The sequence below is a fragment of the Antechinus flavipes genome, chromosome 4 (assembly GCF_016432865.1).
Source record: "Antechinus flavipes isolate AdamAnt ecotype Samford, QLD, Australia chromosome 4, AdamAnt_v2, whole genome shotgun sequence".
In the NCBI taxonomy this organism is placed as follows: Eukaryota; Metazoa; Chordata; class Mammalia; order Dasyuromorphia; family Dasyuridae; genus Antechinus; species Antechinus flavipes.
The window spans coordinates 117,794,678-117,938,856 of NC_067401.1; the positions used below are offsets into that span (position 1 = coordinate 117,794,678).

Here is a 144,179-nt window from a genome sequence, read left to right on the forward strand (position 1 = left end):
GGAAAGGACAAGTTCCCTAGTGGAATTTGCCATTTACCAGGAGAAAGGAAACACTCCATGAGGTTGGGGCATGCCTTTAGCTGGCTGGCTAAATCCTGAAAGAGACTTAACACCCTAAACGAGTTAGCTATAAGGAGAAAAAGTGGGTCAGAAGAAACATCATAGAGTTAGGACATATATTATGTGACATAGGGGAAGGCTAAGGGGAAAGACAAGTCAAAGTGTGGTAGCAGATTGATCCAAAGGAGGGCAGAGCCAATGCATGGGACCTAAAGTATATTTATAGGGAATTTTTAATCTTAGGGTCATGACTGGGATTTCTGACCAGACATGACAAGGTGAGGCTGTACAAGACTCCTACAGAGGGTGGATCTCAGGAGTTTGACATGACTTGAATTTTTGACTAGAGGACCTCCACAGAGTGTGGGACCATAGAGTTAAACTGATCTCTATCAGAGCCTTCTCCCAGCCTGCCTTAGGGATCAATTCTATCAATGTTCCAATTTTTCTCTGCCAACCCACCATTAAGGACTTCATCACTTAGTACCAGGAAAACTTGTGTTTTCTTCTTATTGTTGGTTATCCTTCCTTCTTGTAAACAACCATGGTATTAGGGAGGAGATGCCATGATATGCAAGTGAATTGGATTTAAGTGAACGTGGGCTCTGCAAAGTCACCAACCTCATTTTCTCCTCTAGAGCCATCTGAGTCCAGTGGCCAGATAGACAGCAAGACAACTGGAGATGGCCCTGGATGCAATGGAAGACTTTGACCTTCTTAAGGTAAGATCTTTAGTGGCTCTCAGTTTGACTGAGGCAATGTTCGATCAATGATTAAGGCTAGGTAAGAAATGGGGCAGAGAATGAAGCCTTTTTCATCTAGTCAAACAAAACAAAACAATCAATCCAGGAGGGGAGGATTCTGTTTCTGTTTAAAACTGAAACAACTTATTTATATTTATCCTGAGTTGATCAGGATCCAAACAATGACCAATTGAGGCTTGACCAGAGACTAATATATAGGTAGAGAGGGTACATAAGTGAATCCTATCAAATATTTAAAGAATAATTCTAAGTCTATATAAACTATTTGAAAAAAGATGGAAAGAAGGGACTCTACTTTTATTTTTATGAAACAAATGTGGTTTTGAAACCAAAATTAGATAAAGCAGAGAAAGAAAACTATAGATAAATATCTTTAATAAATATTGTTAGAAAAATACCAAGTAGAATATTGTAGAATTAACCTAGGTTTGGAATTTGCATTCAACAGACATAGTCTTAAAAAGGAGAGGTACAAGTTTATTACTGCTCAGAACCTTGATTTAAACAAGATATAAGAAAAAAGGAAACTTATAGCATAAAAGAAATGTACAATTAACAAATAAAGTGATCACCAGGACATGTAAGAAACAGAGAGTAGCCAACATACAACATACATCTTCACCACTTCAAGGAAGTTCCAACATCTGGATTCCAATAGCTGGTAGAGCTTGAAATACAGCTATTCAGAGTGGGTATTAGGCAAGTGGTGCCAACTTCCTAACTGGGCTCTCAAAATACCTTTCCACTGAGGGGTTTTTATAGACTTAGAATAAAGAAAGCACTACTCTAAATATTCTCAGTTGATATGTGACCTTTAGACAGAGTAGCTCCCCTAAGGCACAGGGATGCTCTATTGCAAGAGGTCCATTAAAGAGAATATTTGTTTATTCCTTTAGGAGGATTGTGTTTACTCCAAGAATTGGTTAGGTTTCTGGAGTTAACATAGGCTAGCCATAAAGGTTATTCATAAATAAAAGCACCAAGAGAATAGCCAATCTTCCTGATGCTTCCTGAGATTTATCAAATAGCTAGAAGTACATTTCAAAGTTCTCAGTAAACAAATTTACACAAAGGCATGTCTGAGACTCACTGAGATTCCTTATTGGGATTCCCTACAAATATTAACAAAAAGGCTCTCACAATATAATCAAAAGATTATAAACTATAATTATATTGGATATATATTAGGAATGCAGAGATGGTTCACCATTAAAAAAATTATAATAGGTTCTTTTAATAATTAAAACAATAAAATTACATGATTATATCAATAAATACAGAAAAAGCATATGATGAAATACAACATTTATTTATGTTAAAATGCTAGAAAGCATGGGAATAAATTAACCTTTTCTCAAAATGAATGATATGTAGTATCTCTCAAAAACCAAGAACTGGTGAAGAAACACTTGAAATCTATTTGATATAATTAGGGATCAAGAAAGAATACATATTGTTACCATTATAATTTAATGTAGTTTTAGAAATGCTGACTATAGCGATAAGACAAGAAATTCAGGAAATAGCTACAGACAAAGCAAAAACACAACGAATGCTATTTGCAAGTGATATGATGAATAAATTAACAAACTTCTGAATTCAACTAAAATTAATTTTATAATTAATAAATTTAATAAAATATCAGGATTAACAGAAGTAAAAATAATTAGCTTTTCTGTATATTACTAACAAATTCAAGAGAAAAGAGATAAAAAAGAAATTCTATTCAAAGTAACTATAAGGTGTATAAATTACCTGGGAATCTGTCTACCAGCACATTCCTAGGATTTATATGAAAACAATTGTAAAATACTTTACAGATGTAAAAGAAGAAAAGTAACTAGAAAAATATTGATTGCTTGTAGTTGGGCCTTGACAATATAATCAAAATGGATTAACTTATAGATTTGGTACTGTTCCAAAAAAACTAACAAAAGCTTATTTTATAGATCTAGAAAAAAATTACATTTATCTATAGGAACAAAAGAATTTTAAGAGAAATAATGAACAAAAGTAGAATGAAAAAAGCCTAACAGTACAAGATGTCAAATTATATTATAAAGTAGAAAACATGAAGATTATTTGAAATCAGTTAAAAAATGGCATAAGACAAAGCTTTGCAAGGGTGAATGTTGAAAACAATCTTTGCATGTATTTCAAAAATAAAAGGTTATTATTAAAAAAAAATAGTGTAAGAGTAGAGGGATCACCTGGACTCTCAAACAATCAATTAATCAAAGATATGAACTAGTTATGAAGAAGGTCTGGATAATTCCATGGAATCAGTCAATCAAGGGCAATAGCTTAGATGAGAAATCATGAAAACCATAGGATGAAATAGAATGGTGCCTCATAGGATGTGTGATTGTTTTGAAGATTTGGATCACATCCTATGGGGCTGCTATAAAATAGCAAGCCAATAAGATGACAGGAAAAAATAATGATGAATGTTGGAGGGGATGTGGGAAAACTGGGACACTGATGCATTGTTGGTGGAGTTGTGAACGAATCCAACCATTCTGGAGAGCAATCTGGAATTATGCCCAAAAAGTTATCAAATTGTGCATACCCTTTGATCCAGCAGTGCTACTACTGGGCTTATACCCCAAAGAGATACTAAAGAAGGGAAAGGGACATGATTGTGCCAAAATGTTTGTGGCAGCCCTATTTGTAGTGGCTAGAAACTGGAAAATGAATGGATGCCCATCAACTGGAGAATGGCTGGGTAAATTGTGGTATATGAATGTTATGGAATATTATTCTTCTGTAAGAAATGACCAGCAGGATGAACACAGAGAGGCTTGGAGAGACCTACGTGAGCTGATGCTAAGTGAAATGAGTAGAACCAGGAGATCATTATACACTTCAACAATGATACTGTATGAGGATGTATTCTGATGGAAGTGGATTTCTTTGACAAAGAGACCTAACTGAGTTTCAATTGATCAATGATGGACAGAAGCAGCTACACCCAAAGAAAGAAGACTGGGAAATGAATGTAAACTGTTTGCTTTTTGGTTTTTCTTCTCAGGTTATTTCTACCTTCTGTATCTAGGATATACTGTGACATATTTAACATGTATAGGACTGCTTGCCATCTGGGAGAGGGGGTGGAGGGAGGAAGGGGAAAAATTGAAACAGAAGTGAGTGAGTGCAAGGGATAATGTTGTAAAAAATTACTCTGGCATGTGTTCTGTCAATAAAAGTTATTTTAAAAAAATAAAAATAAATATGAAAAATTCAAAAAAAAATAGCAAGCTAATTCAAAATTCAAACTTCCCAGCATCTGGCAGTACAGAGGAAAGAATACTCTAGTGAAAACACTGAGAGGAAATCCTTTCAGGATGGGAAAGAGAAAAATTTTGTCTTCTTCTCCACCCTTGACCACAGGGCAATCTTGTGAACTTTGGAGGGTCAGAGGCTTTGGACTTTTCATTCAGTCTTCTTTCAGAGTTCTGGGAAGAATAGTAACTGGAGAAAATGTCTGCATTGGGAACTGAGGGCAAACTAAATACACCAAAAATAGGTTCTCCAGATTTTCAAGGAACCAAATGGAAAGCAATACCATATTTAAAAGGAATATCTTAAGAAATTTAAGAAGAGGTATGGCCTTTTCCCACCTTTGCTCTAAATGTAAGTCCATTTTCTTTGGGACTCTTTTATCCATGCACATATTTTTTATTAGAGCTTTTTATTTTTCAAAGCATATGCATGGACAATTCTTAACATTAGCCCTTGCAAAACCTTGTGTTCCAATTTTCCCTCCCTTCTCCCACACCCTCCCCTAGATGCAAGTAATGCAATATATGTTAAACATGGTAGAAATATATGTTAAGTCCAATATATCCATACATGTTTGTGCAACTATTATCATGCATATATTTTGAAAATAAAAACTGTGGTGTTCTCTTCTTTATAATATAATGGTTCTCTCTGGGAACAGGTTTCTTGGGGAGGTTTTCTGGAGTCAGCCTTAGTTTCAGTTCAGAATAAAAATCACCTCAAATACAGCCAGCTGATAAAATCCAAATGTTTATATTCTTCTTCCTTGGGTCCAGGTACTTTCTTAGAGGCCTCAGCTTTCCTTGGTTCCGAGAGTTCTCATTGCTAGTCTTTTGCCTCTAGCTCAGCTCTGAATGTCTCCAGCCAGCACCAAGGTGAAAGTTGAAATGAATCTGACTCCACCTCCAAGAGTGGGCTTCCTCCCAGAGTGCTCTGTGTCTTGCTTATATGACACAAAGGTCATATAAGGTCTAAAGGTGTGAACACAAGCATTGTTTCTATCAGTTCCACTTAGTACCTTGTTTCAGGTTCTGGCCCATAACATCTCCTTGTAAGATCAGATCAATCGTACTGGACCATGCTAAATTAGATAATTATTGTCTCTATCAACTCTAATGAGTTAACAGTTTGGAAGGATTCCAACAGATCTCACTTTCTTTTGATTTAGAACATAGGTGGTCATGACCTCCCTGACATCTCAGGAAGGGAGATGACAATACCAAAGGAAATGGGAAATCAAATCAGATTAGCGGGTTTCTAAAGGGGCTCACTTGAAACAGGTACACATAAATCCATCAATATGGGAGGCATTACACATAGTTACATAAGCACATTGCGATATAACACAGGCTAGTAGTGATGTAATAAATAACATGAATCAACATACAGAATTATACATGTTCATAAGTCCTAGAAATAGTCCCAAAGGAATCCATTGTCTATCAGTTCATGTGCCAGGAATTCAATAATTCCTGTAAGCTTTGAAGTACTGCAATAATCTCATCAACAATTTTTCATCTCAAGGAATCCAATGATTCCTACTGGTTTTCAAGTCCTGCAATCAGTCTTTATCAATAATTTTTCATCTCAAGGAATCCAATGATTTCTGAAGATTTTAAAGTTCTTTTAACAGTCTCATTGTCGGCCATGCTCTTTCAGTATCAGATGTTTCTTAAATCTTCTCCTTTGTTTTGAGGCTTTTCTCTCTTTCTGTCTCTTTCTGATGGACAAGGCGAATACAGCTCGTTGGCACCCATCTGATTCTTTCTCCACCTGTAGAAATACAAGCAAACCCTCTTCCCCAAACAGTTAACCTATTTAATTCCCTTCTATTTACCACTTTTGGGATTTCTCATCATCATCTGGCAATTACATTGAAGCTGTTTGCACTGGACACTGACCTGTTGAATTAAAAGACCTGTATTCTCCCCAACTGTAATCTTTCTGCTGGTTGATCATGTAATCTCTTTGTGCCATGTGATTAATTTTAGGCTGATTGATCACATCAGTCCTGCCCCTCCAAAGACTCTCTGGGTGTAACCTCAGCTACTATCATGCCCCACCTGTCTTTTGATTGATATCTTGGGGCTGGGCTCTGCCTCTCATTTCTCTGGGTCAATCTGCATTCAGAGGTCCAATGAAAGCCTTGGTTACATTTTGGACATGGGGTTTGGGGTTTTCTCTCACCCTATCTTCTCACTCTATCTCCATATCTACAATGAGCTCTAATTTTGTCCAACTTTTCCACACTGAAAACATCAACGAGTTTCTCTAGAAGTCCCTTGCCAAGAAGGACCCTGTCTTTCCATGTTCATCATAGTTTGGGTATAATAAGCATTTGTGCCCACTGTGACATAACACCTTAAGGTTTCCTCTAAAGGAGCATCTTTGTCTAGTCTTCATATAATTCTTTTGTAAATCTCATTGGCATTTTCCTTAGCCAGATGTCTGGTCATTATTTCTGTAGCTGCTTTATCTCCAATGGTTCTTATGACAGCTGTTTGCAAATTTTGTCCCACAAAATCTGCAAAAAGTTCATTGGGACCTTGCTCTATTTTTGTGAAGGCTTCCCCTTGATCTTTTTGTCCTGGGAGGGAATCCCAAGCTTTTATTGCAGCCTTAGAAATTTGCTCATACACTGGTATGGGATAATAAATCTGTTCTGAATTCTTACCATACTGACCTTCACCAGCTAGTTGGTCAAAAGCTATTTGTACATTAGCTCCTGTTTGTCTATTGCATTGGGCTTGAATCCTACATAATTCATGAAACTCCGAAAGCCACAACAAATTTTGTCCTGGTTCTAAACATGTTTTAGCTATGGATTTCCAATCGTTCAGGGTTAAGATTTCATAAGACAAATTACCTAGTAATATCTTAACATAAGATAACGTAGCCCCATAAAGAGCGCATCCCTTTTTCAAATCTTTAATTTTTTCCAAATTAAAAGGAGTGTATCGTCTTCCTTTTTGACCTGAAGAGTCAAGCTCTTCGATCACAGGGTATGCATTTATAAAATCAGATATATCTTCTCCTTAATTTTTTGCCTGAATCAATGCTTTTTCTAATATTGTCAGGCTCCTTAATAGGTGGTTCTGATTGTATTACTCCCTCTCCCCCCCTTCCTTCTCCCTCCACTCATGAAGGGTTAATTGAGGGGGGAGGATCATGAGATGAGGAATGATCTAATTTCTCCTGCTGTGAAGTATCACACTCCAAATTGTACTTAACTCCATTCTTATCTGATTCTTCCTCCTTTTCACCTAGTTTAGTTGGCACCTCCCCCTCCTGCTCTTTCTTCTTTTTCCTTATTTTAACACTTATTAAGTATGTCTTTGGAAATTGAATCAGGTCCATTTTTATTATATAATTGACAAAAATCCTCTCCTACTAATTTCTACTCCTCTAGATCCAATTCTTTTTCCATAGAGAAACAAGGACATGTGTGCTTTACATTTTCTAAAAGTTCAGTGATCTGCTGCAAAATTATAATCAAACCTTGGCTTTTCATAACTTTTACAATGCTCTCTAAACATTTTCTTTGAACAAAAACAGAAGATGTTTTCTAAACATCTGTCCCATCTTAGTTGAAATTCTACTTTAACTCTTTTAACAAAATTTCTTTGCTGTACTCACCTTAATTTCTGGGTTGAGGAGACTTTTCCACTGGAATCAAGGTCCTATCAGTCCCACATTCAGGGTGCCAAAATGTAGTGTTCTCTTCTTTTGTATAATGTGATGGTTCTCTCTGGGAGCAGGTTTCTTGGGGAGGTTTTCTGGAGGCAGCCTTAATTTCAGTTCAGAGTAATAATTACTACAAATACAGCTGCTGATAAAATCCAAACATTTGTTTTTTCCTTCCTTAGGCCCGGGTAGCTTTCTTAGAGGCCTCAGCTTTCCTTGGTTCCGAGTGTTCTCATTGCTAGTCTTTTGCCTCTAGCTCAACTACAAATGTCTCCAGCTAGCACAAGGTGAAAGTTGGAATGAATCTGACTCCACCTCCAAGAGTGGGCTTGTGGGCTTCCTCCCAGAGTCCCCTGTGTCTAGCCCTGAGAGCTTCTTGCTTATATGAACTCTCCAAAGGTGTGAACATAAGCATTGTTTCTATCAGTTCCACTTAGTACTTTGTTTCAAGTTCTGCCCCATAACTTCTCCTTGTAAGATCAGATCAATCATACTGAACCATACTAAATTAGATAATTGTTGTCTCTATCAACTCTAATGAATTAACAGTTTGTAAGGATTCCAACAAAAACCTTTAATGAAAAAAAAATAAAATAAAGTCTTCTAAAACCAAATAGCAGAATAATTAGTACCTATACTCTGAGGAATAACCTGCAAGTTCAAGTTGGGGTTATGAGAATAGATTCAGAGCATGAGCTACAATAGACATGTTGATTGATGGAATGGATTAGGTAAACAAGCTGTACAAGCACTTGAACATGGTAGTGTACTCTTTGGTAAATTCAGAGACACTAACTACTGAGGAAAAGACTCCCTTTATTTGATGTACTTCTGGAGAAACTAGAAAATGGTCTGACAAAAAAAAATTTAGACCAGCACCTTACACCATATATCACAATAAACTTCAAATAAATGGTTTCAAGATCAAGTATCACACACACGCACACACACACACACACACACAAATGAAGAACAAAGGAAAGAAGTTATCTTTCCCAACTATGGCAAAAGGAACAATTATTACCTAGAAAAAAAAGAATATGATCACAAAAGACAAAATAATTTTGATTACATAAAATCAAAAAAGCTTTTCACATATAAAATTAATGTATTTAGAATCAGAAGAGCACAAATAATTTGAATTTTTTTTTCTGAATTTGGAAGAAGTCCAAGCTATATCTGAAAGCTTGACTCCTTTCTCCTCAAATACCAATTCTACAAAGACTATCATTCATAGTGAAGAGCAAATAAACCCTTTAATTCAAGCCAATAGCAAATGGAATACATAGAAATTATACATATTAGATTATGCCAGACAATACATCTTGAGTACTTGAGTGCTTGAGGAACTAGCTCCTCTACATGTTGGTTTCTTCCCAGAGTCTTTCTCTTCCAGGGTCTTCTCATTGAAGAGAATGTAGAATGACATATGGCCTTTCCAAAAGCTGGAACCAGAAGAAAGAATAACTTTTCTTTCTCAAGTTCTCACCATCCTTACTTCTTTGACAGGAAGCAATGAGTAACTTAACAAAATGCTTAGACTTAAGCCTCAAGTCACATACACGCACAAAAATTATATAAATATATAAGAATAAGAGTCGTTCCCCTAACAGATGAGTGATCAAAGAATATGAACAAGCAATTCACAAATGAAAAAAAAAAAGGTGATCAATTACCATATGAGATAATGCTCCCAGTCACTAATAATAAAAGAAATCCAGATCACAATACTTCACACACATCAGATTGGTAAAGATGATTAAAAAAGAAAACTAGTAGAAGAAAAGGCACATTAGTACACTGTTCGTGAAATTGTAAATTGGTTCAACCATTCTAACAAACAATTTGGAACTATATTTTTAAAAAGTCCTAAACTTCTCTTTTGGCACAATAATACTGGTAAGCATATAGAGCAAAGAGGTCAAGGAGAGAGGGAAAAGATCCATTTGTACAAGAATATTTATAACAATACATATCTTTACGTATTTTGCCATTAGAGAGTGCATGCTATGTTATACTTTTAGCTGTGTATATTTCCTTTGTAGTTTTGGATGCCAGATCATTCATTATCTGGCATATTTATTATAAATATTTTCCCCCATCTTTTTCTTTTCTTGGTATTTTAGAGATGTTGCTTTTTGATGTGTAAAATTCTATTATCCTTGTGTAATCAAACTCATTGATTTTATCTCTAATGATTTTACTATGGCAGGGAACTGGAAACTATCAGTTAGTGAGTGGCTCAGCAAATAGGAGTAAAATGGAATTTTATTGTATTATAAGAAATAAGAAATATGATAGTCAGAGAAATATGGAAATAAAACTTGTATGAACTCAGGCAGAGCAATGTGAAAAGGACCAGGAAAACAATTTATTTGATGATCATAATAATGTGAAGAGAAGAAATTCGGAATTTAGAACTTTGACTAAAAGAGTGACTAATCATGATTTCAAAAGACTAATAATGAAATACCTCTTAATAGAGAGACAATGAATTGGATGTGCAAAATCAGGAATGCATTCTTGGATAGGATCACTGTCTCTAGAGTCAGAAAGATCTGACTGTTAGACAAATCCAGCTGTTAGACAGTTAGTTGTGTGACCCTAAACAAATCACTTAACTTCTGTTTGCCTCAGTTTCTTCAGCTGTAAGGGGTGTGTGTGCAATATACCCCTTATGTCATGAGGTTATTGAGAGAATCAAATGAAATAATATTTGTTAAGTGCTTTTCTTAGTACCTGGCACACAGTAAACTCTTGACAAATGCTTGTTCAATTCCTTCCTTGTTCTTTTTTTATTTCTTTTTAACATACGTTGTTTTATGAATCATGATGGGACAGAAGAATCAAAGCAAAAGAGAAAAACCATGGGAGAGAGAAAAAAAACCCCCAGAAAAAAGGAGTAATCATATAATGGTTTGATTTACATTCAGTCTCCTTAGTTCTTTTTCTAGATGCAGATGGCATTTTCTGTCAAACTCTATTGGGATTGCTTTGAATCACTGAACCACTGAGAAGAACCAAGTCTTTCATAGTTGATCATGTACATTCTTGCAGTTATTGTGTACAGTGTATTCTTGGTTCTGCTTATTTTGCTCAGCATCCTTCCTTGTTCAACTGAACACTAAATTATTTGTGGCCAATAGCCTGATTTGTTTTATTAGACTGTATCTATGTATTTGTTATACAAAAAAATTTCTGCACGATAGGACAGGTAGGTTCGTTGATGAACAATGATAAACATGAAAAAGAGACAGCATCTATAAAGTATTTTAAACATTAATTAGTCCTTCACTTCTCTCCCTATCCCCTGTTTAGAGCAATACATAACTGTTCCTAGTCCTAACAGTGTAAAGAAGTCTCCTGATCTTGTCTTTCTGAATTGCCATCTTTTCCAGAAACACTGGATCGAGAGTATGCAGGAAGCCCTGAATGTGTCAAGGAGAAAGGAGACCCCTCTGCTGACATGATGTGTTATATGTACCCCAAGCTGGACTACCTGTGTATCTTTGGGAGTCAAGACAGGTGCCACTCAGTCTACACTAGACTAAGAAATTGTTTGTGCAGCTGGGACCCTTGTAGATAAGCAGAGCCTCCTATCTTTACAATCTAACAAAAAAGAAAAAGCAATGTTTGGCATCTCCTTTCTCCTCCCCTTTGGGAGGGATTTTGTCTTTTTTCCTACCTTTACTGTACTTCCTCTCCACCGCCACCCCCACTTCCATCCCCCTTAGGTGAAGTGGGGACGAGGATGGGGAGGAGGTACAGTGGAGATTTCTAATATTCCCTCTTCTCTTTCTCCAATAGTGATAAAAGTGCAAACTTCTGTATAGATTGGGAATTCCTTGGGTAACACTAGCATGTTTATTTCCCTTATAATAAAGCTAGTTTTCACATAAGTTTTGTGAAATTGTAATTGCCTGTTGATAGCAACAATGTAGAAACTAAAGGGAGTCTTGTTTCTGCTAGGTTGCCTGGAACCAGGATTAGCAATTGAATATGCTAAGAGCCTGGGGATGAGGTTGGGACAGGAGAAAGCCTCTACCACATTAAAAAAATATGATTAGCTTTTAATATATGATGTGACATGAGCTTTTTGAGGATAAGGACTGTTGTTTGCCTTTCTTTGTACCCCCAGTGGTTAGCATAATTCCTGGCATATAATACGTGTTTGAGAAATGTCTATTGACTGACTAATGTATGACACAGAATGTTTTATAAACAAATCTATCACCATTGAAAATAAAGTGTTTTAATGCTGCTATGCTATCCCACATGTAGGTCTTTTCGGTTCTGTAAGCAAAATACTTATCTTTCCACTAGGTTTTTGATAAAGCAGTGTGTGGGTCAGAAATCATTTAATAAAAAAGACTGGAGAGATCTCTAGAAGCAAAGCAAAGTTTATTATACGTTCTTGTGAAAATCGGGAATCCCAACCATCGAGCAGACAATCGAATGGAGGAAGCACTGTAGGGGGGCAGGGTCAATGCTTTTATTCCCTAACGCAAATTCCCCCTCCCACCACTGACCCTCATCCTTATTGGCTGAGGATCTTACATTCTAAACTTGGGAACTACCCAAGAAATTGAACTTGACCAATAAGTACATAGTTGCCCATATTTGGTTGAAATAGGGAGGATAACAAGAAGGGGGCTTAAGAATGCCCTTAGGGAGTTAACAGGGAGGGGATAGCAGGGAGGAGACACTAAGTATGCCCTTGACTTAATGCTTAAAGTCCTTCAGGCCTACTCAAACTTTGAAACAGATGAAGCCTTACTCGATTTTTACAACTGTCTTGAAAGATCTCACTTTATCTCGTACAGCAGGAACCAGTAATGGAATGTATGATGTCAAAGAAAAAATATATTTGCTTGAATTAATTTCAAAGTCACTTTTGATTTTTTTTCATTGGAATATATTTTATTTAATGTATATATGCAATTTATATATTTTAACTTTAAATGCTTAGATCTTAAACCTGAGAGTTTTTAGTTTTTGATAGGAATGTATGGAAAGGTGAAGAATTTACAGATTAAGCACATATTGATCAGAGACTGTTAGCTAAAGTAGATCAAGCCTATAGGTCCCAGTCAGATAAGGCCTGGATTGCATTCCATTGTCCAAAGAAGGGATTACAGGCAGAAGCTGTATATCACCCTGTCTACTACATTCCACTGACCAAATAGGGCAATAAAGACCAATTACAACGTATAAATGGTGGGTTCTTTGTCTGAAATGTATAAAAGCTGTGAACATTTTCAAAGGAGTAGCTCTCTCCTGCTGTGAATTTGGCTCACAGACCAGGATGGGGTCCGCTTCTTGAGATTCTAATAAATAATTGGGCTTTCTGTGAGTCATCTCTGTAGTAGTAATAGTCAATTTGAGTAGGCCTTTTTTGTCCCAAACAGGAAGAAACTCTCAATTTCTCCCAGTTGAAGTTGGAAAGAGGAATCCAAAAGTTTAGTATCATAGGCCAGTGTCATGAAGTGTCTCAATTATGCCAATAATTTTCCTAATATTGAACCAGCCCTTCATTCCTGGTATAAATTCTACTTGATCATGGTGTATTATCCTGGGGATGATTTTCTGTAATCTCTTTGCTAATATTTTATTTAAGATATAAAATGCCTCAAAAGTTTGCAGGCTTGAACTCATTTCCTTGTCAAGGGGCAAAGTTTATTATAATTGTAAGAAATTACAAGAAAACTAAATTCCAAGAGAATTCAGCAGAAAAACAAGCAAGAAGGCACTATCACTGACATGCTAATTCTATGTCCCAGAGGCATGATCTCCTGAATTAATTCTCACTGACCAGATTATCAATCAACATTGAATTGAGGAGTGATGTATTCAGAATCAGAGAGATTGTCAGAATAAAAGCATTCTTAGCTTGGATGTGGGTGTGGGTGGGGCAAAACCAGAGGATTTTGGAATCAAATTGCCAGAATAGAAGCCCCCCAAAATCACTGCTATTTTCCCCTAGAAGCTATACTCTTTCATCCCTAATTTAGGTCCCAGTGTTTTATGATTGTTTATACCTTCTGAAAATCAATGGAGACATTACTTTCTATAACCAGAATAGCCTATTTTCTATGACTAAGAATGATAAATTAAATCCATACAAACAATTTCATTAACCTCCTGATCTGGTCCTGAAGGAATAGTAGCTGCCAAATTCACTTTTTATTGGGCTTTTGTAAATGGGAGAAGAGAATGCTCCACCCTTTGCCTATATCCCTCTAGAACAATGGTTTATTCACTGTCTCCAATTTTTTTGAATAATATTTTATTTTCCCCAATTATGTGTAAAAACAAGGTTTAGCATTCTTTTTTTAAATTTTTAGTTCCAAATTTTCTCCCTCCTCCTCCTCAAGCAATTTGATATAGGTTATACATGTGTAATCATGCAATATATATTTCCCTATTAGTCATGTTGCAAAAGACTATAGAAACCCACCCCCACCCCCGCCCCCTAAAAAAAAGCCCAGGAGAAAAGTAATAACTTTTCTAAATTTTTAAAGTTTGGAAATAAATCAGAGCTGGCAACTTTTTTTTTAATCATTTCATAAAAGTGTGATTAGGAAAAGGATGCTACATTTTACTTGAAGGGCCCTTAATATTTTAAACTCATACAATTATAGATTTACAGTTGGAGGAAATCCCAAAGGGCAATTAGTCTAATGCCCTTATTTTGCAAATAAAAAGATCAAGGTCCAGAAAGTGTAAGGAATTTGAAAAGATTTGAAGCTAGAGCCTTTGATTCCAGTGTTAGTACTCTATCCACTGGATAACATTGCCTCCCTACTCTGCTTTTAAGGATTTTAAATTAGGAAGGATTTCAGATCCTCTTTTTTTGGTGATCACTGGAAAGACTTAAAATTTTTTGAAAAATTTATTTTCAATTCCAAATTCTCTCTCTCTCTCTCTCCCCTTCCAACTCTTTTCCCATCCATGAAAGGCAAGAAATATGAAATTATATGAAACATTTTCAAATTAGCCATGTTGTAAAAAAAAAAAAAAAAAGTAAAAAAAAAAAGATGCTTTAATTTAGACTGAGAGTTCATCAATTCTCTTTGGAGGTGGATGTTGGAATACACAGGAGAGCTGTTGGAATACATGGGAGCCATCTGACAATGGCTGCTGGGGATCCAATCCAGAATGGATCTCCTTGTGTGAGAAAAATGATACAAGGAGACTGAGAGGCAGTTGCTGTTCTCTGACCTCTCTGAGAGGCCATTGCATTGTCTAACCTTTCTCCTCTTGCCTCTGCCTCCAATTTATCTCATTCTCAGTCTGCAACACCTGTGTCAGAAAGGCTGCTTTGCAACTCCTTCAGATGTTATGATCCCCAGCTGTGGAGGCTCTCAGAGAATTGACCTGCCCCTTAACAGGTGGATAGAATTTTTCATCATGAATCCTTTGGAATTATCTCTGATCACTGTATCCAATAGAGTAGAAAAGTCTTTCTTAGTTGGTCATTATTACAATATTGCTATTACCTCCCTCTCTCCAATCTCTCTCTCATCCATTGTAAAGACAAGAAATATGATGCCTATTATATGAAGTTATGTAAAACATATTTCCAAATTAGCCATATTGCAAAAAAAAAAAAGTAAGAAAATGATGCTTTAATTTGGACTAAGAGTTCATTAGTTCTCTTTGGAGGTGGATAGCATTTTTCATCATAAATCCTTTGGAATTATTTTGGATCACTATATCTATTAGATGTCTTTCTAAGTTGATCATTATCACAATATTTCTATTACTGTATACAATGTTCTCTTGGTTCTGCTCACTTCACTTTGCATCAGTTTGTATAAATCTTTTTAAGTTTTTCTAAAACTATCCCCTTCATCATTTCTTTCCCCCCTCATCATTTTTTTTAATTAATACCTTTTATTTTCAAAACATATGCATAGATAATTTTCAGCATTCACTCTTGCAAAACCTTGTGTTTCAAACTTTTTCCCTCCCTTTTTCCCACCCTTTTTCCTAGATGACAGATAATTCAATATATATTAAATACCTCATCATTTCTTAAGATAGAATAGTATTCCATCACATTCATATGTTTAGCCATTCCCCCACTGATTCCATTTAATTCCTAATTCTTTGCCATCAAAAAAAACAAAAAGCTGCTATAAACATTTTTTCCATATTGATCCTTTTCCATTTTCTTTGATTTTTTTTTTTTAAAGATAGAGAACTAGCAATTGTATTGCTGGATTAAAGGCTATGCACAGTTTTTTGATCCCTTGGGCAGAGTTCTAAATTGTTCTCCTGAATGGTTAGTATAATATTTGAGCTAGTTCTAGCAGGGTCTCAGGATGGGTCTTGGTCTTTAAGTGGAGAAGTGATGAAGGCAGGACAGCCACCACAAAGCTGGTCAAAGATGGAGTCCAGAATCTGGAATCTGGAGTCTCGAGTCTTCTCTGTGTCTGTGGCTGAGAGAGCCTTCTGTGTCTGAGACTCCCTTAAATACCTCAATATGATTACATCACTACAACACGCTGAGCATGTGCAACCATTACATCACCATATCACATTAAGTATATATTTAGAGAGCCATTATCTCACACTGAATAAGTGCTTAATTATAAGCACCCTGCTATCCTTGATTCAAGTACACCTTTTCAGAATTCCACTCTCTACAAGTTGGATCATTTTATGATACCATCAATAATGCACTAGTATGTATTTTTTCCACATCTTCCCTAGCATTTGTTAATTTTAATTTTCTTAAATGTTAGCCAATCTGATGGGTGTAAGGTGGTACCTTAGAACTGTTTTAATTTGCATTTTCTAATCAATAGTGATGTAGAGTATTTTTTTTCAAGTGACTATTGATAGCTTTGATTTTTTTCTTCTGAAAACCACTAATTTATATCTTTTAACCATTTATCAATTGAGGAATTGCTCTTACTAAATTAATTTTTTTAAAGAAAAGAATGCTCCTAAATCACATTTCTGTGACATCTTAGGGTCCATAAAATACTTTTCTCTAAATAACCTTATAAAGTAGGTAGTACATCTTCCATCTTACATATGAGAAAACAATTTCTGAGAGAGGCTTGCCCATAATATTGAAACTAATATTATGTCTGAGCTGGGATTTGATCCCAGATTTAGTGACATTAAGCCTAGCACCCTATTCACTACCCCAAACTGCTTGCTAAATGATGATTGTCATAATAGTCAAAATAAGAACTGACATTTATATGGTATTCTAAGGTTTGCAATATGTCAGTTCTTTATATACATGCAGCAATCAAATGCTTAACTCATTTGAGCTTATCCTAATAATAATCATATCCTTAATATAAATCAATGAATTTATGTAAAGAAGATGGTGGCAGGACTTTCCAAGAAAGAATGAAGGTGTCATATTAGAAGGTTGGAAACAAGGGGTTCTGTGTTTGCAGTCAGCAAGAACTGAGTTCAAATTCTTTTTCCAACACTTATTAACCCTTGATGTTTCTGAGTCTTCATTGTTTTATCCTAAAATGTGGATGATAATATTTGTAATAGCTGTTTTGTAGTGATATTGTGAAAACAGTTAATAAAAGTGCTTTGTAAACTTTAAAGCACTTTTTAAATACTTGTGAAGGAAGCAAAATGAGCCTTCCTTTGGGAGAAAAAAATTTTCTCCTACTACTTAAAGTTTACCTCATTAGATTATGAGCTCCTTGGGAATAGGGAGTATCTATTGCCTATTTTTGTATGCTTAAGCACTTAGCACAATCTCTGGAACTAAGTAGGAGCTTAATAAATGTTTACTGATTGTTTTCACCCTCCCCAGGGATTGAGTAGATGCAGAGGGAGAGTATAGCTCCCAGTTCAGAGGGATATTTTGTACTTATGTCCTTGCTAAACCTCTCAATCAATATTTCTTTATAAAAGCTAATTGATATAAACTAGCTCATCTATATTGGAGGAACACACCAGATATAGGTTTATGTGCTATAGTAATATATATTTCTAATGGTTTCCTCTAAAACCCTGAATAAAAGTACTAAAACCCACTCCATGGGGCCCCACACTGATAAATTTTGTCAGAATTGGTTATTAGTTGCTACTACACTTAAAATGACTACTTTGGGATGTATTGATGAATTTGATGTTTATTGTTTTGATCCTTGGGATTCATATAAAGCAGAGATTGTTAACTTTTTTTTTTTAATTATTCCTCCCATGGTCTTCCTTTATATTGTGGACAGTTCCTTTTCTGTCTCACTTTCATGGGTTTTTCTGACAGTTCTGTTTATCTTTCCTCCTTTCAGTTCACTTCTTCTTTCTTCCCTTCTTTTTGTTCTTTTCCTCTTCCACCTTCTCTTTTTCTTTTTCTGTCTATTCTTCCTCTTCTTTCTCTGTCTCCTCTTTCTCTTTTTCCTCCTTCTTTCTCCTCCTATATATCCTCTCCTTTTCTTTTTCCCTTCTCTTTTTATCTTCCTTTCCCTCTTCTTCAGCTTCTGTCTTCTTTTCCTTTTTCTCTTCTTCCTCCTTCTGTTCTCTTTTTTTTTCCTCTTTCTTTTTCCTTTTTTTTCATTATTCTCTTTCTTCTCCTCTTCTTCTTTTCTCCTTCTCCTATTTTTCTTCTTCCTTATTTTCCTCTTCTGGTTTTTCTGTCTCCTCACCTCACTTTTCTCATTCCCTCTGGCAATTTAATATACTCTGACAGTTTTAATTATTTAAAGTATTAATTATTTAAACAAATGATTGCAAAATCTATGTCTATACTCCACAGGACTCCTGACCTGTTTTTATTTTGATTTCATAATTTCTTAATATAATTCTAGATGAATATCATCCAGACCTTCAAACTCAACCTGAACGAATGCATTCATTTCTTTTTCTTATATTATAAGCACCATGCTAAATCCTAGGCATACAAATACAAAAGAGAAAGCCTTGCCTTCAAGAAGCTGGCACCCTAATAGGGAAGACAAAATAAATAGAGGTATGGTGGATAGGAAAGGGAGAGATGAGTTCATACACAGAGAATCAACTATGATGACTTTTCTAGAGGCAATAATAAAATTGATTTGATTACTATAATCAGAGTAATGGTATAGCTAGATGGCAAAGTAGATAGAGTTCCAGGTCTGGATGGAGTCAGAAAGACTCAACGTCCTGAATTCAAATTTGGACTTCTATAGGTAAGCTATGTGACCCTGGGTAAATAATTTACCCCATTTGCCTCAGTTTCCTCATCTGTAAAATGAGCTGGAGAAGGAAATGGCAAACCCCTCCAGTATCTTTGCCAAGAAAACCTTCAAATGGGGTCACAAAGATTTAGATATACTTGAACAACAAAAAACAACAACAAACCAAAGCAGAAGGTGAAAAGTTGAAGAGTGGGTGTAGGTGACCTTGATCATTTACATGACAGTAAAGCCTGAGATACTTCAGCATTATGCAATATTTGTTATATGTAAATGGTGGAAAGTATAAGATAGAAGCAAATTTAGGTTATGGCATATTAATAATTAGTTATTAATTCTTACAAATTTGATGGAAGGTGATTTGTAAAATCTGCAATATGGTTTCTTCATAGAGAAGTTTCCGTTAATTGCTTAGGAGTAGCACAAATTTCTTCAAAATTATTTGGTTTCTGCTACTGGGGAGCAGTGTCCAGGGCTGCTATCCATTAAAATTATAGAAAATTCTTAACAGATTTTTTTCTGTGTGCTTTTTGTTGTGCTATACTTTATACTAGGGATTCCTGTGTCATCAACTCCTTTGAAATCTGGTGAAGACTTTAGATCCCTTTTCAGAATGATGATTTTTTAAAAAAAAATTGATAATTGAAGGAAATCCTAAATTTCAGTTAGAGGTTAGTGAAAATAAAGATTTTTTTTCTTCTCTAAGCTCTCTGAAATTTATTCAGGGATCTGATGTTTATGAATCTTAAGTTAAAATTCCCTGCTTTAGAACATAAGGAACTGTCTTACTGTCTTACTGTTCTTTGTATTTATGCAAAATACCTAGTATAGTGCCTTCCTCACAGTAGGTACATAATAAATTCTTTGTTGATTGAATGAAGAACTGGGAGTTTACAAAGATGCCATCATTTGTGACAATGGATTTGCATTTGTCCCTGTTGAATTTAAGAAATCTGTGAATAAGAAGTTGATCTGAGCTGTCACCACCATACCTCAACATTCTCAAGCAAGTTGTCAGACTTAAAAGAATGGTATTGACTATGAAGGATGTTCTAAGCCAGTTAGTTATTAGAAATTAGCTAACAAGACTTTCCAGGTTTCTCATTATTCAATAGGATGACAGGAATCAGCCCCACTCAGTTAATAATGGGACAACATCTCAAAACTTCAATCACCTTCACCCTGACTTATATGAGGACATACAATAAATAAGAGTGTTTTGTGGATACCATTCTGTCTATACTTTCTCTTCATTAATTATTCATAAAATAATTAGTCCTTGCTAGGTCAGGGGAAATTATCTAATGTTTTGTTGATTTTTCCATTCTTCAAAATATGGAGGAAACATTGAGGAGAATGGTTAACTTGGGCCTAATTTTCACCAACAAGGAGGAACTAGTTGGTAGAACAGAAATTAGGAAAGCTTTGGGTATAAAGTGATTATTTTATCTTAAAATTTAGCATAAGAAAGGAGACGAAAGCAGGACCTGTTCTTACATGCACTTAGCTTTTGGGAGGGCAGATTTTAAGTTTTTAAAAAGGAAGGAATAGGACCAGATAGATTTAAATTCCTTAAAAAAAAAAAAAAGCTTTTTATTTTCAAAACATATGCATAGTTTTCAACATTCACCCTTGCAAAACCTTGTGTTCCAAAATTTTTTTGCCTCCCTTCCCCCCACATCCTACCCTAGAAGGCAAGTAATACAATATATGTTAAATATGTGTAATTCTTCTATACATATTTCCACAATTATCACCCCTACACAAGAAAAATAAGATCAAAAAGAAAAAAAATGAGAATGAAAATAAAAAACAAACAAATAACAAAAAGTGAAAACACTATGTTGTAATCCACACTCAGTCCCCACAGTCCCCTCTTTGGCTGCAGATGGCTCTCTCCATCACAGATCTATTGGAATTGGCCTGAATTACCTCATTGTTGAAAACAACCACGTCCATCAGAATTGATCATCACACAATCTTGTTGCTGCGTATTATGTTCTTTTGGTTCTACTCATTTCACTTCATATTAGTTCATGGAAGTCTCTCCAGGCCTTTCTGAAAACATCCTATTGATCGTTTCTTATAGAACAATACTAATCCATAACATTAATATACCATAACTTATTCAGCCATTCTCCAGCTAATGGGCATCCACTCAGTTGCCAGTTCCTTGTCACTACAAAAAGAGCTGCTACAAACATTTTTGCACATGTGGGTCCTTCTCCCTTTTTTAAATGATTTCTTTGTGATATAGGTCTAGTAAAGACACTGCTGGATCAAAGGGTATGCACAATTTGATAGCTCTTTGGGCATAATTCCATATTGTTCTCTAAAGTGGTAGGATCTGTTGATAATTCCACCAACAATGTGTTAGTGTCCCAGTTTTCCCACATCCCCTCCAACATCCATTATTATCTTTTCCTTTCATTTTAGCCAATCTGAGAAGTGTGTAGTAGTACCTAAGAGTTGTCTTAATTTACACTTCTCTTATCAATAGTGTGGATTTAAATTCTATGAGATCAGGAGGGATAATTCTTATCAGTTCAAAAGGGATTAAAATGCCCTTCAGAATGAATTATGAAGATAAAAAGAGAAACTTTTTTTTGAGGAGGAAAGAGGAGGCATTATCTAAAGAGACTAAATGTGGATATGCAAATTTTTAAAAAGAAATGAATGGAATCAAGGTAATGGAGGATGAATACAAAATCATGGCATGATGCTGAAAAAATACTGTTAGGACTACTGTAGTTCAGAATGAGATGAAGTTTATAAAGAATACTAAGGATAAAAAAAGGAAAGTCATTTTAAAAGCCATTTTGAGAAAAAGAGAAGGATTAATAAAAAAGAATAAGACTTTTACTTCCTACGATAAAAATGATAATAATAATGAGGTCAAACTATTCAATTTCCCTTTTGCTCTTTTTTTTGCTACGAATGATAACAATCCTTATAACTAGAAAGAATAAAAAATGGTTAAAAGGGAATTGGGGGGCAGCTAGGTGGCACAGTGGATAGAGCAACAGCCCTGAAGTCAGGAGGACCTGAGTTCAAATCTGCCCTCAGACACTTAATACTTCCTAACTATGTGACTCTGGGCAAATCACTTAACCCTAATTGCCTCAGACTCCCCCTCTCCCCCAAAAAAAAATCAGAGAAAAGGGAATTGGAATCCAAAATAATTATGAAAACAATAAGAGAGCACATAGCCTCCCCTGATGTGTTCAAATTCCAAAGCCAGATGGACTGAATCTGAGAGAATTAGTAGTTATAATTGCTTAGTTACTTGCAGTGATCATGAAAGATCTTAGAGAATGGGAGAGGTGCCTTAAGGTTAAAGAAAGGCAAATATCTCAGTTTTAATAAAATGACTAATAAAAAACTTTAATAAAATTCTTGGCTAAGTTCTAGAATAGCAATTCTCAAATTCTTTGGTCTTAAAACACTTTTGCACATGTAAAAATTATTTAGGATTCCTTCCTCACCACCCAAAGCTTTGGTTTATATGGATTACATCTATCAATATTTATTGTATTAGAAATTGAAATGTAATCATGAAAATAGTTTTGATCTTGAGGATCCCCTGAATCTCTCAACCACATTTCAAGAACAGTTATTTTAGAACACATTATTTAAGGACTGATTGGTGAAAACCTAGAAGAGGAAGTAGAAATCACAAAGAGCCAACACAACTTCAAGCACAGGCACTTGGCCTATCTCATTTCCCTTTTTGACTGGGTGACTAGATGAATAAATCAGGGAAATACTTTAGGTACAATTTATCTGGATTTCAATAATCTATTTATCAATCTCTATTATATCTTGGTGAACAAAAAGAAAAGAAGTAAATTAGTTGATATTTCAATTAGGTGGATTCAGAGATTGAATGACCAGATTGTTTGATGTCAATTCAAAAGGAAATCTATGGTGAAATAGTCCAAGAAACTCAACTTAGGCCTAGGCTAATTGATATTTTTGCAAATGAGTTGAATAAAGTCATAGATGACATGCTCATTAAATGTGTAGATGATACAAAGCTGAGAAGGATTACAAAAACACTAAATGACAAAGACTGATTTAAAAAGATTTTGATGCCAAAAAAGATCATTGAATCAAATATAAGAGGAAGTTTGGCAGTGATAAATGTAGTCTGACACGAGTTAAAATCAATCTATCAAATATAATACAGAAGAAACATGGGCTAAAATATCTATTGCCCTGAAAAAGATCTGAAGGTTTCAGTGAACTATAAATTCAATGTGAGATAATAGTGTGATAAATAGCAGCCTCAAAAACTAAAACAATATTAGGCTGCACTGAAAGGGAAGCATAATGCCCCTAACTAGGCAGGTGAAAATCTCTGCCCTGATGAGATTATATCTGGAATAGAGTGTTCAGTTCTGGATGCTACATTGTAGGAAGAAAAATGAAAAGGCTTAGAGATCATATCATAGGAGGAATGTTTGAAAGAATTGGGTATGTTTAGCCTCCAGGAGAAAAAGTATGGAAACTGTCTTCAATTATTTGAAAGTCATATTGAAAATAGTTTTTATTCATTCTGTTGGACCCTAGAGGGCTGAACTGGACGGAGGATACAAAGAAACAAATGTGGACATGATGTCAGGAAAATCTCCTTAATATTTAAAACAATTCAAAATTGGAAAGCACTGCCTCAAGTCACAGTGAGTATCCATCCCCTCTCTGAAATTCTTTAAGGCAGCTGGGTAGTGCAATGAATAGAACATTGGATCTTGAATTGGGAAGACGAGTTCAAAATCTGTTTTGGTCATTTATTAGCGTGTGATCGTGGATAGGTCACTTAACCTCTTCTTGGTTCAATTTCCTCATCTGTAGAAAAGATAATAACAGTACCTACCTCCCAGGATTCTTGTGAAGAGCAAACGAGATAATATTTATAAAGCACTTACTACACTGCCTAGCATACAGTAAACATTCTCTCTTACTCTCACTCCCTACATTATTTAACAGTATTTTATTTTTCCAATTATATATAAAGAGGTGTAGCTAGATGGTGCAGTGGATAGAGCACTGGACCTCAATTCAAATGTGTACTCAGACATTTAATACTTCCTAGCTGTGTGACCCTGGGCAAGTCACTTAACCCCACTTGCTTTACCAAAAAAAAAAAAAAAAAAAGATCTCACACCAATTTCATGTAAAGATAGTTTTCAACATTTTAAAATCTTTTAATAGTATTTTATTTTTCCAAATATATGCAAAGATAGTTTTCAACATTCACCTTTGCAAAACCTTGTTTCTAATGATCTGTGAAGTCAGCTTCTTTCCATGCTTTATTAAAACCATCTCTTTACACTGGTGTTGTCCTTCCTCTTTTCTCTGCCCTCATTAATCCTTTAGAGAAGTTTTATAATTTGAACTACCTGTTTGAATTAATCATGCAAAGGACTAAATTAGATTGCTGTTAACAGGCTTTGTTTTGTATTTTTTGAAGCTTATTAGGTTTCAGGATTCTAAGGGGAGGAGAGACTGTTTTGCTTTTTGCCATTGCGACGACCTTTCTGTTTGTTTCTCTTCTTTTTGCTTTTTGCTGAGGCAGTTGGGGTTAAGTGACTTGCCCATGGTCACACAACCAGGAATTGTTAAGTGTCTGAGGCTGGATTTGAACTCAGGTCCTCTTGACTTCAGGGCTGGTGCTCTACCCACTGAGCCATCTCTTCCCCCATCTCTTCAGCCAGCTAGCAGAGCAAGTGGGGCCTGCTTGCTTCCTGATCTCCCCGGTATCATTGCGAAGAAAATCCCAAATGAAGAACCAATCAAGCCTGAAAAGGCCTAACTTCTGGGTTGAGGAGACTTTTCCACTGGATTCAGGATCTGAAATCAGGATTGGAGGCTTTTCCACCGAGGTCAGGATGGGAGGTTTTTCCACTGGAATCAGGATCCTCTCAGCCCCACATTGGGCGCCAAAATGTTGTATTCTCTTCTTTTCTAAAATATAATCGTTCTCTGAATCTTGGTTCTCAATCTTCCGACTGAATTCTGGCTCTGTCAATCTCCCGAACTGACTGACTTCTGGCTTTCAATCTCTTCAACTGACTCCTGACTGAGCTCAGCTCCTTTTATGCTCTTTTAGAGGTGTAAATTCAAAGGTTGACTCCCCCTCCGAGAGTGGGATTGTGGGAGATGTAAACTTGTGAATCTCATACTGAATCCTGAAATCTCCCAAACTTGTGAACTAATGTGTGAACTCTCAAAGGTGTAAACACAAGCATTGCTTCTATCAATTCCAGTGAGTTAACACTTTGTTTCTAGTTCTGGCCCATAACACTTGTGTTCCAAATTTTTCTTCCTTTCCTCCCCTCTCCCCAAGACAAAATCAATTTGATATAGGTTAAACATGTGCAATTCTTCTAAACACAGTTACACATTTGTCATGTTATGCAAGAAAAATCAAATCAAAAGGGAAAAAATATAAGAAAAACTAAGTAAACAAGCAACGATAACAACAACAAGGTGAAAATACTATGCTTTGATCCACATTCAGTCTCTAGAGTTCTCTCTCTAGAGGTAGATGGCACTTTTCATCATAAGTCTATTGGAATTGCCTTGAAACACCTCAATGTTCAACTTTTATTTTTGTAAAATTTTGAGTTCCAATTTTTTTTCTTTCTCCTTCCTTTCCCTCTTCCCTACCCAAGAGAGCAAGCAATTTGATATACATTATACATGTACAATCATTTAAAATATATTTCCATATTAGTCATGTTGGGAAAGAAAAATCAGAATAAAAGGGAAAAACCAAAGGAAAAAAAAACAACAAAAAAAGTGAAAATATATGCTTCAATCCATATTCAGTCTCCATGGTTCTCTCTCTGGATGCCAATGGCAAGTTCCATTTCATTCTATTGGAATTGTCTTGGATCACTGCATTGCTGAGAAGAGCCAAATCTATGGCAGTGGATCATCACACAATCTTGTTGTTACTGTGTACAACGTTCTCGTGGTTCTACTCCTGTCATTCATGCTATCTAAATAGTAACTACTGTTATTTAAGTAGACTGGATGATCAATTGTTGGGTATGCTATAGACAGAATTACTGGTAAAATACCAGTTTGTCTAAGGGCAGCCGTGTGTTGCGGTGGATAGTGTGCTGAGCATGCTGTCATCAAGTTCAATTCTACCTCAGACACTTACTGTGTGACCCTGGACAAGTCATTTATCCCTGATTATCCCGGCTTCCTCATCTACAAAATGAGCTGGAGAAGGAAAGTAGTATCTCTGGGAAGAAAACCTTAGATGGGGTCACAAAAAGTCAGACATGACTGAAAAAATAACTGAACAACAACAACCGATTAGACCGGATGTTCTCTGAGATCTCTTCCAATTCTCAAATTCTGTGGATAGACTAAAGTGTGTGTGTTGGGGAGAGCGGAATAATGTTAATTTTTATCCTTTTTGAGTTCCTTGGTTTTATTCCTTTTTGACTTCCCAAATTTGTACACTTTGGTGTGTACAAATTGCTAGGACGGAGTTTTGCCCAGAGAAGTTCTGGAGAAACAAAGCTAAGTCATCTGCAAGGCCTGTCTGGATAATCGCATATTTTCTGATAACCTGGAAAGTATATCCATTAGCTTTAAGAAAAGAGGAAGTACCAAAGCCAAACCCAGAAGGTCAACATATATCAACCCTGAATGTGTGTTGCTCTTTATTTGAAGATATTTGCCAAACTGACTTTTTTTGGGGGGGAGAGAAGGGAGACTAAATTAATAATTTGAAAAGTAAGAAGGGAGCTTCAGCTTTCTCTACCCTGGGCAGTCAGCACTGAGCTCTGTCATTTAGGCTTAGAGATTTACTTGGGGGGAGGGATGCAATGAGAAATTAAGTAATTTGTCCAGGGTCACATAAGTAGTTAAGTGGCAGAGCCAAGATTTACTTAATTATATGCTGTATTTTATTTTAAAAAAGAAACCATAGAACAAAAATAACCACCCTTTAGGTAAAAAGCTGACAATTCTTTGTTTAATTTTCTCATTTTTGACAATCTTGTCATTCTCCCCTCAACCCCCCTTCCCCAACATCTGCAGCTTTTAAAATTAACTCAAAGTACATTTCTTCCTGGAGGTGGACAGCTTTCTAATGAGAAACTCTTAGCTCATGGAACCATGTGGACCAAGAGCAGAGCATCCTGTATATAGTCATTCCTCATTCATTGCACTTCACTATATTGTACTTCTTAAATATTGCACTTTTTACAAGTCTACTGTTGCCATTTTTCAAATGGCATGAGTTCAAATCATGTCTCTGGGTCACATTTTGTTAATTCTTGCAACGTTTCACACTTTTCATTATTATTATATCTATTATAGTGATCTGTGATCATTCATCTTTGATATTACTATTGTAATTGTTTTGGGGTGTGACAAACCTCATCTATATAAGATGGTGACCTTAATTGATAAATGTTGTGTGTGTTCTGACTGCTTCCCTGAACAGATGTTCCCATCTTTTTCTCTCCTTGAACCCTCTCGTCTCTGAGATACAACTATATTGAAATTAAGCCGATTAATAATCCTACAATAGCTTCTGAGTGTTCAAATGAAAGGAAGGGTCAATTGATTTGGTAAACTTAGCTTTTTTATTTTAAGAAATTGCTAGAGCCAACTCCTACTTTAGCAACCACCACCGTAGTCATCAGCAGCCATCAACAGGGAGTCAAGACCCTCTCCAGAAAAAAAATTATGGCTTGCTAAAGGCTCAGATAATGGTTGGTATTTTTTTTTTTTTTAGCAATAAAGTATTTTTAATTAAAATATGTTCTTTTCAAAGACACCTGAGAAGATTGGATTGGTTGACTTCTAAGATCCATGTAGCTTTAAGTCTATAATCACTTCACTAGTTCAAAATTTGACTTGGTTGTGAACCTCATCTCTCACTTTCAGACACTGATCTCCAGTGCTTGGATCTAATGCTCCAAGTTCAATTCTTTTATCTTCCTCTAAGCCAATATCTAATAAGCCCTGTTTACTTCAGTTTCCTTATGTGTATGTTGAGGATAATAATAGTCCCTACCTCTGTTGTGAGGATTAAATAAGATTATGATTACAAAATGCTTAACACAGTGCCTAGAACATAGTAAGCATTACATGAACGTTAATTATTATTATTATTGCTATGTTATTCATAATATGCATATTACATTTCATATACCAACTATTTGATTGATGTAACTATCATCATCATCATCATCATGATTTAATTTACACTAGAATTATAAAATTCAGAACACATTAAAAAAAGCCACAAAAAATTATGGTGCTCAAGAGTTATTTGTTATCTAGACAGTATGATTGACTCCAAACCTCCTTGTCAGAGTTCATATTTCCTTTTCTCTCTCCAAATTGTCAGAGTTTGGGTACTAGTTACTAGATGTATGATAACTATTTTTGGATGGCCCATTGTTTCTCTCTCTAACAAGCCTCCTTCCCTTTCCTGCCCTACTCTTTGCTCAGGGCCCTAGATTTCTTTCCCCACCCTTAGGAACCAGGGAACATTCCATCCCTCAATTTGGTTTATCCTCAACTCCTGTAAATCATCAGGGCTCTAATGTGCATGGCACCAAGAAATCAAATTTATTCTTATTTATATCTCTAGTTATAGAATCCTCATTTATATAGTACATATTAAAGTTTACAACACATTTTCCTTAGAAAATATTCTATCTATGAAGTAGAAAGAGTATCTTATTCTCATTTTAGAGATGAGAATTAGAGAGGCTCAGAATATTAATTCACTAATCTATGGTCATACAGATTATCAGTATTGAAGCCAAGATTCAAACTCAGGTCTCCTTATTCTTAGTCCAAATTCTTTCTTTTTTAAAAAAATATTTTTTAATCAGTTAAAATTCAATTCCTTTCCTTTTTCCCTCTTCCTTCTATTGAGAAAGAAAAATCTTTGCAATAAACATGTATAATAAAACAAAGCAAATTTCCACATTAATCATGTCCAAAGGAAAAAAAAAACTCAGTCTGTACTTTGAGTCCATCACTTTTTTTATCCGGAAATAGGTAGCATGTTTCATCATGATTCCTCTGGAATCATGTTGCACATTACATTATTTAGAGTTCCTAAGTCTGTCAAAGTTATTTGTCTTTAGAGTGTTGCTGTCTTTGCAGAAACTGTTTTCCTGATTCTGCTCACTTCCTTTTGTATCAGTTCTTACAAGTTTTTCCCAGGTGATTCTTTGCTCACCACAAAATGCATGATCTGCTATAATGTGAGAATTTTGCCTGGCCTTGAGCTCCATTAGCAAAGAAGAACTCTCAATCATATCTTCCATCTTTTCTTATGGTAGAAGAGTCCAATTGTCTTTCCACTCACTGCATCAGTCTAATTCCTCCATCTAAAATATCCCCCAAATATCATTTTCTCATTTAGAATTTGAATTTTTATTCTCCTTCTGGTCTTTTAACTGTTGATCCAGTGAAAAACCATGATAGAGTCAGTGGGTCTGTTTTGTAGACTTTTCAGTATCTCTACATTTATGATATATTTCATTCATTCTTTCCAATGATTGATTCATTGGTTCCTTCCAATGGTATAGATCACAATTAAGCCTTCTCATCTACCTTCTCATCCTCTGTAATTTTTGTCCTCTGTCATCCCATAAATACTCTATATAGTGTCTACTTAATGATCAGAATTCCTTCTTCTAGGTGTCTACATATTTCAGAAATTCCAGTATAAAATTTGGACCATTCATCCAATATTATTTGTTCTTGCTACAGTACTCACATTGTTTTGTGTGCATATATTTGAGACAACCACTGGACATCCCTCCCAGGTTCTCTGGGTTCATTGTCACTTTAATTCTTCTATAATTGCCATTTTTGTGATTTACAACCATACATTAGAAAAAATGGATGCTAAAAAACTTTGCTAGTGGTTAGAGTCATTGAAAGTGATATATAGTTTGCCATATGCAATCCAAGCTGCTCACTTTCTTTTATTCACCTGACTGGCAATATTCAATGCCTAGCCTAGCACTGAAGGACAAATTCCATAGACTGCTCCTCCAATTTTATATCATAATCTGAACAGTGATAATTTTTCATTCTTTTTTGGAGGAGAGGGAATGTTGTATATGAATCATTAGACCAATCTCTTTTTAGAGGCTATGATTACTATGAGACAAGTTGACCAAATGTATATATTCCAAAGTACTATGTCTCATTGATACACACCTTTGTAAGGACTGCCTTTGAACCATCCCTCAATTTCATTGCAGCTTCTTCTTTTTTTTTTTTTTCCCCTTAGGCAATTGGGGTTAAGTGACTTGCCCAGGTCACACAGCTAGGAAGTGTTAAGTGGCTGAGACCAGATTTGACCTCAGGTCCTCCTGACTTCAGGGCTGGTGTTCTATCCACTGCACCAACTAGCTGTCCTTCATTGCAACTTCTTAATAAAATTTATTATGAGGATTATTTTGTATTTCTCTTTGTATCACAGGTTGCTTTGAATTGAAGTTTCAAGCACTCTCCCTTTTTCCATCTTCCTTTCACTGTAGAAGCTATTTTATAGCTCTTTTATATGAGATAATTTACCCCATTCTATTTTTCCCTTTCCCCTTCTCCTGGTGCAGTTCTCTTTCCCATCTTTAATTTTATTTTTTAGCTATTATTCCAACATTTTCAACTCCCACCCTTGTTTTATGTATATTCCTTGAATGAAGAGAGGAATCATTTAACATGTGCCAAGCATTGTGCTAAATACTGCGCATATAAATACAAAAGCCAGATAGTTTTTGCTTTCCAATAAAGAGTAGAGTGATGACCAGAGAAAGATGTTTTGGTCTAAGAAGTTACCAAGATGATAGTAGAACAATAGGAAAGCTAGTGACCATTTTCTTTGCAGAGGCAAGAGAACTTGATGATAAGACTCTTTATATGTGGTTAAACTAGCTCTCTAAAGGTAAACACAGCCTGTCACCAGGAATGTATTTGAAATCTTCCCAGCATGCTAGAGTATTCACTTATTTGGAATTCATCAAGAACCCAGTGTTAGCTCAAAATGAAAGAGGCACAGAGGCAGGATTTCTGTGAAAATTTTATAGAATATCTCTTAGAATTTATCAATCATTGCTAACTTGATTGGATAATAAGGAATAATGGTCATAATGAAACATTATGGCTCCTATGACTAGATCTACTATTTTTAAAAATATCAAGCTTAATAATATATATTATATAGCCAATAATTAATATTATGGCATATTATTGTATCATTTAAAAATAGAATCATAGATTTAGAGCTCAAAGGGTTATGTAGTCTACTCCTTTCCTCCTATACATATCGTAGATGGTACAGTTGATATAATGCTCTGCCTAGAATCCAGCTGCTGCCTTTTTATTATTTTGCTGACAGCCAACTCAAGAAGACCTGAGTTCAAATCTGTCTTCAGACAATTCCTAGCTGTGTGATGCTGGACAAGTCACTTAACTTCTGTCTGACTCAGTTCCTCCATTGTAAAATAGAGATCATAATAACATGGGGTTGGCATGAGGACCAAATGAGATAATATTTGTAAATATTAGATTGCTATGATAATTGGCACATAGTAGGTGTTTAATAAATGTTTATTCCATTCCATCCTTCACTAGAATCATTTCTGAATTGCTTTGTTATAGTTTCTTGTCTCTACAGATGCTTTTAGTAAGCACACATACATTCCTTCCATGTGCTTAAGAAATAATGCCAGCTTTCTGATCTTTTGTTAAAGATTTCCTGCCAAATGGAGTTTTGCAATATAATGCCTGCTTGGAAAGAAGTGGCTCTTTGGTTCTGCCAAAGATTTAACTTGAAAAATGATGGAAATTGGGTCAGCTAGATGGCACAATAGATAGAGTGCCAGCCCTGAAGTCATAAAGACCTGAGTTCAAATCTCACCTCAGACATTTAACACTTACTAGCTATGTGATCCTGGGCAAGTCACTTAACCCCAGTTGCCTCAGAAAAAAAAAAAGAAAGAAAAAAATGATTGAAATGCTGTCATGATACATATACATATCAGAGTATACTTAGATTTTTATTGAGTATCTTACCAGATATTTGAGGTAAAAATCCTTTATATCCAATGTCACTCAATAACTTTAGCAAATTAGTTGCTACTCCTTGACAAGGTCTAAAGAAAGGTCCTCAGGAATATTTTTCCCACATAGGTTCATTTTTAAAAAATATATAGTATATTATAAAGCAACGGTCATAAAAACCATTTGGTACTGTTTAAGAAATAGAGTAATCAATCAATGGAATAAATTAGAATCACAAGACAAAATAGGCAATAACTATAGCAATCTAGTGTTTGACAAACTCAAAGACCCCAGTTTTGGGGACACGAACTCCTTATTTGACAAAAACAGCTGGGAAAATTGGAAACTAGTGTGGAAGAAATTAGGGCTTGACCCACACCTAACACCACATACCAAGATAAGATCTAAATGGATTCCTGATTTAGACATAAAGAGTGATATTATAAGCAAGAGGAACATAGCATAGTTTACCTCTCAGATCTGTGGAGAAGAAAGGAATTTGTGTTCAAAGAAGTAATGGAACTCATAATTGAACACTAGATAGATAATTTTGATTATATTAAGTTAAAAAGTTTTTGTATAAACAAAACTAATGCAGACAAGATCAGAAGGGAAGCAATAAATTGGGAAATCATTTTTACATTTAAGGATTCTGAAAAAGGCCTCATTTCTAAAATATATAGTGAATTGACTCAAATTTATAAAAATCCAAGCCATTCCACAATTGATAAATGGTCAAAGGATATGGACAGACAATTTTCAGATGGAGAAATTTAAACTTTTTGTTGCCACATGAAAAGATGCTCCAAATCACTATTGATCAAGAGAAATGCAAATTAAGACAACTCTGAGATACCACTACACACCTGTCAGATTAGCTAAGATGACAGGAAAAAAATGACAAAAGTTGGAGGGGATGTGGGAAAACTGGGACATTAATACATTGTTGGTGGAGTTGTGAATGGATCCAGCCATTCTGGAGAGCAATTTGAAACTATTCTCGAAAAGTTATCAAACTGTGCATACCTTTTGATCCAGCGGTGTTTCTACTGGGCTTATATCCCAAAAAGATCTTAAAGGAGGGAAAGGGACTTGTATGTGTCAAAATGTTTGTGGCAGCCCTTTTTGTAGTGGAAAGAAACTGGAAACTAAGTGGATGCTTATCAATTGGAGAATGGCTGAGTAAGTTATGATATATAAATGTTATGGAATATTATTGTTTTATAAGGAATGATTTTAGAAAGGCTTGGAGAGATTTACATGAACTGATGCTGAGTGAAATGAGCAGAGCCAGGAGATCATTGTATACAGCAACATCAATATTATGTGATGATCAATTCTGATGAATATGAATCTTTCCAACCCTGAGATGATTGATACCAGCTCCAATGATCTTGTGATGAAGAGAGCCATATATACCCAAAGAAAGGGCTGTAGGAAACTGAGTGTGGATCACAACATAGCATTCTCACTTTTTTTGTTGTTTGTTTGCATTTTGTTTTCTTAGTCATTTACTTTTTAAAAAATCTGATTTCTCTTGTGCAGCTAGAGAATTATATAAATATATTTATATGTATTGAATTTAACATATACTTTAACATGTTTAATGTATATTGAATTGCTTGCTATCTAGGGAGGGAGTGGGGAGAAGGAGGAGAAAATCTGAAACACAAGGTTATGCAAGGGTCATTGTTGAAAAATTATCTGTGCACATGTTTTGAAAATAAAAAGGTTTATTAAAAAAATTAATGTATATAGTATTTCCTCTGGGCTATTTCCCCCCAAATCCTACTTGAATTGCCTAGTGGAGTTCCCAAAAGGCATACCATCTGTGACACATAAGGCCTGAATGACTCTGGGCAAGTCATATGATCAAAGATTATTGGAGATCCATCTTCAAGAGGTGGATCTGAGTCCAGGTTCTCGTAAGCCTGGAATCACTGGGCTCTGCAGGATACCTTGCTGCTTCTTCTAAATCACTTAATCTCCCTCGGTTTCATCAACTATAAATGGGATAATAAAATCTGTAGCCCTACCTCTGGGGATTGTTTTGAAGATCAAATGAGATAATGTCTATAAAGTGTTTTGCAAATCTAAAGATTCTATATGTCAGCTGTCATTTTTTTCAGCTGGATCCACTCCAGCTTAGTATAATATATACCATGTATCAAAATGGAATAATACTGAGCTAATTAAATGGGAAAATGATATGTACCTGGTACATATCATTATGGAATAAGTTCCTGAGTGATTTAATTAAGATCTTTATTGTTATAAAGACTTGCTTTTCCACTCAGTTTGTTTTTGAACATTAATCGTCCCTGCCTTCTCTTGGGATTTGGGCCAGGTGGCATATTAGCCTTGCAGGTGGGAATTTTTTAGTTATAGGATAGGAAAACGGGAAAATCCAAGACTGATTTGCATTTCTCCTGCCAACTTCTATATCTTTCTAGTGGAAGCTGAGAGCAGCTCCACTTATTTACTCCACAGAGGAAAGATAAAAGCCTGCCTACCTTTCATAAGTCAGCATGCTGCCATTTTCCTAAGCAAAAATATCTTTTTTTAGTTTCCTGTGATCTACATTTAGAACAAATATCTTGCAAGTCCTCTGTCATATAATGCAAAGAAAAGACAGAGGTGGTAATGGGAATTCTAATTAAATATTAATTGCTAGTTTTTGTTCCTGATGGCAAGAACATTTTAAGTGAAGAGGAGGATGAAATGGAAATGAGATGACTCTTAGCTACTTCCTTTTCTTACAGATTGAGTGAGTATTCTATTAACAAAGACATAATAAAACTGATGCCTCTCAGTCCTCAGACTCTTCTACTCCCATGGAAACTCCCATTAGGCAGTTGGAAACTCCAAATAATGTCTTAAAATGGTACTTTTCAGACAGAAACTGAGTGTGATCCTCTCCCTAACCATTGGCCCGATTAAAGTGATGTAGTAACTCTCCTTTTTAAGCTGCTCTATCAGCTGCTTCTTGAAGATCTGGGAGGAAGGGCAACAAACCTTCTTTTAGGGAACTTATGGTCTTCATTCAAAGGAAACTGCAAAAAAAAACTCTGCTGAAGTTCGAGGGTAACTATTGATATCACAAAGGCAAACCAGTATATACTTCGTATGCTGTGAGATAAAAATAATGGTAAAGAATGGATATTATCTAGAAAACTTCCATATAATAATCCTGAAGTCCAGGGCTCTCAAAACCTGGAAGCTGTTTATATTACTTTTTTTTTTTTAATGTTGGTAGCCTAGATTTGACATTACCCTTTTTGTTGTTTTCAGTCATTTTTCAGATGTAGCTGATTCATGACTTCATCTGTGGTTTTCTTGACAAGTATACTTGCTATTTCCTTTTCCAGTTCAGTTTACAGATGAGGAAACTGAGGCAAACACGATGAAGTGACTTGCCCAGGATCAAATAGCTAATTCGTGTTTGAGGTTGTATTTGAACTCAGAAAGATGATTCTTCCTAATTTGGGGTCTGGAATTCAATAGTGTTAGTTCTCTCTAAATACCACATATACCTTATCTCTATGTATCTGTAGAAAAAAGGGAAAGGGAGTTGCTGGTCATGTTTCTGATCAATTTATTTCTCTCTAGCCCAGTTAATGAAATCACAGAAGATGGAGATAAGTAACACAGACAATGAATTGTTTATAACTTATTGTTGTTCTTTGGGTCTCTTCACTGGCAATTTTCCTTAGTTTCCAGCAGATGGTGTTTGCTGCCTTTTTCAGAGGACCAGCCCCCTATGCTAGTCTGTAAAGGAAGAATGTCCTATGGTATCTATTTCAGCAGATTGTGTTTACAATTCAAAACACCTTTCCTGCTCACTCCTGGATCCATTCACAGTCCCACCAATAATGTATTAGTGTCCCAGTTTTCCCACATGCCCTCCAGCATTCATCATTATCTTTTCCTGTCACCTTAGCCAATACAAGAGGTATGTAGTGGTAACTCAGGTTGTCTTAATTTGCATTATGAGATCTTATTAATTTTTTATTAAAGCTTTTTATTTACAAAGTACATACATGGGTAATTTTTCCAATATTGACTATTGCAAAACCTTTTGTTCCAAATTTTCCTCTCCTTCCTCCCACCCTCTCCCTTAGCTGGCAGGTAGTGCAATACATATTAAATATGTTGAAATACATGTTAGATCCAATATATGTATACATATTTATATAGTTATCTTGCTGCAATAAAAATCAGATCAAGAAGGAAAAAAAACTGGGAAAGAAAACAAAATGCAAGTGAAGAACAACAGAAAGAGTGAGAATGCTATGTTGTGGTTCACACTCAGTTCCCACAGTTTTCTCTCTGGATGTAGATGGCTCTCTCCATCACTGAACAATTAGAACTGGTTTGAATAATCTCAATGTTGAAGAGAGCCACGTCCATCAGAACTGATCATCGTATAGTCTTGTTGTTGCCATGTATAATGATCTCCTGGTTCTGTTCACTTCACTTAACATCAGTTCATGTAGGTCTCTCCAAGCTTCTCTGAAATCATCCTGCTGGTCATTTTTTACAGAACAATAGTATTCCATAGCATTCATATACCATAATTTATTCAGTCATTCTCCAATTGATGGCATCTTGCCACAAACATTTTTGTACATGTGAGTCCCTTTCCCTCCTTTAGGATCTCTTTGGGATATAAGCCCAGTAGAAACACTGCTGGGTCAAAGGTTATGCACAGTTTAATAACTTTTTTGAGCATAGTTCCAAATTACTCTCCAGAATGGTTGGGTCCGTCGCCACCAACAATGTAGCAGTGTCTCAGTTTTCCCACATCCCCTCCAGCATTTGTCATTATCTTTTCCTGTCATTTTAGCCAATCTGACAGATGTGTAGTGGTATCTCAGAGTTGTCTTAATTTGCATTTCTCTGATCAATACTGATTTGGAGCACCTTTTCATATGGCTACAAATAGTTTCAGTTTTTTCATCTGAAAGTTGTCTATTCATATCCTTTGACCATTTATCAATTGGAGAATGGCTTGAACTATTATAAATTTGAGTCATGAGGTCTTTGTCAGATCCTTTGGATGTAAAAATGTTTTTCCCAATTTATTGCTTCCTTTCTAATCTTGTCTGCATTAGTTTTGTTTGTACAAAAACTTTTTAACTTAATATAATCAAAATTATCTATTTTATGATCAGTAATGATCTCTAGTTCTTCTTTGGTCAAAAATTTCTTCCTCTTTCACAAATTTGAGAGGTAAATTATTCTAGTTTTTCTAGTTTGTTTATAGTACCATTCTTTGTCTAGAGCATGAACTCATTTCGACCTTATCTTGATATGTGGTGTTAGGTGTGGGTTTATGCCTACTTTCTTCCATATTAGTTCCCAGTTTTCTCAGCAGTTTTTGTCAAATAGTGAATTCTTATTCCAAAAGCTGAGGCCTTTGGGTTTGTCAAATACTAGATTGTTATAGTCATTGCCTATTTTGTCCTGTGATCCTAACCTATTACACTGATCAACTTCTCTATTTCTTAGCCAGTACCAAATGGTTTTGATGACTGCTTTGTAATATAGTTTTAGATCTGGTACAGCTAGGCCACCTTAATTTGCTTTTCTCTTCATTAATTCCTTTGATATTCTTCACCTTTTCTTCTTCCAAATGAATTTTGTTGTTATTTTTCCTAGGTCAGTAAAATACTTTCTTGGGAGTTTGATTGGTATAGCACTAAATAAATGGATTAGTTTAGGGAGTATTATCATCTTTATTATATTTACTTGACCTGTCCACGAGCACTTGATATTTTTCCAATTGCTTAGATCTGACTTTATTTGTGTGGAAAGTGTTTTGTAGTTTTGCTTATATAGTTCCTGATTTTCCCTTGACAGATAAATCCTCAAATATTTTATACTATCAACACTTATTTTAAATGGAATTTTTCTTTGTATCTCTTGCTGTTGGATTTTGTTAGTGATGGATAAGAATGCTGATGATTTTTGTGGATTTGTTTTGTATCCTGCAACTTTACTAAAGTTGTGAATTATTTTTAGTAGCTTTTTAGTTAATTCTCTGGGGTTCTCTAAGTATACCATCTGGAAAGAGTGATAATTTGGCTTCCTCATTACCTACTCTAATTTTTAAAATCTCTTTTTCTTCTCTTATTGCCAAAGCTAGCATTTCTTTTTTTTTTTAATATTTTATTTTATTTTATAATAACTTTATATTAACAGAATCCATGCCAGGGTAATTTTTTTATAACATTATCCCTTGCACTCGCTTCTGTTCTGATTTTTCCCCTCCTTCACTCTACCCCCTCCCCTAGATGGCAAGCAGTCCTATATATGTTAGATATGTTGCAGTATATCCTAGATACAATATATGTTTGCAGAACCAAACAGTTTTCTTGTTGCACAGGGAGAATTGGATTCAGAAGGTAAAAATAACCCGGGAAGAAAAACAAAAATGCAAATAGTTCACATTCATTTCCCAATGTTCTTTCTTTGGATATAGCTGCTTCTGTCCATCATTTATCAATTGAAAGTGAGTTAGATCTCTTTGTCAAAGAAATCCACTCCCATCAGAATACATCCTCATACAATATCGTTGTCAAAGTGTATAATGATCTCCTGGTTCTGCTCATTTCACTTAGCATCAGTTCTCTCTGTCCAAGTCTCTCCAAGCCTCTCTGTATTCATCCTGCTGGTCATTTCTTACAGAACAATAATATTCCATAACATTCATATACCACAATTTACCCAGCCATTCTCCAATTGATGGGCATCCATTCAATTTCCAGTTTCTAGCCACTACAAACAGGGCTGCCACAAACATTTTGGCACATACAGGTCCCTTTCCCTTCTTTAGTATTTCTTTGGGATATAAGCCCAATAGAAATACTGCTGGATCAAAGGGTATGAACAATTTGATAACTTTTGGGGCATAATTCCAGATTTCAAAGCTAGCATTTCTAATACAACATTGAATAGTAATGGTGATAGTGGACAACCTTATTTCACCCCAATCTTATTGAGAATGGTTCTAGTTTATCCCCATTACATATGATGCTTGCTGATGATTTTAAATAAATGCTACTGTCTGTTTTAAGGAAAAGTCCATTTATTCCTATATTCTCAAGTGTTTTTATTAGGAATGGATGTTGGATTTTATCAAATGCTTTTTCTGCATCTATTGAGATAGTCATATGGTTTTTGTTAATTTGGTTATTGATATAGTCAAATATGCTAATAGTTTCCCTAATATTGAACCAGCCCTACATTCCTGGTATAAATCCTATTGGTTATGGTGTGTTATCCTGGGGATGATTTTCTGTAATCTCTTTGCAAATATTTTATTTAAGATTTTTGAATCAATATTTATTAAAGAGATTGGTCTATAATTTTCTTTCTCTGTTTTTTCCTACCTGATTTAGGTATCAGTACCTTGATACCTAAATGTCTGTTTCATAAAAGGAATTTCGTAGGTGTCCTTCATTTCTCATTTTTTCAAATAGTTTATATAGTATTAGAATTAATTGTTCTTTAAATGTTTGATAGAATTCACATGTAAATCCCTTTGGTCCTGGGGATTTTTTCTTAGGGAGTTGATTAATAGCTTGTTCTATTTCTTTTTCTAAAACAGGACTATTTAAGTAATTTATTTCCTCTTCTGTTAACCTGGGCAATCTATATTTTTGTAGATATTCCTCCATTTCACTTAGATTGTCAAATTTATTGGCATAAAGTTGGGCAAAATAACTCCTAATTATTGGTCTAATTTCCTCTTCATTGTTGGAAAGTTCTCTTTTTCCATTTTTGAGACTAACAATTTGATTTTCCTCTTTTCTTTTTCTAATCAAATTAACTAGAGGCTTACCTATTTTGTTGGTTCTTCATAAAGCCAACTCTTAGTTTTATTTATTAATTCAATAGTTATTTTAGAGATCAGTTTTATTGATCTCTCCTTTTATTTTTAGAATTTCAAGTTTGGTATTTGATTGGGGGGTTTTAATTTGTTCTTTTTCTAGCTTTTTTAGTTGGAAGCCCAATTTATTGATTTCTTCCTCTATTTTATGCAAGTAAGCATCTAGAGATATAAAATTTCCCCTTGTTACTACTTTGGCTGCATTCCACAAATTTTGATATGTTGTCTCATTATCGTCATTTTCTTGGATGAAATTATTGATTGTGTCTATGATTTGCTGTTTCATCCATTCATTCTTTAGGATGAGCTTATTTAATTTCCAATTTATTTTTGGTCTGTTTTTCCCCTGGCCTTTTATTGCATGTAATATTTATTGCATCGTGATCTGGAAAAAAAATGCATTTACTATTTCGGCCTTTCTGCATTTGATTTTGAGATCTTTACATCCTAATATATGGTCAATTTTTGTATAGGTTCCATGAACTGCTGAGAAGAAAGTGTACTCCTTTCTGTCTCCACTCAAATTTTTCCAAAGATCTAGCATATCTAGTTTTTCTAATATTCTTATTTATTTTATGGTTCAATTTATGTAGTTCTGAGAGAGCAAGGTTGAGAGCTCCCACTATTACAATTTTGCTGTCTATTTCTTCTTGCAACTCTCTTAACTTCTTCTTTAGTTATTTAGATGCTACACCACTTGGTGCATATATGTTTAATATTGATATTGCTTTGTTATCTATGGTACCCTTTAGCAAGATATAGTTTCCTTCCTTATCTCTTTTAATTAGATCAATTTTTACTTTTACTTGATCTGTGATCAGGATGGCTAGCTCTGCTTTTTTTTTTTTTTACTTCACCTGGAGCATAATAAATTCTGCTCCAGCTTTTTACCTTTACTCTGTATCGGTCTGCTTCAAATGTGTTTCTTGTAAACAACATATTGTAGGATTCTGGCTTTTAATCCAGTCTGCTATCTGCTTACATTTTATGGGAGAGCTCACCTCATTAATATTTACAGTTAAAACTACTAATTCTGTATTTCCTGCTATCTTATTAACTCCAAACTATACTTTTCTCTTTCCTTTTCCTCTTTCCTTCCTTCCCAGTATTTTACTTATGAGCACTACTTGCCTCAAGTAGTCCTCCCCCTTTAGAGACTCTTCCCCTTTCTGATACCTTTCCCTTACTGTTTCTCTTTTCCCTTCTATTTAGCTACCCCTCCCCTTTTCCCCTTTCCTGTCCCACTTTTCTATAAGATGAGAGATGTTTCTTGATGAAACCAAATATATCTAATATTCTTTCTTTGGACCAAATCTGATGAGAGTAATATTTATCTCTGCTTTTCATCAAAAATAAATGGAATTCACCAGTTTGATTGTATGTCCATCTTCTTTCCTGAAAGAAAAAATGCTCAGTTTAACAGGGTAATTTATTCTTGGATGCATTACAAATTCCTTTGCCTTTCAGAATAGCAGATTCCAGGCCCTTTGATCCTTTAAAGTGGAAACTGCTAGGTCCTGAATAATCGTTATTGCGGCTCCTCATTATTTGGAGGATTATAATATTCTTTCCTTGGTGCAATATTTCTGAAATTTAGCCATAATATTCTTTGGGGTTTTAATTTTGGGGTCTCTTTCATGAGGTGAGTTCTTTCAATGGTCATTCTACCTTCTATGATGTCTGGGCAGTTCTCTTTAAAGATTTCCTGACAGATAGTGTCTAGGCTCTTTTTTCATAGTGTATTTCAAGGAGACCAATAATCCTTACATTATCTCTCCTGGATCTATTTTCCAGGTTGGTTGTTTTCCCAGTTAGGTATTTTACATTTTTTCTATTTTTCATTTTTTTGGGTTTGCTTAACTGATTCTTGTCTCATTGAGTCATTCATTTCCATTTGTTCAGTTCTAAATTTTAATGAATTATTTTCTTCATTTACTTTTTTATTTCTTTTTGAATTTGTCCAATTGAATTTTTAAGGGAGTTGTTTTGTTCTATGGAATTTTTTTTTCCATTTCACAAATTATGTTTTTTAACAAGTTATTTTCGTTTTCTGTTTCACAAATTCCGTTTTTCTGGTAGTTGCTTTCTTTTTCCATTTTATCAAATCTATCTTTAAATGCAGGGGTCCTCAAACTATGGCCTATGGGACAGATGCGGCAGCTGAGGACGATTATCCCCCTCACCCAGGGCTATGAAGTTTCTTTATTTAAAGGCCCACAAAACAAAGTTTTTGTTTTTACTATAGTCCAGTCCTCCCACAGTCTGAGGGACCGTGAACTGGCCTCCTTTTTTAAAAGTTTGAGGACTCCTGTTTTAATGAGTTATATGCCTTTTCCAAATCCTCTTGCAAAGTTTTCATTTCTTTTCCCCATTTTTCTTCTAGCTCTCTTTTAAGATCCATTTTAATTTCTTCTAGGAGAGCCTTGTGTGATGAGGACCAGACTGTCATCTGGAGCTGGAGCTTCACCTGGGCTTCATCTGGAGACAATATGCCTTTAGGGCAGAGACAATCTGTCTTTCCTCAGGGTTTGAAATCTGTTTTTCTCTTTCACCATAAAAGCTGTCTATTGTCAGAGTCCTCTTTACTTTTTTACTCATTTTTTTAAAAAGTTAAGTCTGCTTTTAGGGCAGGAGAGGTTTTCCAACTAGTCATATCTGTGCTGGATCAATGCTGATTCACTCCCAGTGCTGGATAGGCATGTCCAGGTCCATGAGATTCTGGTGTTTTGGGGTTCATTATTGATATTTTGTGTTTGTTTTATAACTTCATTGCTGATCTACTGGCATGCAACCAGGGCAGAGTGGATGCCACATGGAGTCTGCACCACTCTGGGGCTCTGTGCTATATGCGCTGCCATTTGTGCTCAGCTGCTTGTGCTGTCTGCCTCCCTCCTGTTTCCAATTGAAACATACCTTCTCTGGTGATCTTCAAAATTATCTTAAGCTGGTAATTTATTGCACTCCCAATATTTGTGGGTTCTGCTGGTCCAGAGCTAATTCAGAGACTGGATTTGCTAATTAGTCTGAGGATTGTAGAGAAGGTCAGAAAGAAACATGTGTTGTCTCTGCCGTCTTGACTCCACCCCTGGAAGTCAAGAACTTATTTTTAAAAACATAGCTTTCATAATACAGAAGAGATATTCTAGATACTAGAAGACCAATTTCTCTTGTGTTTTATAAGCAAATTTATTTTACCAGTTTCATAAGTTCATCCTGGTTTAATACTCTCTCTTACCTATCACTTAGGCAATCCAATTCCTTCCTATATCAGCAGTTTCTTTTGATATAAAGTCTCAAGAAGAATGTGTGCAAATGCCTTAGTTTTCCTTAATTTCTCCTGGACAACTAGGTGGAGTTATTCAATTTTCATTGGGGTTATTGACAAAAAAAAAAAAAATCTAAGAGGAAAAGCCCACATTCCTTCTGGATATTTCTGCCCTCTGACATATTAGATTCCAAATACTTTGGTTCAACAGATCTTCATCAACTACAATCATCTATTTAATCAATAGATGTTTATTAAGCATATACTATGTATAATAGCCTGTTCTAGACACTGAAGAGACGAAGTTGAAAAATGACTCGATACACACCCAAATCAGGATAACATAAGGTAGAATGTGAACAAGGTAGAAGAGAGTCCCAAAGAACTCTGGGAAAATTTGAGGAGAAAATACTTTCATGTGAAGGAAACAAGGAGGAATTCATGAAGAAAGTGACATAAAGCCTTGAAGGAAGAAAAAGATTTATTCTACAATATACCAGTTGATCAATGCATAAATTCAGAATTGAAATGGACCTCAGAGGCCAGCTGCCTCATTTTACAATTGAGGCACAGTGAAAGTAAGTGATCTACTCAGAGTCACATAGTTAGTAAATGTCAAAAGAGATTATTTTACATCAGAAACACCAACTTTTACCCATAGTAAAGTCACTCTCTCTATGGAAGAGAACTACAATCCTAAAAGTAAAATTCCCTTAGCCTAGAGGCAGAAAAGGATACTCTGATTCCATTCAGAAAAAAATCTCTCAAGTATCTACTATGCAAAAATACAGAGCTGGACTTGCCTTGACTCTTACTCATTGTATAATCATACCTATGGTCACTTTATTGCTCTAAATCTATTTTCTCACCTGAGGAAGAGAGGATAACGAGATATACCTCCCAAGGTTTTAATCAGGAAAACCTTTGATAAACCCAAAGAAACTGAACTGTGAAATGCTGTAGTATTCTCTATAATTTTGAAGATTCTCATAATTTATAGAAATCTATTAAATGGAGAAGGAGGATGTTGCAAAGAAAAATATATATCAGAAGGTGTGGAACCTAGGAAAAGGAGAACTATGGAGTAATAATTTGTCAGTATTTATTCAGCAGTAGCCAAGGGAGAAAGACTATCTGGCAGATTATTCAATTATCCAGTAATTAGAAAGGTGGAGCAAGGACACATCATCAATTCATAGTCTAAATAAAATACTCCCAAAACCATCCAGCTCTCTTTGCTCTGATGCTATGGTCACAAAATAGCCTTCTCATGACTAATTCAGTTTCCCAAACAGCTTGATTTGGGGAAAGGAGTAATCTGGCCAATGGCCATGAATTTCCAGTCAACAGAAAGGTATAGCCTTATAAATGATTCAGTTGGTTTTCTGGTTTCAAATTGGTCTCCTGTGAGTTTGGTTCATATGAATTGACTCACTAGGGCTTCATTACACCAAGAGGAATGATAAACCTGAGGCTCTCAGTCTGCACAGTGAAGGGTAGGCCCTGGGTGGTGGTGGCAGGACGAGACAGTGAGCCAGTCTGAACAGCTTCTCTCTTTCTAAGTTCTCCCAAGGGGACATCAAAATGAAAGCTTAATAGTACCTAACTATGAAGATATTCCTTTATTTAATCTCTAACATAGACATTCTCAACCTAGGGTTTTAACCAATACACACACTTGCACATGCGCACACACACACACACACACACACACACATATATATATACATGTAATTACATTTCAATATAATTATATTTTTTGCAATATTTTATTTTATGTATTTAAGTACATTATTTTGAAGAGTCCATAGGCTTCATTAGGCTCCCAAAGGATAGACTGTTTCAGGTCTGTGTCAGAAGTCTTCTCAGGTTTCTCTGAAACCACCTATTTCTTGATTTCTTATGTTCCCTATATTCTGGAGCAACCTTGGAGGACTGAACTCTCTACAGTTGCTTTCTGAATTGCTCTCACTGTTCCCTAACCCCAGAATCATCCTTAAGTTCCTCTTTAACAAAGGAGGAAACTTGGGACCAAAGGAATTGAAATAATTTTCTCAGTATCGCACAGGTAGAAAGCAACACAGTTGACATTTGAATCCATATTCTTTTGACTCTGAACATCTTGGCCTGGGCTACTTACTACGTGTTATTTTTTCCTTAATTATTTGTACATATGTAATTTCCTCCATTCAGTACAGAAACTCAAAGCGTTCAGAGATTATCATTGAAATAATTTATCTTATATTCATTGTTCATAAGAATCATAGATTGAAAGCTGGAATGGATCTTTAAAGTTATTGAGTCCAATCTTCTAATTTTATCAAGGAGGAAACTGAAACCTAAAGTGGCAAAAACACTTACTCAAAGTCACCTAAATGGAATTGAATAGAGTATGGATTCAAACCCAAGGGTCACATTCTAAATGCAGCAGATTTGCCACTGGCCCACATGGCTTTTCCATCATTGTCATTTTCAAATGACAATTTAGAGACAGCTAAATGGATAGAACTTTGGGCCTGAGTCAGAAGTACTCAAATATAGCCTCAGACACTAGCTGTGTGACCGAGTAAGTCATTTTAATTCTCTCTACCTTAATCCACTGGTGAAGGAAATGGCAAACTATTCCAGTACCTTTGCCAAGAAAACCCAATAAACACATGGTCCATGGAGTCATGAAAAGACAAACATGACTAAATGATTGAACAACAATTTTTCCAAATATATTCCTCCCCACTCCTCTGTGCAGTAAATCATACCTTGTAACAAAGATATCAAAAGAAAAGGGAGAAAAAATGTAGTTTAGCAAATCTAAATACATGAGCTGTGTCTGACAACATATACAACATTTCACATCTCTAGTTCCCGGTGTCTGCAAAAAGATACGTTTCCCAATCTTCTCTAGGATCAAAGTGGGTTTTTCTGGGTCCCCAGTGTTCAATTTTGATTTTTGGTTCTTTTCATTTATATTGTTGTAGTAACTGTGTATTATTGTTTTCATGGTTCTGCTTATTGAACTATTTTCATTTTCACATGCTTCTCTGAATTTGTCATTGTTTTTTACTGAATAATTATTTTCTGTAACATTCATATACAGAAGTTGTTGTTTTTGTTGTTGTTTGTCCTTCATTCTAGAAGAGGATCATGACATCAGAGAGGTAATACCATGACATGTAAGTGAATTGGATTTAAGTATCACCTGCCTCACTTTTCTCTCCAAAGCCATCTGGGTCCAGTAGCCAGATATAGATCAGGAAGATTGGAGATAGCTCGGGATACAATGAGAGGTCTTGATCTTTTTAAGCTAAGATCTTCAACAGGTCTCAGTTTGACTGAGGCCCTACCAATTCAGTGATTAAGGTGGCAATTGAGACAAAGAATCTCCTCTTTCACCTAGTCAAAAAAAATCTAAATAAATAAATTTGTTTGGCCATTTTCCAATTCATGGACATCTACCTAGTTTCCAGTTCTTTGCTACTGTTCAGATACTATACTATCTAAACTGTGTCCTAACCCCAGCATCTAGCACAAGGGGAACTTAATTGTTTTAATTCAGTTGAATTATCCACCAGATGAGAGATAAAAAGGCTTTCCAAGGTCTCCAGATATGAAGACCAGAGATTATCAAATTAATAGTTTGAACCTGATACAATAGATTATAATAGATTGAAGTAGTTTAAGAAAAACAAATTTCTTCAGTATCAGATTTTCCTCAGTCTTTCCTTTCCTTCTGTTTCCTAATGGATTCAGATTTCCAATGGGGGCTGGTGCTTTCAGTGTGTGTCATATAAACACATTTCTATTTACAGCTTCAGATGGTCTTAATTAAAGGTAAATGGGTTGAACAGCCTGCTCTTTCATCCCTTCTGTTGGAAATTAGTATTTCTAACTTTCCTTTTGATATTTAGAGTTAGAATTTTGAGGATTAGAAACTAAATAGAATGAAATTTCCTTTCCTTTTCTTTCCCTCTTTCCTTTAATCACTCTCATCTCTTCTTCTCTCATTTCCTTCTCCTTCTGGTCTTCCTGCTTTCTTTCTCCTTCTATTCTTTCTTTCTCTTTTCTTCCATCTTATCTCTCTTTCCTGCTGTTTTTTCCTCTCTAACTTCCTGGGCTTTTTCTTCTTAATTCCTCACTTTTTTTCCTCATCCCTTCTCCCTTTCTCCCTTCCTTCTCCTTCCATGCCATTTTTCTCCATTCTTCTGTCTCTATTTTCTTTCTTCCTTTACTTCTTACCATCTGTCTGCTTGATTTCCTTCCTTCCTTCCTTCCTTCCTTCCTTCCTTCCTTCCTTCCTTCCTTCCTTCCTTCCTTCCTTTCTTCTTTCCTTCCTTCCTTCTTTCTTCCCTTCACTCCTTCTTTCCTCTTCTCCTCCCTCCCTTCTTTCCTTCTTCCTTCCTTCCCTCTTCATTCCCTCCTTCCCTTCTTTTCATCCTCCTTCTCTCCTTCCCTCTCTTCATTACTTCTTCCTTCCTTCCTTCCTTCCTTCCTTCCTTCCTTCCTTCCTTCCTTCCTTCCTTCCTTCCTTCCTTCTTCCTTCCTTCCTTCCTTCCCCTCTTTCCTTCCTCCTTTCTTCCCTTCCTTCTTGCTTTCCTTCCTGCCTTTCCCACTGGTAGTTTTACTAAACTATTAATCCCAAAGATCTTTATTCCAACCAGACATTTTCAAGAACTCCAAAGAAAAATACAATTAGTTTCAAAATTCTATACAGTTTCTGTAAAACCCAGCTCAACTATGATGGGCCAAAGAGGCATCTTTTCCATCTTAAAAACAAAATTGCCTTGGCTTCTTTCCCCAGGAAATAGGGCATTGTGAATGTAATTCCAGATGCCATAGCTGTAGGGAACAATTGTTAAATGGCCTTTAGGTTCAAACTATCTAACTTTTCACTGGGGATGATGTTCTACACTACTGCCACGCAGCAGTCATTTTGTCAGGGATGGGGGAAGGCTGGATGGTAATCATGGCAGGCAAAAGTCACTTAATACCAAGACTACTATTCCAGTAAGACACATTTTACGAAGGCTTGCTTGGCATTAAACTTACTCCAGTAATAAATTCTTCAACTAGGACTCGTGATTCTACTCATATATTTATGCTTGTAAAATGAGCAAGGTTTCAATTACACACCAATAGGTTATGCTTCAACATCAATTAATTTTTGCCCCTGGCCATCTACCATTTCTATGGAAGTAGCTTAATAGAAAACACCCAACCTTCAAGATATTATTTTTCCACTAGTGTTTCTTAGGCAAAAAAAAAAATCTATTCCTGGCCCAGTCTGTTACACAATAGAATTTGATTGCTTACATGTGTTTTTATAGTTGACAAAACCCACATTGTCCTCTGCATGTCCCACAGAATGTGTGATGCTATGGACCACAGGGGTCAAAAAAAGAGCTAATTTATATTCAGAATAAGATGTAGTGTGGGACTTAAGGGACTTTAGGGAAACTTTTTTGAGAATTCTAGAATAAAGACAAATCAATAATTACCTTTCTGATATGAGATGACCAGGTGATTTCTAACATATAGTCCGACCCAGGTATAGAATGCCAAGCCTGAACTCAGGAAGTCTTATCTTCCTGTTTGCCTCAGTTTCCTCACCTGTAAAATGATCTTGAGAAGGAAATGGCAAATCACTCCAATATCTTTGTCAAGAAAATCCCAAATGAAGTCAAAGAGAGTGAGACACAACTGAAAAATGACAACAGGAAGGCATGAATACCAGTTTTTTTTTTTTTTTTGCCCTAGCTGAAAAGTATGTGGAAGAAGATATTCAATTCTGGATGCCATGTTTTATATAGGACTTTGATAAACTAATAGTAGCTAGACAAAGATAATAAAGAGATGAAGGACCTTGAGGCCATGAAGATGAAGATCAGAAAATACTCTCTGGACATATATTCTAGAAATGCTGTGTTTTTTTTATCTATAAAATGAAGAGATTGAAGTAATAGACATTTAGAGTTCCTTCTCTAAACTTATGATCCTATATCCTGGAGATTTTAGCTTGAAGAAAAAAAGACTTAGGGGATACATAGCAGTTATCTTCAATTTTTTGAAGGTCTGCTACGTAGAAGATAGATTTTATATCTTCTGGGTCCCAGAGGACTAAGCTAGGAATAATGGGGTAAAACTTAAAAGAGGCAGATTTGAACTCAGTGTAAGGAAAAAATTCCTAATAATTAGAGCAATCCCAAAGTGAATTGGGTTGTCTTTAGAGTGAGTGTTTTTTCTCTTGTTGGTGGATGTCAACAGAAATTAGATGGCTACTTTTCAGTAAGTTCTCTTTCAGTTACTGGTTGGACTGGAGCAGGGGTTTTCAACTTAGAATCCATAAACTTGGTTTATTAAAAGGAATATATTGATATCTCTTTTTTTCAGTGTAATTGTTTCCCTTCATAATTCAATGCATTTTATTTTCTGTACTCAAAAATATTGTTCTGGGAAGGAAATCATAGGTTTCACTAGACTAAGAGGTCCATGACACGAGAGCAATTAATAACTGCTGGACTAGATGGTCTTTGTCCAGATCCAAAACGTTGTGATTTCATTTCCACATATAATACAAGTAATAATAACAATAAAATTTTCAATGAAGAATTCAACGAAAATAGGAATGGAAAAAAAATTTGAAAGAGAAAATTCAAGAAGGAGCAATTAAAATCTATAAGAAATGTCTTTCTTTAGGAAAATACAGAGAACATGCATTAGCTTCTCATACTCTAAGGCCTCTGCCTTGGCCTTCTGTTATGAGTCACACTTAAACACTAGGGAGACTTAAAATGTTCCTCTGATCCCTGCTCTCCCTAACAGCTAACTACCTAATTACCGAACTTCCTCTTCATCATTTGCCTCTCATCAGGGCCCTTTGATTCATTTTCACTCTTATCTAATATGCTGTTATAAATATCAAGTAACTTTCAGTGGAATTACTTGCTTCCCTCTGACACAATTTCACCGTTCCCTTCAACTTCCTTGATGAAGATGCTTTTGTGGAATGAGTCACTTTTATTTTAGGGTTTCTCAAAGCTGAAGGTGACTTATCAGTTTGTCAGTCTGAATCAGGAGAGATAGAGCTCTCTCAAGTCTCACGTCATGTTCTTGTGCATTCTGATCAGCTGGTTAATATCTGTGCCCCTGTTGTTTCTGGCCCATGAGCTATTTCTTTATGTTGAATATGGGTCATGTAGGGTAGCCACTTATGAGTTCTGCTAAGAAGTAGAAAGAATAAAGGAAGGATTTAAGTCTACAATCTGATTTCTCAATATTGATTGCCATAATATATTTTTCTAAAGAAATATTTTTATAAATACATTTTAAAATATTTATTTTTATAAAAATTTGACCCACAAGTGTAAATATAGTATTCAAATGTGTCATATATTCCCAGAGCACCAATGATATAGATATTTGAATGATGTTACAAAAGAACAAATTTTGACTCAAAGTAAGAAAGTTCTTTCCAATAATTATTAGTTTGACTCTAATTCAGGCAGCTAAATGATGCCATAATTCATAGAGTGCCAGACCTGGAGTCAGGAAGACTCATTATCTTGAGTTCAAATGTGACCTCAGACACTTATTAGCTTTTTGATCGTAGGGAAGTCACTTAATCTTGCTTGCCTCAGTTTTCTCAAATGTAAAATGAGCTGGAAAAGGAAATGGTAAACCAATTCAGTATCTTTGACAAGAACATCTCCAAAAGGAATTACAGAGTCACATATAAATGAAAAATTACTAAAAACAAAAAATTAAGGTAATTCATGAAGTTAAACCCTGGATCTAGAATTCAAATTCTACCTCAAATACTTATTACTTGTGTGCTGTGGGCAAGTCAATTATCTTATGTCTACCTCATTTCCTTTATCTATAAAGTGGGGATTATAATATCACCTAGCTTACAGGGTGATTGTGAGGATCAAATGAAATAATATTTGTAAAATCTAAAGTACTATATAAATACTAGTTTTTGTTATTCGATTCAACAAATATTTACTAAATTTCTACTATGTGCCAGAGAAGTGGGTCTGGGGGGTTTGTTTCTGCTCTGTGTTGTTTGTCCTCTTCAGTTTCAGGTGCCAGAGGTGAGCCTCACAGGGCCAAGGAGTTGGGTCATGGCAATCAGTCTGTTGTGGGAGCCCTGAGAAGCCAGGGTACCTGGAACTCAAGCTCCAGAGAAGTTTGGGATTTGGAAATGGGACTGTTCCCTATCAAAGCTTTTAAAACTGTGGATTGTGACCCCATATGGAGTCTTATAATTGAATATGGGGGTTGTGAAATTATGATTTATTATCAGTAAATGTTTTATTTGTGTACTTGTTTTATATACTTATATATCTAGAGTGTCATAAAAATTCTTGGATGAAAAGGGGTTGGGAGTAGAAAAAAGTTTAAAAAGTCCTGATCTATAGGAATGGAGCTAAATGATGAACATTTCTTTTCCCTCCCTAGAGACTGAGGTGGTGCAAAGGGAGGATAGATCATGTCTCCCACATTTTGAAGAAATAAATTTCTATATTTGTGACTATACCTTCCAAAGTAAATATTTCTGTATAAAAACTGTTTTGTTATTAGCTGATGAAACTGAGCAGACAGGATCCCCTACAATTAAGGGAACACTATCATGGGGCCAAAGCCTAGGAAACTATCCTCCCTCCCTAATCAAACTTCTTTAGGAGAACCCTGGGAAGATGTGAAATATAATCTACCTGTCTTGCCAGGAAGAGCCAGAAGGGATATGTGTTGCATATAAAACAGAAAACTAAGGCTCTAAGAAGCTGACTAACTCACCTGGAGTCATATAGCTGGAAGTTCTCTGATAGGAGTCCTGGTATTGCTCTACATCCAATTTTCAATGAAAAGGAAATATTAAAATGTCAGAGAGGGAGAAGATTTCTAGGACGTGAAATATACATGGATGCATGGGAAAGGTCTTAACTATCATTCAATGTGTAGTCCAGTCAGCCCATAGAACACAAGACTCAGGAGATCCATAAACACAGCCCCTTTGGAGACTTCCAGACCCAGGTAAGCCATTTCCCCTTCCTGCTGCCCTGCCTCCCAGAGAGTGACTTCTGTTTCACATTACCCAGTCGGGACAGCTGAAGCCCAGCTTAACTAGAAACATCACAGCTCTTTGTATGAAGGCTTTTCAAGCAATATTTGGCCTTTCACAGTGCTGCTTTCAGTCCCAAGTCAGGGTAAAGCTTCAGCTATGACAACAGCTGAGCCCCCTGAACAGCCAGTACTCACACGCCCAGGAACCAATATGGGTTTGCTTAAACATCCCAAATTGAGACAGGCACTTTCATGGAAATACTAAAAATGAGTTTCTGAAATGTTCCCATAATAATGTATAGCATAGCAGCAAATGGATCTTCTCCATTTCAAGCACAGAAGTAAATATGTTTTCAATTACATTCAGGTTCAAGTTATTTCTCCAAACAGAAAATGCCCTCTATAAACTCTGCTTGGATTACATTGGAGTTGTTGGAAGAAAAGGGGTGAGGGGGAGGGAGGATGGATGGAAGATTTGTCTCATCTTAGAGGCTTGGCTCAAAAACTGGAAGGAAAACAAAATGGGTTAATTGAGAGCTTCGGTTAAGACTGTCATCTACTCTGATTTTTAAGGGACTATTTCAAGTTTGAGATCATTTTAGGATAGAAATTTTTTTTCCTTAACAATGAGTGCTTTAAGATTGCTGCTATTCCTCCCTTCTTTCAAAGTTGCTGGTGATCTGATGAGTAGGTCTTATTTTTAATCCCACTCATCACTCCTTTTAACCCTGTCTTCTCATTTTTTACTACTTAGTTCTTTCATTCTCTCCCCATTTTTACTCTTCCTTCTTGCTATTTCTTGCCTTCTCAATTTCTCTCCTATGCTTAAATGTATCAATTAATCAATAAACATTTATTAAGTGCCTACTTAATAAATAAGGGCAGTTAGGTGGTACAGTGGATAGAGTGCTAGGCTTGGAGTCAGGAGGACCTGAGTTCACGTCTGGTTTCAAACACTTACTAATTGTGTGATCCTGGGAAATCACATAACTGTTTGCCTCAGTTTCCTCATCTATCAAATGAGCTGGAGAAGGAAATAGCAAACTACCCCAGTATGTTTGGCAAGAAAACCCAAATACAAGGAAATAGAAATTGATTGGATGCCCATCAATTGGCAAATGGCTGAATAAGTAATCATATATGAATGTAATGGAATATTATGATTCTACTAAGAAATGGTGAGAAGGCAGATTTCAGAAAACATAAACTGATGCTGAGTAAAATGAGCAAAACCAACACATTGTTCACTGTAACAAGAAGATTATGTGATGATCAACTGTGATGGACTCGACTCTTCAACAATGCAGTGATTCAAGGCAATTCCAATAGATTTAGAATGAAAAATACCATCTGCATACAGAGAGAGAACCATGGATACTGAATGTGAATTGAAGCATAGTATTTTCATCTTTGTTGTTTTTTGCTTTTTTTTTTTTCCCCTTGTGGCTTTTTCCCTTTTGAGCTAATTTTTCTTGCAGAACAGGAGAAATATTGAAATATGTTTAAAAGAATTGCACCTATTCTTAGGGAGGAAGGAAAAAAATTTGGAACCAAAATTTTACAAAAATGAATGTTGAAAACTATCTTTATATGTATTTAGAAAAATAAAATACTATTTAAAAAAAGAAAAAACTCCAAATGTAGTCATGATAAGTTTGCCATGACTGAAACGATTCAACAAGTCCCTAATGAAAGGTATTGTTCTAACCTCTGGGCTACAAAGGAAGCAAGACATAGTCCCTGCCCTTAAGAAGCTTACAATCTAATAGGGAAGGCAATGTGCAAACATACACAAAGCAAGAGATATACAACAAATGGGAAATAATTAGCAGAAGAAATGTAGTAGAATTAAGTGGAGTTGGAAAAGATTTTCAGTAAAGATGGGATTTTAGTTGGGATTTACAAGAAACCAGGGAAATTAGTAGGCAGGATTGAAGGAGAACATTAGAGCTGGCCCTGTTGTTCTTGAATATCCTCTGCTCCTTTTTGTCATTTCCTAAAAGATGTAATAATTACATCTTTAGAGCCAGAAAAATCCTCAGAGATATAATCCCAATCCCTTTATTTTAAATATATGAAGAGATCAAGGCCCAGAAATCTTAAGTGGGTAAGTCCCAATTTCCCTAGAATTCAGTTTTCTCATCTGTTAAAAGAGAAATGGACTAGAGCTGACCTCTAAGGTTCCATCTCACTTTAGGTCTCTGATCCTAGTGCCAAAATTCAATCAATTCACCCAAATTGCTCTCTACACAGGCCTGGGAACCCCACCTCCCTTCCATATTCCAATATGCTTAACTTAGATCATTGGTAGCTAGCACAAAATAAGCATCAGATGAACAAACAATTTGTTCAATTTATGGTGTTGCTTTGTTATATATGTCTTATTATTACAGATAGCAATCCTTTGGAATAAAAACAGACAGATTAAATTCAAAGGCCCAAGGTACTTTAACTATGTCCTGAAGGGAAATAAATATTTAATACATAAATATTAGAAAAAAGTTTTTTGGTCAAAACTGAAAACCAAACAAAATTCTTGGGCTGGAATCTAGCTATCTGATATCTCATGTGGAATTTCTCTTTAAAATTTCAATCAATTTCCTCTCATTTTCTTATTCATTTTACCTTTCCTAAGCAAACAAAACAGTTTTTTTTTTTTAAATCACATACTAATTGGCACATTGATGGATACTGCAGGACACTAATATGGAAACAAACACAAACCTTATTCTCAAGGAATTTATAATCTAATAAATATTCTTTTTCCTTCTTCTTAGATCTTTTCACTACTGATCAAAATAGAACAAAAATCCATTCTCAAACATTAGGCCTGTGAAGTTGAGGCTTGTTCCCCATCCAGGTGTGCCAGATGATGGCCTATAAACATTTAAGTAGCTTTTGCTAAAAGAATGAAATTCTACTTCCCTTAATATTTGTGCAGTTGAATGAATAGATTTGGACCATAAAAGGACCTGCAAAATTATTTGCCAAGTGTGGTGGTACATGCCTGTAATCTCAGCCTTGGGGGAGAGTGATGTTGGTGGGACACTTGAGTCAGGGGGTTCTAAGCTACAAGGCACCATAGCTGATCTGATGTCTTCTCTAAATCAAATATGGTATACTCCCAATAGTGGGAACCACCAGACTCTCTAAGGAAGCGGCAAATCTGCACAGGTCAGCACAGAACAGGCCAAAGCATTCATGATCAGTAGTGGAATTAGGCCCACAACTGGCTGCCATACTTCTAGCCTAAGTGAGATAAGGAGATTCACTCTCCTAAATAGATGAATAAATGGATAGATGGATACTCTAGATACCATTCTTTACTTGATAGTATTTTATTTCTCAATTAAATATAGTTTTAACATTCATTCATTGTAAGATTTTGAGTTTTCCCTCTCTCCCTTTCTTCTCCCTTCCCCAAGACATTAAACAATTTGATATACGTTATATATTTCAATACCATTCTTTTACAAAGGAGGAAATTGAGGCCCAGGGAAGCTAATTGATTTATGCCCAGGATCATGCAAATAGTAAGCAATAGTCAGGTCCAGAGTTTAATTTAACAAAACAAAGATTCACATGAGATTTTTTTCTCTCTTTGGAAAAGAATGTATTTGCATTTGTAGCTATGGATGTGAGAATAGAGTAGGGGCAAAGTAAAGAACAAAACGGAGAATAAAGACAGTAGTTTCCCAAAGGCCTGGTAGGGATTAGATGGGAGTGGGGACTTCTTCAGTCCCCCTAGATCCACCCATAGCTCTGCAGTCCAAACCAGAAGTAAGTTCTGGTACCAATTAAATGAAAAACACAAGTTATTGCATTTATAAGTGAACAAATGGATCAATTATGTAAACATCTGTCAGTTCAATTCCATATAAAAGTGCATAGAGTCTTGTGACCAGAAAAAAACTTAAGAGATCACCCAATTCTATTCTTTTATTTTACAAATGAGGAAACTGAGATCCAGAGAAGTTAAGTCACTTGTTTGGGTTTGAAAGTTCTATGAATTAGGTAGTTTGACTTTCCAAGAAAACAAATGTATTGTTCTATGTATCAGAAAGTAGTATGGAAAAGCAGACTGGTTCGGGAATCAGAAGTCCTTGGTTCAAATCTTGCCTCCAAAACTAATTACATGTGTGGTTTTTGGCAAGTTATTTTATCTCTCTGGCCTCAGTTTCTCCCTGAGAATGTGGACTAGATGACCATTAAAGTTCCATCTAAGTCCATGATTTTATATGGCTGGTGAGTTCTGGTTCCCATCTTTGGTCAATCTGGTTTCCCATTGGGCTGTAGGATAGAGGGCAGAGGACCAATTTTGGTTTCAAGCCCTGGTTCTACACACTTGCCAGGCATGTGATTTTGTACAAGTTATTTAAGTTCTCGTCTCCTCAGTTTCTCCACCTGTAAAATGAGGATAATATCACTACCTACACAATCTATGTCTCAGAGTTGTGAGGAGCAAATGAAAAGATATATTCGTAAACAGCCAAACACTATAAAAATGTTTTGTAAACTACAAAGCACTCCATGAATGTAAGTGATCGTTATCCATTTTTCACAGGACATCAAAGCCTTTTAAGTAGAGGGATCTCACTGTGAGGTAAGGGGAAAAGCACCATGTTTTCATTAGAGGTTGCTTGCCTTCTGGACCTCATCAATGTGTGTGTTCCCTCTAGTAGTGAAGATTGTAATCTCCCCACTCTCCTCCAGGCCATTTCATCCCCTGTGATTTTTGTTCACACGTCCCCATAAATCTTCCATAGGTGGTCTAGCCAACATGCTTTTCTTCTAGGTCTTTTAACAGTACTTGGGTGCCAGGAGAGCACTTGGAACTTCTATGTTTGTTATCCCTCACTCTCCACCTATCTGGCTAACCCACTTACTATTTTCTTCATGTCTTATTCAACTTATATTTTCAGTAATTTTTACCCACCATGGTGCTTTACTTCTTATATATTTACAGTGACTCCCTATTACTTCTTCTCCTCAACGTCAGGATCAAGATAGTCATCTGTTTTTAGCTTACTTTTGATTGTCATGACATGCAAGTAAGTTGGATTTAAGTGAGGGAGACTGTGGAAGGTCACCTGCTTCACTTTCCCCTCCAGAACCAGTGTGGCCAGATATAGATCCAGATGACTGGAGATGGCCTTGGATACAATAGGAGACCTTAGTCTATTTAAACTGAGGTCTTAAACAGGCATTGACCAATAACAGGTCCCAGGCCAAGCTCCACACAGTACATTAACTCTTAATCTTTTTTTTTTCCTTTTCCCTTTTACACTATGACCTTACTCAATAATGGTTATTCTAGTAAGAGAGTTTCAGTCTGACTGCCTACTCTTGATGCTTTCATCTGAGCACCTAGATAGGGCAATGGACAGAGCTCTGGGTTTGGAATCAGGAATTTATCTTTGTGAGTTCGTATCTAGTTTTAGACATTAACAAGCTGTGTGGCCCTGAACAAATCATTTAACTCTGCCTCAGTTTTCTCATCTGTAAAATGAACTGGAGAAAAAACTGGGGAACTACTCTAGTATCTCTGCCAAGAAAACTGTAAATGGGGTCATAAAGAGTCAGACACTGCTGAAATGATTCAACAATAACAATTCAGCACTTTTTGGCCATCCTCTTTAATTTTTGAATATTTCCTAGCAAATGTCTAGGATATCCCCTTATCTGATCTGTTATGCTTTCTTTCAAGTTGGTTCCCCAGCTCATAGATAGCTACTGTGGTTTGCAGACTCATAGAGTTGGAGAGACTGCCAAAGAATCTCTAATTGGACCCGCACCCCAACAAGAATTCCTTATACCACAAATCTGATAAGTGGACATCCAATCTTTGCTATGATTCTTCTGATGAAGGAGAAGCTACTATCTTCTGAACCAGCCCTATTCCCCTTTGATGGAATCCTACATTTTTTTTGGTCAAGGATTGAAGACCTGTAATAATATATTATATATATATGTATGCATATAAGTACAGGCTGTTTTCTTTGAAGCCTGTTCCTTCCTATTTCTAGATAAAAATTACTCTAGGATCACAGGTGTTACTTATGACCAGAAGGTCAAATCCTCCCCAAATCCCTGAGTCAGGGACAGAAGCAATTGCCTTACCCCAATATGCAAAACAAGATTGTATTATTGTGAGGTCACCAATTTCCGTGACAGATCATCATTAATTCCATTTGGAAAAGAGCACAAATATAAGGTCACTCCACTCACCATATGTTAATATTAATGCCTGACTGACTTCTGGGGATAGTATGGTTCTAGTGGCAATTAGCTGAGACATTCAGATTCTGAACTTTAGGAGCTGGGTGAGGGTAAGGATAAGGAGGAAAGGGGAAAAAAGAAGGAAATAAGCATTTATTGCCAGGTAGAGTGCTAATTGCTTTACAAATATTATCTCATTTTATCTTCACAATAACCTTGAAAAATGTGCTAAATTTTTCCCATTTAACTGGGGAAGGAAACTGAGGCAAACAGGATTAAGTGACTTGCCCAGGGTAATACAAGTAATAAGTATTTGAGGCTGGATTCAAACTCAGTTCTCCTGATTCCAGATCCAAGAAGACAAAGCCAAAAGAGAGACAGAGCCAGAGAATCAGAGAAGAGATTGACAGAGTAAAAATGAGCAGGGATAGGATAGAAAATAGCAACAGAAACTAACATTAGCGTATTTTTTTAAAACCCTCATCAGATTTAAACCCTTATGCAGCAGGCTTAGTTTCCATGAATTTCATGAAGTCCCTTGAACTAGTCAGTAGTCCATCTCTTTAATGCTGGGGGAGTTTTTTGAGCCTTGCTTAAAATCTTAAGTCATAGGGCCTTGGGATACTTCAGTCATCCAAAGAGTCAAACCAGAAGAAGAGATTTGAAAGGAAGAGAAAGAATCAGAGACAAAGGTCCCAATGAGTTTGAATTCCAACTCAGCCACTTTCAAATGTACTGCTTCTGTTGACTTGTGCAAATTACTTAACTTCTCTCAGCCTCAGTTTCCTCATGTATAAAATGAGATGATTTCTGATTTCTCCTCTGATTTTAAATTTAAGACACTAAGATTCTAGACTAAGAAGAAAATGCTGTTGAAAATCTGTTTTCAGTAGAATCTTCAGAGAGGCAGTGTGGGCTACTGAATGGATGCCGGCATTTGGAGGTCTGAAGACCTCCATTTAAATCTTGCCTTTGATACTAACTGTGTGACTAGGTTGTGTGAATTCAAATGAGATCATGTAAAGCACTTTGCAAACCCTAAAGCGTCATGTCAATATTGCGTTTCCTATTTCTTGAGCACTGAATCATGGACAAACATAGAACAACCCTTGCTTGAATACACACAGAGAAACACACATGTATGATATGTGTGTGTATACACATAGTGGGCATGCATATATAAGTTCCTATGGAAAAATAACACAGAAATCTACAAAACCAGATAAGACAATCTTGTTTTCTAGGAGTTTATAGTCTATTAATTTAAATTGTGAGATTAAAAGCAGGTATCTTTTGTCTTTATATCCCAGTGCTTAGTCTTCTACCTGAAACATTTGTTCAGTCTCTTGATTTGTGTCTGACCCTTTGTAACCCCCATTTGGGGTTTTCTTGGCAGAGAAACTGGAGTAGTTTTCTCCACCTCATTTTACTAGATGAGGAAACTGAGGCACACAGGGTTAAGTGAATTGCTCAGGGTCACACAGCTCGTGAGGTTAGATTTGAAATGAGGGCTTTCTGACTCTATTGACCCAATTCTCTATTTGTCACCTAGCTGTCCCTGAGAGAAACAAAATGGGTGCTTAATAAATATCTTTTGACTTACTGACTAGAATTTCAGTATAAATATAAGAAAAAAGTCTAATACCATCCAGAATGTATAAGCCCCAAGAAAAATACAAGTTTGTTTCAGTAAATCAGTCAACAAATTTTTAATTAAGAATTTAGTATGCATTCCCTGCTAAGTGCTGGAAAGCCAGAAAAAGATAAAAAATAATCCCTCCCTTCAAGCATCTTACATTCCAGTGGAGGAGACAACATGTAAATAACTAGTTAAACACTAACAGTGGAGGTGCATGGGGAAAGACCTCCTGCAGAAGATAGTATTTGAACTGTTTTTTTTTTTTTTTTGACAAAAAGAAGACATTCTTTGCCTCAATTTTTACCTAGCCTTAATCAGTGAATAGACATTGCCTCAGTCAAACTGAGATCTGTTAATGTCTTGCCACTGGACTCAGATGGCTCTGGAGGAGAAAGTGAAGCAGGTAACCTTGCACAGCCCTCTCTCACTTAAATCCAAAGCACTTGTATATCATGGCATTACTTCCTGATGTCATGATCATATCTTGAAGGACCAAAAAAAAAAAAAAAAAAAAAAAACCCAAAAACCTATCAACAATGAAACCAAGCAATCTAAATTCAGGAGGGAGAACATAAGGAGTCTAGAAGAAACAGAGATCCAGAGAGAAAGGGCTGAGGCATATTAATTTAAATTGTGAGATTTACAAAGAAAGATTTCTTTTCTTTTCATTTCTTTTTTTTTTTTTGCTGAGGGAATTGGGGTTAAATGACTTGCCTAGGATCTCACAGCTAGGAAGTGCTAAGTATCTGAGGTCAGATTTGACTCAGGTCCTCCTGACTTCAGGGCTGGTGTTCTAACCACTGCATCACCTAGTTGCTCCCAAAAGAAAGATTTCTTGAGAGAAAGAATAGGTCTTTCTTGAAGAATAGGCGAGATAGCAATACATAGAAATGGGAGTGGAGACAAAAAGAGGAGGAAAATGGAAGACATAGTCCAAGAAAAAGAAAAAATCAAAGCTCAGGGAATAGTAAGCAGGCCATTTTATTTTCAAAATTTTTACTATTCTGAACTGGACAGATACCAACAAACATGAGCCCTTTTGTATGCAAAGAACAGAAAAGGAGTTTCTCATTTCTTATATGTGTGTGTATGTGTATTTGTGTGGATAGATAGAAAGATAGATACACCCACACACTTTTCATATATTGTTTGGCATTTTTTACATGTATACTTAAAAACAAACCATTTTGACTGGAATTTAGGGACATATAGTCAGAGATAAGACTAAATCTCTTCAAGAAAACTAGAGACATCAAAGGAATATTTCATGCAAAAATGGGCATGATAAAAGACAAAAATAGTAGGAAGTTAACAGAAGGAAAAGAGATTAAGAAAAGGAGACAAGAATACACAAAAGAATAACCAACGAAAGATTTTAATATTACCAATAACTATGATAGTGTGGTTACTGATCTAAAGCTAGATATCCTGGAGAATGAGGTCAAGTAAGTTAGGAAAATTGCTAACAATAAGGCTAGTGAAGGTGATGGAAGTCTAGCTGAACTATTTCAAATCCTAAAAGATGATCCTGTTAAAGTATTGCACTCAATATGCCAGCAAACTTGGACAACTCAACAATGGCCACTGGATTGGGAAAGACCAATTTATGCCCCAGTCCTAAAGAATAGCAATGTCAAGAAATGTTCAAATTACTGAACAATCATGCTCATTTCACATGTCAGCAAGGTTATGTAAGCTACACTTCAACAATGCATGAACCGAGAATTATCAGAAATGCAAGGTAGTTTTTGGAGAGGTAGAGGAACCAGAGACCAAATTGCCAATATTTGCTGGATTATGGAGAAAGGGAATCTTTTTCTGCTTCCTTGACTAAAGCCTTTGTGTGGATTACAATCTGGGGCAAAGAAGCACCAAATCATGTTACTTATCTCCTGAGGAACCTGTATGCACGCCAAGAAGTAACAGTTAAAATAGAACATGGAGCAAGTGATTAGTTTAAGATTAGATTTAAGATAAGTGACAAGGATGTATAGTGCCATCTTATTTATTTAACTTATATGCAGAATCATCATATGAAATGTCAGGCTGGATGAATCAAAAGCTGAGTTAAGGGATATCAACAATCTCAGATAAGTAGATGATACCATTCTGATGCTAGGAAGTAAAGAATTAAGAAGCCTCTTGATGAGGGTAAAAGAAAAGAATGTAAAAACTGGCCTAAAGCTTAACATTAAAAAACAAACAAAAAACCTTAAAACTAAAAAAACTAACATTTTGGCAATTGGTCCCATCAATTCTGACAAATTGAGGGAGAAGAATTTCATATTCTCAGGCTCAAAGATCATTGCAAATAGCAATTGCAACCATGAAATGAAAAGATGCTTGTGCTTTGGAAGGAAAATTAATAGCAAAACTAAATAGCATACTAAAAAGTAGAGACATCACCCTGCCAAGAAAGGTCTGCATAGTCAAAGCTATGGTTTTTCCAGTTAGTAATGCATGGCTGTTAAGTGTTGGACATAACCTGCTCTGGAGAAGACTTTTGAGTGTCCTTTGAACAGTAAGGAGATCAAATCAGTCAGTACTTAAAGGGATTAATTCACACTCTTGTGGAGTACACCAAAAATATCAAGGTACCAGGACATGGGTTGTGGTGTTGTCTTCGAAAGAATTCAGGCTCACACTGTCTCCAAATCAAGCATGGGCCTTTATTTAGGCATTTACTTAGGGTAACCCAGCAGAGTCTGCTGAGGGTTGATATAGAGAGAAGATAAAGTAAGACAAAAAGACTAGAATTGGGCAAGGAAGGAAAATTGGCTGGTGTCAGGAGATTTTGTATATCTTTGGACAATTTCCCTGTGATTGAATTAAAGTATGTATGGAAAAAAAGGTAAGAAGCCCTTTAGCTCTAATGATATCTATGTGAAAGAGTAACAGGACTTTGAGGGCTGAGGCAGCAGCTAGATATGTATGGAAAGAATAAAAGATCCTTTTGTTCTAATGAGGTTCTGTAATAAGGACCTGGACCGAGATGGTAACAATGGAACTAGAAAGAAAAAAGCAAATTATGATGTGAAGTTGGGCTAAACTAGTGGACAAAATAATTCAGTGGTTCACAGGCTAGAGAGAAAGTAACAGGATTATTGGGGCTGGGGCAACAGCTAAAATTCCATCAGGATTCACATGATTCTTTCCAGGGTTGTTGTGAGAATCAGATGACATAATATTTATAAAGACTTATCAAGCACCATATAAATGTTAACTATTATTATTATTATCATTAGGCCACCACTTAAACCAGCTATCTGATTTCAAAGTCCAAACTCTTTTGCCTTTTGTTTAAAACACAAGGGGGAAACCACTGAAAGATTTTGAACAGAAGTTAATTGTAAATAACCCAAATGAATGGATGGATGAATGAAAGATAAAACATTTATTCAGCATTTTCTTTTTTTTAATAAAGCTTTTTATTTTCAAAACACATGCATAGTTTTCGACATTCATTTACCCTTGCAAAACCTTGTGTTTCAAAATTTTTTCTCCCTCCCTTTCCCCCACCCTCTTGTCTAGAAGACAAGTAATTCAATATATGTTAAACATATGCAATTCTACACATATTTTCATAATTATCATTCTGCACAAGAAAAATCAGATCAAAAAGGAAAAAATTAGAAAAAACAAAATGCAAGCAAACAACAACAAAAATGAAAATACTATGTTATGATCCACACACACTCAGTCCCCATAGTCCTCTCTCTGGGTGCAGATGGCTCTCTTCATCACAAGACCATTAGAACTGGCCTTTTCAGCATTTTCTATATAAATGAATAGGACAATCCTTTCCCTCAAGGAACTTAATTTCTAATGGCAGAAGATAATACATTAAGACATTGTTAAGATTGTGCCATGTTAATAATAATCCTAAGAATAATAACTGATATTGATGTTGCTCTAAGTACTCACAAAGCAATTTGTCTACAAAGTTTCATTTGAGCTTCACAACAACAATGTGAAGTGCATAATATGTTATTGGTAACTTGTCCATGGATACAGTTACTGAACCTCAGAGTTAGTTTGAATTTAAGTCTTCTTGACCCCAGGCCCAGAGTTCTATCCACCATACCAAATTATAGGGAAGTAAAGATTAGAAGCAGAATGATTAATTTGTAGGCTACCTTAATAGTCCTAGTGAGCTGTAATAAAGACCTGGACAGAGATGGTAACAATGGAACTAGAGGGGAAAAAAGCCAATTATGATATGAAATTGGGCTGAACTAATGGACAAAATAATTCAGTGATTCACTGTTTGGAAAGGGGTTGCTCAGTTACTATTTGTGTTGAGGGGTAGCACCACAATCAGAGTTCAGGGTACAAAGATGCAGGCAAGGAGATGGTTTGGAGTCCAAATGAAATCTTGTTCTCATTATGTCTACCAATCTCTAAATTACTTCAAAGGGTTTCATCAGTTAATAACCATTTATTTAATGCTTATTATATCTGAGCCAAGTACCATGCTAAATTCTGAAGATACAAAGAAAAGCAAAAGACTCTCCTTGCTCTCAGAGAATTCACAGTTGGGACAACATCTAAATAACTAGTTATGCACAAAATATAGACAGAGTAGAAGAAAAGTAATCTGAGAGGGAGTGGAGCTAGAAGCTGGCAAGCCCTAATTGGAGGATAGCATTAAGGGAACTGTTGGCTGAGAATGGAGAAGAGGGTTTATATGTCAGCAGTCAGGGATTCATAATCAGTAGGATGAGCATAACATACAAATTTAGAGCAGGGGTTGGCAAACTACTGCCTAAGGCTATTTTTGTACCTAGTAGGAGCTAAGAATAGTTTTTATATTTTTAAATACAATAAAATTTAATTTTATTTTTAAATGTAACAACCATTCTTAGTTCATGACCAGGACAAAAACAGATGGCAATTTTTGCCAAATCTTGGTTGAGAATAAATATATTGCTCTTTCCTGACCTCTTCAATCATCTATTTATGAGTTAGAACATTCAGTGACTTAGGAACTTAAGGATAATTCTTCATAAATTAAAGATACTTACCTGCGAATGCCAGAAAAGTTCCTAAGTCCCACCTATGTCAGCGACAGTGACTTTTTAAAGATTATTTCTATTTCTTCCAGGTGAATGCTCCTATCTTGCTGAGGTTAGATGACCCATACTCTTAACAGAAGCTCTGCAAAACTGATAGTTATTAATTGACAGTTTCAGACCAGCTTTCTCTAATATAATACATTCATTAGTTTCTTTTCATGATCTTCCAGAGTCTTTCTAAAAAACAATAAGATCATCTAGGTATACCACACTTCCAAATAATTCATAACTCTGGCTTCTTTTTCCATCAGTTATTGAAAAGCAGCTGGTGGCCCTGAGATTCCTTGAGGCACACTCTCAAATTGGTGAAATCCTGCTAGGCAGATGAAAACTGTCTTTGCTTTGTCTTTTTCTGCCATAGGATTCTGAAAATAACTGCTGCCCAAGTCTAAGCCTGAAAACCACTGGCTGCCTAACAAGACAATCCAGACAAGACCACTTCTATTTTTTGTTTTTACAAGACCTTGAACAGGCTGTATAAATGGTAAAAGCACTCAAATATTGAGTCCCAACCTTTTTCTTTTAATGTTCTACCAATACTTTAAATACATTGGAACTGAGCCCAATTAGTGTTGATATGGCTTGGTGGTTTTAGAGAATCAGAGGCTTAATATGAAAATAAGTCTATTAGTTATGAAACAAGCATTAGTGGAGTTGGGAGTGGCAGGGAATCAAAGTTAGGAATATAAGGTCCACTTCCTTGTTGGCATCAAAACCAGTTTTCGGAAACATTAAAATTACTTTACTATATCCCAAATGTGGGTAACTGGTATCTTCCCATCCACCAAATATTAATCCTTTAATGAGGGAAAGGGAAAAGAATAAACATTTATTAAGCACCTACTGTATGCCAAGGCTTTAAACATTTTATTGCATCTGATCATAGGTTATAAAATATTCATCTTAGATGTCACTGGTAAATACTAAGCATTTCTTACCCTAATCTATGCTAAGATCAAGGGTAAAGATTCAAATCTAAAAATATTCAGATGAAAGCTAACCATGCATTTCTATTCTGTGTAACTTTTGTCCATGTCCTCCTGAGATTTGGCCATGAGATTTCCACCTAACATGTTAGAAGCCTTCTTTGATTTCTCCTGATATCAGAGAAGTGCTACCACTGACCACCTATCACTCCATCCCTCCCTCTTGCCATTCAACCAGCCCATCTTTTCTTTCTATTCCTGAATTATTTATTATCCTTTACTTCTGCTCTTCATCAGAGTTCCTCTTTGGTTACTTGTTACAACCTGCTGCTCACACTCACCATACACATTTCCATTGATCTCTGTATAATGGTCATCTTAGAGGCCATGGTATTTCAAGTTTCAAAAGTATATAACAACAGATAAAATGTAATGGAAAAAAAAAGGAATTTTGCTGTTATAGGAAACTTAGGATCATTAAAAGTGCAATAATCTAGCCCATGATGTTCCTTTTGAGAAAGCACAAAAGATAGAGTATTAGATTTAGAATCAGGAAGACCTGAATTCAAATTCAGCCTTTGATTCTATATTTAAAACCTGGAAAAGTACCTTAATCCCTCTCTGCTTTAGTTTTCTTGACTCTAAAATGGGATCCATAACAGCAACTATCTCCTAGGATTGTTATGAGGATTAATGAAAGGTAAAGCACCTAGCACAATTCCTGACATATAATAGGTGTTTAATAAATACTTGTTTCTTTCCTCCTTTTCAACTCTTAGCTTAGTTTAATGTCCATTTATATAGTTTATACCTAGTATTATTCAAGGTGATATAATGGAAAGAGTGCCAGATGTGGAGTCATCTCCCTGAGTCCAAATCTAGCCTCATATACTAGGGATTTAAGTCTCAGCAAGACACTTAACTCTATTTACCTCAGTTTCCTCATATGTAAAATGAGCTGGAGAAGGAAATTGGCAAATCACTCTAGTATCTTTGCCAAGAAAACCCCAAAATAGGGTTGTGAAGAGTTGGACATGACTGAAAAATATCTAAACAACAATAACAATGAAACAGATTGGCTATTAAGATGCATGTTAGCATTTAGGAGAAAGATATTCCACAGCCACTTGGTCTTTCCTGTGTAGATGAATATAACAAACTCCTTTAAGTAATTCCTGATCTCTTCTAGAAGGTCCTATAATGCATAATATATATACTCTCTCAGGACTTGATTCAATCAACACATTGTCATCCTCAAATTCTTGAGACTTCAGCAACCACAGAGAATCCCTCCTCAATTTGGACTCTGTCCTGGATCTTCTCTCTCACAGTGGGAAATCCTTCTGGTGAGCATATATTTCTCTGTGTTTTGTGCCTTTTCTAATGTTCAATATCAAAGGGCTTTTGAAAATTTATTTTTCATTTAATATTACTGTTACATCTTCCAATGAATACTGAATGATCTTGTTTTTAATGTAGATAAGAAATATCTTGTTGGAAAAGCCTGCAAGGGACCGTTTTGTTTTATTGAGTTGAATTTTTTTTTTTAAATTAGCAAACAATAGAAACAATAAGATTTTATATTCTCAATAGCTTTCAATCAATTATGAAATCAAGATGTGATCTATTGTGAAATATTGTTAGCAAACATAGGTTAAATATATTACATTGCTTGTTATCTTGGGAAGAGAGTAGGTAAGGAAGGGAGGAAAGAAAAAAGCTTACAAAAATGAAAGTTTATTAATTTTTTATTATAGCTTTTTATTTACAAAATATATGCATGGGTAATTTTTCAGCATTGACAATTGCAAAATCTTTTGTTCCAACTTTTCCCCTCCTTCCCCCCACCTCCTACCCCAGATGGCAGCTTGACCAATACATGTTAAATATGTTAAAGAATAAATTAAATACAATATATGTATACATGTCCATACAGTTATTTTACAGTACAAAAAGAATCAGACTCTGAAATAATGTGCAATTAACCTGTGAAGGAAATCAAAAATGCAGGTGGACAGAAATAGAGGGATTGGGAATTCTATGTAGTGGTTCATAGTCATCTCCCAGAGTTCTTTTTGCTGAGTATAGCTGGTTCAATTCATTACTGCTCTATTGGAACTGATTTGGCTCATCTCATTGTAGAAGATGGCCAGGTCCATCAGAATTGATCATTATATAGTATTGTTGTTGAAGTATATGATAATCTCTTGGTCCTGCTCATTTCACTCAGCATCAGTTTATGTAAGTCTCTTCAGGCCTTTCTGAAATCATCCTGCAGGTCATTTCTTACAAAACTATAATATTCCATAACATTAATATGCCACAATTTATTCAGCCATTCCCCAGTTGATGGGCATCCACTCAATTTCTAGTTTCTGGCCACTACAAAGAGGGCTGCCACAAACATTCTTGAACATACATGTGAATACCGAGTTAGCACCCTGGATGCCTTACAATCAGCCAGAGTCAGGATTAGCAAAAGTCCTTGGTCTTTATTCTTGGTCTTTAGGGGGAGAAGTGAAAGGGATGGACACAAGCTTTCCACTACTTCCCTTCTCCTTGTCCACTGCAAAAGTGACTCTGGCTTGTCTTACTCCACCCCCTAATCCCTTCTACAATTCTTTGTATACACCAAAAGATCGAGCCAACACAGAATAGTGGGAAGGGCCATTTTCCAAGCATGTGCTAATAGAGTATTGTCCAATAAGTAATTAACCTTAAGTGCTCCATTGTCTGATTCCAGTGCACCTACTCAGAGTTTCAGCCCTTTACACATACAGGTCCCTTTCCCTTCAAAAATGAAAGTTTAAAACTATCTTTACATGTATTTTGAAAAATAAAATGCTATTGAAAAATTTTTAAAAAGAAATATTGTTTGCAAAAGTCTGTTTGTTTCCTACCATTCCCTTCATGGAAGATGGTCTATGAGTTTGTATACAGATAAAACTATAGATTTTCTATAGAAAGGAAATAAGATGGTAGTTACTGATATTTCCTTAGTCACCTTTTCTTGTTACTATATATATGTATCTATGTATTGCTGAGGCAATTGGGGTTAAGTGACTTGCCCAGGATCACACAGCTAGGAAGTATTAAGTGTCTGAGGCCAGATTTGAACTCAGGTCCTCCTGATTTCAGGATTGGTGCTCTATCCACTTCACCAACTAACTACCCTATAAAAATAAAGTTTGAGAAAATTTTCCCCATGTTTCTTCTCCTTCAGATGTTTCATAAATTAGTTTCTAAATGTTCTTCACAATTCTAACCTCTCTAGTATGGATAGCCTCTTTACATAATTGTCCAGTCAAGCTGTTTATTCTTTCATCTCTTTGGTATCATTTCTACCTCAACACTTCAAGGACTGTGATGTTAGGGTCAAAGTGTAATGGTTCCACTCTTCTTAATGGAAAAAAATTGTTAAAACAATTTCTTTTCTTTTCTTTTTCACAAATGATGTCTATTTTCCCTCTGTTGCAATCGTTTTTCCATTTTCATCCTTGAAAACCCTTGGAATGCCTTTACTTAGTTAGATACATTGCCATGCTTCCTTTAACCTAGTTTCACCTTTCACTGTTTCATTGTTTCATGAGACATCACTGCACATAATTGTCCAACATCCTCCTTCATAAGATTTTACAAATGCATTTCTATTCATAACCAGTGTTGTTTGGGGCATCCATCTCTCTCTCAAATAAGTAAAATGTTTGCTCACTGAGTTGCTTTCTGGACTCTTTTTGTCCCTGTTATAGCAATTAATTTATATTTGTTTAATTTCTGAATGAAATTATTCTAATCAGTGTTGATATCATTTTTGCTATCCATATCCTATTTTCAATTTCCCCTTGCTTATTTAAGTAATTTGGATCTAAGTTTTCTTAACTGTGTATCACATCTTTTTCTTATTAATAGTCTTTCTTCTTATTTATTATGAGCTCTGATTTTAGTTCTGATAAGTTGATGGTTTGAGTGTACACTGATAGCTGACTCAGAGATAATGTTTCCTTCCTGTAAACAATTTAGTCAATTTTATTCTTTGTGATGTCACTTGATGCTTTCCATGTTCATAAGCTACCAGTTCTTTTTCTGAAGAAAGTATTTATAATGTAAAGGCATGAAGTTTCTGTAAAATCTGTAAGTCTTTGCGCTCTCTCTTTTCTTTCTTTTGTACCTATACCATACTTTCCCACGTACTTCTCTTTACTCTCTCCTTTTCCCAATGCAAAGATTCACTTAAAAAATTAATGAAATATTATAGTAACTTGGATCCACTATCCAATACAGCAGAATAGGACACATTTTTAATATTCACCATTATTTCTATATAGATTCCAGTGAGTCTGGATGGGACAGACCCATAAACAATTAATGATGAAATCATGCTTTTGTTCTTCTGGATTCTGGGGATGAGATCTAATCCTAACCTCATCTTCATTTCCTTAATTTATACATATGTGTGAACATGTACATGTACATATATATATACATCTACACATATATACATACACACACACACATATATATATACATACACACATATATATATATTTCATTAAATATTTTCCAAATACATTTTTAAAAATTTTAACATTTAGTTTTTAAAATTTTCAGTTCCAAATTCTCTCCCTCTTTTTCATCCCTCTTTTACCTCTTCAGAAGGCAAGAGATTTTATATTAATTATACATGTGGAGTCATGCAAAATATATTTCCAAATTAACCACATTGCAAAAGAAAACACACATACATGCACACACATGAAAAATAATGAAAGTGAAAAATGTGTGTTTCAATGTGAACTCAGAGTTCATCAGTTTTCTCTCTGTAAATGGATAGCACTATTCATGATGAGTTTTGGAACTGTCTTGTTTCATTAATCAGAGAAGCTACTCATCTTTATTTCAATGAAATGAGAAAGAAAAGTAAGAAGCAGCTAGGCAACACAGTGGAAAGAGTAGTGGGCCTGATCAGGAAAATCTGAGTTCAGCTTTGGCTTTAGACACTTACTGTAAATGTAATCCTAGGCAAATCACTTCTAACTTCTTTCTGTCTCCATTTAACCTCAATCCCTGAATGGGTATTGCCTCAGTAAAACTGAGACCTATTGAAGACCTAAGCTTAAGAAGACCAAAGTCTCCCACTGCATCTAGAGCCATGTGTAGTCATCCTGATCTCTATTTGGACACTGGATCCAGATGGCTTTGGAGGGAAAAGTGAGGCAGGGGACCTTGTTCAGCCCTCCCTCAATCAAATCCAATTCACTTGCCTGTCATGGTATCAGCTCTCTGATGTCCTCTTTGAGAATGTAGGACAAACAACAACAATGACAAAAGAGGAATGATAATAGTACTTGCCTCCCAGGGCTGTTATGAAGATCAAATGAAATGATATTTGTAAAGTGCTTAGCACAGTGTCTGGCATGTAGTAGGTGTTTAATTAATGCTTTTTTCCTTCTTTTCCTAATGTTGATTCTTTGGCATTCCATCCTCATTCACTAAATCTGTTTTCTTCTTTCTAATAGAGTCAATATTCATATCTATCCAGATTACAACTGTAACTGAAAATTATTCTACTTTTTCACTTATACTATGTGGATTGTATTTTTTTCAGCATATTTTTTTTGAGCTTTGTTCATTTGGTCTTTCATTTTTACAAAGAAAATAATTTTGTCTATCATTGCAGCGTTCTACAGACTTATCAATTTTTGCCTTTGAAGCTATGTTGTCAGTATAACTCTCTTGTGATCTTTTTTGTTTTGTGTTTAAGAAAACACATGAGAAAATACACTTGTGGTTATAAAGATTGGGTCTTTGTAAAGCTAGCTATCTCTTGAATTCTTCTCATAGTGCCCAAATGTTTTTATGAATCAAATCTATCAAGTCATCACATTTCAGGGACACTTTCCATTTTTTAAATGATATCCTCAATTCAAATCACCTTGGTAACTCATTTAACACCTTGAATTATTCTCCTCATATCCTCATCTTCAAAGGTTATTGTCCCTACGGCTATCAATCTGACAAAGCTGTTGCTACTCACAAAAGAAGTTCAAATGGCAGATCCCCTTTGTACTGAATAGTATTGCCAATCTCAGCTATTGCAATTGTGGTTGCTTGTCCAAGGCCTTAGAACAAATCAAGTCTTTGTATGCATTCCAGACATGTACTAGTCAAAGTTTTTTCTACTTAAACTACTTGCAGTTGTTTAAATGCAAACTTTCCATCAAACAATTCATCTTGTCTCCTTCAGAAGCCCACCAATTCTATAAAATGTCTGTTTGCATATTTGGTTCAGGCCTCTACATGGTTTTGTTTTGTTTTTAGGTTAGCAAGAGTACTTTTTTGAGAAAGTTTCAATTTGGGGCTTATCTTTGCTCCCCATGACAAGGAAGTTTATCTGAGACATGCTCATAAGCAAGATTTCTCTATGTGACTTAGAAAACTTATTCTTTCTTGTAGATACCAATAATGTATCTCCTATGCAGATACATTAAGAGGCTTAAGTATGATCTTTATCATATGTAAAGGACATAAGTGTGAACTGTTTCTTTCTGACAAAAGCTTTTTTCCCCCAAACTCTTGCTTTTGCACTGTTTTCTCAAAAAGGCCTCTGCTTCTTTAACATTCTCATAAGAGAATATATAAATTAGTTTTGAAGTGATATTCCTTGTTAGTAAGATATTTTTGTGTGAATAAAAAGTTATTTAAAAAAAGAAAAAAGAAAAGAGATTATACTTTAAATAAATGTGTACTATATTCCTAAAAAAAAAAAAAAAAAAAGGTATTTTTGAATGATTTGCTGTTTGGCCACTTTATCAGATAGTAACTGAATGGACTCCTTAGATTTACTTATATACTATGAATTAATCTTGCAAATTTCTAATTCATTGACAGCATTTTTCCCCCCTTTTAAAAAAATAACTTTTTATTTTTCAAAATACATGCAAAGATGATTTTCAACATTTGCCCTTGTGTTCCGATTTTTTCTCCCTCCCTCTCCCCCTCTTCTTCCTCTCCTAAATAGCAAATAATCCAATATAGGTTAAGTTAATATAAGTTTCTTCTAAACATATGTTCACATTTATCATGCTGCACAAGAAAAATCAGATCAAAAGGGAAAAAAATGAGAAAGAATAAAACAAGCAAGCAAACAACAACAACAATGGTGAAATACTATGAAATAGCTTTTCAATATTTTTATAATGTCCTTTTTTTATTCTCTAAGTCCACCTCTCAAGGGGCAGCTGGATGCCTGGAGTCAGGAAAACCTGAGTTCAAATCTGATCTCTGACACTAACTTACTAGTATCTTTGCTAAAAAAACTACATGAATAGTATGGTTCAGGGGATCAAAAAGAGTCAGTCACAACTGAATGACTGAACAACAATAGCCACTTCCCAATTAGAAGGCCAAAAAGAACAAAATTTATTTTTACAAAAGCAGCAACAATATACAATTTATTTTAAACCAACTAATAAGGTTAAACTAATCAGCAACCATACAAATTGTTATTAATTATCAACAAGTAAAACCATCTATATTGAGATTATATTTAAGAAAATACTGATGGGACAAGGAAAAATAAATCCCTCCATATGTAGTGGCTTAGAAAGAAGAGTTTCTTTTTCTTCCCCTTTTCACTTTCCTTCCTATCTGCTTTCCTTGCTCTTCCCCTTCCTTTCTCTGTCCTCTCTTCTCTGTTTTCTCTTTTCTACACTGGATCTCCCCACTTTGCCTAAGCTGGAAGTACAGAATCTAGTCATGGACCCAGTCAGCACAGGACCTTTGATCCATTCTGTTTCTGGCTCAGAATGAAGGAATTTAGAGTGAGGTAGTGATTTAATAAGCATTGACAGATCCCTTCCATTAGCAACATCAACCATCACAATGGAAATGGCTGAGCTTGGCTCTGATTCTCATCATAGAGACTGAAATCACCTAAAACTAGTCACATCCTTTATCTCCTATAACAGCATATTCCTGGTAAAACCAGGAATGACAAGTTCTGATGTTTCCTTTTAAACGAGAGCACGGATGAGTCAGATTCTCCCTTGAAGAGGGAAGGATTGAGATCTTCTGTCTCTGTCTTCATTATTACAGTGTTCTAGAATAGTTTTCCTCCTGTAGTGGGGGAGAAGAGACTCGAAGGCATATTTTACCCAGATAAAGTTAGTTCTGTTGGTGAACACCTTTCAGAATTGCCAAGGGAGTGAGTGGTATTGGCCATCACTTCCTGTGGCTGGGAAAAGATACTTAGGCAGCAAATATCACACTGATCTTTGGAGCCAAGTAGTATGCTGTTTGGGTCCCTTGATTCACTGGTGTAAGGGAAATTTCCAGGGTAGTAACTGAATTTGGTCCTGAGTATAAGGTGAATAAATAACCTGCATTTCAAAGATAAATTTGTGCTCTCATGGATATAAGCATTTCTCTCACTGGATTACAATTCATCCATGTGCACTTACTCATACTTTGTGATTTTTGTTAATGAGTAAACATTTAATATCTACTATGTACTAGGTCATTGCGCTACTGAGACCAACAAGTTCTTATTTAGTTCCTGCCAGACACTGTTCTAAGAAGCATATGTTTGTTTCTTCCCTGCAATTCTTTTTAGAGCATCCAATCAGGGTATTAGATGGCTTCTTCTATTTCATGCTTTTGGTGAATACCAGTGCAAAACTCAGGGAATCATATAAAAATAGAGATTCTTTCCATTTTATTTCATCTTAAAACTTATTTCTGTACTTCTTTTGTTTATTCATCTTAGTTGTGTATTCATTCCTTTGACAAACATGTAGTTGATGTCTACTAAGCACAAAGCACCATGCTAGATTCTATTGAAAAATTACAAAGATAAAAAAAAAAAAATTAGTTTCTTCCCTAAGGAATATCATAGTCCAAAAGTGGAAATAAAGAAGATACAACCATAAATTGTTATAATAAAAAGTTCTAGTGTTTTTAATCTCTTACTATTCACATTATATTGTCTTTATTCATTTAATTTAGTTACCATTTATTAACCAGTTCACATCAATTTCTTCAACTATAAAATGGGAGTAATGATAGCATTTACCTTTCAGGGTTTTTATGAAGATCAGATGAAATAGCATTTGTGAAGTGATTAGCACAGTGCCTGGCATATATTAGGTATTATATAAATGTTTATACCTTCCCTCAAATGTCTACTCTGTGCAAAGCACTTAGGACTGGGAAATATAAAAACAAAAAGGGAGTAATCTCTGTTCTTGAAGAACATACATTCAATTGAAAAGACACTATCCCTCCCAATACACAATAATATGCATTCCTTGAAGATAGGGATTATTTTTTATTTTGTCTCTGTGCCTTATATACAGTAGGTTCTTAAGTAATTCTTACTGCAGGAACACAATAGTATGTAATAGTCATAGGACTCTTGATAGATCCCTGATATCAAGGATGTTGGTTCTCTGCCACAAGTTCAGATTACAACTCTATCACATCTTCTTATCTTTTTCAATTCTTGTTCATTTCTTTCTGTACAGTAGTTCTATCATTGAAGATCTGCCTAGCATATTTGATGCTTTTGTTCCTTTTAGTATTAGAAGCTGCTAAGTGACACAGTGGATAGAGTTCTGGACCATGAATCAGAGACATCTGAGTTCTAATCCAGCCTCAGACACTTACTAGCTATGTGACCCTGGACAAACTTGTTTCCTAATCTATAAAATAAGAATAGCACCATATTTAGCAAAATAGTACCTACTTCCCAGAGTTGTAAGGATTAAATGAAATAATATGTTAAAAGTAATTAGCACAGTACCTGCTTTACAGAAGAAACTTAACAAATGCTTGTTTCTCCCTTCCTTCTTATTTCAGAGTAGGAAACATTTTTGATATCACCTGGTCCATTCCTTTTTTTGAACATAAAGAATCTCAATCATGCCTTCCATGCTATTTTTCATGTTCCAAGTTATTTTGGCCAATGAGCTGAAGTCTGCTCATACCCACTATCCATCTTTCTGTTGTCTTGTGGAATTGTCAGTCTAATTCTTCAGAGATTATGGTACTCTATAAATCACAGCCATAGGGCACTATGAAAAGACTGTTTTTACCAAAAGAGCTGGTCCTTTGTTGTAAATGCTATTCAAGGTCATCAAAAAGAATTTCCAAAATGTAATCCTACATTATGCCTTGCTAGAATTCAGCTCAAAATCCATTTTCTAAACCAAGAGGCTCTTCCTAATCTCTCTAGCTGCCTCTTCTGACCCAATTACCCATATGTCTATACATCTATTTTTGGAATACATTTATATTTGTAAGTTCCTTGAAGAAAATAATAATAAATGCTCAGTTAATTGCTTGATTTCTTCTTACACAATCCTAGGCCCAGCTCTTTATTCATTTGCAAACTATGTCAGAGATACATATAGAAGGACTAATTCATAGGACTACTTGTCCTATGTTTGCATGTCACAGTGTGGGAAGTAATGTGTTTGTCATCCACTTTGTCTTCTTAATGTAAATGATTTAGACCATTTTGTCTAAATCATTATTATAATTTCTTTCTGAAGAGCACAACAGCAACAATAGGATATTGTATTGATATCCTGAGAAGTACAAATATAAGAGCCAGAAGAGGGAGTGATTGCTTTCAGCCTGTCCAAAGAAAGTTTAATAAAGGATATGGCATTTACATTGACTAGGATTTCAGCAGGTAGAGAAGTGCTGTGAGGAGGGCATTCCTGATGAAGGGAATGATATGAGCCAAGGCATGGAAGCAGGGAAGCATAGGGAATGCTCAGAGGACAGAAAGCAGATGAGTTTGATTGTTGCATAGATATGGGAAAGGAAATAATGTGAAATGATGCTGTTAATACACAGTGAAATGCAATTGTAAACAGTTTTAAAAACAGGTTAAAGAATTGAGACTTTATCATTCCCCAATTGATAAATGATCAAAGGATATGAACAGACAATTTTCAGATTCATCTATAGTCATATGAAAAATGCTCTAAATTGCTATTGTTTAGAGAAATGCAAATTAAAACAACTTTGAGATACCACCTCACAACTCTCAGATTGACTGACAGGAAAAGATAATAATAAATGTTGGAGGGAATGTGGAAAAACTGGGACACTGATGCATTATTGGTGGAGTTGTGGAATAATCCAACCATTCTGAAGAGCAATCTGGAACTCTGCTCAAAAGGCTATAAAACTGTGCATACACTTTGTTTTGTTTTGTTTTGTTTTGTTTTTTTAATTTAATTTTATTTAATAATAACTTTGTATTGACAGAATCCATGCCAGGATAATTTTTACACAACATTATCCCTTGCAATCACTTATGTTTCATTTTTTCCCCTCCCTCCCTCCTCCCCCCCCCCAAGATGGCAAGCAGTCCTATATATGTTAAATATGTTGCAGTATATCCTAGATACAATACATATTTGCAGAACCGAACAGTTCTCCGCTGCACAGGGAGAATTGGATTCAGAAGGTAAAAATAACTCGGGAAGAAAATCAAAAATGCAAATAGTTCACATTCATTTCCCAGTATTCCTTCTTTGGGTGTAGCTGTTTCTGTCCATCATTTATTCAATGAAACTCAGTTAAGTCTCTTTGTCAGAGAAATTCACTTCCATCAGAATACATCCTCATACAATATCGTTGTCGAAGTGTATAATGATCTCCTGGTTCTGCTCATTTCACTTAGCATCAGTCCATGTAGGTCTCTCCAAGCCTCTCTGTATTCATCCTGCTGGTCATTCCTTACAGAGCAATAATATTCCATAATATTCATATACCACAATTTACTCAGCCATTCATGGGTATCCATTCATTTTCCAGCTTCTAGCCACTACAAACAGGGCTGCTACAAACATTTTGGCACATACAGGTCCCCTTCCCTTTTTTAGTATCTCTTTGGGGTATAAGCCCAATAGAAACACTGCTGGATCAAAGGGTACTGTGCATACACTTTGACCCAGTGTGTCACTACTGGGTCTGAATCCCAAGGAAATCATAATGGAGGCAAAAGGACCCACATTGTGCAAAAATGTTTGTGGCAGCTCTTTTTGTGGTAACAAAGAATTAGAAAATGAAAAGATGCCCTTCAATTGGAGAATGGTTGAAAAAACTGTGTTATATGAAGGTAATGGGATGTTATTGTTCTATAAAAAATGATGAACAAGCTAATTTTAGAAAGGCCTGGAAAGATTTACATGAACTGATGCTCAACAAAACAGGAAGAATCAGGAATATGTTGTACAAAATAGGAAAGAATGTGTGATGATCAATTACGAAAGACTTAGTTTTTCTCAATGGTTCAGTGATACAAAACAATCCCAATAGAATTTGGACAAAAAAATGCCACATGCATCTAGAAAAAGAACTAAGGAGACTGAATATAAAAAAACAACACATACTATGTTCACTTCTTTTTTCTGTTTTTTTTTCTTTTTGTTTAGATTTGCCTCTCCCAATATGATTCATAAAGCAAGTATATTAAAAAATAAATTTTAAAAAGAATTGAAACTTTATTCAGCAAGCAGCTGGGAGCCACTGAAAATCTGTAGCTCAGTATAATTGTTAACACATCACATAATTCACTGAGGCCTCAAGGTGGCATGGTGGATAGTGTTTGATTTGAATCAGGAGGAAGGAAGACCTAACTTGAAATCCTGCTTCAGGTACATTCAAGCTGTGTGATATTGCACGAATCACTTTAGCCTCTGACAGCCTCAGTTTTCTCATCTGTAAAATGGGAGTAATAATAGCATCTATCTCACAAGGTTCTTGTGAAGATCAAAGGGGATATTTATACAATACTTTACAAAACTTATAATTCTATGGAAAAGTTAGGCGTGATCATTATCAGTATAACTATGATTCCAAATGTTTATTTCTTTTCTTTTTATAATCCCACAGCCTCTGGCCTTTATAAAATCTCAGATCTGAGGAATATTTACAAAACCTGAATGTATTTTCAGAGAAATGCAAATTAAAATAACTTTGAGATACCACCTCACATTTGAGGGATGAGATTCCAACACTTTGAACCTGAATATCTGGATGAGATGCTGATGGTGGTAGGAAATGATGGTTTCAAAGTACAAAAACATCTCTCTCTTACAAGTTCAGACAAAGGAGCCCTTGAGAGTCTCTTTGATTTTCTCCAAGGCTGTTTACAGTAGAATATTTTTTTCCCTTTGAAATTGCTGTTGATATATTGTAATAGGGCAGTCTCCCAGGAAAGGCACTCAGTTCATACTGATCTTGCTGACAGGAAATCAGAATTCTGTTCCAAAAGCAATTATTGATATAATGAGCAATAAATCAGATATGCTATTTAAGAGTGTGACGCTTGACTTAAGACAACTGAAACCTCAACTCTTTTCATTGGAGTGGGAAGAACTGGAAATCTGAGACAACTGCAGTGGGGGCTGGAATGTAGCTGAATTTTAATGTCATCAGCCATGCTGCAGTGGAAACCTGAGAAGAGGAAGGCCAACAAGAGAAGACAAAGCCCCCAAGTAACTCCACACACAGCCATGTGTCTTCAGTTGATATTTCATCAAAGTGACATGTGAGGAAACTAACATTTCTATTGTTTTCTTTTAGAACAAGTCAATAAAATCCCAATGGTATGTGCTTTTAGAATACTTCTTGTTGTTTAATCATTTTTCAGTCCTGATTGACTCTTCATGACCCCTTTCCGGGTTTTCTTGGCAAAGATACCGGAGGGGTTTGCTATTTCTTTCTCCAGCTCATTTTACAGATTAGGAAACTGAGGCAAACAGAGTGAAGTGATTTGCTAAAGGTCAAAACAGCTAGTAAGTGTTTGAGGCCAAATTTGAACTCAAGAAGAGGAATCTTCTTGATTCCAGGCCTTATTCTCTATCCACTGTACCACCTATCTGCTCCTTTTAGGAAATAAAAAGCACTAATGTGTTGCCTCCAGGTGCTGGTTTTAAATCTAACCAGAAGGTGGGAGAAGGATTAGATTTGCTCTGCTTATCCCCAAAAGGTAGAACTGGGAATAATAAGTCAATTTACTAGGAGACAGATTATGATTTGATATAAGGAAAAACTTCTTATGATGAGAGCTATCCAAAACAGGAGTGGATTGCTTCAGAAAATAATCAGTTCCCTCTGACTTGAGGGCTTCAGGTGAAGAATGGATGAACACTTATTGAGGATGTTATAGAGCAGATTTCTGTACAGGAACACATTGCTTTTTTTTTTTTTTCCCCAGTGGAAAGACCACTAGCTCTGGAGTTTGGGGGCCTGGTTCAGTATGATGGAAAAATAACTTAATCTTCTGGGCCTTGTAAAATGAAAGAGTAGACAACATGGCTTTGAAGGAATCTTTTAATTTGGTTCACATGATCCTCAGTTCCTAAGACTAGATGGCCTCTCAGGTTCCTTCCCACTGGTTCTAAAATCAGGACGGTAAAATAGTATAGTAGAAAGTGCACCAAACACCAGGATTCTAGCTCTAACATTTGCTTCTTATGCAACTTTTATATATAAAAACGGGATGAGGGAATGGGATGGATAACTAGACCATATGATCTCTTAAGATCTGTTCCAATTTGAAATCTAGGATCCTAGGTATTGACTTTAGGGAGGAAAGGCTTTTTTAGTCTCGGGCAATGCTGAACACAACTGATTAGGGTAATGAATGTGTGGGGTGGCTACCCACACTGTAGTGACTTGTACTTCTTATATGGAGCATGGAGACATCTATCCCGTCTGTCCTGGCTATTTTCCTATCCTCACAGTGAGTTTCCAGAGAATGACCTTAATCTCATAATTACACTCAAACTCTCTCAAGATCTTAGGGGAAAACCCCATTTTAGGTGGAATGTCTCCACTATTTACTGTTTAAGCCCTTGAGTCCCCACTACTGTGCCTCCATTAATTTAAAACCAGCCACTCACAGTGAGGACACATTTCAAGTTTAAACATAATCATTTACTTAACAAAAAGAATTACACATTCATGTAATATGTAATATACATAATAAAATAATTGACATCATTTAATATTAATTCATTTATAAAAGCAAATGCAGGAAAAATAAGTACATCACAACCCACAATTAAACTAGGTCACACTCTACCACCAATTCATTCAGTATCTGGGGAAGAGTAGCCAAATATAGAAACTTTTTAGGGAAACAAGCATAAGAAAACCTTATTTGCTCAAGATAACTCAGAACTCTGGAAATATAAACTATAGTATTCTTTTCTGTCTCAAGAACTATTTGTCAAATATGGCTCTCACCATGTCATCCCTGTCCCTACTCAAGCAGCTCCAGTAGCTCCCTCATACCTCCAGGATCAAAAAAAAGAGAAAAGGTCTTTAATGACTATAGCTTCTGTGTTGAATATTTGCTTCTATCTCTAAGCCGAGTTGATTCCCATTGTCATTAACTAACACCTCATTAAATATGACCTTTCAGCTGAACTAGTTGCTTCACTGGGTGATTTGTCTGATTCTCTGCTTCAGAGATGTTTCTTTGCTTAATTTATTAACAAATTCTCAAAAAAAAAAAAAAAACCTGATCACACAATCTATTGCCAAGGCTTGTTATTTCTTCCTTCCCAACATCTCTTTGATCTGGGCTTTTCTTTCTACTCAAACAGACGCCACCATGACGAAGATGCTTCTTACCTCTTGTTATTGTCAATCACTCATTTTTAGTCATGTTTAACTCTCTTATCTATCTATGATCAGATAAATTGTATTTTATCCTATGGTCCTAGAATTCCTTTGGTATTTACATTTAATTACATTAATTAATAACATCACAGTTAATAAATTAGTTTAAAAATCATTAGATTTTAGGTTAAAAGTAACCCAATTCTACAAATACATACATACTTACACGTGTGTGTATGTACAATACCTATAACTGAAGCATACTATCTCTTTTGCTCTAGTATCTACTGTTTATTGCATCCAAAATAAATACTTGCAGCCTCAGAATTCTGAGTCAGAGTAAATTGCTCCTCTTAGAATTCTAGGGAGACAGACCTATGACCCAGACAAATGATCTGCTAATGGTCACTAACTTATACTAGGATAAACACCACTTCTAATGTGTTTAGCAGGGTAGCTCTGACTGAATTTTTAGATAGAATACTTACTGCCATATGATAATAGCTTGTATTTCAACATATTACAGATGAAGAATTATACAGAAAAGGCAGTATTAAAGACATCATCATCAAAGAAATGTATAGTTGAAAAAGATAGGCTAGTCACATGGCATAAACAAGGGATAATTCACTCATAGCCCACATACTCCTTTGGCAGAATCATGTCAAGAAAAATCAAGGAAGATCTCTAACTTATTAAGTATACTCTTTGTGGTAAACATTAGGAAAGATGTGGACAAGAGTCACCAGGTTTGGCAGGTACTACATCATCAGAGAAAATACCCATACTGAGATCACAGACCCCTCAGAATTTGGACACATTATACATTTACAATGTACTTTCCTTACAAAAATCCTTTCTAACAATTCCTACAAGTATTATCTACTTTTTATAGATGAAGGAACTGAGGTTCATAGAGATGATGTGATCTGTTGGTACTTCTACCTACTTGACCAATCTTTCTCTGTCTACTTTGTTCCATCTCTTCCAGGTCACGCCCACCAGCCACTCCCTCCCCTCCCCTTCTCTCTTCTATTCTCTTTTCTCACCTTCCTTTCCCTTCCCCTCCCCTCCCCTCCTTTTCCTCCTTTCCCTTTCCCTTCTCCTCCCATTTCTTTCCCTCCCCTCCCCTTCTCGTTCCTCCCCTTCCTTTCTCTTCCCTTTCCTTCCCTTCTCTCTTCATACTATTTCTTTGGATGGTTTTATCAGTTCCTATAAGTTCAATTATCTCTATGTAAATCCTGAACTTTAATCCTCCATCACTTTTGGATACCTTGAATAGAATATTCTTTAAACATCACAAAATCTGTTGTCGAAAATGGAACTTAGCGTTTCCCCCTATATCCACTTCCAACATTCCTAATATTGCTGAGGATATTACCACCCTCCAAGTCACCCAAGCTCACAACTTCAGTGTCATTCTTGACTCATACTTGCATACATTCACATTTCAACTCAATCTATTGCCAAGGCTTGTTATTTCTTCTTTCCCAACATCTCTTTGATTTGGGCTTTTCTTTCTATTCATACAGACGCCACCATGAGGAAGATGCTTCATATCTTTTGTTATTGTCATTCAGTCATTTTCAGTCATGTTTGAGTCTCTTCAACCCCATCTTGGCAAATATACCAGAGTGAATTGCCATTTCCTTTTCCAATTCATTTTACAGATGGAGAAACTGAGACACACAGGGTTAAGTGACTTGCCCAGAGTCACATAGCTAGTGTCACAGGCTCTCTGTTGACTTTTAAAATCCTTCATATCCTGAGTCCTCCTCCCCTTCCAATGTCCTTACACTTTATTCCTTTCTTCATACTTGAAACAATCTAGTGACATTGGCTTTCTTGCTTTTTCTCACCCATAATGCTCCATCTCCCCTCCCTTTACTTTGTTCACTAGATATCCCCTATGCTTGAAATACTCTCTTTCCTTACCTCTACCTCTTGGTTTCTTTCAAGATCAGACCCAGTTCCATCATCTAGAAGAGGCCTTTCCCAGGCTGCTTCCCCTTGCCACTGCAAATGCCTTTCAAAATTACCTCCTATTACACTGCTCCCCTAGAATGTGAATTCCATTTAGGGAAGAACAGTGTTTTTGCCTTTTCTTGTTTCCCTAGTACTCAGTACAGTGTCTGACACATAGTAAGCACTTAATAGATGCTTGTTGACTAACTGATTTATTTATAATCACAATCTAGGAAGCATTATAATTGGGACTTAAACCGTTAGAGATGGCAGAGAAAATGAAGAAAGAACATTGGTATTTGGTTCCCATCTGACTCAAGAGTAACAAAACTTTGTTTTGTTTTAGCTAGGCTAGAAAAAAGGAAAAGAATTTTACTCTTGAGTCAACTAAAAATCTACTTAGCTTTCTGCTACTGTAACAATCCATGAATTTATAAGTTTTCTAGAAGAAAAATGGTGCATTACACAAAATAGCTCTCCCTATTGACAATCGGCCATAATTCCCTATTCTAACTAATTTAAACACATTACATAATCATTGTGTACCTTAGTTTATCTGTTATGTTGGATAGAATAATCTTAATATTGCTTACGGGGGTCATGTCTGCGCTTAGAGATCCTTGAATTCAAATTTCTGACATGTCAACCCCAAAATTCTTTTCCTTTTTTCTAGCCTAGCTAAAACAAAACAAAGCAATTCCCTGAACTGCAATTGAATTTAATTCAATTCAGTAACCATTTTCTTAAATGCTTGATAATGTGAAGAGCAGCAAATCATTTTGGAAAGTAAAAAGAGTACAAAGAAAGATACAATCTAGAAGAGATCAACAAAATTAAAAGTAGGAGCAGACAATGTGAACTGACTTGGGAGAGTATAAGGCATGAGGAGATATAAAGAAAAATGTGTTTTTTTCTTAATTAAAGCTTTTTATTTATAAAACATATGCACGGGTAATTTTTCAACATTGACCCTTGCAAAATCTTCTATTCCAAATTATCTCTTCCTTCCCCCCCTTTTAAAATTTTTTTTGAGATGGCAGTTGTCTAATACATGTTAAATGTGTTTAAAAATATGTTAAATCCAATATATATACATATTTATTTTTTATTATTTTTAAATTTTTACTATAGCTTTTTATTTACAAGATATATGCATGGGTAATTTTTCAGCATTGACCCCTGAAAAATCTTCTATTCCAACTTTTCCCCTCCTTCTCCTCAACCCCTCCCTTAGATGGCAGTAGACTAATACATGTTAAACATATTAAAATATATGTTAAACACAATATATGTATGTATACATATTTATATAATTATCTTGCTGCACATGAAAATCAGATCAAGAAGGAAAAAAAAATAGGAAAGAAAATAAAATGCAAGTGAAAAACAACAGAAAATGTGAGAATGCTATGTTGTGGTCCACACTCAGTTCCCATGGTTCTCTCTTTGGGTATAGATGGCTCTCTTCATCACTGAACAACTGGAACTGGTTTGAACCATTTCATTGTTGAAGAGAGCCACATCCATCAGAATTGATCATCGTATAATCTTCTTGTTACCTTGTACAATGATCTCCTGGATCTGCTCATTTCACTTAGCATCAGTTCATGTAAGTCTCTTTGGGCCTCTCTGTAATCATCCTGCTGGACATTTCTTATAGAACAATAATATTCCATAACAATCATATACCATAATTTATTCAGCCATTCTCCAACTGATGGGCATCCATTCAATTTTCAGTTTCTAGCCACTATGAAAAGGACTGCTACGTACATTTTTCCACATGTGGGTCCCTTTCCCTCCTTTAAGATAAGAGGAATGTTTTTAAATATTACTTTTAGTAAAAAAGAATGATCAATGAACAAAGCCTTTCTTAAGCACTTACTATGCTTGCTAGGGCAGCTAGGCGATATAATGCATAGGGCACCAGTCTAGTGTTAGGAAGACCTGAATTCCAAATCTGACCTCATTTACTAGTTGTGTGATCCTGGATAAGTCATTTAACCATGTGTACCTTCTTAATGACTTTTCATCCTACTGGGAGAGAAAATGTATATATGTACAGTGTAGCAAGAATTTAATTGATATGTACCTCATTAAACAAAAATGAGTGTATATCTGTGGGAACATCCCAAAGAACATGTGGGGAGCTGGTCTGATCTGCTCTAACCCTTTCTGGTTTTGTTTTAAGATGATACAACAATCCCTTAGGGGAAGGAAGGATTATAAAATAATCCTGTAATTGATTCTTTAGTCCCCATACAGCCTTTCTAAACTGCATTTCTGACTCTCATTTAGGATTTTCTCTATAATCCATAGAAACCTTTCTCCCTTGAATTGTGAACTGATCCATCTATTCTGGAGAGGAATTTGGAATATGCTCAAAATGCTATCAAACTGTGTGTATCTTTTGTTCCAGCAATACTACTAGTAAGTCTGTATCCCAAAGAAATTTTAACAAAATATAAAAATATTTCCAGAAACTTTTTTGTGGTGACAAAGAATTGGACATTGAAGGGTTGCCCAACAAGTGGGGAATGGCTGAACAAGTAGTGATATATGATTGGGATGGAATACTATTATACTATGAGAGATGATGAGCAGGATGCTTTCAGAAAAAAACAACTGGAAAGACTTATGTAAACTAATGCAAAGTAAAACAAGTAGAACCTGGAAAAAATTGTCTGGAGTGACAGCAACATTATACAATGAATAATTGTGAATAACTTAGGTATTCTCAGCAATACAGTGATCCAAGACAATCCTAAAGAATTCATGATAAAAAATGTTATCGTCTCCAGAGAAAGAACTGATGGAATCAGAATGAAGACCGATACATCCAATTTTTCATTTTGCAGGGTAGGACATATTAAGGTTTTCTTCTAGAAAATTAAGATTATGGAAATATATTTTACATGCTTGCACATGTAAAATCTATATTGGATTACTTATTGTCTTAGGGAAGGGGGAAGAAAAGAAGGGAAAGAAAATTTGGAACTCCTTTAAGGAAAACATATAAGAATATTATTGCCAAATTTCAAAACTTCCAGATCAAAGGAAAAATTTTGCAAGAAACAGCAACAAAAGCAATCCAAACATTACAATTTCAATTAGAATTGTACAGGACAGGGCAACTAGGTGAAGCAGCAAATAGAACACCAGCCCTGAAGTCAGGAGGACTCAAGTTCAAATCTGACCTCAGTCACTTAACACTTCTTAGCTGTGTGACCCTGGGCAAGTCATGTAATCCCAATTGCCTCAGCAAAAAAAAAAAAAAAAAAAAAAAAAAAGAATTGTACAGGACTTATCAGCAATCACAATAAAAGATCTCAGGTGCTAGAATAATACATATTGACAATCAAAAGAATATCATATACAGCAAAATTATCTATTATATTGAATAAAAAATGGATATTCAACAAACTTGCAGATTTTTAGGATACTGTTTCAACCAAATTAATACTTAATCAAAAATTTAACATATAAGAGCCAATATCAAAGATTAATTTCAAAGAACTCAACATGGACAAATCATTTATGTATTGTACATGGAAATGTAAACTGTGTGTTTAAGATTAACATCAGTAATTAGGTAGCTCAAAAGAAAGATTGGGACAGAATTGAGAAGGTCTGATTCTAAAAACTGTCTAGGAAAAGATAAAGATAGTAATTACGTCATACTAATGGGGTGCAGAGGAAGAGTCGAAAGAGAGGCATTGGGGGCTGAGGGGGGAGAAGAACTTGTTCTGAAAACCTATTCATATCGTGAATGGGTTAATTAAAGAACACTACCTATACATGCCATAAAAGGCATAGCATCCTCCAAAACTTACAAAGAAATAAGGGAAGAGGGAATAGCATAAGGTGGGATATAGAAGGATATGTAGATTTATGGCAATGAGATAAGGTATGTAGAGTAGTGAGAAAAAGAAAAGAGGGGAAAAAGAGAGAAGACAAAGAAGGGATAAAAGGGGAAGGAAAGTAATAGCAAGGCAAATTAAAGAGCAGAATTAAAGTAGAAGAGTTAGCAGGCATAGGAAATGAGATATATACAAACACTACAACAATGATCAGGAATAGAATTTATTAGAAAAAAAAGTAGGGTTAGTACTTATTTGTTAAGGGGCAGGTCAATTCCTCGAGAGCCTCCACAGCTGTGGATCATAGCATCTAAAGGAGTTACAAAGGCAGCCTTTGCTGACACAGGTTTTTGCGGACTGGGAATGAGATAAATTGGAGGCAGAGGGAAGAGGAGAGAGATCAGACAATGCAATGGCCTCTCAGTCTCCTTGTATCATTCTCTCACAAAAGGGGATGCATTCTGGGCTGGATCTCCAGCAGCCACTGTCAGGTGGCTCCCATGTATTCCAACTCTTATTGATCTTAGATTAAATCAAACTTAGAGATTCAATCAGAGAGAAATCTACATTATATGTCAGACATATTGATATTGTTTAGATGCATATTTATATATGAGTAAATGTATATGTGTGTATGTGTGTACATAGATATATGTATATTGTGTGCATCTGTGAGTGGGTGTGAGTATATATATGTGTGTATGTTTGTGTGTGTGTGTGAGTCTGTGTATGTATCTCCTTTCTGCTTGGATTTATATTTCCACGACTTAGCACAATACCTTGCACATAGTAAGTGCTTAATACATGCTTGTTGACTTGATAGTTATCTGGTCTTTCTTACCTAGCCTTAATCTCTCACTGGGCTCAGTCAAACTGAGATCCGTTAAAGGCCATAGCTTAAAAAGACCACAGTCTCCCACCACACCCAGGACCATCTCCAGTTGTCTTGATCTATATCAAGCCAGATGGCTTGGGCAGAGAAAGTGATGCTGGTGTCTTTGAACATCCCTCCTTACTTAAATCCAATTTACTTGCATGTCATAGCATCACCTCCATAATGTCATGGTCCTCCGAGAATGAAGGACAAACACCTGGTAGGAAAGAAAGGGTGGAGTCAAAGAGAATTGCCAACTGAGCAGAAAGAACCACCTACTTAGAGATTTTAATTGGAGAGACAACTTCTACTATCAATATCTCTTTTGTCTGTTGGGCACATCAGGATCCTTGGAACCTCTCCTTCAGATTTCCATAGAGGGGAGAAGGAAAAATCCACCTATCTGTCACTTGCCACCTTCCCTGGCAGCTATTGTGGCCATTCACACCTGGTAGCAAGAGTATATGCTGTCTAAGTGAGTTGGAAACCAAATCTTGAGTCTCTGGTTGCCTGTTTCAGCTTAGGCAATAGCATTATTATTTTGAGAAGTGGGGACAGCCTGGGTCTGAGGGGTGAAAGCTAAACAGGTGGAAGAGCCCAGGCTGTGCACACCTGACCTTCCAGAAAATGGTGGTCTCTAAATGAATTATTTGGACTCTGCAGATCTAAAGTGAAAGTGAATTGACCATTCAGAAATTTTTCAAAGTATTGCATATTTTAAATTTAACAGAGACTGGTCAATGAAAGACCAGACCTTAAGAACGAGCAAACCCTAATGTGAACTTCAGAACCTTAGTAGGCATTCTCTGACTATTTCCTTCACTTAGCTCTGGTAAAAAATTGGCTACTGAGCCAGAACTGAGCATACATTCAAGACTCTCAATAGAACAACTCAAGCCTGTTATTTCTTATTGTAATGGAGGGAAGCCATATTAGCCTTTCTGCCTCAGGAAGAATTCTAGGGGGGCAGCTAGGTGGTGCAGTGGGTAGAGCACCAGCCCTCAAGTCAGCAGGACCTGAGTTCAAATCTGGTCTCAGACACTTAACACTTCCTGGCTGTGTGACCCTGGGCAAATCACTTACCTCCCCCCCCCCAAAAAAAAGAAAGAAAGAAAAGAAAAAGATATAGCAAAACAGAAATAGAATTCTTTATGTCCTATCTTTTCATTGTAATCTCATATATATGGGTACTCTCTCTAGCAGGACAAATCACAACTCAACTATGCCTTCTCATCCTGGGTGAGTCTTACCCATGTACTCCAATAAATGCTCAAGAGGTCCAGCCCACATTCTGGGGATCTTCCTTTGGGCCATAACATTCTGTAAATACTCTTAGACAGGAAAAAGACTAAAAATGACCCATAAAAACTTAAAAAAAACAAATCAAAGTGCATTCCATCATCCATAGTTTGAGGAATTTATTTCCATTTATATTGCTGCATTTGTGTATACTGCTGTTCTGGTTCTGCTTACTTCTCTTTGCATTGGTTCATATAAGTTTTCCTAGGCTTTTCTGCATTCTTTATAGTTATCATTTCTTACAATATAGTAATTTCTCCTTATATTCATGTACCACAATTTTGTTAATAATTCCTCAAAAGTTACTTACAAAAAGAAAGTACCTATTTTGAAATTATAATAATCTACATGGTCCCAAAGAGGAAAGGAAAAAATACATTTTTCTTCATTTTTTGTGAAGCTAAAGCACTAGTGCTCTAGAATACTGTCAGATTTGATTGATGGTTGATGTTAGTTTTTTTGAACTCTCTCTCTCTGTTCTTTATAATAAGAGATAGTTCCTGAGAAAAAAAGGGAGAAGGATGCATTTGGAAATGAAAATGATGTAAAAAAAAAATTAAAACTCTCTTTCAAAAGAAGTGAAAAGTGATATATTTCATTTTGAATAAAGATGGTTTTTGAATAAATTGAACACATTTCTTTCTTACTCAAATGGGGCCAGACTTTCATTAATATGTAAGTTTCTTTTTTTATTTTAATTTTTTATTTTTAGAGGCAATTGGGGCTAAGTGGATGTGGTTACAGATGTGGAAACTGAGGCAAACAGTGAGAGACCCTGGGTCACACAGGAGTAAGTGTCTGAGATCACATTCGAACTCAGGAAGAGTTCTGCTTTCAGGCTCATCACCCTATCTACTAACAATGAGACATTTCCTGGATTTTACACGAAGTTTACAACCTATTATGATGAATCTTTGCATTTTCTCTAGTATCTAATCACAAGGGCGCTTAATAATTGTTTTTAAATGACTATGTGACTGTATTGCATGAATAAATGATCTGGGGTCTGAGATTATAATATAATAGCTCTCAAGATTATAACAGACCCCTAGGTTTTATAGTTTGTTTTGAACCTTGGTGTAGGTACCACCATTAGGTGGCAGCACAGGGTATGTCTTTAGTTCTTTGCATTTGAAGTTGATTTGAAAAACCCAAGTTCTCTGGTTTGGGGAGATCCAATACTTCCAAGAGGAACATGAGGAAGGTTCATTCACATGGAATTACAACTGGATGTAAAGCAGACTTCTAGGGCTGGAGACCTACAAGAGACTGGAGGATGGGGTGGGTTGGGGGAAGGAGGTCTGAGTCTGTATCTTGCAGATCATCGCAAGAAAGGGAAACAATTTTTCAAAATCATCTAATCCAATCCCCTCATCTTTCAGCTGTGTGTTCCTACCAAGTCACTGAACCCTTTTTGCCTTAGTTTCCTCTCCTGTAAATTGGGGATCATAATAGCACTTTCCATCCCCAAGTTGTTGTAAGGATCCAAAGAGATAATATTTGTAAAAGGCTTAGCACAGTACTCGGAACTTAGTTAATAATACTTGTTTCTCTTCTTCCCCATATCATTCCACCATATAAGTTTCATTGTCAAGGAAATGGAGTTCAGAAGCATTTGTTTATTTATTTTTGCTGTGTGCTTCTCTTACCTTAATGCTGCTGATTAAATCTCTTTTCTATTCATCTCTTCTCTCCTCTCCTTTTTTCTTCACTATTCTCACCTTTTCTTCTCTCCTCCTATTGTCCTCTCTTTTCTCCTTTTTATTTATTTTTTATTGCTTAACCTTACAATGATGGCAGGCAGCTCTCTAAGGCCACATGCCCCAGAGCAATTGCTGCTCTCCCACAGTTGAAGGAGTTTCTTCATTGCAAGCTCCCTATACCAATGAAATAGCCTCCCCCCTAAAAGCAAATACAACTTAATTTCACATGAGGCTTTTAGGCTTACAAAACCCCGTGGACCTGGGGGGAAGAGAGGTAATAAAAATATTATTATTCCCATTTTATGAATTAGAAAACCAAGACTCAGGGAGATTAAAGCCCAGGGTTTGGCAAGTGTTAGAACCAGATTTAAACCCAGATTTATTTTTACTCTCAAATTTGACAACATATCACCAATCTTACCCTACTTAACAGACTTATTTATCTATTTATTAAAAATTATTATATACATGAAATGCTATACTACTGGTTATACAGAAAAGAAAACAAAAATAAAGACAGACCCAGCCAGGGAGGAGCTTACAGTCTAGCTTCTATTTTTATAGCATGAAAATAATTACAAAGCAATGTGTCCTTAATTGCATATGAAATGCTTTAGTACAGACTGACTTCATCAACCCTTGAGGATGTGTCAGTAGGTGACCTCCAGGTGGGGTTAATCAGTGAAAGCTTCCTGAAGGTGTTTTCAGCTGGGCCTTGAAGGAGGTAATAAAATTGGTTGGCAGAGAGAAGGGAGGATACTTAATCCTAAACACTCTTTTTAAAAAAAATTAATAAGCATTTATTTTCTCTCCTTCAACTGAAAAAAAAAAAGAAGAAAACCATTATAGTAACTATGTATAATCAAACCAAACAAATTCTCATATAGGTCAGGTCCTATCTTTATCTTTGGTCTTTATCACTGGTCCTTTTGAATATGGTTGATCATTACCTAATTTTTAAATCTTTCAGGTTATTTTTAAAATGTTGTTGTTGCACTATTAACTCCTTCTTTGCACTGGTTTACCTGCATCTCCCTAGGTATCTCTGAAACAATCTCTTTTGTCATTTCTTATAATAGTATTCCATTACTCCCATATGTCATAATTTGTTCAGCCATTTCCCAAATGATGGGCATTCCTCTGGGTTCCAGTTCTTTGATAGTAGAAAACGAAGGACATGGTATTAAACACTACAACTTCAGAGGGGCACCAGTCCTTCATTTCATTTTACCACTGGCCTTTCCTTTTGTTTCCTGTGCTCTGATTTGGACACACCTGATACCACTTCCCACCCCTGTGCTTTGGGCTACTGGGAAACATTTGGCCACATCCAAACCCATAACTAAGTCGGTTGGACTCATTTTTGGACTCATTCCAAACAGGTTTCCATCTCTCCCATTTGTAGGTGTGTGGCTAGAGCATCCCAGGTGTGTGTGCAGGCCCTAATATGCCAGCAGCGCCCTTGACATGATGGGGCTGCCTGGCATCTGAAGCCTGCCAAAGGCGGGGGCAGCTTTCCATGAGTCTGAAACCTGGTTATGTTCTAAGCTTTTCACTCCCCTGCCATGGGATCTCTTCCACTTCCATGAGATTCTGGTGTGAGAGGAGGAAGATATATCTGACAACTGCTCCCATCTTCTCTTCATGTTCCTTTTGGGGAGATACAGTTTCCAGTAGGGTTGAGTGGTCCTTCATCATTCCTCCTCTTGAATGTGGTCTACCATTGCATTGACCAGAGTTGTTAAGATTGCTTAATTTTATTTTTACAATGTTATAAATGTGGTGTTTCTTATTTTTTTCTTCTTACTCCAAAAGGCTCCATTCCTTCCCAGGTACTCTCACTAGCTACAGTCAAGTCAGGAAAAAAAAATTAACTAAATATATTTTTTCTTTCTGGCTTCTCTGACCATTTTGCTTTCCATGACTCAACCCACTTCAGTATAACCCTGGGACACTCTCTGGCATGGGCAAAGCAAGCAAAAAAATTAAATTTTTAATTTTAAATGGGTTACCAGTTTTTCAGCCCCATTCATTGCCCTTCAGGGCAAAGTGTGAGGCTAGGGAATGAGGGTCCAGTTGGAAAGATTTCTTTTTCACCAAGAAGATAAAGCTGAAAAGGTTATTCTATATTTTAGAGCAGGGATAGGGAACATTCAACCTGTGAGCTATTTAAGACCCATGAAATCATTTCTAAAACAACAGCCGGCAATGATGAGCTGAAAGCTAGATACAATAACTTCCTACTGCTTGAATTCTATAAATTGATGAATGGCATGAGAATCAAAATGGACTTTGGCAGAAAAAAAAAAAGGTTTCCCATCCCTGTTTTAGAGGAAAGGGAAGGGCTTGATCAAAAACTGTTTTGCAAAGCTTATATTTTTAAGTAAAGTTTTTAAAATTAAATTTATTTAAGTTTTAGTTTCTTTGATGAACAGTAACAATGTTTTTTTGATTAATTATTCAATAAGTGTTTTTCTTTAAAAATACTTTTTAAAAAATTCCTCAGACGTATACCCTAATGAAATTTGTTCCAATCATGGTTGTTCCCTTTGCCATTATTATAAGACAAGCAGCTTGCTACCATCTGCTTTTGTGTACTAAGGTAAGCAAAAATTCCTTGGATGAGCAGCCTTCTCTGTTGTCTGATCCTGTCATAAGCAAAGCTCCTTCATAAATCGGTTAATCAGATTTCACATGTGATTAGCTCAAATGTATTTTCAGCTGCTACTTGAAATTATCTGTGATAGAAGGTAAGTAGAACTAAAATCCTGCTGTATCTGCTGCCTCATTGTAGCTTGGAGGTGACCCTGGATTTTCTAAGGCTCTGCCAAAAGACCTCCCAAGCTAGAAAGGCCCTAAGTTTGGCTAAGTCAAGGCTTGTCTGTATGCTTAATGAGGGCAGGACCTATTTATCTATCACCAGTGCCTACCGCAGTGTCTGCTACATAGTTAATACTTAAAAATACTTGTTGATTGATTACCAGCCTCACTAATTTTTTTTTCTCTTTGACAAAAGGACATTTATTGAGAAGAGGTTACATTCAAAATGAAAAGTAAAATAGGCACTAGGAATGGTAAGTATAAAATTGTTTTGTGAGAGCAATAGAGTTACTAAGGAAAGGAGTTTGGAAGAATTCATTAAAGCAGTCTCACTAAATTTGAAAGGACTCATTGCCAGAAAAGACCAACTAGAAGACTGGTCAAGCAGGATGAATACAGAGAGGACTGGCGAGACTTACATGAACTGATGCTGAGTGAAATGAGCAGAACCAGGAGATCATTATATACCTTAACAACGATACTGTTTGAGGATGTATTCTGATGGAAGTGGACCTCTTCGATAAAGAGAGCCTTAATTGATCAAAGATGGACAGAAGCAGCTACACCCAGAGAAAGAACACTGGGAAATGAATATAAACTGCTTGCATTTTTGTTTTTCTTCCCAGGTTATTTATACCTTCTGAACTCAATTCTCCCTGTGCAACAAGAAAACTGTTCGGCTCTGCACACATATATTGTATCTAGGATATTCTGCAACCCATTCAACATGTAAAGGACTCTTGCCATCTGGGGGAAGGGGTGGAGGGAGGGAGGGGAAAAATCGGAACAGAAGTGAATGCAAGGGATAATGCTGTAAAAAATTACCCTGGCATGCATTCTATCAATAAAAAGTTATTTAAAAATTAAAAAAAAAAAAGACTGGTCAAGAGATGATTTTTTTAAAACCTCAGACATTCCTGAAACCATCAATTGTGGTGTGGAAGGATTTCAACCATTTCAGCCAATAGAATATTCACATCTGTGAAATCATAATTTTTAAAAAATAGGGGCTTGAGTATTAATAGGTATTCAGGATTTTATAATTCAGAGGAACAACTTCTCCATTTTTTAGTCTTTTTATCTGCCACCTCTGTGCTGTTGTTTCTCCCCAGCTAGCTTGTAAAATTTCCTATCAGAATTGAGGACCCCAATGTAGCATTATTATGCTACCATTGCTCATGTAGCTTCAGCTCTTTTCTCTCAGTCTGTCATCTCAAAGACCATGTATGTCCTTTCCAAAATTTTCAAGTGTAGTTTGTCTGCCTTCCAGATCAAAGATCAGAATAGTCTAAATCACTTTCAGATATGAAAGTGGTCCCTCTGACCTACAAATCCCAGAATGCCACTCAGTTCTCAACTCCCTAATGCATTCTGAAGTCCTAGGATGGAGGGAAAGGGAAGACATAGTTTTAAACATGAATATATAGGATCAAAAGCTAGAAGGGAATTTAGAAGTCAATTAATACAATTTTCTGTTTTACAAAAGAGAAAAGCCAAAGGAATTAAATGACTACATAACTAGAGAGCACCATAGTACACAGGGCACTGAGCCTATAATCAGGAAGACAGGCTCATGAGTTCAAATTCAGTCTCAGACATTTTCTAGCTGTGATCCAAAGTCATAGAACCCTGTTTGCCTCAGTTTCCCCTTCTGGAAAATAAACTGGAGAAGAAAATGGCAAACTACTCCAGTAATTCTGCCAAAAATGGGATCACTAAGAGTTGGATACAACTGAAAGATTATATAGGAAATAAGAAGCAGGTATAATTTGAATTCAGGTTCTCTGACTTAAGATCCAGTGATATTTCCTCATCCAACAACTTCCTGTAGTGGTTTCCTACAATCTGGGTCCATAAACAGGTATCAGAGTATGAGTTCAGCACCACAGAAGACAAAATAAAGAATCTGAGAGTGTTTTTTCAGAGAAATTGAATCATGTAGTCTACCAGCTATAGAGATTTGGAAACCCAAACAATCTCCAGTGGCTTGTTTCAAGTGGACAATCTGAAGCATCCTTCCTGACCTGCTGATGGAAAACATTGATGGTTTGCTCTGTCTCCTCCCTAAAGTAGTTCTGAAGCTGATTGGCAATGTTTATATAAGATTTGGATCTTGAATATGACGTTTTAGTTCATTATTTAAGGGAAACCTCCATCAAAACCCTTTCCTGTTGCCGTGGCATAGAAGTGACCCAAGTTCTTGAGGAGATTTTCCCTAAAGCACAGGTCTAACTATGTGACTTCCTGGCCCAATAAATTCCAGTGATTACCTATCACCTCCAGATCAAACAAAAATCATTCTTTGTAGAATTCAAAGCCCCTCACAATTTATCTGTCACCTACCTTTCCAGTCTTATCCTACATTTCTTTACTTGTATTTTCTGGTTCAGTCAAGCTGACTTTCTTACTGTCCCTCACACATGGCATTCTTTCACTTGTCTCTGAAAGCCTTCTGCTCTGTTTGTTCCCTCTATTGTGCCTGGAATAGACTCCATTCTCATCTTTATTTCTTAAAATTAAATTAAAATTATTTCTTAAAATTCCTACTCAGTGGAAAACCCCTTGAGTAAGGCTTTTCTTGATTACTCTTCCCTCATCTGCAAATGCTTCACCATGACTTTACCTTGTATTTACCCTATTTTACATATAGAGAGAGAGTGTCCCAAAAATCTTAGTGTGGCTTTAAGTGCTTATAGCTTAATAGTATATACACTTGTATGTACATGTGTTTTCTCCCTTCATCAAAGATCTTCCAGGACTAAAACTAATAATGAATGTGTGTAAAAAATTTAGGCAGATTGTCTCCTAGCAGCCCCTAGCATAATACCTGGCATGTACCAGATGTTTATTATCATCATCTATCATTATTATTATCAATAACAATAATAATAGCTAGCAGTTATATATCAATTTAAGGTTTGTTTTTGTTTGGTCGTTTTTCAGTCATGTCAGACCCTTTGTGGCTCCATTTGGAGTTCTTGGTTAAGATACTAAAGTATGCCATTTCTTCTCAAGCTCATTTTGTGAATGAGGAAACTGAGGTAACCAGGGTTAAGTGGCAGGGTCACACAGCTAATAAGGGTCTGAAGCCAAATTTCAACTCAAGAATGAGTCCTCCTGACTGGTGCTCTGTGCACTCTGATACCACATAGCTGCCCACTTTAAGATTTACAAAGAGCTTTACAAATATTATCTCAATGATACCTTGATTGATTGGAGAACTGGATTATGCCAGAAGAACCCAGTCTGCCAAGTCCCACTCTGGTGATGTTACTCACATGTGTCTTGCCAGATGATCAGCCTCAAGAACCCTTGAGACTCTCACCCCAATGTCAGCCACCTGATGATGAACTCTCTGCCCAAACCAACATTTAAAGACCCTCTATAAAAGTGTATATGGAATTACAGACTTTGTTGGTGGAGAGCATCTCCCAGAGGGGAAGCATATGATTCTAGAACTTCAGCAGGAAAAAAGCAGAGAACTTGGAAGCATTTCTGAAACCTTAAAGAGATCATCTTTACAAAACATTTTCAGCCTTTATCTATAAACTCAAGGAAGTGTCAGCTCTTGGATCATCTTTACAAGTATTTAGAGCAGAGACTGAGTGAGCACTTCTCTCTCTCTTTTCTTGGGTGTATTTACCTCTTATAACCATTATACTCCTCTATATAGTGTTGGCCTTTGATTCGGAAAGACTTGAATTCAAATCATGCCTCAGATACTGACAAACATTATAAACTTGAGCAATTAACTTAACCTTTCTCAGCTTCAGTTTCTCCATCTGTAAAGAAGAGATAGGGAAGAAACATTTACATAGTACCTATTATGTGCTAGGTATTTGCTAAGCACTTTACAAATATTATCTTATTCGATCTTCACAATAATCCTGAAAGGTAGTTAATGTAATTATCCTCATTTTTACAGTTGAACAAAATGAAACAGAAATGAAGTGAATTGTCCAGGGTTATACAGTTAAAAGTAAACTCAGAATTTGCTGGAATTTGAATTTGAATACAGTCAGAATTTGAACTCAGGTCTTTTGGACATCAGGTTCAAAACTCTTCCTGGTGCTACCTAACACCAATGTCTTTTCTGAAAGATGGTGCCTAGATTCAATTAAATAATTTGGAAGAAAGAGAAAGGAAGGAAGGAAGGAAGGAAGGAAGGAAGGAAGGAAGGAAGGAAGGAAGGAAAGAAGGAAGGAAGGAAGGAAGGAAGGAAAGAAGGAAGGAAGGAGGAAGGAAGGAAGGAGGAAGGAAGGAGGCAGGGAGAGAGGGAAGGAAGGAGGGAGGGAAGAAGGGAAGAAAGAAAGGAAGGAGGGAAGAAGGGAAGAAAGAAAGGAAGGAGGGAAGAAGAAAAGGAGGGAAGAAAGAAAGAACACCTACCTTAGAGTAGTATCATATAAATTCTAACATTATTATTGAGTAATTCAGTTTAAGGTTGATATTGCCTAGCCAGACTTTTTTTTTTTAATCTAAGACAATAAAGTCTTATAGAGAAGCAGGAGTTATCTAAGTTAATCAATGGATGACTGCCAGGGTATGCCTAAAAGAAGGGCTACTAAATCTACCTGGAGAATTTAAATCGTTAGAAAGAAAATCAGTGGAAAGGGATGTTGTCACCAAGTCAAGGTCTTCAACTTTAATAAATAAATGAACCAGTTTCCTGGTTCTAACTGACTACTAAGATATAGTGGAAGACCATTCTGAGAAAGAAATGCTAAATCAACTGGGCCTTCAGTCCAAGCAAATAACAAAGGCATTCTCCTAGGTGAGAGCAAAAAGAATCCACCAAACAAGTCCATCAACTTATCCATTTTGTAACCTTTATTCTGACCCAATCCAAGGAGGTATTCTTTATAAGTACAGCTTGGTAAAAATCCCTTTTCTTGATGCAGGTAAAAGACCAATGAAAGTTATAAAGATGATTTATCTGTTCATCAGCTAGATTAAAGCTTCTTAAATGATGAATCACAACCCTATGTCATATAACTGAATGTGGAGACCATGAAAAATTTGGCAACACTAAAAATTTGGCAACATTAAATATTCTGCCAAGATTGAATTCTTTATGTAAAAACAAACACATCTGTTGCTAGTATGCAAATTTGCTTTCATCTTTAATAAATGGCAAAATTATGTGTACCTAAGGATTGTCCTAAAATAAATTTCTTTATGATTTACTACCAGTAAATGTTTGACTTGTATACTATTTTATATATCTATATACCTGAGGTCATGTAAAAATTTCTTGAGTGAAAAGGGATAGTGAGTGGAAAAAGTTTAAGAAGTCCTGAGCTAGATCAGAGATGTTAAATTTATAGCTGCAAAGGTTCTGCAGACTTCTAAGCCAGATTACAATGTTATTGGGAAATATTTACCAAAATAAATTAAAATGCAATACAAACACAGATAATATTGTGATTTTCTAAGTCAGCATATAAATAACTAGGTATCACAATGGAGAGAGTACTGGGCCTAGACTTGTCTTCCTGAGTTCAAATCTGGCCTCATAAGTATTCTAACTGGGTGACCCTGGGCAAGTCACTTAATCCTGTTTTCCTCAGTTTTCTCATCTGTCAAATGAACTGGAGAAAGCCAACCACTCTAGTATCTTTGTCATGAAAACCCCAAATGGGGTCGTGTCCAACTGGATACAATTGGAAAAAAAAATGATTGAACAACAAATCACTATGTAACTCCAGGGAAATCTTTCCTGAGTTTGATGCCTCTAACTAAAGAACAAGCCTCTTTAAGTCAGCTTTTTGGTTTCCAAGGACATTACACAGAAAAGGCAAAGAGGACACATAACTATGGATCTATCAAGCTGAAAAGGACTCCGGAAGCCATCTAGTCCAATCCAGATGAGCAAACAAGAGTCCCAGATCATTGTGTACTCAGGTGACCAGTTCCAAGCCCAGTACTCTTTTCCCTCCACTCCAAGTATTGATGTTCTTGATCTTTGGATTTATTTGTTTGTTGGTTTGTTTTTTTCCCTCTCAACTGAGTTTACAATTGAGGGCAGATGCATGAACACAAAAGATGACAGGCTGCTTACTAACTCCTCAGATGAGAAGGCAAAAAGTTAAAGGAATGAGATGCTTTAATGATGTAGATTACATGAAGCTGAAATAAGAAAATAAAACTGTTATCCATTTAATATTTGCCACATCTTTAGGACCTCTCTCATAGATTTAATATTAGAAAGGGTCTCAGATGTCATGTAGCTCCAATTTCTCATTTTATATCTGAGAAAAATGTAGCCCAGGAAAGTAACTTCTTGGGGAGTTACCTGACACCACACAGGTGGCTAGCTTGTGTCAGAGGAAGTATTTGAACCTGGATCTTCTAACAACTCTTTTACTGTACCAGGAGAATAGAAACTCTTTCAGACGATGGAATGTTTTAGTTTTGTCTTTGTATCTTTTTTGGGATAAACAATAGAGACAATAAGGTGGGCCAAGAAAGGAGAAAGATGTCTCCTTGGAAGAATTTTATAGTGTTTTCAGAACTCCTAAGCTGCACTCTAGAGCAAAGACTCATGTTTTCAGCACAAATGTCCCATTAGGGTTATCAATCAGTCAGTCTATAAGTATTTCTTAGGGACCTACTTACTGTGTATCAGGCACTGTGCTAAATGTTGAGGTAAAAGACAGTTCCTGCTTTAAATCCGATGAGGAGACAACATGTAATCAAATATACACAAAACAAAACTATGTTCAGGATAAATGGGATATAAGCAGCAGAGGGAAAATTCTAGAATTAAAAGGTTCTGGGAAAGATTTTCTGTAAAAGACAGGATTTCAGATAGTACTTAAAAGAAGCCAGGGAAGTCAGTAGGAAGCTGTCAAACTTCCATCTGCTGTATTATATTGTCTCTGCAGTGCATTTATACACACACACACACAACACATACATGTGTGTGTCTGTGTATAGTGCTTAATAAATATTTACCAATATTATTAACCCAACAAGCTTGAGATTCACCAGTCAGAGCTAAGACTGGCACATGACCTCTGAAGCAGACACCAGACAGCTCTTTAAAGCCACTAACTGACATTTTCAAAGGTCAAGCACATCCCTGGTCTCATTTAAGTGAGCTAAGAACTACACCTGAACTCATATTTGACCTCCTCTGGGCGCTGTATTTCCTCCACTTTCTCATTTTTCAGAGTTAACAATCCAATGCACCTCCTCCAAAGGTTGACATATGAGGAAATGTAAGATAGGTCAGAATAACTCAAAATCTGAATTTTCTTCAGTCCTGCTCCTAGAGAACAGCTCAGCAGGGGAAATACGTCTGACTTGAAGGATTTAAACCCACTCACAGCCAGACATTTCCTATCTATCTGTCTATTTATTTACTGGTTCCATAATGACTTTCAGGAAGTTTCTGATTTTTGACCACACTAGGATCCTAGGTTGAGAGATGGTAGGCGACCTCAGAGGTGATCTAGTCCAATCCCCTCTTTCTACAGATGAGGAAACTTCATCCCAAAGTAGTGAAATGGCTTAAGGTAATATAAATGATAGAGTTGGGTCTAGAAACCAAATCCTCTGATTCATATTCCTAAAAAGCAGCCCAACACACCAAATCTTTTTTTTTTTCATATATCAGATCTGCATGTAAGAGGCAAGGAACTACTAGTATTTTTCATTTTTCTTCTTGGGCAAAAAACACTTATTCTACTAGTATCTGTAGAGAAGCACTTTCTTATGCAATATTACATTTGTAGAAAATGCGATTTCTAACATTAAAATGTTCTCCTTTATTTAATGTGGTGCTGGGATCTATACTTTTTATATTTCTTTGTTAGTTTTCATCCAAGTTTCATTTCTGAACCTGAATTGGAATTGGAATCTGAAAATTTATCTTGTCAGTCATTTCTATAAAAAATGTGTACTGGGTCATTAAAATTATAGTCTGATTTTTGGTTCCAGTACAACTGACCTGTTTCAGAGTAACACAAAAGCCTTAAGGAATATACATGAGAATGATCATCTTTGTACAGAGAAGAACATCCCTGTTAACCCAATGAGAAATAAAAGATACTTGTTTGATATGCAAGACAGCTCAGAATGACATTCATTCAGAATCAAGTTTTCATATTTAACTTCCCCATATGAGGAATTCATGACCCAGTTAAAAAAAAAAACATAGTAAAGTTAGCCTTTGGGTTTTTGATTCTTCCATTGGCAAGGCTTTTATGAAGACCAGTGAATGTTAGAGAATTAGTTATTATCTCTAGAATACGGTACCAGAGGATCTTGATTCTTGACCATAATTGTTCAAACATGTTTTCTAATTGTCATATATTGTTTTTTCCTTCCTCATGAGTGACCCAGAAATAGCTGTCTTCAGAACTCAAACTTTGGGCCTAAAGCCATTCTGTCCCTGTTATGTCAAACAGAATGATGTCGACCTGAAGAATAATGGAAACATCTTGCACAAAATCCTATGACCTGAGGTTGTTGTTGCCAAAAATCAATATAAAGGTGTTGTCTGATGCAATACACAAAATCTTGATTTGTAGTTGTCAGCTAGGGGGCACAGTAGATGGAGTGTCTGGCCTGGAATCAGGAAGACTTATCTTTCTAAATTTAAATCTGGCCTCAGACACTTATTAGTTGTGGAACCTTGGGCAGGTGACTTCATTGCTCTCTGCCTCATTGATTAAAGGGAAGCAGCTGGATGGCTCAGTGGATAGAGTTTTGGGCTTAAAGTCAGAAAGAATCAAAACTGGTCTCAGATACTTACTGCCCAGATACCCTGGGCAGGTCACTTCACCCTGTTTGCCTCAGTTTCCTCATCTGTAAAATGATCTGGAGAAGGAAATGGTAAACCCCTCCAGTTGTAACTTTGCCAAGAAAACCCCCAATGGGGACATGAATAGTTGGACACAACTGAAAATTACTGAACAACAATCATCTCCATGTTGAAGAAAGACAGCCTCCATACCCCAATATTTTTCAACATATACATCTCCATTGACTGTATCAACTAAAGTCTCTGGTACATGACCCAACTAGCTATAGAAGTCCTGCTTCCAAAGGATGTGATATGAAGTGCTTCATGATATACTATCAGGGAATTTCAAGCTTCATCCTCAATGATATGAGATTCTTCAGTGGACTCTGACCTTTCATTTGGGGAAAACTAGAATAATTTTCATAAGATCATGAGATTAGAGGCTTAGAACTAGAAAGGGCCTTAGAAATAAACAAGTACAACTCTCTCACTTTATAGATGAGGAAATTGAGGTCCCAAAGTCAAGTAGGTAGTAAGAGGCATCTATTTTTTAAAGTTTTTTAGTGATGATCAAATGAGATAACACTTATCCAAAGCTTTGCAAATCCTGTAGAATGATGTAGGTGTAAAAGTGAGCTATTACTCTAACATATGTTCCTCAATCAATTAATAAGCATTTTAAAAATCACTTCTTAAGTACTAAGCACTGTGCTAAGTATAGGGCATAAAAAGAAAGGCAAAAGCCAGTCCCTGCTCTAAAGAACATCTCAGAAATTCAGATTTCCTAACAGAGATTTGGGTATTTAACCCTAAGGAGTCAAACAAGTTATCCAGAAGGTTAATTTCTCACTACATTCCCAGAAGAAACATATTATGACATAATTTGGAAATATTTTACAAAATAAATAAAAATACAATAGATGATGTTAATATGAAGCTTAAATAAGTCAATATTTATCCCATAGAGATCCTTATGTATGATTTTGTGGCCCCATTTCGATTTGAGTATTACTTCACTAACATGATAACTCTCAGTAAAAACTTCCTTTGTTCTGGAGAGATGAGAAAGCATCAGGCCTTTTCATCTACTACCTCCCTACCCAGAAGTCTCCCAGAATTGTCATCTTACCTGCCACTTAAACTAAGGACCTCTCAGTCTTACCACTCTCCCCTCTAAAAATTCTTCAGCACATCTGGACCTTTCCATCTGACTTGTATCTGAACTTTCTGTTGAACATTAGCTTCCTTAATTAGAAGAAGAGCTCCTAAGGAGCTGGGATCTTCTATTTTTTTCCCCTGGTATCCCTGGTAGTTAACATAGTGTTCAACACATAGTAAATGTTTTTTTATGTTTTTTTATTCATAACTTCATAAATCCTACCTGATAAGTTTCACGGAAACACAATGGTCAACTCTTCCTGTACTTTACTTTTACTTTCTATATGACAGGAAAATAATTCAATTTAGCTTTTACTTATAAACAATTAAAATAAAAAACCCCATGGTAGAGTGGGTAGAATTCTGCACTTGGAATTAAGAAGATGATTTCAGATCCAGCTCTGTCACTTATCAGATGTGTGCACCTAGGAGAAGTCACTTAATCTCTTAATCAGAGCTTCAATCAACTCTCTAGGTCTTAGGTACCAAGTCCTATATGGGTGGTAGTCTGTGATGGTGGAGGGAATTTTCATATTGGTGAAATCTTTTCTCATATTAGAAACCAATTCACTTCTTATTAAATGAATTTATGGTTGTTGTGTTCAGGCTTTCCTCATATTCTTGAACCATTTCAATTAAATACTGTAAGTGTTAACTAAGCATTTTTTGTTTAGTTGCTTTAAGCTGTGACCCCATTTGGGATTTTCTTGGCAGAGATACTGGAGTGCTTTGCCATTTCCTTCTGTAGAACATTTTACAAGTGAGGAAACTGAGGCAGCCAGGGTTATGTGATTTGACCAAGGTCACACAGCTAGTAAGTATCTGAGGCCATATTTGAACTCAGGGTTTACTGTTTCCAGACCCAGCACTGCATCTCTTATATGTGCTGTTACATTGTGCTAGACCCTGGACATACAAAGATGAAATTTAAACAGTTCTTGTCCTCAAGGAGATAATAATCTCCTTGGGTCAGGAATGAGAAACAATGATCACGCAAATATGTAAATGAAGAATATATAAAAAGGAACTTCAAGGAAGGAACGAAAGAACTAACATTGACAGGAACAGAAAGTAGAAGATGTCACTTCAATTGAGCTTTGTAGGGAGCTCAGAATTCTAAGAGACAGAGATAGAAAGGGGTGAGGAGAGCAAGTGTTGGGGAAGCACAGCATACACAAAGGCATGGAGGCAGAAGACTGAATGTTGTATACAAGGAACAGCAAGTAGATTAATTTGGCTGGAACAAAGAGTGATGTATTGTTTTTTAATTATTGCAGTGCTGTCTGACCCTCTCTGACTCCCTTTGAGATTTTCTTGGCTAATATATTGGAGCAGTTTGCCATTTCCTTCTCCAGCTCATTTTATAGATGAGGAAGCTGAGGCAAATAGGGTTAAGTGACTTGCCCAGGATCACACAATTAGTGAATTTCTGAAATTGAATTTGAACTCATGAATTTGAGTCTTCCTGATTCTAAACCCATTACTCTATCCACTACAACACCTAGCTGCCTTTAGTAATGTGATATCAGATCATATTAGATTGGATCAGAACAGCTAAGTGGCTCAGTAGATAGAATGTTTGATCTGGATTTAGGGAGTTCAAATTTAACTTCAAACATTTACTACATATATGACTCCAGGAAAGTCACTTTATCTCAACTTGTCATGGTTTCCTCATCTATAAAATGGGTTAATAATAATACCTACTCTCTAGGGTTGTTATGAGAATCAATTAAGATAAGATTTGTAAAGTGCTGGCACAAAGTAGATGATATAAAAATGTGTGCTATTATAATCACTATTAGAGCCAGATTATGAAAGGCTTGAACTGACAAACAGGATTTTCTATTTTATCCCAAGAGCTGTGGGGGACTCTTGAAGCTTCTTCACATAATTAGACTTGTGCTTCAGACATATCCATTTGGCTGCTGTGAGGAGAGAAACTGGAGCTAGAGGGGCCAAATGAGAGGTTTTTGTAATAATTCAGGTAAGGAGTAGTGAGAATCTGAACTAGAAAGCTGTTTATGCTTGTCTAAAGAAGGGAATAATTGTGAGATATAGTTTAGAGGTAGAATGGATAAGACGAGGCTGATTAGACTTGGGGAGCGGAGTGAGGAAGAAGGAGGCAAAGAGTCTAAATTTATAAACCTGGGTCCCTGGAAATATGGTGGTACCTATGAAAGAAATAGGGAAATATAAAAGCCAGATGATTTGCGGAATGAGGGAGGGGATAACAAATCTTATTCTGTGTAACAAGTTTGTGAGGCCTTTATCTGACAAATACATGTTGTCTTCAAGTAGAGCCACTTGATGACTTGAAGTTCTTTCTACCTCTATCTTTGAATGTGTTCCTCCAGAGCCCAATTTCTTCCAACCTTCCTTTACTTCTGTCTTTAAGTATGTTTTCCCTAGATCCCAGTTTCCTCAATCCTTCCTCCACTTCCATTTTTGAGTGTGTTCCCCTTAGTAAAATCTTGTACCTTCCTGGCTCACAGCACCTGTAGAACTGCTCCACTCCATTGTGGCTAATAAACCACTGGGCTGGGTGTCCTTAAATCTGAGAGAATAATGAAGGCAGTTAAACAGATAGCATGTGTTTATTTACGAACAGTGGTGTGCTAAGCATTTTGCAGCCATCACCTCACTAATCCTTTCTGTATCCCTCTGAGGCAGATTTTGCTTTCCTCATTTTTTATGAAGAGGAACTGAACCATCTCACAGGAAGGGGGAAAATGGATTGCCCAAGGTCACCCAGCAAGGAAGCAGAGAGACCAAAGAAGAGAATCCATCAGCATTATTGTTGTGAAGAACTATAATCATGGATAATTTCTGCCTGTGTAACTCTGGATAATTTACTTTATTTTTTAGGTCTCTACTCCCTTCATCAGTAAAATGAGGAGATTGAATTAAAGTGTATCATAATAAAAAGAACACTAGATTGAGAGTTGGGGGATCTGGGATCAAATACTGCTGCAAATATTACTTTGCCAAGAATTTCTCTCGGACTCAATATTATCATCTGTAAACTAAAGAAATTAGACTTCATGGCCTTTGAGGTGCCTTTTAGTTATAATTCTATGGATAGTGGATAGAGTAATGGGTTTGGAATCAGGAAGACAGTCTTTCATGAGTTCAAATCCAGCCTCAGACTTTCCTAGTTGTGTAACCCTGAGCAAGTTGCTTAATCCCATTTGCCTCAGTTTACCCAATTGGAATTGGTCAATTAGAAGACTCCTTCCTTCTTTTCTTCCTTCCCTCTTTTCCTCCCTCTGTCCACATAGGTATCATACCTTACCTACAGATGTCCACCTGTAAACTAAGCTGAAGAAGGAAATGACAAACCATTTCAATATTTTTGCCAAGAAAATCCCAAATAGGATCATGAAAAATCAGACAATTCTGTAATGACTGAATAACAGCATAAGTAAAATAATTAATTTCTTTGGAGCTCAGTTTCTTCTATAAAATTAAAGGGTTAGACTAGATTAGTGGTATCAAACTAAAATAGAAACTGGAACCACTGATCTTATCTATCTATAAAGATCCCTGTGAACTGAATATTGATTTAGTTTTAAAATAGAATGTTATGTATGTTGTATTGTATTTTTAAAAAATATTTCCCCAATTACATTTTAATCTGGTCCCCGAGTGTTGCCCAGCCTGCTGTGTTTGATATCTCTGGAATGGATGATCTCTGATTTTCTAACTCTGACTTTGTGATTTTATCAATCAATCTACCATAAAGCATTTATTAAGTATCTCTGTAGGCAATTCTCAAAAGATGGCATTGCACAAAGTTTCGGAGTCAAGATCTCCCAATTCTTTTGCCAAAACTAGGTTTACTAGGCTACAGTGATTCTATGATGAGCAGGGAGGAGCTGTCCAGGAGACTGTGTTTTCTGGAGGCCCTTGAAACAAAGAAAAATGTACAGAGAACACATGTGATTTGGTGAGGTCATCATCACTTGCAGTTCCAGCAAAACAGGTCATTTTTCAAAGTGATGAGATGTGCTCAAGAGCCGAAGTACCCATTGAAAGGGGCTATTTATAAACCATTTTATCCACATCCCAAACAATCTGGAAAGGGAGATCCATTTTAAGTCATGTGATACACAAGTCACGGAGCAAAGGAAGAAGCAGGCATTCAAGACAAAATTATGCAACCGAGGCCACCATAGAGGCATCAAAAATTCCTTTCCTTACTCATTGCACCCATCAAAGGGATTAAAAGGAGAAATCTCATGCACTTCCCACATTGACTGTCAGTCTCTTCCCTCACTGATCTCTGAGACACACAATGCATTAGTCACCAGGAAAGCAGGGCAAAAATGTTAACTCCTTGGTGGTATGGAGAAAAGCCATGCTGTCAGCTGAATTCAAGACAATCCAGGTGAATACTCAATGGGAAGGACTTGCCACCTTCTATATTGTCCATTTGTTTTTGGCAAAAGACCAAGTTATGCTAGCTCAAGAAATACCTAAAGGTAAAAGTTCAGCAGCAGGACTGCCTGTGAAAGGCCTTTCCTTTACCTTGCTAGAAAGTGGTTTGCTGATATTTAGGTAAGCATTTATTATGTAGATTTCCTAATTCTTCCAAGAGCACAAAAGGCAATGTGGTGTTTTGGGTAGGGCACTAGATTTGAAGTCCAGGGGAAGAGAATCTAGGTTCCAAGCCTAAATCAGTTTCCTATTAGCTATTCCTATTCCTATTCCTAAAACAGTTCCCAGTTACTCTGGGAACTCTCTGGATCTCAGTTTCCTAATTTGTAAAATTAAGGGAATGGATTAAAAGGTCCCAATAGCAACATCCAGCTCTAAATCTAAAGTTAAAGCAATTCATTTGGCCTCAGTTTCCTTCTCTGTAAAATGAGAAGATTGGGCTAGCCTCCAATTCTATATTGATGAATTTATGAGATTTTGCTTATATTTTACTTGGAAGTTTAGTAGGCAAAGTTATTTGCCCAATGGGCCAATAGTGACATTAGGATGCATGATTTCATTCCAATGAATATAGGTCACATCCTTTCTGGACTTTAAAAGATAGCTTAATAAATTGCTATAGCTAAACAAATCAGTCCCCCCCCCCTCACTATGGACTTAATTAGGTTGGCTCTTGGATGGTAAATACATGTAATTGAGGTAGCTAGATGGCACAGTGGATAGAGCACCAGCCCTGAAGTCAGGAGGACCTGAGTTCAAATCTGGCCTCAGATACTTAACACTTACTAGTTATATGACCCTGTATAAGTCACTTAACCCCAGTTGCTTTTCCACCCCTCCCCCCAAAAAAATAAAGGAAAAGGATAGAGAGTCTATCAGTAAGCCCATACTTGAAGTTTTTCTGATTTCTTAGAACATGACAGAGCTTCTATTACCCTGACTTAGTCTTTAAGAATCATGGTCACTTTCATAACCCACTGACTTATCAGAGTGGGGATCTAGAGATGACTAACAACTGACTCTCCTTGGAGTTGCTCATAGTAGATTTCAAACTAGACTCAGAACTGAGAGGGATCATTTCATTTTGCAAGTGAGGATCTCGAGGTCTTGAGCTGTGAAGTGACTTGCTCACAGTGACATAGCAAGTTAAAGGCAGAGTTGGGATCCAAGCCCAGTCCTTCTGTCTCCTAGTCCAGTCTTTCCACTACATTATCTACCTTAAGTGATTCTATTGGAAAATTTGGTGCTAAATTTGTGTACACAGGGAGAGCCAAGTTGTCCCACACGTATCAGTGGTTTCTGCTATCTGGCAAGGCTGTTAATAGAAAGCTTTTATCAAACTTCCCTTATCTCATGAGTGGGACCTGTTTTTGCTTAGAGGTCACTGAATAGAATCTGTTGGCCAATAAGGAAAGGGAATAGAGGCTAATAATGGAAACTCTCGACCCAGCCGATTAATACAATTTGTGTCCATCTCCTCATCTCAAATGCAAAACCATTTTCCCATCTATTACTTGGGCCTATTTTTGATATTATAATTTCTTCAATACTACTTCATCTATCAGTTGCTGATGGTGAGTTTTGCTAGTAATAGCTGCCAGGAGTCAGTCCCAAAGATGATGCCCATGACCCATTCACTCTAAAAGGCAGAAGAGGTAGGAGATTTTCTCAACCACTTGCTTCTCCATTAACACTGCCTCTCCCCCAGTCTGGCAATCAATCATATTAATTTATTTTTTTAAGGCAATTGGGATTAAGTGACCTGCCTAGGGTCACACAAATAGTTAATGTCTAAGGCCACATTTGGACTCAGGTCTTCCTGATTCCACAGCTGGTACTCTCCACTGTGTCACCTAGCCATCTTTATTAATTTATTTCAATTCAATGGAGCAAACATCAATTAAGCATAAAGCAGATACAATGTGCCAGAGATACAAAGTAAAACCAGCACGATTCCTATCCTTAAGGAACTTATATGCTACTTGAAACAAATGACATATATACAACCAAGTAAATACAAAGTATACATGAAGCCATACACAATATTTCAGAGGCCAGCCAGGAATTCTAGCATGGGCAGCTACGTGGCCGAGTTCAAACTCAGACTCAGAACTGAGAGGAGTAATTTCATTTTGCAAGTGAGGAAACCAAGGTCTTGAACTGTGAAGTGACATAGCAAGTTAAAGGCAGAGTTGGGATTCAAACCCAGTCCTTCTGTCTCCTAGTCCAGTCTTGCAATCTGACTTTGTACACTGTATGACCCTGTGTAAGTCACTTAATTTGTCTATTTAGTGTCCTTATCTGTAAAAGAGGGTAATACCAATCCCTATATTTTTGCCCGCCTGCATTTTTGATTTCCTTCACAGGCTAATTTTACAATATTTCAGAATCCGCTTCTTTTTGTACAACAAAATAATGGTATGGACATGTATACTTATTTTGTATTTAATTTATACTTTAATATATTTAACATGTATTGGTCATCCTGCCATCTAGGGGAGGGGGTGAGGGGAAGGAGGGGAAAAATTGGAATAAAAGGTTTGGCAATTGTCAATGCTGTAAAATTACCTATGCATATAACTTGTAAATAAAAAGCTATTAAAATTTTAAAAAAGAGGATAATAACAGCACCTACCTTCCAAGGATGTAGTGAGGATCAAATAAGATTATAATTGTGAAATACTGAGTACAGTGCTTGGTACATAGTAAGCACTATATAAATGTTAGCAATTATTAGCATGTAAAAAAGAGGGGAACCACCTATGCAGAGATACAAAGGCAGAAAATGAAATAACATGTATGGAGGAAAAGCAATGGGCCAGTTTTAAGAGGGTGGAAAGTGTATGAAGGGGAATAAGAGGGGAAAAAAGCCTGGAAAGGCACATGTCTAGATGTGAGGAGGGTTGGGCACTGTGTAGCATGTTAGCAAACACCCACTGATTGATTGATGGAAGCTCCCGGAGTGATCCGAGCATCATTTCCACTAGGGGTTGCTAGGCAGATCATAAAGAAGGGCTATTTTCCAGCTGACACCTTGCTTATTTCATGCCGGAGAGGCGAGGGACAGATTGGATAAGCGACCTGGCTGCAAAGATAGGCAGCCAAGCAGCCAAAGTCCATTCGTCCCCTCAAAGATAAGAAGTGAGAAATTGCCGACTAAGATGAACACGGCTCTGTCTTTACTAGATTAAACTGCCTCTCACAGCAGTACTGACAGTAAACAGTAAGGGATCCAATGTGGAAATGGGCTCGAGCTCAAAGCTGGATACAGTCGTGGTGAGGGCCATAATAGATGTTTCATGATTTTTTCAATATGCCAAATAGGAATGATGCTTCATGTAGGTCCCTTATTAAGTTAATGAATAATAACAATAGACTGTTGTTTTTTCCCTTTGTGATTTCCATTCATTGTGATTTCAAAGATGGAGGGAATTCTCACTTTGGAAAAAGTCCTTCACCAATGCAGCTCAGCAGCTGATCCAGATCTTAAAATCAGGGGGATGTTTGGGGGCCTGGGATTTGTCCGTGATCACAGAGGCAGGATGTGACAGATGGTCTTCCAGACTTCAAGACTGTTTTAAAGATTGCAACACATGTGTGTGTGCGTGTGCGCGCGCACATATATGTATACGTGTGTGCGTATATGTATACACATATACATACTTATTTGGTTGTGCTTGGTTGTTTTTCTTTTTCTCAAAGGGGACCAAAATGATATCATTATGTTAGAGTTAAGTTACAGTGTATCCAACTGTGGCCAATCAGACCAACATGAGCTTGGAATGTTCTACCATAGGTCAGGCACAAATAGTCCATGGGAACATTTGGGGTGGATTCTCTAAATCTGCACATCTCACATTTCAAATTACTTCAATTCTGCTTGGCTCATAAAACATATACATATGTGTGTAAATGTGTGTATATATATATACACACACATACACACACATAAACACACGTGTATATATACATATATATATAAAGATATATATTCTTATTTGAACCAGAGAAAAACCCAACAGATATTATTTATTTCTATTTTACAAATGAGAAAACTGAGGCTTCCAAAAGTTACGATTTGCTCATGGCCCTTCATCTAGAATGCAAAGTCAGGTCTTTTCAATCTGAGGTTCAAACCCGAGGTCTTTCTGACCTCAAATTCAACACTTAGTCCCTGACTGACTATAACAGGTATAGAAATGCTGCAGAGACCTGTAGTCCCACTAATAGCAAGTTCCCTTTCTCGTGTATTTTGAGATGCCTCTTCATCTAGGCTTCCTTTAATGGAAGTGTGATAAAGTCTCTTTTCTGCTAAGCATCAGGATGGAAGGCTGGAGCAAAGGGGACATCAGTCCCTCCAGTCTATGGAGAAATACAGCTAATACATCAGAAGATTGGAGGGTGAAGGGAGGAGGGAAGGAAGAAAGAAAAGAAGGGACATAAAGATCCCAAAATTGTGGATGTGTAGAAGACCCTGACAGACTCCTTAGATTGTGGTTCTTAACCCGGGGTCTGTGAAATTGTTTTTAAAATGTTTTGAATAATTGTTTGGTAGTTAGAGTTTTTGATTATTATACATCATATATCAAAAGTCTTAGGGCAGTTTTAAGCTATAGCTTAAAACTGCCCTAAGTCTTCTGGGACATCCTATATTTCAAAATAATTGGTTTTCTTTGTAATCTTCTGTATTTTATTTTATGCATTTAAAAACCTTATTCTGACAAAGGATCCATAGGTGTTGTGAAGCTGCCAAAGAGGTCCATGACAAAAAGATTCAAGGACCTCTGCTTTAGAGGCAGCCATGGTCTTATGAAAAGAACAAAGATATTTGGGTTGGAATTCCTGCTTTGCTGCTGACAATCTGAATGATTTTAAGAAAGTCATTTCCCTCTGGGCACTTACCAGGGGTTGACTTTAAAATAAGGGGATTGCCTTATACACCCATTGTCCCATCTAGTTCCAATTCCTGTGATCTTAAAAAATGATTCTGCTTTGCCCCCTAAATAGCTCAGTGTATCTGGACAGGGTCCATCCTGTTTTTTCTTTTGTCACACTCCTTTAAAAGAGCTGTCTTTGAATTTTCAGAAGGTCCTAGAAACAACCTGGCCATGAAGATACAATGCAGACCTGAACATTGACTAAAGGACTGAGGTCTTATCTCATTAGCTCCAGGGCAAGCTTTCCTGAGTGGCATTTTCCCTTTACCCAATGTCACAGGGCCCCATCTATGTAGGAAGCCCAGCCCTCTTGTCAGTTCTAGGGAAAACAAGCTGAGCTGCTATTTACACCCTGAAATGCCAGTTTGATTTAAAAAAAAAAAATAGCTAGAGCAAATCAGTCCAGTTTCAAATCCTGCTTATTGCAGAAAGGGTTTATTTTTGGTCTAGATGATTTTTCTTCCCCACTCACTGGTCTAAAAATGGCCTTCCCCGAGGAGTGAAGGAGACACACACACCATCTCCCCCCATCATACACACACACACACGTACACACAAACTCATACACGCACATACCCACCCCCTCCAAAGGTGAAATAGAATCCCTTTCCCGAGACAAGCATATCAAGAGACAGACATGGAAAGCCTGCCCTGCCAGGCTGGGAGTTAAGGCCCTGCTACAGTGACCTAGTTCAAGGTACAGTGAAAATTACTGAACTTTGACTAAGAGGAGAGGAGACAGCTGTCTGCAGCCTGGCAGCTTCCCACAAGCCCTTTAGAAACTAATGCTATTATGTTATTTGTTTCTAGAGCAGAACAAAGAAAAAAAAAGTGATTGATCAAAGGACTGAATCACAGGGACCAGAATGGATTTCTTCCTGATCAAGAGCTTTCCAATGAGCATTTGAAGAGACCCAGCAAATTCAGAGTAGCACATGGTGATATCAGAAAGTAGCAACATTTATTTTTAAAAGCCACACATATACACCAGCAACGGGTCTCGTTACTTTATCATCACACTTCTATTTCAGCTTCCCAGTTAAATGATGGCAGGTGACTATCTTGTAATAGCTTTAAGATTTGGGGGAGAGAGGGTCCTGCTCTAGGTCCTCATTCGTGCAAATAATGAATCCTAAGAAATGGTTTTGTGGATTTGAATTATATGACGTTATAATTATGTTAAATATAGGTACCAGCTCAATGGAATTATATTTCATTGGATTCATTATTCAAACCAATTGGCATCTGGGAGTGTTCCCAGCATTGACATCCCACCCTCCACTCCCTCAGGAGAAAGACCAATGGATATCTCTTCAAAAGAAGAGAGTTCAAATCCTACCATGTTTTATCTGTGTGACATTGAGTAAATCTCTTAAACTCTCTGGGCCTTGGTTTCTCCATCAGTAAAAGGAGGGGGTTAGTCTAGGTGACTTCTAAGTTTCCTTCCAGCTATGATCTTGTGTAATCACTGTAGAGAAAAGTCAGTTGCGGTTGCCTCAGGAAATAATGAGTTCCCTATTGCCAGAGGACTTCAATGCTGGAAATCGGATAAACTTTGTCAAAGATGGAGGAGAGTAGATCCCTATGCAGGTATGGATGGAGTTAGGTGCCTTCTGGATCTCTTCCAAATCTGAGACTTTATGAGTCTGTGAATGGTAGAAAATTACTTAGATATATGCACATACAAGTGTATGCAATGCTAATCTCAGAGCCGATAAAATAGTATAGGATAGCACATGAAATGTTGATATCCAGGTTTGAATGGCTTCATGACCACTTGTCAAATATGTTAGAAAGGTTTTGTTGTTATTGTTTTATTTTATCAAGTACGTATTGGATTAGAGAGCTAGTTCATTTTCTTTCAACTCTGAAATTCTGTGTGTGCAGGAGGTAAGTCCTTTTAAGAATCTTAATTTCCTCATCTAACAAATAGGGATTATAATATTCTCATTATCTAATAGTTTTATTAGGAATTATCATGGGAATAAAGCTAAGGGATTTCATTGCTTTGGAAAACTCTTTTATTAATATAGGTAGACAACTTCTCTACTCTCAGAGAGGTGAGAGGACTTGTCTCCTGTCCAAGTCATGCAGTCAGTACAAATGTGTCAAAAGAAAAATCTGAACCTAGCTTTTATTGACATAGAGGTCAGCTCTTTATCCATTCTGAGATGTTGCCTCCATTACTGAATAATATTGAAGATAAATGAAAAACAGTTGGGAAAAACCTTTGGGTTTCTTGTTGAGAGCTGTTAGAGAAATATATTTTGATGTTTCCATGGATCTGTGGTCTTGCCTCTTCCACTATTTTTGTGTATTGTAATTCTTGGCCACAATCTGACATATATCCTATCTAAAGAAACCACCAAATGTGCTATGGGCCTTTCTCCAATCAGTTGCTGAATATAGTCATTTCTAAATTGACAACAGAAAGGTAAGTAGATAGGACATACATTTATTGTTTACTAAATGCCAGGAATTGTGCTAAAAAATAAGAATAGAACTACAAGAAGATTAAATGGTTCTTACCCTGAGGGGGCTTACATTCTAATAGGGAAAGATAATTAATATAAGGAGTTATCAGATATGAGGTTGAGGAGTATAGTGACAAGGTGGAAGAAGAAATGAGATCAGGGCAAATCAGCTAGTGAGAAGTCCAGAAAATGAGTTAAAGGATGAGTGATAGATGGGTCCTACCAAAATTGTGGATCATAACTTAATTTGGAGTGGCGTGACTAAATGTAAAGATCTCAAAAAATTAGGCAAAAGTAAAATGTATTAAATATTATTCCAGATTTAATTTTTTATGTAAAAATAAACAAGTACATCCATTATATTAATATGCAAATTTGTTTTTGTTTTCAATAAATAGTAAAATTATATGTATGTTAAAGAACTGTTTTAAAATAAATTTATTTCTGATTTATCATCAGTAAATGTTTGATTAGTATGCCTATTTTATATACTTATGTACCTGGAGTCACAAAAAAATTTCCTGGATGAAAAGGGTGGAAAAAGTTTAAGAAGCCCTGGTCTAGACAATCAATAAAGTAAGCAATAAACATGTGTCAGTCTCTAAGTGTTGGGAATACAAAAAGAAGAAAAGACAATCTTTGCCCTCAAGGAGCTTACAATTTAGTCAAGAAGATAACATACAATCAAAAACATACTAAGCAAGTTACACACAGGAAAAAAGTACTTAATTAGTAGAGGGAAGGCACTAGAATTAAGAGGGGCTGAAAGACTTTCTGTAGAAAGTAGAATGTTATTTATGACTTAAAAGAAGCTAGGGAGGTCAGTAGTCAGAATGGAGGAATGACAGCATTTCAGGGATGGGGAACAGCCAGAGAAAATGCCCAGAGCTGCAAGATATTTTTGCCTTGTTTGTGGAACAGCCAGGACATTAGTATCACTAAATTGAAGAATACATGTCAAGAGTAAAGGGTGAAAAGACTGGAAAGATAAGAGGGCTTTGAATGACAAACAGAATATTTTGTATTTCATCCTGGAGACAATAGGAAGCCATTGGAATTTATTGAGTAGAGGTAGATGGAAGAGTGGTGACATGATCAGACTTGAACTTTACAAAAATCACTCTGGTGGTTGCATTTCAAGAAAGTCCTCATCATCATCCTAGCTCAGGTCCCTTTTATCTGAACTATTGCAATAAATTCCCTGAAATCCAATCTTCACACTTCTGCCAAAGTCATTTTTTCTCAAGTCTAGCTCTGATCATTTTATTCTTCTATTCAATAAATTCCTGTGGCTCCCTAGTACCTTCAGCAGCAAATATAAAATCCTTTGTTTGGTACTTAATGTTTTTCACAACCTGGCTCCTTTCTATCTTGCCTTGTGTGGTCATTCTATAGTACAAATTACACTTGCCCTCTTAATATTCCTCACACACAATAATCCATCTCCCATCTCCATGCCATTGCATCAGCAGTCCTCCATGTCTTCCCTCTTAAACTTTGCCTCTTAGAATCTGACTTTCTTTCAGAGTTGAATTCAAATAAGTTTTCTGCAAAAGGCCTTTCCTGTTCCCTCGCTCTTATCCCAGCAGCAAGAGCCTTCATTCCTGAGGCTATCTTCCATCAGCTTTGTACTTATCTATTTATTTATGTTGTCTCTCCCAACAAAATGTAATCTCCTTGAAGACAGAGCCTTGGGTTTGCTTTTCTTTGCACCCCCCAGCACTTAGTACTTTACAAATTGTTGATTGTTTAATTGATTAATTAAATTGATGATTGATTAATCCCCTGATGTTGATTAATTCCCTGCTCCTCCTAATACTTCATAGAATCATAGATTTGAAGCTAGAAAGGATCATCTAGTCCATTCTACAAAAAGAGAAACCCAGAGGGGTGACTTGCTATAGTTATTTTATTAATTACAGCTTTTTTATTTTTCAAATATATATATGGATAATTTTCGACATTCACCCTTACAAAATCCTTTACAAAAATTTTTCCCCTTCCCTAGATGGCAAGTAATACAATATATGTTAAGCATGTGCAATTCTTCTATACATATTTCCACAAATATCATGCTACACAAGAAAACTCAGATCAAAAAGGAAAAAAATGAGAAAGAAAACAAAATGGACTTGCTATAGTTATACAGGAGAGTAAGTGGGAGGACCAAGATTTGATCCTATATTGACAATGAGATCAGAATTCTTTCCCACCTTTTTCAGATACTGCAGTGATAAGTCTAAAAAAAGAAACAAATGTGTTTCCAGAAAAATAATATTACCTAATGTTTACATAGCACTTACTATATATGTCAGGCAATGTGCTGGGAGCTTTTACAATTATTATCCCATTTGATTCTCACAACAATCTTCAGAGATAAGTGCTATTATTATCTCTACTTTACAAATGAGGAAAATTGAGGCAAACCATGGTGAAGTGACTTGCCAGTTGGTAAATGTCCACGGCAGGATTTGAATTCAGGTGGTCTTAACTTTAGGCCTGGTGTTCTATCCATTGTACCACCTAACACCATTAAAATCCATTGTACATTAATTAGACAACTGAAAAGCCCTTTGTCTCATGTCCCTAACCTCTTTGACTTGCCCTTGTGTCCCTTCAGGGTCTCACCTCTCACCTCTGGCTATCTTTTAATAAATAACCTTATCACACTTTTCTTTCTACCGCTCACTCTCATTCCTGAGGACCACCAACAGAACATCAGTGTCAGATACATGGTTCCTGACCCAGACATTATCATACCCTAAAGTTAGTTCCAATGATCTTGTGATGAAGAGTCATCTATACCCAGAGAGAGGACTATGAGGACTGAATGTGGTTCACAACGTAGAATTTTCACTTCTTTTTGTTGTTGTTTGCTTGCATTTTATTTTGTTACTCATTTTTTCCCTTTTTCATCTGATTTTTCTTGTGCAGCAAGATTATTATATAAGTATGTATATATTGGATTTAACATATATTTTAAAATGTTTAACATATATTAGATTACTTGCCATCTAGAGGAGGGGATGGGGAAAAGAGGGGAAATTTTAGAATAGAAGGTTTCTAAGGGTCAATGTTGAAAAATCCGTGCATATGTTTTGAAAATAAAAAGCTTTAATAATAAAATAAAATGAATGAATGAATGAATAGATAAATAAAGTCATCCCACTAGCTACCCAGTTCATTTGATTATTTTCTGCAATATACCCAACAAGAGATTATCTAACCTCTGAAACCAAGAGCTCCATAGCCCGGGGATATACTGCCTTCTCTGAAAGTCTATTCCACTTTTGGAGAGCTCTCATGGCTATCAGGGGCAGCTAGGTGGCGCCATAGTGCACAGAACAAGAAGGAGGACTTGGCTTCCTGAGTTCAAATCCAGCCTTGGATACTTCTGAGCAGTGTGACTCTGGGTAAGATCCTTAAGCCCGTTTGCCTCAATTTCCCCATCTGTGAGGTGGGGGTGGAAATGACAAGCCACTGCAGTGTCTTGGCAAGAAAACCTTAAATGAAGGCAGGAAGAGTTGGACGTGCCTGAAGTGACTCAACAAAAACAAAGATTATGAAATTTCTCTTACTGTTACGCCTAAATTTGACCCTCTGCAAGTTTCAACTGTTCTTTCTAACTCTGTCTCCTGGGACAAAACAGAATAATCTGATTATATTTCCATATGCCATGCTTACAATACTTGAAGATAGCCATCACGTCCTAGGGGCTAGTAGCTGGCTCAGTGGATAGAGTGCCCAGCTTAGAGTCAGGAAGACATGAATTCAAATTTGGCCTGATACTAGCTGTGTGACCCTGGGTAAGTCACTTTTTATTACTTCTACCTCAGTTTCTTCATCTGTAAAACGGAGATAATAATAACACCTCTCAGAGTTATTGTAAGGATTAAATGAGATAATTTGTGAAGCACTTGGCACAGTACCTGGCATACAGTTGGGTGCTATATAAACAGTTGCTATTATCATCATTGTTATCATGTCTTCCCTGAGTCTTCTCTTCTTTAAACTAAATATCCTTAGTTCCTTTAATTGATTCTCTAATGTTAAGGACTCGATGCCTTTTACCTTCTTGATTGTCTCCTCTTAATGGTACCCAGTTTATCAATGCCCTTCCTATATGTAGACACAATATTCCAGATGTGCTCTAACCAGAACAGAGAATGGACCAAAGGTCAAGGACCCTAACCTGAAAACCATCTCTGATTTTTACTACCTGTTTGTTCTTGGGCCACCCACTTGACTGCTCTGTGTCTCAGTTTACCCATCTGTAACCAAAGAGGTTTAGGCTAGATGACCTTTGAATCTCTTCCAGTTCTAGGTTGGATTCACTGCATTGTGCTAATAAGGGAAGCACCTGTCTGCTAAGGGCTTCCAGAAGTCACTGCTCAGAAGCAGGGGGAGGCCACAACTGGTGTCTCTCTCCAGCCCTGGGCATGGTCTTTTCAAACCTTTTCAGTGGGAAGCCTGTTTATCTACAGCCAAGCTGTTTGGTCCTCAGGTCTCTGAGCTTCTCCAGGGACCAGGGTAAGATGGCTAAATATTGTTTTAATCCAAACTGTTTCGGGTTTCAACTTCCAATGTTGTGCAATAGAATTTGATGCTGACTCTTAACCCCAGGAGAGGAAGGAACAAAGAAAACAGGCTTGTTTCTGGGTGTGTGTGTGTGTGTGTGTGTGTGTGTGTGTGTCTGTTTCTGAGTCTTTCTCTGTCTCTCTGTCTCTGTCTCTCTCTTCTCTCTCTCTCTGTCTGTCTCCCTCTCTCTTTCTCTTTCTCCCCCTCACTCCCTCTCCCTCTCCCACTTTCTTCTCCTTTCTCTCTCTTTCTGCCTCTTTTTTCTTTTTGTCTCTTTCTCTTTTCCTCTTTCTTTCCTCTCTCTTTTCCTTTCTTTCTCTCTTTCCTCTTTCTTTACTCTCTCTGCCTCTATTTCTCTGTCTCTTTCTGTCTCTGTCTTTCTCTTTCTGTCTCTGTCTTTGTCTTTGTGTCTCTGTCTGTCTCTCTGTCTCTCTGACCTCTAGCCTTTTGGGACAGCAGGCCAAGGTGGCCACCAGGAAGCCAAGCTCCCTCTCTAAACCCCAAGTCAGCTCCTGTCTGAGTCAGCTTTCTTCACCTCTCTAAAAATAGCCACTGCTTTGGCTGGCTCTGTGCAGAGTATGATTACAGTTTAATAATACACTTAAAACAAGCACACAGCAAACTTCCTGGAGCTGGACTGGGGAGGGCACGTACATTCTCAGTCTTGGAGAGTCGTGACCTTGGATCAGTTTCCGCCCAAGGGGCAGCCCCGGACAGGTTGGGGAGACTAAGTTTAGTCTGCTGCCCAGAGACAGATCCCCTTGTTTTGAGCCCCCTCAGGGTTCCACTCCGGCCAACCATAAGGACTCACTTTCATGTTCCTCCCCCAGAGTGGAACCCAGATGTGAAGACGTAGGCTCCTCTGAAGGACTAGGGTGACAACCTTAGAAAAGCATAGTTTCCCGTGATCTGATAAGGAGGATTCCCCTGTCACCCTGAGAACTAGTCTGGATTACTGGTGGATTAAACAGTGCTGAGGTAGGGAGCTAAAGGCACCTTGTTTCAGACTAGGCCAAAACAAGGTGACTCTCCTTCCTAACTGGGAAGGAAAAGCAGGGAATGTGTTTGGGGGAAAGGAAACCGAAGAGTATCGAATGTGGAATCAGAAGGTACAGGTTCAAAATCTTCCCTTACCTGATCTTTCAATGTTGCCCCCACCCCCAAGTAACTAGCACTCCCTTGAAAGGACTTTCTCTTGCTTTGATATACTTAATATGTATTTGTCTGTGTCAATATTGTTTCCTCCCAGTACAATGTAAGATTGGAGGAAGAGACAGTTTGTGAATTTTGTTTTTGTATCTCCAGCACTTAGCACTGTGCCTGACACATAACAGGTGTTCAATGAATGCTTCTTGAATTAAATTGGATCCCTAAGCACCTGCTTCTTTATCTTTCCTTAAACTATCTGTTTTTTTTTTTTTTTTTTTAAGTGTGTGTGTGTGTGTGTGTGTACTGAGGAATAGATCTGATGATCTGCACTGGCTGTTGAGTCACGGGGGAAGGGTTCATAACCCACCTCTGATGTTTACTACCTGTATGGCCTCAGGCCATACAACTATAAAGTGACCTCATTGATTAAATGGCCTCTGAGGTCCTTTCTGTCTGGAGATCTCTAATCCTGGGGCTTCCAGAGTAGAATAAAAAACTCAGGAGGATAAAGTAAGGGAGAGGATGGAAACCAGCCTTTGTTAAGAGCCTGTTTTAGGCTACTCACGCTTTACACATATTCTCTCATATGATCCTTACAACACTCCTGAAAGGTAAATGCTATCATCATCCCCGTTTTACAGTTAAGGACACTAAGGCAGACAGAGGTAAAATGACTTTCCCAGAGTCACACATACTAGTAAACATCTGAGGATGCATTTAAACTAGTTTTTCTGACTCTAGGCCTAGCATTCTGTCCACTGTGCCACCTAATTTTCCCTGTGAGATACATCTCTATATAATATTTTTTCACTTCTTATATATTTTATTTTTTATACATGTACATTTGGGTTTTTAAAAAACATATACATATTTCCTTTATGAGTCATGTTGAGAAAGAAAAATCAGAACAAAAGGAGAAAACCACAAGAAAAAAAAAGAAGGAAAATAAAGTGAAAGTAATATGCTCCAGGGTCTGCAGTCTCCATATTTCTTTCTCTGAATGCAGATGGCATTTTCCATCCAAAGTTTATTGGAACTGCCTTAGATCACTGAATTATTGAAAAGAGCTAAGTCCATCACAGCTGATCATTACATAATCTTACTGTTACTGTGTACACTGTTTTCCGGGTTTTGCTCACTTTACCCAGCATCAGTTCATGTTGAAATCTTTACAGGCTTTTCTGAAATCAGCCTTTTTGTCATTTCTTATAGAACAATATCTATATAATAATATAATATAAATATAACATAACTCATTAAATATAAACATGACATAAGAGCCTCCCTGAGGCTGCCATATTTAGAAATCCAGAAGGGGGAGGGGGTCATTCAAAACATAAGCAGCTCCCTAATAGACACATCTTTGCCATATTCTTTGTCTCTGCTTCCCTCTGCTCTTTTGCTGAGGGAGGAGTCTGTGGATGTGGAAAATTACATATAATGCCAGGTTTTTTTGATATATTAGTTGTTTTTGCGGAATGTTTTCCTTTATCTTAAAGAAAATTCTTTGATGACTCTCTAGGAGAAAAAGGATAAAGAGGGAAACAGGTAATTTTTTAAAGAAAAATTATATCAATACAAATCTATTTTAAAAACAAATAAGAAATCATCTAAGAAATAATGCACTTTGTTAACAAGACTGTCCACCAATGGAAAAGGGGAGCTGGTAATATCAAATGAACCATTTTGACATCACCATTTTAAACTTCCCCTGAAGACAACCAAGCTGAACAGATCTCATAGGAAACCATATCATCAATGGGTCCTAGAAAAAAACAGAAAATATTATTCATTCAAACTACGGGTCCAAGACTGCTGGGAAAGAATCTGTCCCAAATGACCAAATAATTATTGGACTGAAACTGTCATTCTTTCTAGCTTCTAGCTGGCTTCTCTCAGTGTGTGTATACACATAACATATACACATATATATACACACATATTTATGCAGAAATGGTGATATATATATGTATGTTATACACTGCTACTACTACTACTACTACTACTACTACTACTACTACTACTACTACTACTACTACTACTACTACTACTACTATTACTACTACTACTACTACTACATACACACACACCCTATCTTTCTATCTATATGTCCCAGACTGGGAAGGAGGTTTGTAGTCTTGCCTACAATTTGCTTTTACATCTAACTTACCAAGAGTCAGATATCCCAGAAAAGGTCACCGTTTTCTGCCCACCCTAGCTCCCGTCCCACTGACCTCAGCAGTGATGGGAGAAGGAAGTGAGAGGAAGGAATGGCTGCAACAGCTGATGTTAAAAATGGCCCATGGCACACACCCAGACACACACAGTCACCTCCCAAACTCCCTCCCAGTCCCCAAGGCCAAGTCTGTGAATGACCTTTCTCATCCCCCAAGTCTTGCTCAGGTTTCCCCTCTGTAGCTTGGTCTTTGTATCACCAGCATCTAGCACACAGCAGGCTTTTGATCCATTTGCCCAAATGAACTGGATCTTTGAGGTTGCCCTGATGTTTATTTCAACCTGATTTCACCTGGATTAATGTGGCTAATAGGAGATAGGGAGGAAGAAAAGCCGAGTCCATAGTGGTATTTTCCACCTACTCTCAAATCTTGGAAGGGGTAACCCCGGGCATATCACCAGCACCACCTTCAAGGTTCTGAGAAGCAGTCCCTTCCCTGAGCCCCACTCCAAAACAAGAAGGCGGCATCCCTTTGGGGGGCTCATTAACTTCATACATAGCTGCCCACTAAGGCTCTTTCTTTCCCAATCAACAACGCCTCCTTCTTCCCTAACCAAAAGCATGACATGGACCCTGGGTTTAAGAAGATGCAAAATGAAAAGCATTGTGGGAAAATGGGGGAATGGGGACAGCATGGAGAAGTGGACTTGGAGATGGGAAGATCTTGGTTTAAAATCCACCACAGACACTGCCCAACTGACCACCCAAAGGGGCAAGTCACTGAGCCTCACTGGGTCTCAGTTTCCTCATCTGTAAAGTGGGGTCATCCTCCATGACTTTTAAGGTCCCTTCCAACTCAAACTCTCTGATGCTAAGAGTCTAACACTGTTCTCTTCCAAAATTTTCTTTCTCTCCCCTTGGATTCTTACTTTTCTTCTCTTCCCTTTCTTCCCCTCATTTCCTCCCCACCACATCCAGCATATTCTCTGTCAGAGTGCTATTCTCGGCTCAATTTTCTCACAAGGTGCACCTGTTTTCTCACAAGCATTTGCCAATTCCTGACAACAGTTTTGCTATATACACCATGAGGAGATTACTCTCTCTGGCACAGGACAGAGAAATCCTTCATGGGCATCACTCTTTGTGAATGCAGTTTTCTCCCAGGATTCTCTGAATTCCTCTTGAGTCGCTGAGTGCAGGGCCCAGCTCACATCACCCACAGACTATTTACCAGTGGCTACTTGGACTCTTCATCTCTTTCTATTACTTCCTTCTCCACCTCCACCTCTTAGGATCCCCAGCTTTCTTCAAAAAGCTCAGCTTCAAATCATCTCCTCCTACGTGAGACTTTGCCTGACCACCCCCACCAGCTGCTGGTGTCTTGTCTCTGAAATTTCCTTGTATTTATTTTGCATGTACTTGTTATCTCTCTAGATAGGAACAATCTTTTTTTTTTTGATGTTTTTACTTTTATTTTTAAAATTTTTATTTTTCAAAAAATATGCATAGATAATTTTCAACATTCATCTTTGCAAAACCTTATGTTCCAATTTTTTTCTCCCTCCCTTCCCTCCACCCTTTCCCTTAGATGGCAAGTAATCCAATATATGTTAAACATGTGCAATTCTTCTATACATATTTCCACAATTATCATGCTGTACAAGAAAAAACAGATCAAAAAGAACAAAATGCAAGCAAACAATAACAAAAAGAGTGAAAATGTTATGCTGTGATCCACACTCAGTCCCCACAGTCATCTCTTTGGTCCAGATGGCTCTCTCCATCACAACTCTATTGGAATTGACCTGAATCATCTCGTTGTTCAAAAAAGCCATGTCCATCAGAATTGATTGTCGTATTGTCTTCTTGTTGCTATGTACAAAGTTCTCTTGGTTCTACTTCACTTAGCATCAATTCATGTGAGTCTCTCCAGGCCTCTCTGAAATCATCCTGCTGGTCATTTCTTTCAGAACAATAATATTACATAACATTCATATACCATAATTTATTCAGCCATTCTCCAACTTAATGGGCGTCCACTCAGTTTCCAGTTTCTTGCCACTACAAACAGGGCTGCCACAAACATTTTTGCACATGCGGGTCCCTTTCCCTCCTTTAAGATCTCTTTGGGATATAAGCCCAGTAGAGACACTGCTGGATCAAAGAGTATCCCCAGTTTGATAGACCTTTGGGCATAGAGGAAGAATCATTAAGCTTTTATTGAGGACTTATATGCTAGGCATTGTGATAAACTCTGAGAAAAAAATTTTTAAGGAAAAAATTACCCGTGGCCTCAGGGAGTTTACATTTTAATGGAGAAATAATTTACACCCTGAAGTAAATAAAAGATAATCCTAGATAATCTTTAGGAAGGCCCTAAAATCTGGGGGAGGGAAGGGGAAAACTCCTTGGATTTAGGAATATTTCTTCAAACAGAAAGTTTGTATCCTCAGTGCCTTACATATTATTATTGTTGTTCAATTGGCCCCCTTTGGGACTTTCTTGGGGAAGATACTGGAATAGTTTGCCATTTCCTTCTCCAATTCATTTGACAGATGAGGAAACAAAGGAAAACAGAGTGAAGTGACTTGTCCAGGATCGCACATAGCTAGTGAGTGTTTGAGGCCATATACGAACTGAAGTCTTTATGTCTCCAGTCCTGGCACTATATGCAATGCATCACCTAGCTGCTCTATACCAGTTATTTGTTGTGTTATTTGTCTTTTTTTTTTGTTTGTTTTTTTGTTTTTACATATTTTATTAATAGCTTTTTATTTTCAAAATACATGCAAAGATAATGCAAAATCTTGTGTTCCAAGTTTTTCTCCCTCTCTTCCTCCTCTCCCCTCCCATAGATAGCAAGTAATCCAATCCAAGCCTTCATTTTCAAAGAGAACATCACAGGTGATATCTTGACTTTGGATTTAAGCAAAGCAGAGTTGCACAAAATCATCAGTATCACCCTCACTTCCTAAGTCATTCAAGTCCAGGGATATGACAAAAATCAAGATGGCTGGCTATGGTCCAGGATGCTGTGGATAACCTGGGTATCTTCAGTGTCTGACTAAGCTCAAGTACTCCATAGCTCCATTGGAACAAATTGTTCTCATCCCATTCTGCCTGAAGAAGGCTTCACATGCTTGGGATAGACATCCCATTCACTCATTGATGGGTTTGAGTCCTGTTGGGTTACCATTAGCCTGGTTTAACCACAGACAGCAGGATATGGCCTCTGTGTATACTATAGCTTCTTGGTGCTATTAGTATAAAGGGCTGAAAAGGGCTTAGCAGTGTTCACAACGCTAGTTCTCCTGGACCCTTATATCCCACCTAAAATATAATAGGCTCCAAATAAATGCTTGTTGCTTAAATATGTATTACTTCCCTAAATGAAGTTCAATCTATTGCTATTCTGGAGTTCTTCCCACTCCTTATACCCTCATAATCCAAGCAAAATCTTGGTTATATAATCATAAATTTATAACTAAAAGGGACCTTGAAGGTCATCCAATCCAACTTCCTCCTCCTCATTGAGCAATTGAGGAAACTGAGATCTAGAGAGGTACCCAGGTCATTTAGACAGTGGCTGAAACAGGATTTGAACTCCGATCTTACACTGTGCATAGGGAACTGGACCTAAAATCAGGACACTCATCTTCCTCATCTCTCTGAGTTCAATTCTGGCCTCAAACACTTATTAGCTATGTGACAAGTTACTTATGCTGTTTGCCTCAGTTTCCTCATCTATCAAATAAGCTGGAGAAGAAAATGGCAAGCCACTCTAGTATCTTTGCCAAGAAAGCCCCAAACTGAGTTGCAAAGAGTCAAACATGAAATGACTGAACAAGATTAAAAACTCAGGACTTTGCTCTCTGAACCACTGGGCTATAGGAAGGAAAGGTGAGATCCTGGGAAAGAGAACTAACTCCTCTGTTGAAGATTGTTTCCAGGGCTCTGGGACAATCAAAAATAAACATGAATTTTCCAGACAGAAAACATCAGATGGCCACTGTATATATGTTCTAGAGCCTAGAATTGGCTACCTCTCACCAGTGAGAACTTATAGGAATTAAGACATTCAAATTTCCATGTTTTTGGACAGATGGGAAGCTTCTTTTTTCCCCAATATTTTAAATTATTCATTGAAATGAACATTCATTTGATAAATGCATTTAAGAAGATACGAGTAATTCGTTTCTTCTTTTGACAGTCATGATTTGCTTTTACCTCTGAGAGCTCCTCCAGCTTTACCCCTCTTTGTCTTCCCTTTCACCTTTTATCCCCTTCCCCAAATATCAAATATGTCAGGGTTGAGGAAGGCATCTTCTATTTTTCAAGATTCTATAAGTCCCTTCCTGACAGTTCAGCAGCCTTCTCTATTGATATCTCCCCCCAGAAGAAATCCCCAGAAATACTAGGAGTTTGTTCTCTGATCATTTCAATCATGTCCATCTCTTCCATAATTCCTTGTGGGGTTTTCTTGGCAAGAGATACTGGCATGGTTTGCAATTTCCTTCTCCAACTCATTTGACAATTGAGGAAACTGAGACAAACAGGATTCAGTGATTTATCTAGGGTCACACAGCTTGTAAGTGTCTGAGGCATATTTGAATTCAGGGAGATGAGGAAGATGAGAGAGACTTCCTGACTCCAGGTCTGGTGCACTATCCTTTGCCCTACCCAGAATACTGCTCACTTATTAAAACTCTAGAGGAGTGAAACAAGTAAAGGAAAAAGTCCTTCAAATTTTAGGTCTACTTTTTCCCATGAAGGGGATTCTTCCCATTAAACTGGGCTTTAAGGTTAAAGGAAATCATGTGTCCACCATTCTGTTCACCATTCTGGGTTCTAAATTCCTTATACTTTTACACTAATACTTTGTTGAAGGAAGCCTGAAGATGGGGGGAAAATTAAAGAACTGGGGACACTAAACAGAAAATTTCATCTTTATCCAAATCTGGGCAGCCTTAGCAATTAGAAGTATTTAGGAACTAACTCATAAGAGAAAAGTTTGGTGGGAGCAGGAAAAGTGAGAGTAAGTAAAGTAGAATGAGCTAGATTTAGAATTAGGAAGTCTTGGGGCAGTTTGGTGGTGCAGTAGATAGAATCAGGAGGACACTTCCTCACTATGTGGACCCTGGGCAAGATACTTACCCCTGTTTGCCTCAGTATCTTCATCTGTAAAATGAGCTGGAAAAGGAAATGGAAAAAGCACTCCAGTATCTTTGCAAAGAAAACTCTAAATGGGGTCATGGAGAGTCATGACTGAAACAGCTGAACAATAAGAAAAGTTCATTTGTGCAAAGAAACATTTCCTCTTATTCTAGCCTCTTAGGCTAGATCTTAGATTGGGTTACTTTAAGAGCATTAGTGTCACATTTAGTGTCTGTGATCTTTGAAAATTATCTTCTGGGAATTTTCATCAGGCCAGGGGCAGAAAGCATTGGTTTGAGCCAACAAGGAACCTAGAACCCTGAGTAATTAGTGCCATTCATCCCTTTTATTCCATAGGTAAATAAGCTCTTTAAATCCTAGGCCCAGCATTGTGGAGAGAATTATTCCAGCTGCCTAAAGAAGTCATAATAAACTCTGGAATCTGGGGGACTTACTCTCTCTATCATGTTCTATTTATTCCAAATCATTCCAATCCCATCCCTAGGAGTAGGGGATTTTAAGAGGGAAATCTTTCACTCTGGCCTAATTCTAACTTGAGAGAGAACTCCAACCAGATTACTTTGGGAGGGACATAATCTTAGACTCAGAAGCTCTGAATTCAAGACAGCTCTGACATTCGTTAGCTGTCCCAAGCAAGTCCCTCATGTCTTTAATCTGTAAAATGAAAATAAAAATATTTGTCTTCCTATTCCAACATTTCTTTGTAAAATGGAACTGATTACTGGCACTAGTTTTTTTGGGGGGTTGGTGTCAGTTCATTGATATAGCCTACAACACAACTGAGTGTGGCTGAACTATATTAAAACATAATTGGGAAAAGGAAGCCATTGATAAGAAAAAGGTCCCTATATACTCCTAAATATTTATAGCAATCTTTTTTTAACTTAATAGTATTTTTCCCCAATTACATTAAAGATAATTTTCAACATTCATCTTTGTAAGATTTTGAGCTCTAAATTTTTCTCACTCCCTTCCCTTTCTCCTCCCCAAGAGAGCAAGCAATCTGATATAGGTTAAACATGTATAATCATGTTAAACTAATGTTTCCACATTAGTCATGTGAAAGAAGAATCAGAACAAAAGGGAAAAACCATGAAAAAGGGGGGGGGGAGTGAACATAGTATGCTGATCTATATTTCAATTCCATAGTTTTTTCTCTGGGTGTGGTCAACATTTTTCATTACAAGTCTCTTGGAATTGTCTTGGATCATTGCAATCCTGAGTTAAATTTATCATAGTGATCATCAGGCAATGTTGATATAACTGATCTCTTGATTCTGTTCACTTTACTTCATGTATGTCTTTCCAGGTTTTTCTGAAATCTTCCTGCTCATCATTTCTTATAGCACAATAGTATTTTCTTACATTCATATACCACAACTTGTTCAGCCATTCCACAAGTGATGGGCATCCCCTCAATTTCCAATTATTTGCCACCACAAAAAGAGCTACATAGCAATTCTTTTCGTGATGGCAAAGAATTGGAAACAAAGTTGATGCTTATCAATTAAAGAATGATTAAACCATTTGTGGTGCATGAATGTAATAGAATACTGTTGTGCTGTTGGAAATGATGTGTATGATGAATACAGTGTAGTAAAGAAGTGTAGGAAGATCTATATCAACTGATACAGAGGGAAGTAAGCAAAGAAAGTGATATACTCAATAACCAACAATGTAAAAGGAAAGAACAATTACAAATCATCAAAAGTGAATGTAACAAAATTGCAAAAATCAAACAGGACTGGAGTGAAGAGAAAAGTTAGGATATCTCAAATGCACCCCTTTATGGAGATTGGCAGTCTATTGGTAAAGCACCTTGTTCAAGTTTTACACTTTTTCTAATGTACTGATGAGGTACACTGCTATTTTTACCTCTCTAAAAATGTACTATTTATTAGAAGGGATGGCTCTCTGGAAGGAGGGGGAAAAAATACTTGAGATAACTGTGATGGTGTAAGAAGCAGAAGACATTAGTATATTAAAATGTGAGAATATATTTAACAAATTAAATAAAAATACAATAAAACATAATGTTATTACTTGGTTTTCCAAGTCAATATGTGTGCCATGGGATCCTTATCATTGGTTTAGTGGGCCCACTAATACCACTAACATGATAGTAAAGATAGACAAGATAGTTAAATCTTCCTTTGTTTTGGAAAGATTAGAGAACATGAGACCTTTTCATTCACTCCAAAACCAAGCCATGAAGCCCCCCAGAATTGCCAGTGTACCTACCCACTTAACTGAAGGACCCCTGGGCTTTCCCATTTTCCCCTGTAAAGAGCCTTTGCCACTTCTGGACTTTTTTCTGTGTGTCTATCCAACTTCTGGGTAGGACAGGATGGACCTGTTTTGATTTGAGTCTGGCATCACAAAAAATTCCTCATGAGAAAATTCCTTCAGCCAGAGCTTATCAACATCAGCTCTAAAGTTTTTTAGTCTTTAGGATTATCTAGGGTGATTATCTAGACATTATCTAGAGTTATTCAGAGTCACAGAGGTAGTAAATATTAGAGATGGGATTTGAATCCAGTGTAGCTAAGTGGTACAGTGATTAGAGTGCTAGGTCTAGAATCAAGAACACTTAAATTCAAATCTGGCCTCATATACTTATTAGCTGTGTGGCCCTCGGCAAGTCATTTAACTCTGTTTGCCTCAATTTTCTCATTTGTCAAATGAATTGGAAAAGAAAATGGTAAACCACTCCGGTAAGTTGGCCAAGAAAAATCCCAATAGGATGACAAAGAGTCAGACATAAATGAAATAACTGAACAATAATAACTTCAAGGTTTAGCTCAAACCACCTACTCCAGCATGAGGCACTTGAACCATCCCCCACTTGGAAATCTTAATGACTCCTTCCAAAATCACCTTGTGTTTGTTATTGATTTATTTTGTAGATATTTGTGTGGTTAAATGTACCTTTCCTGATAGAATCAATCATCAAACATTATTATTGTGTTCCAGGTACTATGTTAAGCTCTGAGAATATCAAGAAAAAGAAAAACAATTTATAGTTTCAAGAAGCTTATATTCTAATGGTGGAGACATGTTAATAACTAGGTCTATATAAGATATAGGCTTTTTGCTGGATTTATTATTTCCCTAAATGAAATATTAGTAACTAATCAGCTATCCTTTGGTCCTATCTACTCCTTATTATACACTTTTTCATAATCTAATTAGAGTCTTCATCAAAGGTCAGAGGTTTGGTTTTTAGAACTAAAAGGGACTTTGGAAGCTGTCAGGGCTAATTCCCCACAACCCATTTTGCTTTCAGTTGAACTCAGATTTTCTTAACTCTAAAGGCATTATTTTGTGAATTGGTGCACCCAACTGTTTGGGTAGGGTATAGGGAGGCAGGATCATGAAGGAGGTAACTGGCTACTCTATTAGGAATAGTGTAGGTACTACAGATATCATTGTTCCCATTTTATAGATGAAGAAAGGAAAGGAAAAGGCTTTCAGAGAATCCATCTAATCCTACTCCTTCATTTTACAAATGAGTAAACTGAGGCCCAAGGAGGCTAAGTGACTTGGCAAAGACTTTGACTACATTCTAGGTTACAGCCTGAATGTATCTGAGAATCAGGATGATTAAATAAGAAGAAATTCATCACTAGTTGGCAGGTCACTAAGTAGAGTGGTCTCTGTCTATAGCAACCCATGTGACACCTTACTTCCCAGGATCATGGTGGGGAAAATATGATATCAATCTCACAAAGTGAATGGGAGTTGTTGTTAGAAGGAGCTATTCTGTCATCATCACCTCCTGAATAAAATATCTTCATTCGAACTCTGAGCCAAACAGAAATGTGGACCCTTGATTTCTGGGGCTTTGTATCTTCCATCTTTCTGGGTAACCCTGGATACGGAACCCTAGGGAATATGGAACCAGATGGTGTCTGAAACCAGCAGTGGCCTTTCACTCGTAAGCCATGATTTATTGCCTGGTAACCTAAACCAAATATTACCAGCCAGCCAGCCAGCAGAAACACAACTCTTTCTCTTCTCCACTATTCCCCCTCCCTTCCTTACTTCCTCAATACCCCCTGTCATCATTTCTATCCAGGAAAACAGAGATGATGTGGTTTGGCAGTTTGGGGCACATGCAAACATTTCTTCTTCTGAGAAATGAAATTTGAACATGAAGAAAGCTGGGAAAGCAGGAGGACGGTCAGCTTTCAACTGTTTCTGTTGGTCAGCCACCACAATGTAAGCCTCATATCTAGCTAGGTCAGGGTCAGTGAACAGAGTTCTGAGAATAGGTTACCTCACACTCACACACCCACATATATACACATCCACAATCACACATAGAACTGGGTGAAATCTTGCTTTCCTTTATGTTTCCAGGACTTTGTTTCCCTGAAAAAAATTTTAATGGAAAGAAGAGCGACAAATGGAAGGAGGAATTGAGGGGGAAGGGAGAGCCAAATAGCAGGAGAAATAGAGATAAAGAAAAAGAGAAAAAAAGAAAGGAAGAAAATGGGAAGAAAGGAAGAAAAAGGAAAGGAATAAAGGGAGGAAGAAGGAGAGCATGGGAAGAAGACAAATAGGCAAAGAGAAACAGAGAGAGATAGAGAAAGGGGATAAGAGAAAAGGAAGGAAGTAATGAAGGAGGAGAGAGGAAAAACATAAATGAGCATAGAGAAACAAAATGAGAGAAAAGAAAAAGAAAGAAAAGAAGAAAGGAAGGAAAGTAGGAAGAGGGAAAGAAGAAGGGAGGAGGAAGGGAGAGCCAAGAAGACAAATAGTCAGAGAAACAGAGAGATAAAGAGAAAAAAGGAGAAAAGGGAAAGAAAGGAAGAAAAAAGAAAGAAAGAAAAAAGGAAGAACGAGAGAGCAGAAAGAAGACAAATGGGCAAAGAGAAACAGAGAGTAAGGGGATAAGAGAAAAGAAAGGAAGGAAAGGAGTAAGAGGAAAGAAGACAAATGAGCATAGAGAATGGAATGAGAAAAAAGAAAAAGAAAGAAAGAAAATAGGAAGGAAGGAAGGAAAGGGAAGGGAAGGAGAGAGGGAAAGAGAGAGGGAAGGAAGAAAAGGGAAGAAAGGAAAAAAAGAGAGGGGGAAGAAAGAGAGACAGAGAGGGCAGGAGGGAGGAAGAGGGACACTGACTGACTCAGGCCAGATTCCTGTAGGCCATGAATCTGTGTCAGGGCCATACAGCTTCTGCCCGAGATTATCCCAAGTGTCACCAGAGGCCTGGATTAGTCCGCTCAGGCTCCTACTGCCAGAAATTGTGTAACAAGCCCATGGGCCAAGGAAAGGGGAGAGAGGGAGGGCATGCAAAGGTCATGGGGGAGATGATTCTTCACAAGATGAGGGAGATCTTTGTGCCCCCAGAAGTTCTCCCACAGGGACAACAGCAGGGACAGTGGCCGGGGCCTTTCCAGAATGTATTTTCTTTGAAATGCCCGCGTGCGCCCCAGGGCCAGTCTCCAGCGGCCCTTCCTTGATACCTGGCACCTCTCTAGGAGTTTGCTCAGGACTGTGCTGGGCCACAGGAAAAAGGGTTGAATGACTTCAGGCGTCTCAGATGCGTTTCTTGAGTGGGAGGGAGTTAGAAGTGAGCCAGCGGTGCTGGATGGGAGGGCGAGCTCCCTGGCAGGATGGGTGACAACCCAGCGGCCTGTGGCGGTAGAAAGACCACTGGGCTGGGCGCCGGGAGCCCAGAATTCTGTTACTAATTTGCTGCATAATCTTGGACACAGACTTCACCTCTCTGTGCTTCAGTTTCCTCCTGTGTGAAATAGAGTGACTGGACTCAATGGCTGGGGGCTAAAGGCCTCCCTGAACTCTTTCTTTGCCTCTTCTTGCCTTTTCCGGATTTCTTCCAAGAAAAGCACCTGGCAGAGGGGTGGAAGAGTTGGCACACTGGACTCCAGCTTAGGAGGAGCTGGATTTGAATCCAGACAGAACAAGTCACTTAAGTGCCCCATTCCTCAGTTTCCTCACCTGTAAAATGAGGACGCTGCATCTAGGGGCCTCTAAACCTTCAAGCATAGATCAGTTCTGAATCTAGGATTCACTCAACCTTCATACCCAATCCCTCTTCCCTCTGCTACCTCTTCTTTATCTCTCTTGATCATCCACTTCTCTCCACTTACCTGCCCCCATCCTCTTCCTTGATCATTACAATGGCTCCTTCCTCCACCTCCCTGCCTCCAGTCATTCTCCTCTCCAACTCAGTCTCCAAACAGCTGCCAAATTAATATTTCTAAAGCATAGCACAGCTTATGCCATGTTCCAGCTCAAGAAGTTTCCATAGCTCCCTACTGTCTCTAAAAAGTAAGTATCAATTACTTAACATCAAAAGCCCATTACAGTCTGGCTCTATCTTTTCGAGTTTTCCTCCATTCCTTCTTCATGAATTTGACACTCCAAGTAAATCTGTCTGATTGCTATTCCCCACACATGACACATTTCATTTTCCTAATTTGTACCTTTTCATAGTTTATTTCCCATGTTTGGTATGGGGATGATGATGATGATGATGATGATGATTGCTGGCCTTTAAACAGTGCTTCAAAACTGGCAAAGTACTTTACAAATATCTCAATTGATCTTAACAATGTTGGGAAATCGGTGTTATTATTTCCTTTTTACAGTTGAGGAAACTGAGGAAGAGAGTTTAAATGACTTGTTTTCTATCCACTGAGCCACCCAAATGCCTCAAGATTTAGTTCAAGTGCCACTCTCTTCAAGGGTACTGAGTGAATACCCCCAGTTGGTTTGTGATCTGTTCTCCTTCCACCATGACTTTGCATTTATTCTGAATTGATCCTCTTTTTCCTTTTTATTAACTGGTCATATTCCCCTTAACAGAAGGTAGTTCTTTGAGGAAAGGAGCTAGCTTATTTTGTAATTATCTTTTCAGATGTCAGGTCATCAACAGCTTGTAGGTAACAATTCAATCATTGTAATTATCTTTTCGGTCTTGTCCAACTTTTCCTAACTCCATTCTGGGTTATCTTGGCAAAGATACTGGAGTGGTTGGTTATTTCCTTCTCTAGCTCATTTGACAGATGGGGAAACTGAGGCAAATAGGATTAAATGTTTTCCCAAGGTCACATAACTCATAAGCATCTGAGGCCAGATTTGAACTCACAAAGATTTCAGGTCCAGCACTTTATTTGCTGCATCACCTAGCTACTGTCTGGTACATAGAAGTTATTTAATAAGTGCTATTTATTGATTGACCTCATATTATTCAATGAGCATTTATTAAGCACCTACTACCTGCAAGGAATTAGGGATACAAATGCTAAAAATAGTCCTTGCCCTCAAAGAATTTATACTTTACTGGCAAGTTCAACTCTATTGTGCTTACATCTTATTACCTCCTACCATCCTGTTCCCTTCAGTTCTCCTATTCCTCCTTTTGCTTCTCTTCATTTGTACTCTCTTGTCTTGGGACAGTATGGTTTAGAGCTAGAAGGAATTAATTCCGGGGTAGGGGAGGAGAGAGGAAAGAAAAAAGAAGTGACTTTTTCATGATCATTCAATAGTAAGAAACAGATCTAGATTTTGAATCCAGGTCTATTGATCTGAAATCTAGTGATTTTTCTTCTCCTTTTCTCAATTTTTTCCACTATTCCTATTCAGAATGCCTGTTGTAATGTGTAAACACTAATTCTTCTGAGCTACCTTCAATCCCATCCCTTTCCTTATATCCAATCAATTACTGCATTTCCTTTCTGAGGAAGGACAGAGGTAGGTTAGAGGTTAAAAACCTCTCTGATCCAAAGCTTTCCTTGCTTTTCCCAGACCAGGTGACTGGGTAAATGATTGCTTTGGGGCTTATTGCAAACTTGCCAGCTTCTCTGGGAGTAAATATTCATTGAGAAGAGGCTGAATGAAAAATAATAAACAATTAAGTAAAATGTGTGTCTGGAAGGTGTTTTACTTATTATCTCCTATTAAATTATGTTTTACTTATTATCTCCTATTAAATTATTTAAATTATCTATTCAAAATTGGGACTTACAGACTTAGAGCTGACCTCAGAAGTCACTTAGCCCATTTCATAAATGAGGAAACTAAGGTCCAGTGAGATTAAATAATTTGCCCATGGTTATACAGGGAGTAGATAGAAGATGTTATTCAGCAGTTTTTTCAATCATGCCCAATTCTTTGTGATCCTACTTGGGGTTTTCTCAGCAAAGATACTGCAGTGGTTTATCATTTCCTTATTCAGCTCGTTTTACAGAGGAGGAAACTGAGGCAAACAAGGTTAAGTGATTTGTCTAGGGTCACAGAACTAATATCTGAGTCTTTCTGACTTCAGACCCAGTGCTCTATCAACTGTGCCTCTTAACTGTCCAACAACAACAACAAAAACAACTACCTTGGATTGAACCCAAGGGCTTGGACTTCAGACACAGCTCTGCTTTCATTTTTTTATTTGGCTATTATAAGCAGAAATCACATTTGTTAAAATAGTTTTCTACATTGAGTTCAATCTAGCCAACATGGCTGGGGCTTCCCTTGATATTTCAGACAGTTGTCCCTCAGCTTGACCCCGTGATTATCTCAGACAAAACATGCAGTGAGCTGGACACAACAGGTTCAAACTCGCTGATATTGTGCAATAATGTCATCAGTGAGAATGAGTTACCTACCTCCTTAGTGGAAAAGATCTCGTCGACCCAGAATGGAACTGAAATATCTGGTGGGCGCTCAGCAGTTTGCACCCTACAGGGTGACCAGTCACCCCATTACCCAGGTTTTACCTCTCAGCTACCCATCATTCTTCCTGATGAATAGATTCTCTTGTCATACAACACTAAAATCAGATGGAACTTGAAGCCTGGGTATCTATCTCTCTTTACCATGGAAACTGTTATGAGACTGAGTCTCTGCAGGAGATGTGAGGACTTTTCATTGAATTATAATGGAAATAGGGCCTCAAGACTGGACTAAATTAAAAAACAAAGATTCTCTGGGGATTAAAGATCCGAGGCTAGAAGGTGTCAGGTCATCAACAGCTTGTAGGTAACAATTATTGGAAACTCACCATGGAAAGTAAATAATGGTTGTCACATGAGTTAAAATTGCTGAATGAGAACCATAGAACCATAGACCACCACACCTTAGCCCAATTAATCCAAGTTCTTTTTACAGTAATGGAAAGAGTGACAGGGCTGAGTTTCAGAAGCCCTGCATTCCAGGCCTGGCTCCAGCACTTAACTAGTTGGGTGACATGACTTGGTCTCCATATTCTTCTCTGTAAAATAGAGATAATTTTTGTATCTCTTATCTCACAGGAATTTTGTGGAGAAATCACTTTGCATTCTCAGAAGCACACTAGGAATGTAAGTTATTGTTGTTTCCAATTCTGAAGAAAGGAAAGCATAGGAGGGGAAAAGATTTTCCCCTTAACTCAGATCTGAAGGAACCATGATAGATTCTCTTGGTATAGTGGCTAAAGTGTTGGACTTGGAATGGAAAAGGAAGGAGACAAGCAATTATTAAGTGCCTGTGTGCCAGGTATTGTGTCAAGCACTTTACTAATATTATCTCATTTTATCTTGACCTGGATCCAAAAAGAGCAGGATCTAAGCCCTTAACTATTTGTTAGTTCTATGTCAATATGTGAAGTAATTCCTCTGAGTCTCAGTTTCCCCATCTGTAAAATAAGGGGACTGGATTAGATGGCTTCTTAGATTTTTTCCAATTCTGATTGAAATGAGAAGTGATTGAGAGCCATAATTCCAGAAACCAGAATTTGGAACTATAAAATCAATAGCAGTTCGGGGAAATCTATATTACCATTTAGGTTGTGCAATGGATAGAGCACTTTCCCTGGAGTCAGGAGCTTCAAATATGACCTCAAGCATTTACTAGCTATGTGTCTCTGTGCCACTCACTTAATTCTGTTGGTCTCAGTTCCACATCCATAAAATGACCTAGAGAAGGAAATAGTAAACCACTCAAGTATCTTTGCCAAGAAAACTCCAGATGGGGTCCCAAACAGTCAGACATGATTAATCAACTAAACAACAAATATTATCATAGGGTATGGGAAAATAGCAAAAATAACCAAAAAATTTGTTACCTACTGGATGTGAGTTCTTGATTAAATGCCTGGCTGGAAAGCTCCCTAAGGTAAGGGCAGTTTTTCTCAAGTGACACTAAGAACTCTTCCTCTTCATACTTTTCCCAGCTGCATGCTTTTAGCCTCATTTAAAATAAGACTTTGGGGCCTGGAAACTAAATCTGATCTTATGTAAAAAAAGAGGAAAAGATGCAAAAGAAGTGAAATGATTTGCATCAAAAAAATATGTTAGGGATCAAACCAGGACCAAAATCTTGGACTTCCGACTCACAATCCAGTGCTCTTTCTACTACTCCAAGATGCCTCTCCATTACCTTTTTGCCCTAGAGGAACACTCTCTGGTGCCAAATATTTCTTGTTGATCTGTATGACACAGTTGTTCCTTTTTCTGTCTATTTCTCAGTAGAAGGTGTAAAGCGGATTCCCCAATTTTCCCCTTTCAGCTCCTTCATTTTCAGTCATGTTTCTGGAGAGATGCCTGCTGGTGGTCCTGAGCAAGTCACTTAACAGCAATTGGTCTGACTCAATTTCTTCAACTGTAAAATAGGAATATTAATAACAACAATTTTCCAACGTTGTTATAAGGATAGAATAAGATATTTTCAATGTATTTAGTAAAGTGCCTGACACATTAGTAATGGTTAATAAATGCTTATTCCCTTCTCTTCCTCTCCTTCCCCCCTCCCCAAAGAATCTCTTCTCCCAAACTTTTCTACTTTTATTAAAGTCACCACCATCTTTCCTTCACCCCACATATTCAACCACTTGACAAATATTGTCTTCATCCCCACATTTCTTACATACATCCTCTTCTCTCCACTCACACAGCCACTACCTTAGTTCAATCCCAATTACCTCTTCCTGGATTATTACTAGTTTCCTAAACGTCTTCTGCAAATCAAGTTTCTCTCCACTCCAATTCATCCTCTTTTCAGCTACTGAAGGGATTTTCCTAAAGCACAGGTTCTTGCTCCACTTAATACATTTTAGAAATACCCTGTTATCTTTAGAATGTGTTTTGTATTTACAGTTCTCAAGTTAACTTCATTTTACCTTTTCTGTCTCATTATACAATACTCATCTCCATACATATTGTAGATCAGGGGAACCTACTTTCTTGCTATTTCTCCCACACTGTACTCCATCTCCTGTCTCAATGTCTGCCTTTCTACTGGTTATCTGCCATGTCTGGAATGTTCTTCATCTTCTCCTTTTAAAATCCTGACTTTTCTCCAAGACTCTTCAGCTGGGGGGCAGCTGGGTAATACAGTGGATACAGCACCAGCTCTGAAGTCAGGAGGACCTGAGTTCAAATGTGACCTCAGACACTTAACACTTCCTCGCTGTGTGATGCTGGGCAAGTCACTGAACCTCAACTGCCTCAGCAAAAAAAAAGAGAAAAAATGACTCTTTAGCTGGAATCTTCTGCAGAAAGCATTACCTGGTTTCCCCAGAAGCTACTGCCTTCCTGTACAATGTTATCTTGAATACATTATGTATGTGTTTTGTGCATAGGTACACATACAGACACACACACACACACACACACACACACACACACACACACACACTACTTCCCTATTAGAATGTAAGCGTCGTATATTATTTCGTCTTTTTTTTTGTTTGCTTGCTTTTTCTTTCTCGTGGTTTTTTTCCTCTTGTTCTGATTTTTCTTTTACAACATGACTAATATGAAAATATGTTTTAAAAGATTGTACATGTACAACCTATAGCAGTTTGCTTGCTGTTTTGGGGAGAAGGGAGGAAGGAAGCAAAAAATTAGGACACAAAATCTTACAAAAATGAAAGTTGAAAACTATCTTTACATGGAATTGGAAAAATAAGAAACTATTGAGAATCTAAGTTTCTTTAAGTTAAGAATTGATTCACTTTTATCTTTGAATCCCTAGAATTCAGACATATGGTAAGTTTTTAATTGATGGTTGATTGATTGCTATTGATTGATAGATTGTTGATTGATGGTTCTTTAAACTCATTTCTCTTCTTAACTTCTCCATTTCTGCCAATGGAACCATCATCTTTTTAATCACCCAGGTTCATAGCATCTGAATAAGTCTCACCCACCCTTCCCAGCCTTTTCCCCAATCCAATTAGTTGCCAGTCCAAGGCTTTTATTTCCACAACATTTTTCACATCTATCCCCTTCTTTCTATTCACACAGCCTTCATCCTGATTCAGATCTCCATCATCTCTCACCTGTCCTATTGCAATACACTCTTAAATGCATTCAATTTCTTCTTTCTACAATCCTTCATACAACTGCCAAAATGTTATTCCTAAGCCCAGGTCCGACAACATCATTCTCCTGCTCAGTAAACTTTATTGGGACTTATAGCTTCTACGATCAAATACAACCTCTTGCATTTGCCATTTAACACCTCTCACAATCTGTTCTCCATCTGTCCTTCAGACTGATTTCTCCTACTTTCCCATCATACACTTTGTCTTCCAACCAGACTAGCTGTCTTGCTTTTCCCATCGCCAGACTCTTTGGCTGCAAAGTTGGTCTCCCAATGCCTTGATGGTCTCCCACTTCAACTTTGCCTCTTGGAATTCTGGACTTTGCTCATGTACAACCTCTTTAAAAAATTAAAAAGACTTTCCTAAGGCCCCTAGTTAGGACTCCTCCACTTCCTTTATGTACTTTTTGCATATATTCTAAATTTCTCTCCCTCTCACCCCAGTAGAATGCAAATTCCTCGGAGGGCAAGGACTTTCATCTTTTTCATTGTATACCTAACACCTAGCTTGGTGCCTGACAAAAATATTCGTTAAATTGAATTTTCAGTAATGTGTAACTGCTTTGGTATGAGTGCTTCTTGTAGTGAATTCATTTTTTATTCCACCCAATGCTAAGTACAACTCTTTCCACACCATAGGAGAAAACCTTCCAGAATCGTTATAGATGAAAAAAATCCAGCAAATTGCAAGACATCTAATGATGAGCCTCTTTGCAGTTGGCTAGGCTGGTCTGTGAATGACAGACACACATAGAAGCCATCCTAAGAGCCTGAACTTGAACCCTTCCAGGTCTTGGCAGTTCTTGTCAAAACCAGTGCCAAAAGCCTCCAAGAATCCAGGGTCTCAAGCTTTGAAGAAGCATAGAAGAGCTTTAGTAAAGGATTTATGATTATTACTATTATTACAAAGAAGGAAACTGAAGTTTAGAAAAATGTCTCCCTCTTTCCCCTTTCACCCTACTGCATCATCACCCTAACCTTTGGGCCTCTAGTGGGGAGGCTTCCCCCCTGCCTAACCCCAATTTGCCACAATGTGCTGGGCTTGATTGTGGGACATACCAAACAGAGCCTCCAAACAATAATTCAAATTATTCTGTTTCCTTTGTGAAAGGACATCTAAACTATATTTATTAAGGTAGTTCAAAGAATAAGTTTAGGACAAATCATAAACAGTCATAAATTTAATAAACATTCTGAAGCTACATTTTGGCTTCTGGGAATATGTAATGAAATTCCTTCCCTCCCTCTTCTCCCCCTGCACACCCCCCAAGACTCCATTATTAAAACCATAAATAAAACAACCCTGAGCTTGGCTGAGTTGCTCTAGCTATATCTGCATGACCCACACTGTTTAGAACAGTTTAGAAGTACAGGCACACACCCCACGGGAGTCCTGCCAGTGAATGTACCTGAAAGAATTTCACCTAGTCAATCAACCCTATTCAGGCTGTACACACGACTCAGGCTGATGGGGCACACATTTTTCTGGGTATAGACTTGAGAGTCAGCATGATTTAGTGGAAAGAACATTGAATTTGGAGTTAGGAGACTTACATTGGAATCGTGCCTTTGCTACTATTCTTGTCACCTTGAGCAAGAATATTCTCCCATCTGGGCTGCAATTTTTTCTTCTGTTAAATGAATTAGACTAGATTACCTCAAGGTGCTTTCTTAGTTCTAAATCCTATGAATGAAAGGTAGTTAACACAGAGATCTCAAAAGGATCCTTGAAATTCAGGACCCTCTGGGTAACTGCTCACTTTCTCCTTCATGATAAAGATTCTTCTCTTCTCTCCATGATTAGAAAAGCCCCGCCAGTGACTCCCCTTTTTCATGATGGAAAATGAACCAGACTGAGAGATTAGACTTCTAATCCTAATTGTCCTTAGCTAGCTGTCTCACCTTGGATTTCCCCTCTCTGGATTTCAATTTTCTCACACATGAAATGAAAGGGTTGGACTAGATGACTTCTAACAATCTACACCCATCATCAAGAGGTTGGCCACCTGAAGAGTTAACAAAGAGTTAAAAAGCAATTTAAATGCCTTAGCACTTAATTTCTTGGTTCATCAATTTAGGTTAAATCATTAACATTATTTTCATAGTGAATGCATTATATCTTACACCAGATAAGACTCAAATTAATGATCAGTGGTAGATTTTAATTTCTAAAACCTTGCTAGTTGTAGGCTCCCATGACCTTTAACATAGTCACAGCTGGGAGAATAGAGGACAAGGTATGGTGAATGGATTGCTCTTGTTGACCTTATAACTTAATGTCCGGATCTTTTGATGGTTTCTGTGTCGAAGACTTCAGGTTTGTAGAGTAGCTCAAATGCTGCCCCTGAAATACAAACAATACCCGAAAGCACAATACAGTTAGGTAAGTGCTGAATTTGAGGCTGAATTTGAACTGAAGCCCAGAGTTCTCACCACTGTACCAACTAGCCTAGAATTATTAGCAAGTACCTTTGACTCTCCAACTCTAATGTGACTAGAATATAGACAGTATTAAAGAAAGAGTGAGAAATAAGACTGGAAAGATCAGTGAGACCCAGATTTGTAGAGAGACTTGAATGAGGGCTGAGAAGTTTGCACTTTACTCTGGAGGGATGAAGAGCATGAATATTTTTAACAGCAGCAGGGAGGACACAATACTCTCTTTACTCCTTATCTAAAACAAACTACAAAATGATCTGTAACTATCAGAATATTCAGAAAAAACTTCACTTTTAAATTTCAAAGGAA

General features: G+C 36.8%; 1 long non-coding RNA gene across 1 annotated transcript; it reads left to right on the forward strand.

Moving 5' to 3' along the window:
• The first annotated feature begins 702 nt into the window (after window positions 1-702).
• Window positions 703-65,649, forward strand: LOC127559964 (uncharacterized). The gene is made up of 3 exons (XR_007953237.1): window positions 703-782; window positions 23,525-23,634; window positions 65,534-65,649. It is a non-coding gene; the product is annotated as an uncharacterized LOC127559964 (long non-coding RNA).
• Window positions 65,650-144,179: the final 78,530 nt, after the last annotated feature.